General features: G+C 43.6%; 1 protein-coding gene and 1 long non-coding RNA gene across 4 annotated transcripts; both read left to right on the plus strand.

The window, feature by feature from the left end:
- The first annotated feature begins 14,325 nt into the window (after positions 1–14,325).
- CSPP1 (centrosome and spindle pole associated protein 1) lies at positions 14,326–88,710 on the plus strand. 3 transcript variants are annotated; one of them, XM_073679402.1, is made up of 32 exons: positions 14,326–14,441; positions 20,406–20,518; positions 22,968–23,079; positions 23,289–23,392; positions 26,843–26,866; positions 27,637–27,717; positions 29,476–29,586; positions 31,875–32,254; positions 32,656–32,745; positions 36,191–36,292; positions 37,582–37,670; positions 45,450–45,546; positions 52,104–52,161; positions 56,181–56,458; positions 66,833–66,951; positions 68,809–68,881; positions 69,556–69,673; positions 70,674–70,821; positions 71,006–71,143; positions 71,799–71,911; positions 72,465–72,614; positions 74,317–74,472; positions 75,270–75,374; positions 75,592–75,658; positions 77,202–77,328; positions 79,267–79,409; positions 81,144–81,287; positions 81,767–81,810; positions 82,370–82,433; positions 84,448–84,557; positions 85,318–85,471; positions 86,359–88,710. In XM_073679402.1, exons 2-32 carry the CDS (start codon positions 20,420–20,422, stop codon positions 86,586–86,588), a joined length of 3,828 nt encoding a protein of 1,275 aa, XP_073535503.1. In that variant the 5' UTR covers positions 14,326–14,441; positions 20,406–20,419; the 3' UTR covers positions 86,589–88,710. The 3 variants fall into 3 exon arrangements, with proteins under 3 accessions (XP_073535503.1, XP_073535504.1, XP_073535505.1); XM_073679403.1 differs by having other exon boundaries at positions 84,448–84,542; XM_073679404.1 differs by lacking the exon at positions 26,843–26,866.
- A 2,029-nt stretch (positions 88,711–90,739) lies between these two features.
- Positions 90,740–101,236, plus strand: LOC141264460 (uncharacterized). The gene is made up of 2 exons (XR_012319953.1): positions 90,740–90,847; positions 100,428–101,236. It is a non-coding gene; the product is annotated as an uncharacterized lncRNA (long non-coding RNA).
- Positions 101,237–102,300: the final 1,064 nt, after the last annotated feature.

The raw sequence follows: 102,300 nt of genomic DNA on the forward strand, positions 1-102,300 counted from the left end.
TCCCTTGCTGTCCCCATATTTTCCCTGTTACTCCCTGCGTGGAGATTGACCCTGTTACAGTAAATCCCCCTTGTTTTTTAACCCTGTACTGGCTGCTCTGTGTTTCTGTGTCACTGCATCTAAAGTACCTGTGTTACATTTGGCGTAGTCGGTAGGATGCAGTCTTTAGACACAGATACTGCAGATCAGTCCATCCTGGGAGCCCCTAGATCTAGCTTGCCACTGGGGGCTATGCTCAGCAATCTCCAAAAGTTCACCGGGGACAATATGATGCTGTGGGACTGGGTTGAGAGAGTTTGGAGTATGTTACGTATGCATCCGATGTCCCCAGCTATGCAAGCCGAAATAGCCTTACTGGCCCTGGATGGCGAGGCCCGACAATCCGTGATGTACTCCCCTCCCCATGACCGGGACACTGTAGAAAAAGTGGTGCGGATATTGGAGGAGATGCATGGGGATCCCATCAATGTAGGAGAGCTGAGGATACGGCTGTTTCACCAAGTGCAGTAGGAGGGGGAGACTGTGACGTAATATGTTAATGCATTACAGAGGGTGCATGCCTATATCACTAGAAAAGACGACATGGGGAATTTGGGAATGGGCCCCCCTGACGTGATCTTAAGGGACCAATTTGTGGCAGGCCTCAGGGATGTGCAGCTGAAGCAGGCCTTGCGTGAGCGCCTGCCGCTAACCCACATATGACTTTTCTTGAAGTGGGGGCGGAGGCACATGTGAGAGAGCAGGAGATGGGGGTGACGGCCCTGGCAGGGATGGTCTGAAGTAACGAAGTACCCACCCCGCCTGCAGCTGAACTGGAATGGGCTCGAGAGATGCAAAAGGAGATATAGGAGATGCGGGGTGAATGGTCTAGGCTCAAGAAGACCCCTGCACCAACACCAGAGATACCCAGATCGATTGCCCCAGTTATGGAAAGAATTGAATTCAGGCCCCCCCTTGCAGGAGAGTTCCGTAGAGGAGTGAGGCAGCCCTACACAGACAGAGACATGACCTGCTGGAAGTGTGGAGGCGCAGGACATTACGCCGGGGGCTGTGCTAGCTGAGGGCGGCCCCTGTCGTGTCAGCCATTAAACTAGCGGGCTCCGTGTTTGGGGGACACAGCCTGGAGCCTAAGGAAGGGGAAAGAAAAAGAGGAAGTCCCAAGGACCTGGTTTCCACCAGCCCGACTGTCTGGGCCAAAATGAGCTGTTGGGCTGTTCACTGCCTGATTGACACGGGATCCCAGGTGACTATGATGACAGAAGCCTACTTCCAACAGCGATTTCCAGAGATAGCGCGGCCTGAATGGGGACCAGTAATTAGACTCACGGCAGCTAATCAATTACCCATCCCGGTCGCAGGGGTGGTGCTGATGAAGATCCGAGTGTGTGGAAAAGATGTGGGAAAAAAAGGGGTCGTCTTGGTCGCAGGGGGAACCGGAAGTGGACCCCCGGTGACCCTCGGAATGAATGTGCTAAAAGAGATCGGGCAAATCCTGATTAGTAAGCCGTCGAAGATTCCTCTAGACCGGTGGGACCCACGAACCCCACAAAGGAGGGTTTTTCAACAATTAATCCGAGCCGCCCAGGCTCAGGAGACATCGAGTGAAGGGAAGGTCCTGGGGAAAGTAATAGTACCAGCAGCTACGCCGCTCACCTTACCGCCAGGACAAACTGTACTCACGTTACCCGCACGGGCCTGCACACCTCTTGAAGGGGGCCGAAGTACAGATAGAACCAACATCGATGGACAAAGTACACCCCGGACTCCTGGTGGCTCAGACACTGGCCACCGTCCAGGGTGGCAATGTTATAGTGCGGTGCGTTAATCTGGGCGAAGGTGATCTCACACTCCCTCCCAGGGCGGAAATAGCCCAGATTCTGGGAATGCCAGAGAAGTTGGTGCGACCTGATGTGGTACAGCTGTCCGCTATACGAGGAGACCCCTGGAGTCTGGCGGTCACCGTGTCGCCGGAATCCCACCGTGTTGGTGCGAAGGGTAGACGAAGAATCCTAGAACGAATGCGGGCTGAATTGACGGGACTTTCACCTCGACAGGTGCAGCAGGTTGAGGAGGTACTGGAGCGGTACCAGGAAGTCTTTTCTCGCCATGAGGATTATTTTGGTTGCACCAAAGCCATTACCCACGAGATTCTCATGGGGAGCGCTGCCCCAGTGCGAGAGAGATACCGGCAGATACCTCCCCAGATGTATAAAGAGGTTAAGGAGATGCTAGCCCATATGTTACAAAATGGTGTGATACGTGAGAGTCAGAGTCCGTGGGCAGCCCCGATTGTCCTGGTCCGGAAGAAAGATGGGACCCTGAGGTTCTGTGTGGACTATAGACGACTGAATGCCTGTACAGTACGAGACTCTTACCCACTACCCCGAATCGAAGAGTCTCTGTCGGCCTTAGGGAAGGCAAGATACTTCTCCTCCTTGGATCTGGCCAGCGGGTACTGGCAGGCGCCCGTGGCCAAACATGACCGTGCGAAGACGGCGTTCATATTACGCATGGGACTGTTTGAGTTCAATCGGATGCCCTTCGGTCTGACTAACGCCCCCGGGACGTTCCAGCGTCTGATGGAGAGGTGCCTGGGCGATTTGAACTTCGAGGCGACACTGATTTATCTTGACGACATAATTGTCTATGCCGCCACCTTCGAGGAGCACCTCCAGCGACTAGAGCAAGTACTGAGCCGCCTACAGAGTCATGGTCTAAAGGTGAAGCCCCAGAAGTGCCACCTGTTCCGCAAACAGATCGAATATCTCGGTCATACTGTGTCCGGTAAAGGAGTCAGGCCCACCCGGGAAAAGGTGGCCGCCGTACAGAAGTGGCCTACCCCGAAGACAGTGAAGGACGTTCGGGCCTTCTTGGGACTTGCCGGGTACTACCGAAGATTCGTGAAGAACTTCACCCGCATAGCCAACTCATTGCTGGAGCTACTTAAGGGAGTGCCGGCGGGCTCCAAGAATCGGACGATTCAGTGGGAAAGCAGGCAGGAAGAGGCCTTCCGTGCCCTAAAAATGGCCCTGACCGAGGCCCCAATACTTGCCTATTCTGATTTCTCCCAACCATTCATACTCCACACTGATGGGAGCCTACATGGTCTGGGAGCCGTGTTATCCCAAGTACAGGAGGAGATAGAGCGCATGATTGCGTATGCCAGTCGCTCCCTTCATGACTCCGAGAGGAACCCAGATAATTATAGCTCTTTCAAATTAGAGTTGCTGGCTCTGGTTTGGGCAATGACCGAGAAGTTTGCAGAGTATTTGTCCGGGTCCAAAGTACTGGTGAGAACAGATAACAACCCGTTGGCTCACCTGGAGAATGCGAAGTTGGGGGCCCTGGAGCAGCGGTGGGTGGTCCGCATGGCCCGGTACCGGTATAAAATAGCCTACCGGTCTAAGGCAGAGAATACTCACGCTGACGCCCTCTCCAGAGTGACATATGAACGGCCTGATCATGACCGCGATGAAGATTTGGAGGCAGATGAGATCCCTAGCTTCCGAAGTTTCGTGGGACCGCTGATCGCGGTGCAGGGACAGATCAGAGAGACATCAGAAGAACAAGTGCTAGGGCGGCCAAGAGATGACTGGGTCCGACTTCAACAGACTGACAGAGAAGTTGCTTTGAGGCAGGTCCCCAGTCGAGAGGAGAGGAGTACCCTGTCCCCGGGAGCGCTGAAAATGCTGGGACAATGGGAGAGACTGTGTTTGCGAGACGGGCTCCTGTACCGACGGGTACAGCTACTGCAAGAGTTTGGGACCACCTGGCAAGTGGTGATCCCAGAGAAGTTGGTCGGAGTAGTGGCTAAGGAGGCTCATGAACGAGGGGCTCACTTCGGACCAGAGAAGACATTTCAGTGGTTGCAGAGGCTGGTGTATCACCCCCGACTGTGAGCAACAATAGAAGACACTTGTCGAAGATGCCAGAGCTGTGAGCTGGTAAAGCCCCCGGAGCAGCGGGTCCCCATACAAACCATTGTGACTTCTGCCCCCTTGGAGGTGCTGATGATCGACTATTTGACTATTGGACCGGCACATCTCGGGTATGAACATTGCTTGGTAATGACAGACCACTTCACAAAGTTTGCGGTGGTGACCCCGACCAGAGATCAGACCGCCGAATCAGCTGCGCAGGCCAACTGCCGAGACTTCATTTAGGTGTACGGCTGCCCAAAGAGGATCCATTCCGATCAAGGCGCCTGCTTCCAGGACCGAGGTATGGAAGAGCTGCACCGGTTGTACAGGATTGAGAAGTCACGGACTACTCCTTATCACCCTCAAGGAAATGGAGCCTGTGAACGCTTTAATCGGACACTGATCCAAATGCTCCGCACGTTGGAGGAAGATCGGAAGGTGCGATGGCCTGAATTTGTAGCCGAGCTGGTGTGGGTCTACAACAACCGAGTGAATAGTACGACGGGGTTCACTCCTTATACCTTACTGTTCAGGTGAAAGGGGCGAGAGATTACCGAGTTAGAGCTGGACCCCGAGGAGGACTACCCACGGACGAGGATGTCTTCCTGGGTCCGAGAACACCGGCATCGACTGCAGACCCTCAAACGGTTGGTACAAAAGTTTCCGGAGCTCAAACATCATGAGACATTGCCTCTTCGAGGGACAGCTCTGAGGCCCGGGGAGCGGGTGTTCGTTCGAGACAGGCGGCCCCAGGGCAAACTGAGTGGGAACGGACTCCACACCGAGTGAAGCGCAGGTTTGGCGCTGAAGGACCAGTGTATGAAGTTCAACCCAAGGGGGCTCAAGGAGCCCCTACCAGAGTGGTTCATCTGCGGCCCTGTCTGTCTAAAGATGACGAGGATGAAGAAAAATCACCTGCTTCTATAGAGGGTCCTGTCACAGTTGCCCCAAGCCATGATGTGGATGAAGAAGAATTGTTGATTCTACCTCCGAGCCCCAGCACTTGATTACCTGCAGTCCCCAGTGCAGGCGGCGAGGGAGCACCATCAGTTGAAGCCACCGGGCAGGCAGAGATTGGGAATCCAAGTGACCCTGCAACCCCCATCGGTCAAACTGAGGTATGCTGGTCAGAACGGACAACATATCGTCCAGGAAGTCCAAGAATGTGAATGTTTGGTGAAGGAACTCTCGCCCGTGGAATGGCGAGTTAAAGGAGAGCGGGAGTGTAAGGGGGAAGACCGGGGTGTAAGTACTTTCAGAACAAGGGATCCGGAACTGCCGGGGTCGTGCCTCTTGTTGCAGGGGGAAGACAAACTGCGAGACAGGAGTCTGGTGACCGGGAAGCTGGGGGTGTGTCCAGGGAAAGAGCTGAGGAGTCAGGTGACCGGGAAGCTGAGCTAGTGTCTAGGAAGAGGGTGGAAAAGGAGTTTTTGTGCGGGAAAAGCGGCAGTGGAAAGTGGGAGTCAAGCCCAACTAGAGGGAGAAGTGACGCAGGATCCCTGGAGCCGAGCAAGTGAGGTGCACTGTTATGGACTAGGGGCTCAGCGGGTCAAACCGGAGACTGCCCGCTGCCGCCAGAAGACGGAGCATTGTTTAGGCGGGGAAGCCGGAAGAAAGCAACACCGGCACCAGCCGGCAACTGCCTTGTGAGGATCAAGAGTCAGCTAAGTGTAAAAACTGCCGATTACAAGCGTGTCGACTCTGCTACATCTAGCCCAACTGTGGATTGTCAGTTATAGCATATTACCTGCTACTTCCCTTGTTGTCCCCATATTTTCCCTGTTACTCCCTGCGTGGAGATTGACCCTGTTACAGTAAATCCCCCTTGTTTATTAACCCTGTACTGGCTGCTCTGTGTTTCTGTGTCACTGCATCTGAAGTACCTGTGTTACATATGGAAGACTATGTGGGGCCCATTATACTGTATGGAGGACTATGTGGGGCCCATTATACTGAATGGAGGACTATGTGGGGCCCATTATACTGTATGGAGGACTATGTGGGGCCCATTATACTGTATGGAGGACTATGTGGGGCTATTATACTGTATGGAGGACTATGTGGGGCTATTATACTGTATGAAGGACTATGTGGGGCCATTATACTGCATGGAGGGCTATGTGGGGCCCATTATACTGTATGGAGGACTATGTGGGGCCCATTATACTGTATGGAGGACTATGTGGGGCCATTATACTGTATGGAGGACTATGTGGGGCCATTATACTGTATGAAGGACTATGTGGGGCCATTATACTGTATGGAGGACTATGTGGGGTCATTAGACTGCATGGAGGTCTATGTGGGGCCCATTATACTGTATGGAGGACTATGTGGGGCCCATTATACTGTATGGAGGGCTGTGTGGGGATTACAGTTGGAGAATCATACTGTGATGGGGTCACCATTGTTTGTTGGGGGGATTGAGGGAGAGGGGTACAGTAGGGTCATCATACTGTGAGTGTGGAGGAATTCCCTGTGGGGGTGAATCATACATCATTCTATGTTTGGAGGCACTTTTGTTTGCATCATACATTATTATCTGCTTCATTCAAGGATTTTTATCCTCTGTTAAATTACATACAGAATATAAATTAGGCCATTGGGCTATATGCTTGTTACTGCTTTTACATAACATATTATAATATTCCACTATAATTTTTAAATGAATCATTATGTTTGATAAAGAAAAACTTCCTCAATTGTAGACATATTTTTAAATAAATATCAAGGTTGGTCGGCGACTTTCTCCAAGGTTTGAACTTTGGCCCTCTGTGTATTTGAGTTTGACATCCCTGGCTTTAAAGGGAACCTGTCACGTCCTAGCTGCCCTCTACACTGCCCCCATTGCTTTGTTAGTGATGCAATGTGCATCACTAACAAGCTTTTTTCATTAAAATCAGTGGTAGTATAATGATGTTATAACTTTATATATACTTTGTCCTACCTACTCGTTTTCAGTCATAGGGGAGTGATCCTGCTATTCAGTCACTGCTGGCGCCGCCCATGTATTTGAATATTGCTCCCGGCAAACGCTATTATTGTGGGGCATATGCGCATTTCTACATGTCCGGCGCTGGTACCACGCCTGCGCAGTGAGGCTGTGCCGCTGCTCATGGGCCACAGCTGTATGCTGGTCCCCTAGGCCAAAATTTGCCAGCCAGCCCCTGGAGCAGGATGTGGGACATTATTTCTGTAGGGGCTAATTATGGATATTATTACTGCTGTGATGTATTATATTTATGAGGATTCTGTTTTCACTGGGAGGGTCCTGTTACTGTCCAGGGCGGCACTATGTCACTTTTTTTTCTTCATCTGGTGTAGTATAGAAGTTGGGGAAAAATTGGGGTATGTGCTCTGGAAGTGGTACTCTAGATAACTGTGTTATTTTATGCAGAGATGAGTCCTGGCTGGAAGAAGTGATGGTGGTCTGTGCTGGATGAAGAAGAAAAGCGAAGAGGAATAACTTCAACTAGAGACGTCACTGGTGAGTCAGTGTGTTACATGTATACTGACACTATACGCTATACACTACATACAGGGGTCCTGTGTATAACGTCACTGGTGATCACTGTATTACCTGTACACTATACACTATATACAAAGTTCCTGTGTGTAATGTCACTGGTGATCACTGCATTACATGTGGTGGTAATATGTGATCTGGTCATGGTGTGACGGTATTTGTTCCTTGTATGTGTTATTATTCAGTCACTATGTGGTGGTAATATGTGGTCCGGCAATGGTGTGACGGTATTTGTTCCTTGTGTGTGGTATTATTCGGTCACTATGTGGTGGTAATATGTGGTCTAGTCATGGTGTGGCGATATTTGTTTCTTGTATGTGTTATTATTCAGTCACTATGTGTTGGTAATATGTAGTCCGGCAATGGTGTGACAGTATTTGTTCATTGTATGTGTTATTATTCAGTCACTATGTGGTGGTAATATGTGGTCCGGCAATGGTCTGACAGTATTTGTTCCTTGTATGTGGTATTATTCGGTCACTATGTGGTGGTAATATGTGGTCTAGTCATGGTGTGGCGATATTTGTTCCTTGTATGTGTTATTATTCAGTCACTATGTGTTGGTAATATGTAGTCCGGCAATGGTGTGACAGTATTTGTTCCTTGTATGTGTTATTATTCAGTCACTATGTGGTGGTAATATGTGGTCCGGCAATGGTGTGACAGTATTTGTTCTTTGTATGTGGTATTATTCGGTCACTATGTGGTGGTAATATGTGGTCTAGTCATGGTGTGGCGATATATGTTCCTTGTATGTGTTATTATTCAGTCACTATGTGTTGGTAACATGTAGTCCGGAAATGGTGTGACAGTATTTGTTCCTTGTATGTGATATTATTGTTCATTTTAAAAAATGTATATGACTCATTCCCTTAAAGAAAAATAAATAAAATATACCTAAAAAGAGTATTGGGTATTTTAAGAAATGTTTAATAGGTTAGAGTAGAGTAAGCTTGGCCAAAAGAGTCTCCTTGTCATCGTGGTGGCCTAAAAATTTTTTTGGCCAAAACAAAAGCTGCTGGCTGTGTGTGTGTGTCATCTGATGTTCACTGGGAACTGATAATGTGTGATTGGTGAGGATGTGGTGCAGAAGTAGTTTTTCCAAGAGTGGGCGGTGGGACTATGGAAGGTTCAAGGGGTGGAGCCTGGGTGGAGTCTCAAGGAGGCCCCAAAATTTTGCCATTAGGGGGCCCTGTAACTCCTGGTGGCAGCCCTTGTACGAGGTGTAAGTATTTGTTAATATTTATTATTGGGAAATATAGAATTTAGAGGGTTTGTCCAGGTAGTGGAAAACCCCTTTAAGTGGGTTATATAGATCATGTTTGGCAAATATTTTACTTTTTCATGTGAATGCATTTTACAAATTATCTGGCTGGCATCAATCTGCTGGTCATATATATTTATTATGCTTTGCATATGTACTGTAGCACCATCATATTCCACAGCGCTTTAAATACATTACCATCACTGTCCCCAATGGGGCTTACAATCTTTGAAGTGTGGTAAAGCGACTTGCTCAGCTCTCACAGAGGCAGACACAGGAAACACGTCTCGGGTTAACTTCCTGCAGGTTTATTGGGATAAGGCATAAACCTCAGCAGGGTTCCCCAAAATAAACACGTCTTCTTTGGGATAATGCAAAACAAAAAGATAAAGTATAGTACAGTCCGTAGGTGAGGGGGGTTTTTCCTGCTCCGGGTAGCACAGTGAAGTTTTATCAAACAAAACTCCTTCTGTGGAGCTCTCTGGCTTCCACTCACAGTCTGGAGACTTCCTTCTCCAGATCACATCAGAGAAAAAAAAACAGTGACTGAGCATTTAACTTGCCCAGCCACACCCTGAGGTGGAGATATGGTGAATGACTTCCCACCCTTCTCAAGGTCATTCACAAAAAAACACTCCCTTTGACAATGGTGGTTTAACCTCCAACACATAACATGCTGGAGGAAATTTATGGGTTTAGTTCACTGAATCTAATAGCCGCAGTGAAACATATGTCCCCTCACATATATCACCAGTGACTCTGTCACACCCTGTACTGTGACATCACTGTGTATTATCTCTGTACCGTGACATCACTGCTTATTATACCAGTACTGTGACATTGCTCTGTTTTTATCCCTGTACTGTGACATGACTGTGTGTACTATCCATGTACTGTGACATTGCTTTGTGTATTATCCCTGTACTGTGACATCACTGTTTATTATCCCTGTACTGTGACATCACTGTGTGTATTATCCCTGTACTGTGACATCACTGTGTGTATCATCCCCTGTACTGTGACATCACTGTGTGTATTATCCCTGTACTGTGACATCACTGTGTGTATTATCCCTGTACTGTGACATCACTGTGTATTATTCATGTACTGTGACATCACTGTGTGCATTATCCCTGTACTGTGACGTAACTGTGTGTATTATCTCTGTACTGTGACATCACTTTGTGTTCTATTCATGTACTGTGACATCACTATGTGTATTATCCCTGTACTGTGACATCATTGCCTGTATTATCTCTGTACTGTGGCATCACTGTGTATTATCTCTGTACTGTGACATCACTTTGTGTATTATTCATGTACTGTGACATCACTGTGATTATTATCCCTGTACTGTGACATCATTGCGTGTATTATCTCTGTACTGTGGCATCACTGTGATTTATTCATGTACTGTGACATCACTGTGTGCATCATCCCCTGTACTGTGACATCACTGTGTGTATTATCCCTGTACTGTGACATCACTGTGTGTATTATCCCTGTACTGTGACATCACTGTGTATTATTCATGTACTGTGACATCACTGTGTGTATTATCCCTGTACTGTGACATCACTGTGTGTATTATCCTTGTATTACACTACTGTTTATTAACTTTATGCTGTGACATCAATATGGTCCTTATGATCCCATAATCTATTATTATTTATCATTATAGCGCCATTTATTCCATGGAGCTTTACATGTGAAAAGGGGTATACATAGGAAAAACAATTACAATAATAATGAACAATACAAGTCAGCGACTGGTACAGGAGGAGAGAGGACCCTGCCCGTGAGGGCTCAGTGTACAAGGGATGGGTGAGGATACAGTAGGTGAGGGTAGAGCTGGTCGTGGATCGGTATGGTGGAGCGAGGGTTACTGCAGGTTGTACGCTTGTCGGAAGAGGTAGGTCTTCAGGTTCCTTTTGAAGGTTTCCACGGTAGGCGAGAGCCTGATATGTTGGGGTAGAGCGTTCCAGAGTAGGGGGGATGCACGGGAGAAATCTTGTATGCGATTGTGGAAAGAGGAGATAAGAGGGGAGTAGAGAAGGAGATCTTGTGAGGATCGGAGGTTGCGTTCAGGTAAGTACCGGGAGATTAGGTCACAGATGTATGGAGGAGACACGTTCTGGATGGCTTTGTATGCCAAGGTTAATGGTTTTGAATTTGAGTGTCTGGGCAATGGGGAGCCAGTGAAGGGATTGACAGAGGGGAGAGGGCGGGGAATATCGGGGGGATAGGTAGATAAGTCGGGCAGCAGAGTTTAGGATAGATTGGAGGGATGCGAGAGTGTTGGAAGGGAGGCCACAGAGCAGGAGGTTGCAGTAATCAAGGCGGGAGATGATGAGGGCATGCACTAGAGTTTTTGCAGATTTTTGATAAATGAATGTGTGGATCCAGAACATCGCCCGGTGAAAACTGCAGATGTGCTGCTGATAACATGATACTGTAGGGTGACAGATTGATCTATAAGTGATTGTTCTGTCCCCATCATTCTTCCTCAGCCAGTGTAAAGAAACTGGGAAACAAGGGTCAAACCACTTCAATATTGTCGTTCATGCTCGTTTAACGGCCTGAACTCAACGCTAGTAAATACAACTGAAATGTTTCTGTGTGATGGAGCAATGTGTCAGCATTTGGGGCCACTTTTGCCCAGGGCCCCACTTTGTCTAAAACCGACCCTAGGTATAAGGTTAGAGAGGTTACGAGAGTTTGCGGTAGATCGTGGATAGGAGGTAGAAGTGGCTGTATGGATGTAGTGAGGAGGACCAGGATTTGGAGAGATATCGTTGGCAGTGAGGAGGAGCAGAGAAAGTGTTAGTAGGTGGGACCAGGACATGGCATGAGATGGCTGCCTGTGTTTGGAGACACAGGATTTTATGCTGAGGAACAGTTCTGAGGAGGAGGTGAGATGGCTGGGGAGGACTGAGGGAGAGATGACCAGTTCATTACTAAGTGTAGGGATTGGGGGGTAGTAGGAAGTGGAGAACTATAGGAGAGAGAGTGAAAACAATCAGGAACATTGTTTACTCTGACTAAGTATCCAGTTCCCTTCTGGTTCAATTCTGGTCATTGCAGTACACTTATATGATGCACTTGGATGGTGCACAGCAGACTACGTCATGCAGACGTATTGTTCACAATATAAGTGCTAACAAATGTGAGATAAACCTTCTCTCCTGTCTTGATGGTGTTTATTGTCCATGTGATTAACCTTTTATCAATTTGTGTAACTTTTCATTATATTTTCATAACCGTTATGTATAAGAAGAAGGGGGTCAGCTGTACAGTGGGTCCAGGGTAATCTACCACAACATCTAATTATTACAATTTATTACATCGTTCATAAATATATATACACTGCTCAAAAAAATAAAGGGAACACTCAAATAACACATCTTAGATCTGAATGAATGAAATATTCTCATTGAATACTTTGTTCTGTACAAAGTTGAATGTGCTGACAACAAAATCACACAAAAATCATCAATGGAAATCAATCGCTCTCCACGGCGTCTCCAGACTCTGTCACGTCTGTCACATGTGCTCAGTGTGAACCTGCTTTCATCTGTGAAGAGCACAGAGCGCTAGTGGCGCCCCTGCGGGTTCAGTCGGCACAGAGATACTGCATCTCACCCAGAGGTGTGGTATCCCACTCTCAGGTAAGGATAGAGTGCTGCCCGGGACCCTAACACCTGCATCCAACTTGTCCACTTCAGTAGGGCAGGGCGAGATTGCTCCTAAGGGAGAGCACAGTCCCTGGTCCCTGGCTGGAGTGGAGGGGAATCTAGTGAGGGGGAACCATGTAGTGGGTGTGGGTGGAGGACGTAGATCAGGGGAGCACTTGTGAGGGAGTGATATAAAAGAGGGAACCATCTTAGAAAGACAAGCCAGTCAGAGGAGGAAAGTGTGTGGAGCAGAGGCTCTGCAGGAGCTCTGCTTCGGAGGCGGGCCTAGTGAGAGGCCCAGGACTGAGAGAGGAGAGGGAGCAGGAGAAAGTTTCCAGGAACAGAAGGGATCCCAGGGGTACGGGCAGTGCTGGAGGCCACCCGTACGCCCGAATCTGCCTGGCGGTGGAGGGATCGAGCCGCAGAGGGGACCGGCCCCTAAACTAGTGGAGAACTACAAGGCTCAGCTAGGAACCGGAGGCTGCTGTACTTGTAAGGTGCAGTGGCCACATCAGCAATTATATCACTGAGAAGGTGGCCACAGAGGGTCCAGGGGACTGCAGGTCACCCGACAAGACCCGAGGCTACCAGATTGGGACACTGGTTGCGAGGAACAGGGCAAGAGGGCGAGAGCCAGCGCAGGAAGACGACTGAGGAAGGCACATAGAAAGGGGTCCTGTCAGGCACTCTTGAACCACCTGAGGGATTGCTGAACCCCTGCCTGGTGAATGCAGTGCGACGTGGGAGGTTGTAGTCCGGAACCTGTAACCTGAGGAACTTAATAACTGTGAGTAAACTCGGAAGACTGCACCCCACGGTCTCTGTGATTAATACCTGCGCCATCACCCCTGCACTACAACGCCCAGAATCACCTATATCAACCTATACCATGTACACTGCCCTGGAGCTAAGCTCTACCTGTGGAGAGCCACACCAGCTTTGCTGCACTAACATCAGCTCCAGAGGACCTGCCCCGCAGCGGCGGCTCCCTTTAGCCGCATACCACAGGTGGCGTCATGAACTTTGTATATAAACTATAATCCCCTGTAAATATAACCCCTTTTAATGACCGCCCTGGGTCACGGACCGGGTCACCGCCACTGTGACATCTCCCCTAGCAACGACTGGCCCGGCACCGAGTACCCCACGGCCCAGGGGGCGCGTCACTCCTCCTGTTCCTCCTTGCACAAAGGCGGAGGTAGCGGTCCTGCTGCGGGGTTGTTTCCCTCCTACGGCCCCCTCCACGTCTCCTGGTGTACTGGCCTGTCTCCTGGTAGCGCCTCCAGCCTCTGGACACTACGCTGACAGCAAACCTTCTTGCCACAGCTCGCATTGATGTGCCATCCTGGATGAGCTGCACTACCTGAGCAACTTCTGTGGGTTGTAGAATCCGTCTCATGCTACCACGAGTGTGAAAGCACAACCAACGTTCAAAAGTGACATAAAACATCAGCCAGAAAGCATTGGTACTGAGATGTGGTCTGTGGTCCCCACCTGCAGAACCACTCCTTTATTGAGGGTGTCTTGATAATTGCCAATAATTTCCATCTATTGTCTATTCCATTTGCACAACAGCATGTGAAATTGATTGTCAATCAGTGTTGCTTCCTAAGTGGACAGTTTGATTTCACAGAAGTTTGATTTACTTGGAGTTATATTCTGTTCCCTTTATCTTTTTGAGCAGTGTATATATATATATGTGCGTGCGTGGTGTGGAATATTTTAGTGCTATAGAAAAAACTATATCATATGTTTTTATATAGCAGATGTATATGCAGATGTATATCGGTATCTATGTAGATACATACATGGGATGGCTGATATCTATGCGGCAGTAATGGGGATTAGTAGGATCACAAACCCGAGAGGAGCCGATCACACTCCGAGCTCAAGCAGAACCAGTCGGAGCTCCTCCTCTCCACTAGGGGCGCTAGTACGCACCTTTTTCCCTACGCTCAGCTGAGCGCGGGGGGCGGAGCCTGTCACCACAGAGACACAGCTAACGGCTGTACGTACACATAAGCGGCGGAGAGGAGCAGCTGCGGCCGGAGCGTTCGGTAATACCGCTGTGTGCATGTGTCCGTGCTGTGTGTGAGCGGGGGACTGCTGTGGGGCGGGATATGTGCTGGTGCTGCTGTGCTATGGAGGACGTGTCCCCGGGATCCATGGTAACCGGCAGAGCTGCCTCTCCTAACCTGTGATAACATGGCCGGTCCCCGTATCCCCGGCTGCACCCGTGCACCCCCTGTGCTGTGACGTCACTAGTTATGGGCCACACTACACACATGAGGAGCCTTGCAGCTCCTGGCTTTAGATGACACTTGATAATTTTAAAGGGATTTTCTAGTTTCAAGTAAATACAATTTAATAAGGGTTAAAATAAACAAGTCCGTGTACAGCCCATGCCGACCCCCTGCCCCTACCGATGCTTCTTGGGCCCCACCAGACCCCGTACTCCCAGAAAGTTTCCTTTTTAAATTATATTTTCTCCTCAATCTTCATGATCTCTGAGTTGTCCTTTGGGGACACGCACTGGTGTTTTGCCCCTTGTATTATGGCTGTGTGGACCCCGTCCTGTGTGCCCTACTGTAGTCAGCAGCCGATACAAGGAGGTGTTATCGGCTTGTAGGGGAAGGGGGCTTCTGAATACAAGCTTTTAAAGGGGCTGTCTGGGCTGAAATTAAATTCCGCAGTCGTTTTATGTGACTGCAGGATCGTTACGGTGTATGATGCACGCTGTACATTCCCTTTTTTGACTCCTGCACTTGTCTTCTTCTTTCTCTTCTATTGAGAGAAGCTGGATGAGTCTCATCGACACGTGATATATGAGCAATACAGGGGAATACAGACAGTTTGTGTATCGCCCACTGTCGCCATTCTGCAGTCACATAAATTTCCTGTAGACTTTTAATTTCAGTCTGGCCAACCCCTTTAAATTCTGAAGTAGTGGAAGCAGATGTTGAAACGTTGTAGTGAGCACAGATGACCACCGCTCCATTTAGACAAGAGACAAAAGAGCCGGGATGTACATAGTGAAGGTCTGAATAAGGGCTCCTGGCTGCCATTAAACACCCAATCAATGTCCAGAAATCACAAATCAGGGGCTGAAGGGGGGTGATAAAAGCCCCCAGTTTAAAGGGACTCTGTCAGCGCAGAATGACTGTTCAATCTAAGTCACAGTTCTACTGTGCCAACAGTCCCTTTAACTACACTTTCTCACCTGCTTCTTTTCCATCTATCTCTGGCCAGAGCTGTCACTCAAAGAAGGAGTGGAGATAGAGGGGAAAAACAAGCAGGTGGGACGGTGAATAAATGACTGGCCACACCATGATGCACCGAACGCCTGTGCTTTGTTTGAAAAGTTATTCTGTGCTGACACAGTCCCTTTAACCACCTAGATGCCATGACCACTCTTCACCACAGCATCCAATGGGTTATGCTATGATCAGAGCAGCTAGCTTCATTCGCTGTACTTACTTGCTGTGTAAAACAGCCGGCACCAGCGCTTGAGCCTTCTCCATACGCATCCTCCCTATATCTGAAGTAGACATGTGGAAATTTTGGTAGAAGTAAACAGATGCCAGAAAAGGGGGGGGGGGGGGGGCTATATGTCACTGTGTTCCCCCAACTCATAGGCCACAGAGCAATCATATGGTATGCTACTGCATGGGGCCCTCATTCTCATGTTAGTGTGGCACGCCAGTGGTCTTACATATATCACTCATTCATTTCCATGACCACAAAAGGTGGAATTGTATCGATTATGTTTCAATGTCAAATGTGGACTCAGGAAACTAATTCATGGATGACTGGTGTAGTTGTATTGGATAATTCAATTTCCCTTCATATTCCTGATCAGTAAATCTATCCAAAGTGGCACAATCACAATTTCTCTTCTTATCTCTTGAGCTCTAGAACTTGAGAGATAAGTCATCTAATATAATACACGAGTAATGAGCCGCACAATGGGGTCGATTCGTCAAGACCAGCCTTGATAAGGGTTTGTGCTGGAGCCAGACGCTCCTAATTCATGACGAGATGCTTGCCTTTTCATGATTCTAGAGCATCTGATGAGTGACGTGCGCCACACCAGAAATCGTACTCCAGTCAAGTACTGGAATAAGACTTCTGGTTTTGGGAACGTCCTAGCTCATCATGAATTACACGAGCCCGCTGCGACCCTCTCTTGTCACAGCACCGCCCATATTAGTAGAGCTGGGAGAAACTGGCGTGAATACACAAAGTTTTCAAAGCTTATACTCCAGAATTTTTGAGTGAAAGCTTTGATGAATCAGGCCAAATGAGTTTTCTTTTCTGTACATTGGAGAATCGCTGTGTTTTGCATTCATTGTGTTAAATTGGTTCTAGATTGTTAATTTTCTCTATAGTGATTTATAAACTAGATTAATCCACATTCTTTATACCGCCTGTTGCTTTCTTGTGAACATTGTTCTAACCTTCTGGGGATTTTCTGAAACATGGTCTAAAATGACAATTCCTGTAATAGCTACACATAATTGCATAACTACTTAGAGGGGTTGTCCAAAGCTTAGATTCTGATGGCTTCATCTAGGACAGGTCACCAATATCTGATTGGTGAGGATCTTACAGAGAGTCCCCCGGCCGAACAGCTGTTTGCAGTTCCTGGCAGCAGCTGGATGTAAACAGTGTATGGACCCAGTACACCGCGTTGGGTATTCCAACTCCGCTCTCATTAGCAGGAGTCTATCAGTATAGAAAGATTGTTCAAACCAAGTCCAGGCACTCGGTGCACCTTGGTGTGGCCAAACTTTTGAATGCACTTTTCTACCTCCTTGTTTTCCTTCTACCTTTGTCCTCCCTCTTCTTTCATTGACAGCTCTGGCTTTATAGAGCCAGGGAAGAGCAGAGAGAGATGAAAACCAAGTAGGTGGGAAGGTTTTCTTAAATGTCAGCCCCATCAAGGGTGCACCGAGATCTTGGACTTGGTTTGAGCAATTCAAACGGTTAATAAACCTAAATATTTAAGTAAAAAGTGAGAATAACAACTAAACAACTTCCCTCCTTCTTTTCAATAAGTTATAAGAGTAATTCCCAGTACCCACAGCTTTAAGTGTGGTCTAAAAAGGCATTTCTTTAGATTGGCCTATTGCCTCACCTCACTTCTCACTTTCCTTGTTTTGCCCATACAAAACTTTCTTCAAAATCATAACCCTTGTAGCATCTGTTTACACACCCTCCATGCACTTATAGCCCTCTGTGTCTGTACTGTACATATGCTGTCTGGTATAGTATATTATGGCTGTATTGTACAATATAATCACGTTACCATTTACTTTTCGTGTCTCCCCCATTTCCTCATAGATTATAAGCTTGTTAGCAGGGCCCTCACTCCTTTTGGTCTCTGAGTTGTGTTACTCTGTAATGTCTTTATTGTCTGTACAAGTCCCCTCTAAAATTGTAAAGTGCTGCGGAATATGTTGGCGCTATAAAATAAAAATTATTATTATAAGACTTCCAGCCATAAAGTCTGATGTTCAACTTTTTGGACACACAGCCTCCCAGACACTGTTTTCCTTCACCATTAATCTCCCATTTAAGAAGGGCCCACAAGTTCTCTAAGGGTTTCGGTCAGGTGAGGAAGGGGCCGTGTCATTATTCTTTCATCTTCAAGGCTTTTACTGCAAGCAGTGAAGCCTTCGAAGGATGAGTTTGAGCATTGTCCTGCATAAAAATCAGGGTTTTCCAGAAAGATGCAGACTTTTTCCTATACCACTGCTTGAAGAAAGTGTTTTCTAAAAAGTGATAGTGGGTTTAGAAGTTCATTTTGAGTCCATCTTCAACCTGAAAAAGTCCAACTTGGTTTTGAATAATACCATCTCATAGCAGTACCCCACCTCCACCTTGCTGGCATCTGAGTTGAAGTAGAAATCTGTGCCTGTTACTGATTCAACCATGGACCCATCCATCTGGTCCGTCAAGAGTCACTCTCATGTCATCAGTCTATAAAACCTTTATAATATCTATCTTCAGATATTTTTGGCCCAGTCTTGAGGTTTGAACCAATGTGTCCTGTTCAGTGGTGGTCTTGTCTCAGCCCTCCTTACCTCGGCCGTGTCTCTGAGCCCTGACACCTTGTACTTCTGGGCCTCCAGGGAGGTTGCAGTTCTGGAATATGACAGCACTGAGGATTATGGCTTCCTGGTCACTTCACGTTTGATTCTTCTCCCATCTTTGGCAGATAATGTGCAGATTTTTTTCCCAACATGTTTTTTTTTGCTACTCTGTCAACTATTTGCAACAAAATGTGTTCTGTGATTACGCCCCAATATCTTAGCAATTTCAGGAGTACTACATCCCTCTTTTTTTGGCCCGTTTTGCCTGTGGAAAACAAGCTGCCTAATAATTCTGCTCACCTTGATAAAGGCTGTTGTATCCTTAGGCCTCACCCTTCTTGTTACACAAATACACATCACCAGATCTGCTTCATCCAATAAGCATTCAGGTTTATTCAGCTTGGAGCTGGAAAATCTGCATAAAAATTATCATATTGTCAAAATACTCACATGCCTAATAATTGTGTATACTAAAGATAGGTCAGTAATATTTTAGTCCAGGACAGCCCTTTTAATGGTCATTTGGATCCCCTATGATTTCTGTTTTCATCACTGCAGCAATGACGTTCTGTACCAACCATAAAGTCAGTATTTATGGCACGTGACATAAAAAGCTACTGCTCTCCAGTATATTGTCTTATGGTCCCCATGATCTCTTGCTTGCAGTCATATAGTAAAACACTTGATTCCTATGACATCTTCATGTCACCTGTCCTGATTGAGTACAGATACATGGTCTCAAAGATCAACATTAGCTCTATATTATGGACAGGAAAAAAAATCATGAAAAACTGATGTCCATTATGCTGATGTGAACTCTGCTTATTCCCATCATCTTTAACCGTGCGCTGTCTTCCTACAGTGGATTGAAGGTTACAATAGGGCGCACACCTCCATGTACATAATTGTTCTCTATTGAGTTTGCAATTCACCAAAATACCTTTAACTTAGCTTGTAAGCTTGTCATTATCTGCTATGATACAATATATTTAGGGTTGACTACTGTGACGAGAAGTCTAGTATTGATATGAAGTCAATGCATGAATGCATGAAGTCAATGACAGTTTTCTGCGAAATCCTCCTTTCTGTCCAGTCCATTGATCCTTTATAAGGTTTCCTACTTGTTATGCAGTCGCCCTTTTGTTGTTGCCCTGTTTCCTTGGAGTGTTCGGGGCCAGGAGCCAGCTCTATGCTCGGCCTCCCCCTTCTCCTAGCAACCTCTGCCGGATGATCAACACTCCTGGCTTATAGATGTTTGCTCCTCGCATGGCACATGGTATTGTTAGGCAGATGCTTGATAATTCTCACTGGAGCTTCCCATGTGTCACACCACTAATTTCCATTTGCTTCAGTGAATTCAGAGGGTTATATCATCATACCATTAAGAGGTGCAGTTAACATGGAAATGTTTTTGGCAAAAAGTGAAAAGACTTAAGAGCAGCAGATATTTATTGCAAGCATTTACACTTCCTTTTCCCATCCATATATTTTGTGTTTTAGTCGTCGGTAAAGCATTAGAAATGTCCAGGTAAGGGTGAGGTCGTACGTAGTGCTCGGCGCAAGTCGCCAAGAAATAAATTGCAAAAGGCTGACCAATCATTATTAACTGCACAGTTCTGCAGAAACAGCATTGCCATTAACAATAAGCAAAGCATATGCCTTACATTTACTGAAATACACTGTGACATGTAGACCGGGACTACATGGCAGCCTTGGCCGTAATACATATTTACTAGATCTCAGCACAATACAAGTGAATGGGGTCACATTGTGATCCCGAGGGTATTGCGACAAGCAAGTCGCAAAAAATCCGACTTCTCGCAACTTGCTTTCTGCAGTCACAGGTTGCACCTTTTGAAGCTAGGACTGCATTATTAAGAAATCTACCATTCAGCCTTATGTTTCTATGTCTTATAATTTTTGTAGGAATCCTTTTGAAAATGGGGGAAGAACTTGATCATTTTCTTGAAGAACAAAGGGCCAAGCTAGCACAAGACAAGGCTGAACTGGAAAAAGATCCGCCATACATGGAAATCAGGGTAAATCTGCTTTATGATTTTTTATTTTGTTTGATCGGTAGAACATGAAAATATTACCACAAACGAATAATGAAAAAATCTCTTCAGATACAAGCTGATTTACTAAAAAGTATTACTATCTACAGACATACAGTGCGTACGGAAAGTATTCAGACCCCTTTACATTTTTCACTCTGTTTCATTACAGCCATTTGGTTAATTATAAAAAGTTCATTTTTTTCTCATTAAAGTCCACTCTGCACTCCATCTTGACTGAAAAAAAAACAGAAATATAGAAATTTTTGCAAATTTATTAAAAAATAAAAACTGAAATATCACATGGTCATAAGTATTCAGACCCTTTGCTCAGTATTGAGTAGAAGCACCCTTTTGAGCTAGTACAGCCATGAGTCTTCTTGGGAATGATGTAGCCGTCTATATGGGCATGTAGGTCATAGAAAGTTGAATAAAATGATACCTTGATACCTGCGATTTGATGTCTTATTCTAGATAACTCCACTTTTTCCGTAATATGTAAATGAGCTGTTGAGATCTATGGGCCAGACATAGATCTGCCTGAGAATCTGCCTCCAGAGATTATTGTAAATGAAAGGAGGCTTTATCAGTGTGAGACATGTAATGACTGACAGTCTGATCTCATAATCATCTCTGCAGTGAGATCAGAACTAACACAGTACAGAGAAGTGAACATTGTCTCATTACACACACATTAGCAGCTGCAGTCATGTCACAGTTCTTCAGCTTCCATCTCACAGGCAGCCGGTATAGGGGAGAGGCAGAACAGCAGAGGACAAGTGCTTCTGCAAATGTGTGTACTGTGACAAAGTCACTTCTGCTGTGCTGTGTTAGTTCGGATCTCACTGCAGAGCTGTGTGTGGTTATGAGAGCAGACTGTCAGTCATTAGATGTCTCACACTGGTAAAGCCCCCTTTGATTACAAATATGCTCTGGAGACAGACTCTCAGGGAGATAGATCTTAACAGGTCCTTTACATATTAGGAAAAATGTGGATTACTCTGAAATAAGTCATCGCATATATCAAGGTATAATTTTGTTTGATTTTTCAATTTTCTATGACCTGCATGCCAATGTACATTGCTTAGAAGGGTGGATCCTACTGACAGATTTCTTTTAAAGGGAATCTATCAGAAGGTTTTTGCTATTTAATCTGAGAGCAGCCTAATGTAGGGGCAGAGAGCCTAATGCCAGGGATGTGTCACTTGATGAGCAGCTTGCTGTAGTTTCAATCCAATAAGTGTTTTATCATCAGGAGATTATCACTAGAAGACTAGGTGTACCACGCAAGCTAGTGTGTAACTCCACTCCCACTACTGATTGGCAGTTTACAGACAATGCACAGTGTACACAAGAGGCTGCCAATCAGTGGTGTGGGCAGGGTTTTACAGGGCTCAGCATTCTGACCACTGCTACATCTACAGCAGAGAAATCAGGGCACCACGCAGCCCAGTAAGTGACACATCACTGGAATCAGGCTCTCTGCCCCTACATCATACTGCTCTCAGACTACGTAGCAAAAACCTGCTGACAGATTCCCTTTAGTGATCACTTTTGAAAATCTGTTATTAGTGTGAGAAGATTTTGGTGTTCATACACTTTCCTTTACCAGCTAAGGATGGAGTTACTCCCAGTGCCTTAGCGCGGTTACCTCAAGCACCAAAGTTTATGGGGCGCAAAATTTCAGTGCAGTGTACGGTCTTCATTTATTACTCAGCGCTGTACTAAGAGCTGGTTTTATATTTGTACTCTTTTTTAACACTTATTAGGGCAAGAGGTTGGTTTAAAGTTAGACTTTGGGCAAGGATTAGGCTTGAGGCTAAGGTTAGGTTTAAGATTAGGGATAGGGCTAGCGTAATAAAACTGTTGCAAAACAAAAACGTAATAAAAAAAAGAAAATCTATACTATATATATGTATATATATAACAATGTATAACTTTATTCTTAAAATTGTAACAAAAAGCATAAAAAGTAGGAGATCATAGGGCAGTCTTTAATTACAGCAGTATTTTCCTCAAATTACAATTGTTTGGTGGATAGGGAGTTTAACACCGGACTGGTGGAAGGGTCTTTATAACTGTGCATACCCCATAATAAAGCAGTTACATTAGTTGTACGGATCCCGATTTCCAGCCTGTATTATAATCCAATGTTGCATTTACAAGATTTTGGGTTCCAGGGCTAAAATCTCCCAGTATCCCATGCTTGCTTATCGCCTACAAAAAGCTTGCTCTGTCAATTTCACAACATGGAAAGTGTAATATTTTGCTGCCCCGGTCTCTGTTGTTTGGCTTCAGGGCTGATGTCAGGATATCGAGTTTAGACGAATATGCCATTAAGTATTGCTCTACCCTTTTCATGTAATTGATCTATGTAGCTGCTTTGATTCTTGACATCCAACAAGAATATATTTACAGTATGTATATTTTTCAGAGCAAAAGATTTGAGAAAACTAATGTAGCTGATCAGCCAAGGACTTATGCCAAGGAAAACATCCCACCCAACAGGCAGTCTCAAAAAGAAGCTGCACAGAAGCAAATACCAGGTATGATGAGAAAGTGTGTGCACTCTCCTGTCTGATCATTGCTGTAAACTGTGTATTCTGGGTGCAGCTCTTGGGGACAGTGATGCCAAGTTCACAGTTCCACTTTTAATTGCAGCATTATCTAATTAATTGAATATTGCTATTTGACAGGAATTTGAGTTTTTTTTCTTGCTTGTAGCGTTACATTAAAGTTATTCTAAAAATTTCAGATACTGGCTATGGATTGAGTTTACCTCTGGGAGAAGATTATGAAAGAAAAAAGCACAAACTAAAAGAAGAATTACGACAAGACTATCGACGACACCTCAATCAGGTAACATTGATCACTAAGCTAAATGCCATTCTGCTTTATGACGCTAGCTGTACACTGGAAGAGATTATTAAAGGGAACCTGTCAGTAGGTTTTTGCTCCCTCATCTGAGAGCAGCATGATGTAGGCAAAGAGAAGCTGAATCCAATGATGAATCACTTAGATTACTGGGTGCAGTCTTTCTGACACAGAGCTTTTTGATTTAGCAATACAGCAGAGCTGACTGAGGAAGCTAACCCCGCCCACACCAGGCTCTGTATATACAATGCCCATAGACAGTGAGCTGCCTATCACAGAAGGGGGCGGAGTCAGACTACCAGGCACAGACTGCTGTGTCCAGCAATGATAAGCTCCTAGTGCTAAAACAATCACTGCAAGCAAACAAAACCGCAGAGCTTCATAAGAGAGGCATCGCTGAAATCTGTGTTTTAACCCCTTCAGCATACTGTCTTCAAATTACTTGGCAAAAACCTGCTGACAGATTCCTTTTAAAGAAGCATTCCGGTAAGGTAGAAATGATCACCTATCTGCAGGGTAGGTGATAACTTCTAGATCTGTTGCCTTTCAACCATTGGGACCCCAAAAGACCGGCAGAACGGGATGTCTTTAATCGTTTGTGTGCAAATGCACACATGTGACTGAGAATCCATTCACACTGTTCAGTTTTACCAGGGATAAAAGTGCCTCATCTTGATGATCAGAGGGGGTCCCAGCATCCGGTCCCCCACTAAAATGGGAGTTAGCACCTATCCCTTGGTGATATCTTCTTCCTTCCGGATTACCACAGTAATAAGTACTACTCTGTCCTGTATTTATATACATACATTCATGGCCATTGTTGACATTTACATGGATTGGTTTGTTTTAGTTTGGTGCTACTGTACTGGTCAAAAGTTTGCACACACCAGTTCATGCAATGGTTTTCCTTGTTCTTATTGGAATGTGCACATTGTAGATTTAGACTAAAGGCAGCAAAACTGCAAAGTAACACACATGGAAACAAGAATTAAAGAAACACGTTTGAAACAATCCAGAATGGGTTAAACCTTAGATTCCTCTGAGTGTGACCATTTTACTCCAACAACTTTTATACCTCCTTGGCATTTTCTGAAGTAGTCACCTCTAGGGCTGTGGAGTCGGAGGCCATTTTGGTGGAGACGGTATAAAATGGACCAACTCCGACTCCTAAAATATATAATAAATTGGATACAGTTGTTCAATGCAGTTTGTGGGGAATATTTTTTCATAAGAATTTGGGAAAGTTATGAGATGTCCTATAAATGTCTGTCCTATTCCTGATCTAAGGGTCTAGACTTTTAGCGGAGATGAATCTGTGCTACAGTAAATTAATCACTTAAACATGAGCCATGTATGAGGGAGTCGGAGTTGGAGTCGGTGTCATGGAAATGGAGGAGTCGGAGGTTTGACTTACCGACTCCACAGCCCTGGTCACCTGGAATGGCTTCCAATGAAGAGGTATGCCTCATCAAGAGTTCATTTGTGGAATCAGTGGCACCATCAGATGCCAGAATATGGCAAGATCCACTTAAATGGGGGAAAATGACAGCCCAGCATTACATTAAGACAGGCATGCACAACAAACAGCCCGTGGGCGATATGTGGCCGGATAAAGGGTTTGTTGTGGCCCACAGGAAGCGGGAAATGTCGGCTTCCTTCTTCCTATATTCAAATATATTCGTGTTTTTCCAGACGCGAGTACATTTGAACACTTGAGCACCGGGACTGGGGTAGAGGAGCGCCCGGGGTCCCCGCCCCGACGTGCAGTGGCGTGATGAGGTCATTTTTTTTGCAGCCTTTAGGATTGGTTCAGTATGGCAATGTGGCCCTTGGGCCAAAAAATGTTTTGCACTCCTGCTTTAAGACATGAAGGTAAGTCAACCTGGAAAATTGTTAGAACCTTGAAAATATCCCCACGTGTAGTCATGAAAACCATCAATTGTTGTGATGAAACTGGCTCTCATGAGGACCACCCCAAGAAAGAAAACCAAGAATTACCTCTGCTGAAGAGGAAAAGCTCATCTCCGTTAAAAACCTCAGAAACCTTAAATTAACAGCCCTCATAAATGATGCCAAGACATCAAGAAGCAGACACATCTCAACATGCACTGTCCAGAGGAGACTGCGAGGAGCAGGCCTGTATGGTCAAATTGCTGCAGAGAAGCCCCTACTGAGGACTGCAAAAAGAAGAGGAGACTTGTTTGGGCCAAGCAAAACAAGGACTGCTTATTAGATCAGTGGAAATCTGTACTGCGGTCTGTTTAGTCAGAACTTGAGAATTTTGATGCCAATTGCCATGTCTTTGCGAGATGCATAAAAGGTGAGTGGATGGTTTCTACCAGTCTGGTGCCCACAGTGGAGGGGGATGTGTGATGATGTGGGGTGCTTTGCTGCTGACCCTATTAGTGATTTATTCCAAATTCAAGACACACTTACCCAGCCTGACTACCGCAGCATTCTGCAACAACATGCTATCCCATCAGGTTTCCACTTAGTGGGACCATCGTTTGTTGCAATCCACAACACCTCTCCATGCTATGAATGGGCTATGTGACCAAGAAGGAGACAATTGAGATGATTTGGGATGAGTTGAACTGCAGTACTTAGTATCTGTGGGAACACCTTCAAGACTGTTGGATGCCTTTTCAGGTGCAGACCTGATGAAACTGCTCGAGAGAATGCCAAGGGTTGGTAAAGCTGTCATCAGGTTAAAGAACGGTACTTTGAGTAAACTAAGGTTTAACACATACTCTGGTTTGTTTTACTTCTGTCTCTTTACCCCTGATTCCACATGTGATCTTTTGTGGTTTTTCTGTCTTCAGTCTGAATCTACAATGTGCACATTTCAATAAGAACAAGGAAAACTATTGCATGGACCATTCTGTCTGAGCTTTTGGCCGGTTCTGTATTTTGATCTGAGAAATAAGGCTTTCATCAGCTTCCTGTGGTCCCTGTTATTTCTATGGAGAATGGCTGCATAAATTATGAGCTAAAGCCAAATCTCTAGTCAGAAACCGGAGACCCATATTTCCAATAATATAGAGAATATACATATATTAATTGTTTGTTTTAGCATGTATGTGAAATAAAATCATTAATCTAGGACGATAGACCATGGCTAAAGTCAGGAGTTCAAATACAGAAAAAGTGAATGTCTTTCAATCTTTTGATTTTTTTTTCCTCCCTTGTTCTGGGTTTGGGCTTACAAATACTGATGCAAAATACGTGATAGATTATTGCTGTGTACAAGTGGCCTTAAGCTCTTACCAAGTCTTATGCCTTATCCCAAAGACTGAATCTACTAAAGTCTTGCAGCTCTATTCTGCTCATCCCCAATGATCACTTTGGCCAAAGCAAAGAATCCTTATTGTGATCTTTCTTCACAGTAAAGTGTCATTTCCATGTAATAGTTTGCTGTATTTTCATGACTTCTAGGGAAATGCTCAGGCCAAACGGAAGGTAGGAGGCTGGTGTCTGGCTTCACGCTATTGCCTGCGCATGTGCCACAATACATTTATCAACATTTAATCCTAATAACGTTCTTTACTAACCTCATCTGCAACCAGAGTTGATTTAAAAGCCTTTGCTTCTATCATCTGGCTCACACAAGGCAGTTTTGATGCTATAACATTTTTATTATTATTATCATTATTAAAAAAAGAAGAAAAATTAACCCTGCCCTGTGTGAGACCTAATGCTAGTTTTCTCATTGCGTGGCTTATTATCACCCGCCAATCAGTACTCCGTTGCCCACGGTCCATTTTTGCTGAAGCTTTGCTGCTTTCTAGTGACTGCGCTTCTTTCTACAGTCATTATATAATCAATAATACATTGCAATTTGCTGCATGATGTAATAGCCAATTAGTCCTTGCCTGCTTATGTATGAATGTGGAAATATATTGATTTTATTTATCTACTTTTCATTGACAATCAATAACTTTGAGATTTGTGCTACTTTAGCATTTTTTTGTATTGTTTTTCACTAATTAAAGAAACCTAATTCAAAATCTGTGTAGAATATATCTAGCCTACAATTCATCCCATATAAAATATAGGCTTGAAATATTGAAAACAAACACATTCTGATTGCTGGAATGCAAACACGATCATTAAGGAGGTAATACTTTTGTAATGGAATTAACATGTAGATTTTGGTACCATTGATTAACATGTAGCTTGAAGTGATGTCGTTGGTTAGTATTTTATTATAATATCCTCTTCTCGTTTAGAAGCACCTGAGAACTACGGGTGAAGTGGACCCAGTCACCCATGGATTGTCTCTGCCCATAGGTGAGCGGCTGTCAGCCAAGGTAAGTCCTCATCTTAGAAACATCTGAGCAGCACAGGCTGCAGGATGATAAGTGTGCACTGTCACCAAGGAGCACTTGTCGCTAATAATATTAACCCCTTCACTCTCCATGACATATATATCTGTTATGATCTTTGGCGCGGGTTTAGAAGCAGAGCCTGCTACACAGAGGGTATATGCCATTTGCCTCTAACAGAAGTGATAAGTGCACCTGCCGATCGCTGCTTTAACCTCTTAAGTGCTGATGTCTATCACTAACAGGAGCATTTAAAGGGAATCTGTCATTAGGATCGTACCATTAAAGCCATCTATATGGGCATGTAGGTCATAGGAAGCTGAATAAAATGATACCTTGATATCTGCGATCCGATGTCTTATTCCAGAGAAATCCATGTTTTTCTTATATGTAAATGAACTGTTCAGGACTATGAGTCAGACATAGATCTCCCTGAGAATCTGCCTCCAGAGCTTATTTTACATGAAGGGGGAGTTACCAGTGTGATGTGTGATGGCCGCTCTCTGCTCTCCTGATCTCACTGCAGAGCTGTGTGTGATTATACCTGACACATCTGCAGGTTCCTCTCAGCTTCAGCTTCCAGCTCACAGGCAGACGCTTATAATATTGTTACAATTCAGCAAAGCTCAGAGAGCTGCAAAAAATGTGTTTGCAAGAAGACAAAGTTAAATTTTCCTGTGTTATAGACATGTCTCACACTGGTAACTCCCCCTTTTATTTTAAATAATCTCAGGCAGATTCTCATGCAGATCATTGTCCGCCCCATAGCCTGGAACAGCTCATTTACATATAAGAAAAACATGGATTTCTCTGAAATAAAACATCAGATCATGGTTATCAAGGGATCATTTTATTCAGCTTCCAATGACATACATGGCCATATAGATGGCTTAGGAGGGTTCATCCTACTGACGGATTCCCTTTAAGCACTGCTATCTGACACAGACATAGGTTGGGGTGCCCATATGCATCGACATGATCACAGGAAGCCGATGGGTAGCTTTGAGAAGAACTGAAGAACCCTGTGCCTGTCTTGTGATTTCTTCTGTGACGTCCAGATTGAGGCTGAGCATCTTAGGAGACTTTCATTTTTACAATATACCACAATACAGTTGTATTGCTGTATGTAGTACAAGCAATCAGATGATCCAGGTTCAAATCCCCTATGGGGACTAACAAAGTAAAAAGAAGGGAAAAAAGGTTTTTTTTACTTCAATTTTTTTCTCCAAAGTTAAGAATAAAAAAAAAAAAAGGAAATATTTGGTTTCACTGCATCCTGAAAAGTTCGACCTATCAAAATAAGGTTAAGCTGATCGACAAACACTGTAGAGAAGAAAAAAAACGAAAATGAAATAAGCTATCAAAACATAGTATAGTCCTCAACATTGAATAAATAAATACACCATCTCACCACACAAAAAACAAGCCCCGACACAGCTCTATTTATGGTAATATAAAAAAGTTACGGGTCTCAAAATGGTGACACAAAGCAAAATTTATTTTATTTATTTATTTTTTTACAAAGTTCAGAATTTTTTAAACTAATAAAAGAAGAAAAAGAACACACATGTTTGGTATCTCCGTAAACTTATTGTCCTGGAGAATCATGTTTCCAGGTTGAACTTTAGATACATATTGTACATCGCTCTGTATATTCTTTTAGTCATAAGCTTTTCCCAGTTTAGGATCTTGTGTACATTACTGTATGACAGTGTCATTTATATTATGCTTTTATATTTTTAGGAAAGACTTCGCCTCGAGAGAAACCGGGAGTACAATCAGTTCCTCAGAATGAAGGATGATGAACAGGAGAGGATACACAAAGCAGCTCTGGAGGAAGAAAAAAATGTTCTGGTAATCCAGAATTAAAAAAAGGAATCACTGTAATTCAATGAGTCTACAAAACCCAGTGCTGATTTGTGTGGGGAACTCTGAGCTGATGTATCAGTCATTTGTTTGGATGCTTTTGTTATAACATAATCATTATTTTTTAATTTCTTAAAAGGATTTTTCTTGTTCAGAATATTTATGTTGTAATCTTAGGATCGTCCATTATTATATGATTGTTGGGGTTCTGACTTTTGGCACCCCTCCTATTTACTTCAATGGGGCAACTTTACAATACTCAACCCAACCACTATTATGTAGACGACATGCAGGTAAACAAATCAGAAGAAGCTACAGCGCTCGACACACCACCACTCGGATATCCTAAACCTTGAAATATCCGAATATATACTGACTGCTCATTCAGAAAATGTTGAAAATCTTATAAATATACAGTTGAAGTCATAAACTTGGACAAATCTATTCATGTAATGAACTGTTTTTATTGGAATGTGCACATTATAAATTCAGACTGAAGGAAGCAAAGCCAAGAAGGAACACACATGGAAAAAAGGAATAAAGAAACAATTGGGAAGCAAACCAGAATATGTGTTAAAAATTAGAGCCGTCAAAGTACCCCTCTTTTACTTTTATGACAACTTTACCCCCCCCCCCCTCCCCTCACGCCGCTCCATCAGGTCGTCACCTGGAATGGCTTCCAATGAACAGGTCTTCCTCACCAAAAGTTTATTTGTGGAGTCACCGGCCTTTAGAAACAGTTTGCAACCATCAGGTGTGTTTTGCAGAGGCACCGTTGCTACACAGTTCCATACAGTGCTGAGCCCTATTCCAAAACTGTACTAAGCCAGAATATGTCAAGCACAACTCAACTGATCAAAGAGAAACGACAGTCCATCATCACTGTGTGCCCACGATGCGTTTTTTTAGGCGTTTCCGCAGCGGCAGAAACTCTTAAAAATGCATGGTAGAAGGCCTGCCATGTCTCCAATGATAATCCACATGTGCTGTGCACATGCTGCGGAAATTTCCGCTGCGAATTATCATTGCGGAAAAAACGCAGCACTACCAATTATTTTGCGGAAGTGCTGCGTTTTTGCCCCCATTGACTTGCATTGAAACGCATGGATTATGCATCACTGTAGATGCGCATTCCACGCGTTTCAATGTGCGCATGGTACCCGGGTCTAGAGGACAGGAGACTCTCCTCCGGGCCCGGGTACCATAGTACCTGTGAAAAAAAGAATTAAATAAGAAATAAATGTTATATTTACCTTCTGACGGCCCCCACTGCGCTCGTCCTCCCATGCCGGCAGCTCGCGATGGACTGAAGAAACTGCGCTGGCGTCATAGTCATGTGACGGCAGGTCCTTCAGTGTACCGCGATCTGCCGGCAGCCAGGACGGAGCGAAGCAAAACTGCGGGGGCCATCGGAAGGTAAGTATAGATTCATCCTTTTATTTTTTACCATTCTTTAAGGTCACACTATATAAATCCATGCCGTTTGCATGGATTTATATAGTGTGACCGAGTTGTCAAGCACTTTCCAAGTGATGCTAAAATCGATTGGAAAGCGCTTGTCAACCTGCATGCGGAAATGCAAGTGAAGAACTCTTCACATCCGCATGTCCCTGGCAGGAAAACGCATGTACAATCCGCATGTACAATCCGCATGTACAATCCACATGCGTTTTTTTCTGCCAGGGAGATGCAGAAACGCTCAGGAAAAATCCAGAGCATTTCTGCATCGTGGGCACATAGCCTTAGAGAAATCTAAGGTTTAACACACATTTTGGATTGTTTCACATGTGTTTCGGGTACTCCTTGTTTCCATATGTGTACTATTTTTTTTGGCCTTCAGTTTGAATCTCCAATGTGCACATTCCAGTAAGAACACGTAAAACCTTTTGCACCAACAGGTGTATCCAAACTTTTGACTGGTACTGTATATTGAAAAATATACACCAAAACCTTACCCTCTCCTTTAAAAGAATGCTTTATTTTCATCTGTGTACTTCTCACATGCGTGGTGTGAACTTGACGCTAAGTGGAAAACTACGTACCTTGTTCAAAGCTTTATTATCTGTACTAGCTGTGAATGGCTGTGATGATAATGGCTCCTTGGTAGTAACTGCAAACATAATCATACAATTGCTATTAAAAAACAATCTGTGCAATTTTTTTTAATGTAAGGCCTTCTTCCCAGTCTGTTTAGCATGTTAGCGGCAGTGATACATTTCTGTCTTTTATGCTGTAAAAATACCACATTTATCTGTTTTTTCTTTTATATGTGACAGAATTATAAAACCCAGAACAGAGTGGAACCTGAGCAGTACCCATCGGTGCCAATATCTAATCGGGACCAAGCTCTTCCCAAGAAGGATGCCTATACGTCTATGGAGGTTTATGAGCAGCTCCTTAATAAAAGACGATCTGAAGCTGAGAGGACAAGTAGAAGAGATAATGAAACTGCAACCGAGAACCCTTTTATCCGGAGACCAGTGGATAATGACGTGATGGATCATCCCCGATACATTTCTACAGATTGGGAAGCAGAAAGAAGACCCCTCAGACTTAATTTGAGTAATGAGGTTGATGAGAATAACACTAGTAGACTGAAATATGACCGAGAAGTAGAAGACAGAAGGCCCATGAGATATAACCCACGTCCTGAAAGGTACTGGATCTCATGCTGAGTTGAACCCTATTGCATATAATGCTTTATAACCAAAAATACATGTATGTAAGTGAAGATGTCAATATATAATGGAAATTGGTAGCATCTCTGTCCACGTCTTTCACCAAATATGGCCAGGCTTAGTTTTGCTATCCTGGCGCAGGGATGCTACAACTATATGAAAAGCCTGTGCCTCTTGATGGATAAGCTTTATCTGCCGAAACTGGAAAACATCTTAAAGTTTCATGAAAAATAAATCCACTTCATGTCTTTAGGTAAAAGTTAGACTTTTTAACAAGACAAGCAAATTGATATTTTATATTGCAGTTTTTTGTGCTATGAATGTTACCTAAATGTTCCTTGATTGGTATAGGATCCTAAGTAACCCAGCCCTTTTTCAGAATATTACATCAGCATGGTGGTGATACGGAGAACCGTGAATACCGACCAGACCGAGCCTCTTACTTTCAGATTGAACGGAGTGATCTCAGGTTGGAAAACCTCATTAACTTCTTTTTTACTTACTCAAGAAGACATTTTTTACTATATGTTAATGCTGTTGTTACATATTGCTGTGAGCTTGGCTCTGAGCACCACCAGGAAGCGGTTGATTTTGCACGGTAAAGTGCAGCTAGCCACTCAGTTTGTCTAATGTGGCTGCTGCTGGGAACATATAGTGGCCCAGCACGCACTGCTTCACCATGTCTCCTTTATTTTACTTGTCAGCAGTGCCCCAGAGGGCCGGCCCCAGCAACCAAATAGTGACGAGGACTGCATGCCACCATTTATATAAGGAAAATAGTTATCATGCAGAACTTTGCAAAATAATCCTAGGGGCAGAGTGTCCTGCCCTGCCACCTAGGCTTTTGCTTTCAGAATGAGAACTAGGCTGCTCCTTGTTTGTGTAATCACATTTAAAGACTAAACATTTTCTTACTCATGTCATTCAGGACACAGAAGAGAATAGCCACTGCCACTAGGAGCTACACCAACCACTAATACTAATCAGTTTTTTTATCTTAAAGGGAATCTCCACCAATGTTTTGCAACCTTATCTCATAAGATAGAGGCAGAGACCCTGATTCCAGCAGTGTATCATCTAATGCAAGTTGCTGCAGTTTTGATTGCTATGTTCACACATTTTTGCTGTGTTTTTTTTTCTGCAGGCAAAACCTGCTCTCTTGGCAGTAAAGAAGCTGCTTAAGAAAGCAGTTTTTTCTGTGTTTATGCTGTGTTTTTTGCTGCAATTTTTAGGTACTTTTGTCTCTTGTGCATGCTGGTACAGTTTAGTGCCTGTTCTTCCTAAGTTTTCTGCACCAAAACCTGATACCTGCGTTTTTGCTGCATTTTTGCACTTATTGCTTTCTGTGGGTGAAAAAACGCTGCAAAAACGCTGAGAGAAGTGACATGCCGCAGTTTTCAAAAACGCAGCTGTTTTCTAATTCAGTCAGGAAAAAAAAACAATGTGTGCATGAGATTTCTGAAATCTCATAGCTTTTGCTGGTGCTGTAAAACACAGCTTTTAATTTGCATAAAAAAGGCCGCAAAAAAAAAAAAGCAAAAAACGCAACATGTGAACATAACCTAAAACCGTACGCAACATGTGAACATAACCTAAAACCGTTTTGTCAGCTGCAGATCTAGCAGTTCTCTGAATACTGAGTCCTCTATAACCCCACCCACTCCAATGATTGGCAGCGGTGTATAGGCAGAAAACTACCAATCAGGCTTCTTCCTAGCTGTCAGCCTTATTTATTGACCGCACCCTTTCACCAATGTTCATCTCCTTATTCTCCGTCCAGTTTTCTAGGTTTTTTTTAGATGATTCTTCCCATTATAGTGAGTAATCTTATCTGTCTCACATGGTGTTCAATTCTCATTAGTATTCCTGGAAGCCACTCATGGTTACTATTGTTTTTTGGATCTAATGTTAATAATAATAATAATAATATTATTAATAATTTATATAGCACCATTGATTCCATGGCGCTGTACATAAGAAGGGATTACATACCAAATACAGATATCACTTACAGTAAACAAACTAACAATGATAGAACGGTACGGAGGGAAGAGGGCCCTGCCCTTGAGGGCTTACATTCTACAGGAATGGGGGGAGGAGACAGTAGGTTGGGGGGTTTCAGTAGCTCCAGTGTTGTTGAGGTGGCAGCAAGCAAGGTCATGGCCGGCTGTAAGCCTGTTTGAAGAGATGGGTTTTCAGGTTCCGTCTGAAGGATCCAGGTGTGGTGGATAGTCGGACGTGTTGAGGCACAAAATTCCATAGGACGGGGGATATTCGGGAGAAATCTTGGAGGCAAATTGCATGAGGAACAAATAAGTGTGGAGGAGAGAAGGAGGTCTTGGGAGGACCGGAGGTTACGTGAGGGAATATATCGGGAGATTAGTTCAGAGATGTACGGAGGAAAGAGGTTATGGATGGTTTTGTAGGTCAGTGTTACTAGTTTGAACTGGATACACTGAGGAAATGGGAGCCAGTGAAGGGATTTGCCAAGGGAGGTAGCAGAGGAGTAGCGAGGCGAGAGATGAACCAGTCGTGCAGCAGAGTTGAGGATGGACTGGAGGGGTGCGAGAATGTTGGCACGTAGGCCACAGAGGAGGATGTTGCAGTAGTCTAGTCGGGAGATGATGAGGGCATGCACGAGTATTTTAGTAGATTGAGGGTTGAGGAAAGGACGGATTCTGGAAATATTTTTGAGCTGGAGGCAACAGGAGGTGGCGAGAGCTTGGATGTGGGGTTTGAAGGACAGGGCAGAGTCAAGGGGTACTCCGAGGCAGCGGATTGTCGGTACAGCGGAAAGAGTGATTTAATTTACTGTGATAGAAAGATCAGGTGGGAAAGATAGTGAGTTCAGTTTTGTCCACATTGAGCTTGAGGTAGCGGGAGGAGAAGAAGGAGGATATAGCTGCTAGACATGCTGGGATTCTGGACAGCAGAGAGGTGACATCTGGGCCAGAAAGGTAGATCTCGGTGTCATCAGCGTACAGATGGTACTGGAAGCCATGGGATTTTATGAGCTGTCCGAGGCCAAGGGTATAGATTGAGAAGAGTAGGGGTCCTAGGACAGATCCTTGAGGGACTCCAACAGAGAGGGGGCGGGGTGAGGAGGTAGTGTGGGAGTGGGAGACGCTAAATGTACGGTTAGAAAGGTATGAGGAGATCCAAGATACTGCAAGGTCTTTGACGCCAAAGGAAGAGAGGATCTCTAGTAGGAGGCAGTGGTCAAGTAGAGAGCCAGCCATCTCTACTCTGCAGTCCCCACACCTATTGCCTCTGCTTCTTACCTTACTCAGTTCTGTAGGGTGCACACCTTGCATCCAGTGATGTTTTTTGTCAGTCACGAGACATCTGTTGGCAGCAGATGACCAGTTGTGCTATGCTGTCTTCCCTCCGCTGGAACTACTATAAGATATCCCTTGTTCTTCGTCCCTCAATGACGCAAACAAGAAAAGAACATTTTTTGTTAATCACCTGTAAAAATCTTTTCTTGCTGAGTTCTTTAGAAGACAGAGCTCCAACTCTCATTTTCTGGGTATTCTTTGGCCTTAACAAATGCGTTCCTCTTATTCTCTGTCCTTACCTGTACAGAGGATTCTTTTAGGATCATGGTTACCTTCTGTTGGCTTCTTCTGTATACTCCTATGCAAACTGATTAGCTCAGCATCTGCAGGAATGGGTATAGTCTATGTAGAAGGAGCTAACACTACTTGGCTTAGTGCCCACCTCCTAGTGGCAGCAGCTATACTCAAGCCTTCTGTGTATTTCAATAAACTCAGCATGTAAAGCACTTTAGTGTACAGGTGAGTAACACAAAATCTGTTATCGCCACTTGTTATTTGTGTCTATTGCACATGAAATGAACGGGAAGTAGATGCTACATACTAAAGTTAAAACATTTTTTTGGGGATGAAATACAGGCAACATAAAGACAGGAGAGATCGAGAATATCCAATGGATTATGAAGATAATTTTCGGGAGCAATCAAATCGAAGGCCGGCTACATCACTTATGAGGAACAGGTAAATTTAGTCCCCTATCTAAATGAGCATAAGATCTCAAAGTAGAGGGGAAACATCTTACATTTACTTAGGGAATATTTTGTTTGTCGCCTTAGATTTAAAAAGAACCTGTCTTAAGATCAAAAGTGGCCAGTTTTTGCTAATGTTTTTTTCCTGCTGCTAGCCCTGAGTATTTTCTTTCTTTTTTTCTAACAGCTCCCCTATATAACGTACGAGCCCCCACATAGCCTCCCATATACAGTATGAGTCCCCACCCCTCCGCAGTGCACAGCTGACGCGATGAAATGACGTCATCGCGTCAGCTGTCTCACACCTGATTAGTGTAATAAGGGGCCGGCGGCTCCCTCTCCACCAATGTATTCACCGCAGTTTGCATCTCAAGGATGCGGATAGATGACAGGTGGAGGAGGGCACTGTATGGCCCGTGGGCCACCGTTTCCAGAAGGCCGGATATGGCACACTGACCGCACTTTGCCCAGGTCTGCTGTATAGAAAGTACAGTAGGGCGACGCTCCATATGGAGTCATGAGTAAAATCTGAAGTAAAGAATAATAATTTATTCGAAGGTCCACATTCTACGCCTTTCTGCTCAGAATAGACGAGCTGTTACTAGGTAAGCAGTGGGATTGAAATGAGAGCAAAAACTGGACACTTTTTACTTGGAGACGGGTCCTTTTTAAGTCCAGTTTTGATAAAAAAAAAAAAAAAAAGTAACCTGATTGCAGCCAATGGGCAATGCTTTTGAAATATTGTTTTTTTTTACTTTTCAATTAAATCTGTTTTGTTTTCTTGTGGACTTTGGGAAGTTTAGGAAAAGCTTAAAGGGAATTTGTCAGCAAGTTTTTGCTTTGGAATCTTAGAGCAGATGGATGTAGGGTCAGAGAGCCTGATTCAAATGGGTCACTGGGCTGCTTGGTGCAGTTTTGATAGAATCCGTGTTTTACCTGCTGTAGATATAGCCGTTGTCAGACAGCTGTGTATAACTCCACCCACACAGCTTCCTGCGCACACTGGGCATTGTCAGCAATCTCTCCCAATCATGGATGGGAATACACAGATTAGCCTGACTGGCCTGCACGTGAGACCTAGTTCTCTATCGATAATCTCCTGCTGATAAAACACTGATTGTATTGAAACTACAGCAAGATGCTGAGGGAATGATACATGCTGCTTTTCAGATTAAACAGCAAAACCTGCTGACAGTTTCCCTTATAGTTTATAGTAAGTCATTTCCGATTATGGAAAATATGTTTGGTTTAGGTGATTTTTTTTCTGTATTTACTAACTAGGACCAAAATTGAACACCCAGTTCAGCAGATAGAGCGCTCAAAGTCTGCCCACATCAAAGATGAAATTTTCTCCACGGGCCTTATACTTGGTAAGACACATTTACATACAGAAAGCAAAATTGCAATTTCACATACATTATGTTTTGTATATTTTATTCAAAATGAATGCGCACTGGTTAGTACGGGGGCTGTACATTTGTGAATATGAAAAAGTCAAATGCACAGACCAGCCTTAGGTGCTCTGTGTATCTCCATATTGTGTGTTGTACAGGTCAATATTTGTTTTTAACTCGTATTATTGAAGATTATACAATATAATAAGTTTATATCTTAGAACAAAAGAACAAGCAACATTTCTCAATGCTTATTAATACTGTCTGGCAAATTGCCCTTGCCATACTATGGCTCCAATATACACTCCTCAAAAAAATAAAGAGAACACTTAAACAACACAATGCAACTCCAAGACAATAACACTTCTGTGAAATCAACCTGTCCAGTTATGAAACATGATTGATTGTGAATCAATTTCTCCTGCTGTTGTGCAAATGGAACAGACAACCGGTAAAGCAAGATACCCCCTATAAAGGAGCGGTTCTGCAGGTGGTGACCACAGACCATTTCTCTCTTCTCATCCTTTTTTGGCTGTTGTTTTGGTCACTTTTGCACTTTGTCATTGCTATCACCCCTAGAGGTAAAGTAGCGTGAGGCGGTGTCTACAACCCACAGAAGTTGTTCAGGTAGTGCAGCTCATCCAGGATGGCACATCAATAAGAGCTGTGGCAAGAAGGGATGCTGTGTCTGTCATCACAGTGTCCAGAGCATGGAGCAGATACTGTACCAGAAAACAGGCCAATACACCAGGAGACGTGGAGGGGGCCGTAGGAGGGCAACAACCCAGCATCAGGACCCCTACATCCTCCTTTGTGCAAGGAGGAGCAGTGCCAGAACCCTGCACAAAATGACCTCCAGGAGGCCACTAACATCCATGTGTCTGCTCAAACTGTCAGAAACAGACTCCATGAGGGTGGTATGAGGGCCTGACATCCACAGTCAGTGTTGGGCTTACAGCCCAACATCGTGTTTCTGCCGCCTGCAACATCCTTCAGCATGACCGGTTTGGGTGTTGGGAGGCATTTCTTTGGAGGACCGCACAGCCCTCCATGTGCTCGCCAGAGGTAGCCTGACTGCCATTTGATACTAGGATGAGATCCTCAGACCCATTGTGATGTTCCTTCTGATGCATGACAATGCTAGGCCTCATATGCCTGAAGTATGTCAGTAGATCCTGCATGTTGAAGGCATTGAGGCTTTGGACTGGCCCGCCCTTTCCCCAGACCTGAATCCAATCAAGCACATCTGGGCCATCATGTCTCTTTCCATCCATCAACACCACGTTGCACCACTGACTGTCAAGGAGTTGACTGATGCTTTAATCCAGGTCTGGGAGGAGATCCCACGGGAGACCATCTGCTGCCTCATCAGGAGCATGCCCAGGCGTTGTAGGGAGGCCATACAGGCACGTGGAAGCCACACACACTACTGAGCAGCATTTCCTTGTCTTGTCGCATTTCCACTGAAGTTGGATCAACCTGTAATTTGATTTTCCATTTTGACTTTGAGTATCATTCCAAATCCAAACATCCATGGGATATTCATTTTGATTTACCATATTTTTTCGGACTATAAGACGCACCTAGGTTTTAGAGGAGGAAAAAAAAAATTGAAAGCAAAAAATGTGTTCATGACGCACTTTTAAGGGGGAGGGGGTCTTCTGCTGACACTGGTATTGGGGTAATATCCCCCAATTCTGACAATATCCCCTATCCTGGTATATATGCCCCCCCTCCTTCCTTTTATACGTGGTCCCCATCCCCATCCTGGTATGCTTGACATCCCTCCATCCTAGTATGCATGGAACCCCTCCATCCTGGTATGCATGGCACCCCTCATCCCTATCCTGGTATGCATGGCACCCCTAATCCCTATCCTGGTATGCATGGCACCCCTAATCCCCATCCTGGTATGCATGGCACCCCTAATCCCCATCCTGGTATGCATGGCACCCCTAATCCCCATCCTGGTATGCATGGCACCCCTAATCCCCATCCTGGTATGCATGGCACCCCTAATCCCCATCCTGGTATGCATGGCACCCCTAATCCCTATCCTGGTATGCATGGCACCCCTAATCCCTATCCTGGTATGCATGGCACCCCTAATCCCTATCCTGATATGTATGGATATGTGCCCGCTTAATCAAGGGCTATCGCGTGTGCGATTAAAGGGCATGACTATTCACCACCTCCCCACGCCCATGGTCGTGGAGAGAGGTTGAATATTCATGCCCTTTAACAGCGGGCACAGGCGATTCCGGCAGCAGCCGCAGCACGGCTACACTGTGTGCTGCTATTAAGGAGCATGAATATTCAGTGCTCCCCACGCCCCCAAATATTCATTTTCTTTAACAGCGGGGACATTGTAGGCTGCAGCAGGCGGCTGCTGCCTCCTGTGCCCGCTCCTCCACCGCTACCGCTCCCCCCACTCCCCACATATATATACACCCCCCCCAACATTCGGACTATAAGACGCACCCCCCATTTTCCTCCAAAATTTTGGAGGAAAAAAGTGCGTCTTATAGTCCGAAAAATACGGTACATTAATCATTTTTATGTTTTATTGTTCTCAACACATTCCACTATGTAATGAATAAAAATTTGCAACTTGAATATTTCATTCAGTGATATGTAGGATGTGGTATTTTAGTGTTTCCTTTATTTTTTGAGCAGTATTAACCGTAAGACACCCATGTCAGGAACCAAATATCACATACTTTAACCGGTTCCCGACCGCCCACTGTAGATAAACGTCGGCGCTTGCCGGGCTCTGTGCAGCGCCGACGTTTAAAAACGGTGGGTGGTCTCGCAGCGCTCAGGACCCCCAGGGTCCTGCAAGCGCTGCGATTCCGGTGCAGAGCGTTAGCTCTGACAGGGAACATCATCGGGACCTGATTAGATCAGGTCCCAGTGATGTTAACCCTTAGCTGTCTTCTATATGCTGTGATCTATAGTGATCGCGGCATATAGGAGACAGCAGGAGGAGAGGGGGTCGTCAACTTACCTCTCCGAAGACCTCCGAGTCCTTCCAGGACCTGGGGTTGCTATGGCAGCTGGAGGTCACATGACCGCCTCCAGCTCTGCCATATATGGTGTCCTGTCTGGCTCAGCTGCAGCTGTAGCCAGACAGGAGACTCTGACTGAAACAGTCAGGGAAGATCTCATGTAATGTAATATATGTCTATTACATTACATGAGATCAGAGATCAGAAAAATAAAAATTAATGTCCCATACAGGGACTAAGAAAAAATGTGAAAAAAAGTTAAAAAAAAGTTTTTAAACTATTAATAAAAAAAAAACACAAAATAAATAAAAATAAATAAATAAAATATTAAACCAATAAATCCGTATATTTTTACAAAACCAAAAAAAGTACACATATTTGGTATCGCCGCGTCCGAAACAACCCGAGCTATAAAACTGTCACACTAATTAACTCCTTCTGTGCACACCGTAATAAAAATAAATAAAAAACGGAGCAAAAAAATATGCTTTTTCATCATATTGCCAAACAAAAAGTGGAAAAAAATGCGATCAAAAAACAAAATAGAAATAAAAATGGTACCACTGAAAACGTCATCTTGTTACGCAAAAAAAAAGCCGCCATACAGCTCCATCAGCCGAAAAATAAAAAAGTTATAGCGCTCAGAATAAAGCAATGCAAAAAAAATATTTTTTTCTATAAAATAGTTTTATTGTGTAAAAGCGCCAAAACATAAAAAAAATACAGTAAGTGTAGTATCGCTGTAAACGTACTGACCCGAAGAATAACGCTGCCTGATCACTTTTACCACACGCAGAACGGCATAAAAAAAAAACTCAAAAAACAATTCCTGAATTGTTTGTTTTTGTTAATTTTACCTCCCAAAAAACGGAATAGAAAGCGATCAAAAAATGTCACGTCCCCAAAAATGGTACCAATAAAAATGTCAACTCGTCCCGCAAAAAACAAGCCGTCACATGACTCTGTCGGCCGAAATATGGAAAAATTATAGCTCTCAAAATATGGTGATGCAAAAACTAGATTTTGCAAAAAAAGCGTCTTTTAGTGTGTGACAGCTGTCAGTCATAAAAACCCGATATCAATCTGGTATCTCTGTAATCACACCGACCCGAAGAATAAAGTAATCTAATCAGTTATATCACACTAGGAACGGCGTAAAAAATAAATAAAACCAATTCTTCACCTGCTACTGATTTGTTTATTATGTCCCCAAAGATCCCAGTAAGGCTCTGCCCACATTTATCCTGTGCTCTGCGCTGAGCACTTACACCAGAGTTTCCGTGTAAATCTCTGAAATACATGATTCAGCCAGAACCCATGATGGAAGATTCCCTGTAATGAGGCAGATATAGGCCACTGTGGACGCCGTCTAGCCTGGGATCCCACGGTGTCATTTGTTTTAGGCGTGCATAAAAGTGCGGTTGGCCACAGTTTTGTGCACTTCTGAAAAAAAGGACACCGCTACACAGAGGCCAGACGGAGTCCAGAGTAACTCTGCTGCCTCATTACAGTGAATGGATCCTGCAGGGGTTTCATCTGAATTACATCACTTGGAAATTTAGATGGAAACCCCGATGTAAGTGCTCAGCCTAGAGCGCCGGATAAATGTTACGTAAAATGTTCCCAATAAAAGCTTCAACTCAGTCCTCAAAAAAAGCTAGTCCCCACTCAGGTCCGTCATCTGTTAAAAATATAAGGGACTTCCAAGTTACTGGTAGCAGAAAGGCTCTGGAAAAGCAAAATGACCCTTGCCCCCCAAAAGAAATTCAGAAAATTTTGTGCTCCCAAATCCAAATGCCTATTCTACAATAATTTGTTCTCCAATTGTCAAATAGCACTCCGTCCCCCCCAGATCTCGCCATATGGCTGAGCGGTACGATACAGCCACATATGGGGTATTGCCACTTTTAGAAGAAATTGTGTGACACATTTCGGCACCAATTTTACCCATTGCCCTGTGTGAAAATGTAAAATCTGAGGGTAAAACATTTTTTTGTGGTAAAAATATAATTATGATTTTTTCACTGCCCAATGGTATAAATTTAAAAATTAAAAAATACTCACTACTTCCCTAGATGAATTCCTTGAGAGGTGTAGTTTACAAAATGGGGTCATTTGTGGAGGTTTCTGCTGTTTTGGCATGTCAACGACTCTTCAAATGTGACATGGTGTCTGCTGCCTATCCCAGCCAACATAGCGCTCCTTTCTCTTCCGAACCCTGCCGTACACCAAAGCAGTGGTTTTCCCCCACATATGGGGTATCGGCGTACTCAGGAGAAATTGTACAACAAATTTCATGGTGCAATTTCTCCGGTTATCCTTATGATAATGCAAAATTAGGGGATGAAAAACATTTTTTATGGGAAAAATGTGAAAATTTTATTTTCACGGCTCAATATTATAAACTTCTGTGAAGCAGCTGGGGGTGCGAGGTGCTCACCACACATCTAGATAAGTTCCCTAAGGGGTCTAGTTTCCAAAATGGTGGCACTTGTGGGGGGTTTCCACTGTTTAGTCACATTAGGGGCTCCCCAAATGCGACATGGCGTCTGCTAATTATTCAAACAAATTTTACATTCAAAAAGTCAAATGGCGCTCCTTCCCTTTCAAACCCTGCCATGCGCCCAAACAGTAATTTGCCTCCACATATGGGGTATCAGCGTGTTCAGGAGAAATTGAACAACAAATTTCATGGTGCAATTTATCCTATTACCCTTATGATAATGCAAAATTAAGGGATGAAAAACGGTTTTGTGGGAAAAATGTGAAAATTTTATTTTTACAGCTCAATATTATAAACTTCTGTGAAGCACCTTGGGGTTCAAGGTGCTCACCACACATCTAGATAAGTTCCCTAAGGGGTCTAGTTTCCAAAATGGTGTCACTTGTGGGGGGTTTCCACTGTTTAGGCACATCAGGAGCTCTCCAAATGCAACATGGCGTCTGCTAATTATTCAGACAAATTTTACATTCAAAAAGTCTAATGGCGCTCCTTCCCTTCCGAACCCTGCAGTGCGCCCAAACAGTGTTTTTCCACCACATATGGGGTATCAGCACGCTCAAGAGAAATTGCACAAAAAAATTTGGGGTCCATTTTTTCCTGTTACCCCTGTGAAAATAAAAAAAATTGGGTCTAACGTAACATTTTTGTGAAAAAAGTTAAATGTTAATTTTTTTTTTCCACATTCCAAAAATTCCTGTGAAGCACCTGAAGGGTTAATAAAGTTCTTGAATGTGGTTTTGAGCACCTTGAGGGGTGCAGTTTTTAGAATGGTGTCACTTTTGGGTATTTTCTGTCATAAAGACCCCTCAAAGTGACTTCAAATATGATGTGGTCCCTAAAAAAATGTTTTTGTAAATTTTGTTGGAAAAATGAGAAATCGCTGGTCAACTTTTAACCCTTATAGCTCCCTAACAAAAAAAAATTTTGGTTCCAAAATTGTGCTGATGTAAAGTAGACATGTGGGAAATGTTATTTATTAACTATTTTGTGTGACATATCTCTCTGATTTAAGGGCATGAAAATTCAAAGTTTGAAAATTGCAAAATTTTCTACATTTTCGCCAAATTTCCGATTTTTTCACAAATAAACGCAAGTTATATGGAAGAAATTTTACCACTATCATGAAGTACAATATGTCATGAAAAAACAGTCTCAGAATCAGGGGAATACGTTGAAGCGTTCCAGAGTAATTACTTCATAAAGTGACAGTGGTCAGAATTGAAAAAATTGGCCCGGTCACGAAGGCAAAAACAGGCTCTGGCGCGAAGTGGTTAATCATGAGAGAGCGCTCCTCATCGCCTGGGGACTGATATGAGTCAAACCAAGGCTTCTGTACCTTATCCAATTTTAGAGGACAATGTCTATTTTTATATACCACCTTCTCATAGGAAATTGCAGTGCTCATATTGACCCAGTGTGATATTTCCGGGGATCTTCTATCGTCCAGGTCAATATTTCAGAGTTAGTTTTCTCACAAGAAATGCTATAACAGGACAGTACTATTTTGAACAGAAAAGAATCCACACAGAGATGTAGATATCTGCGGTTATCAACTTGGAAGGTGTATAAAGCCAAAAACCAATCTTACTCATAATTCTTAAAGGGAATCTGTCCTCAGGTTTTTTTTTATTTAATCTGAGAGCATCATGATGTTGGGGCTGAGAGCCTAATTCCTGTGATGTGTCACTTATTAGGCTGTGCGTTGTTGTTTCAATAAAATTTGTGTTTTATCAGCTGGAGATTATCACTCCAGGACTAGCTGCTCATGCCTCCTAGTCAGCTACTCTATAACCCAGTCCCCACCACTGATTAGCAGATTTCTGCCTATGCACAGTGTACACAGAAAGTTGCCAATCAGCGGTGTGGGTGGGGTTATACTGAGCTCAGCATTCAAAGAACTGCTAGATCTGCAGCAGAGAAAACAGCGATTGTATGAAAATGAGAGCAAGCAGCCCAATAAGTGACACATGCTGGAATCAGGGGTCATCCTGCTGTCAGATTACATAACTCAAACCTGATGACAGATTCCCTTTAATCAGTGCTCCAAATACCAAAGTAGAGACGGACTGGTTGTTAGAGCAATGTCGATTATATGTTGCATGTATGGCCACGTTGTAGAGTGCATGTGTAGGTAAGCTGTAACTATCAATTTGAGACACAATCTATAATTTGAAAAGATATTGGTCTAAAGTGTAAAACAGATTGGATCATCAGGACATTATGACATTTTTATTTGTTTCATAGGCGGAGCAGATAAAGATGAGGCTCAGAAGAGAAGGAAAGAGCGTTATAGAGAGGAACTAATGCAGCAAATGGCTGAACAGCAAAGAAACAAAAAGCGGTACATGTTATTAACTGACTATATTGCAATGCAGGAACTGAAATAGCAGCTGACATGATGTACTAGTCACGTGTGCATTACCAATGCTGGAGTAACCTTCCTTATAACTCCGCATTGTGCCATATTTCTGTTATCCCCCTGAAAATGTATGATTATACTGATTATTAGCTGTTCCCATTTTCCTTCTCAATTCTTTGTATCAGCTCCCCAGCTGAGCCTCAACAACCATAAGGGGGCGCTTCACTGTTTGAGGGGCACAGCACTGACATTCACAGCCAATTGCTTTTAATGAGCCACATGTCATGTTTCCATTTTACTTGTAAAGACGCAGCGGTGGACCTGGGTCCACCACAAATGAAAGGTTATCACTGGAGAAATAAACAATAGGACATCCTATAAACTGCTTATATTTGGGATAAAATGGTTGTGGTCAACCTTTTTACTGTATAATTTGTAATTATGATTTAGTTATAATTTAATCCAAAGTGTGGGTATTGCAGCCTATATTAAAAGACAGGCATGACCTGGTTATATGTACAGACAACACAGGTCTGCGACTAAAAAGCTGTTTGATTATTTTCACATAATTTCATATAATTTCCATGTATTTTGGTGTTTTGATAACGAAAAAAATATTGAAAAAAATCCTAAACGTCAGGACTTGTCACAAGCCTATTAGTTCTTCTGCAAACTCTGGTGTCAATCATCGGTAGGCAGCTTATTTTCTTTCCCCATTAACATCAATAGGAACTGTGTGATTGGCTGGTGGCAGTCAGGTGGTTAGTGACATAATGAAAGGTCCTTATGCTTTCAAGAAACTTGCATTGGACTTTCATCCATCAACCTTGTTTCCCCAAATTAACGTTATGGCTTTGCGGAAGTGTATTAATTCGCCTGACCGTTTCTGTTTCATTTGTGGTGAATATGCAGTGTTGAATCAACAGCTGAATATTAAAGACTTTGTGAAAAAAGTATACTTCGCATATTTCGGACTAAAACTTGGAGATCAAAACAAAGTTTGGGCGCCTCATAAAGTGTGCAAACGGTGTGTTGAGGACCTCCGAAATTGGTTCAAGGGTAAGAAAATAGCTTTCCTTTATGGGATTCCTATGGTATGGCGAGAGCTAAAGAACCATAGTGACGACTGTTACTTTTGTTCATGCAGTGTGAAAGGGTATAATTCCAAATGGAAGCATTCCATTTCATACCCCAAACTTCACTCAGCAATTCGTCCCATCCCCCATGGCACAGATATACCAGTACCAAAGGCCCCTGCTACCTTGGAAGAGATACCTAGCTCTGATGAAGATGGAATCATACCTGAACCAGATGACGAATCAAGATCTGACTTTGAAGATGATACAAGACCAACATTTTTTTCCCAGGAGGAGATGAAGGATTTAGTAAGAGACTTGAATCTTCCCAAAGATGCCGCTGAGTTTCTCGGATCAAGGCTCAAAAGCAGGAATTTATTGTTACCAGGAGTGTCTTTTTCATGGTTCAGACATCATGAAAAGGAGTTTGTTCCTTACTTTGCCCTGGAAGACAAGTTGGTTTATTGCATCGATGTCGAAGGTTTGATGGGTCAGTTCAAAATCCAATATGATCCAGCACAACGGTGTCTTTTTATAGATTGTTCAAAAAGAAGTCTCAAAGCAGTTTTACTCCACAACGGCGGTTTTTACGCTTCCATCCCTGTAGGTTATTCCGTACACTTGAAGGAAACCTACGAGAACTTGGAATTGGTTCTTCGTAAACTTAAATATGAAGTCCACGGTTGGCAAGTGTGTGGGGATTTGAAGGTCTAGTGCATGCTGCTCAGGCAAAAAGCTGGGTATACCAAATACCCTTGTTGTCTGTGGGACAGTCGAGACCGACAAAATCACTGGACCAAGAAGAGTTGGCAGCCGATGGTGCTCACAGTCGGTGAAAAAAATGACCTCCGAGAAAGGCTAAGTGCCCACAATGCAGTAATGCTCCTGATTTTTCCTGAGCGTTTCTGCATCTCCCTGGCAGAAAAAACGCATGCGGATTGTACATGCGGATTGTACATGCAGATTGTACATGCGTTTTCCTGCCAGGGACATGCGGAAGTGAAGCGTTTTTCACATGCATTTCCGCATGCGGGTTGTCAAGCGCTTTCCAAGCGATTTTAACATCATTTGGAAAGTGCTTGACAACTTGGTCACACTATATAAATCCATGCAAAAGTCATGGATTTACAGTGGTGGCCAAAAGTATTGGCACCCCTGCAATTCTGTCAGATAATACTCAGTTTCTTCCTGAAAATGATTGCAATCACAAATACTTTGGTATTATTATCTTCATTTAATTTGCTTGCAAGGAAAAAACACAAAAGAGAATGAAGCAAAAATCAAATCATTGATCATTTCACACAAAACTCAAAAAATGGGCCAGACAAAAGTATTGGCACCCTCAGCCTTATACTTGGTTGCACAACCTTTAGCCAAAATAACTGCGAACAACCACTTCCGGTAACCATCAATGAGTTTCTTACAATGCTCTGCTGGAATTGTAGACCATTCTTCTTTGGCAAACTGCTCCAGGTCCCTGATATTTGAAGGGTGCCTTCTCCAAACTGCCATTTTGAGATATCTTAACAGGTGTTCTATGGGATTTAGGTCTGGACTCATTGCTGGCCACCTTAGAAGTCTCCAGTGCTTTCTCTCAAACCATTTTATAGTGCTTTTGGAAGTGTGTTTTGGGTCATTGTCCTGCTGGAAGACCCATGACCTCTGAGGGAGACCCAGCTTTCTCACACTGGGCCCTACATTATGCTGCAAAATTTGTTGGTAGTCTTCAGACTTCATAATGCCATGCACACGGTCAAGCAGTCCAGTGCCAGAGACAGCAAAGCAACTCCAAAACATTAGGGAACCTCCGCCATGTTTGACTGTAGGGACCGTGTTCTTTTCTTTGAATGCCTCTTTTTTTTTTCCTGTACACTCTATGTTGATGCTTTTTCACAAAAAGCTCTACTTTTGTCTCATCTGACCAGAGAACATTCTTCCAAAACGTTTTAGGCTTTCTCAGATAAGTTTTGGCAAACTCCAGCCTGGCTTTTTTATGTCTCGGGGTAAGAAGTGGGGTCTTCCTGGGTATCCCTTTTCATTCAGACGCCGATGGATAGTACGGGTTGACACTGTTGTACCCTTGGACTGCAGGGCAGCTTGAAGTTGTTTGGTTATTAGTCTAGGTTGTTTATCCACCATCTGCACAATCTTGCGTTGAAATCTATCGTCAATTTTTCTTTTCCGTCCACATCTAGGGAGGTTAGCCACAGTGCCATGGGCTTTAAACTTCTTGATGACACTGTGCACGGAAGACACAGGAACATTCAGGTCTTTGGAGATGGACTTGTAGCCTTGAGATTGCCCATGCTTCCTCACAATTTGGTTTCTCAAGTCCTCCGACAGTTCTTTGGTCTTCTTTCTTTTCTCCATGCTCAATGTGGTACACACAAGGACACAGGACAGAGGTTGAGTCAACTTTAATCCATGTTAACTGGCTGCAAGTGATATTTAGTTATTGCCAACACCTGTTAGGTGCCACAGGTAAGTTACAGGTGCTGTTAATTACACAAATTAGAGAAGCATCACATGATTTTTCAAACAGTGCCAATACTTTTGTCCACCCCCTTTTTTAGGTTTGGTGTGGAATTATATCCAATTTGGCTTCAGGACAATTCTTCTTGTGTTTTTTCATTGAAGACAAATTAAATGAAGATAATAAGACCAAAGAATTTGTGATTGCAATCATTTTCAGGAAGAAACTGAGTATTATCTGACAGAATTGCAGGGGTGCCAATACTTTTGGCCACCACTGTATATAGTGTGACCGTAAAAGAATGGTAAAAAATAAATATTATACTTACCTTCTGATGGCCCCCGGTCTCCTTATCCAATGCGTCCGGTCTCCACGGTGTCTCGCGGTTGTGTAAAAGGACCTGCCATGACGTCATTTAGTCATGTGACGGGTCATGCGACCGCCGACGTCAGCGGTCGCGTGACCCGTCACATGACTAAATGACGTCATGGCAGGTCCTTTTAGGCCATCGCGAGCTGCCGGGGAGACCGGACGCATCGGATAAGGAGACCGGGGGCCATCAGAAGGTAAGTATAATATTTATTTTTTATTTTAATTCTTTTTTTTTTACAGGTACTATGGTACCCGGGTCTGGTGGAGAGTCTCCTCTTCTCCAAACCCGGGTAACCATCCGTACATTGAATCGCTTAATATCCGCATGTGCACATATAGTCATGCGGATATAATGCGATTCAATGCAAGTCAATGGCGGCGAAAACGCCGCGATTACGCAAAATAATTGGTAGTGCTGCGGATTTTTCCGCAATGCTAATTTGCAGCGGAAATTTCCGCAGCAGTGCAAAGCACATGCGGATTATCATTGGGGAACATGGCAGGCCTTCTACCAAGCGTTTTTTAAGCGTTTCTGCAGTGGAATTGCCGCCGCGGAAACGCTTAAAAAACGCATAGGGGGCACACAGCCAAACTTTGGTACCTTCCTATAAAGTTCTTCTACCACCTCTCCACATAAAATTGGGCTTGATGAAGCAGTTTGTAAAGTCACTTCCAAGAGATGGGGAATGCTTCAAATACTTGGTCACCAAGTTTCCAAGCCTCTCTGAGGCAAAATTGAAGGAAGGTGTGTGCGTCGGACCAGACATTAGAAGGCTTATAGCTGATAGTTTGTCAATACCATGACTGATCCTTAAAAAGAAGGGTAGATTGAATTTAAAGAGATCATAGAGAAATTTTTAGGCAATAAATAAAGATCCTGACTACAAAAAAGATCGTCAGACGAATGCTGAAAGCATTTCAAGCTTTAGGTTACCTGATAAGTTTGAAAGTGTATTTCCTCCATTCCCACTTTGACTACTTTCCTGAAAATTTTAAAGAGATGGAAAGAAGATACCAGGGAAAATGGAGCATTACAATGATGGCAGACTACTGTTGGATGCTTCAGAGAGACATTCCAGATGCTACTCACAAGCGTAAATGTACCAAGAAGAGACTCACAGGTGTAAGGCAGCACTAGTCATCATAATGGGGGATACTCGCTGCACCGGGTAAATTAAGCACACGTGCAATGTCCTTCCGGTATTTTCACAATTCAGCCGTTTATTATGTTATCATAAACCGCTGTTCACACACATAATGTCCACGAGCCTTTCCAGTGGCAGCTATGCCCACTTGGCTCCAGGTAAACTATAACACTTGGCTTCAGCAAACTATAACAATGTCCATATATCACAATGTCCATATAACGTACCGCTTTTACCTTTTGCAGGGTCTTAACGGTTCCAGGTTTAGTTTGCCACCACTTTCACTTTTAGGCTTCCCAGGTAGGGGTCTCCAGCCCTCGTACCTTCGAAGGCTACTGGTATGTTTTCACTCACATCCAGTCTGCGCCTTTCAGGACTATTGTATGCCAAGCCGGCTCTCTCTCAAAGGCCACTGGCATCCACGCACAGGATCCAGGCTCGACCTTTCAGGCACCAGGCTTCACTCTCAGCCTCACTAGGCCTCACACGAACGGTGTCCCACACACATGGGGAACAGGCCTCATGCCTCTCACAGAACATACCTGTCTTCCATCAAGCAGGGTTTATATATGCATCCCGTGCACACACACACACACATACTGACAGGACCTTGCTGATGTCACAGTCATGTGATCAGACAGACATTCTGTGCGTGCAGGACCTGTGCTATGTCACAGTCATGTGACCAGTCACCTGAGGGGGAAGGTACATGGTCAGGTAAAACACATCCTGGACCATTACCATAATGCCAGCAAGTCGCTGCATTACACAGGGAAAAAAAAAATCGATTTTAGTGAATGTTAGTGAGCTCATTTCAGTTCAAAAATGATTTTCATGAAAAATTTGTAATAAAAAATTAATTTTATAAGTCTGTTTTCATTTATTACGCGGTATTGCCTTATTTAACATAGTTACCTTAATTGTCAGGAAACGTGATGTCCTATGACAAAGCGGAGGTCATTTTCGGATTCAGCGCACCAAGAAACATAAAGTTTACGTTGAATAACCAAAACTGCTCTTAAAATTTTATTTTTTGCAGACCTGTGCAATTTATGTGTCAATAGCTCATCATGATAATGTCTATAAATTGCCTAATTTGTAAAGCGCTGCGGAATATGTTGGCGCTATATAAATAAAAAGATTATTATTATAGGTAAAGTACTATAAAATATTAAAAATATTAATGTTTTGTTACTTCAGACTGTATTTTGAGGAGAAGGAAACATTTTTTCTTATTTGGGGAAAAGTGTTAATTTTAAATTTTTGGTTCTGATTATGTGAAGCTGGGGACATAATGACGGAGTGGAATATGACTTTATCTTGTGATCGCACCTTTTATGGACTAATAAAGCTGTGCTTCTCTTTATTAATAAGGGAGCCATCCTGCAATCTATTACAATTCTTCATAATGTTTGATCCAAAGTAATTATAATTCTTTAATGTTTATATTTATGGTCACATATATTTTTCCAGAGAGAAGGAACTGGAACTGAAAGTTGCCGCTTCTGGAGCCGTAGATCCTGAGAAGCAAGTGAGTAATTCCACTTTTCTAGTGTCCTCACACTCCATTTTGAGAGAATCTGTCAGTTCACATGCTATGAATCTTTTAGTTAATACCTGCGTTCCTAATAAAACAACAATTCTATCTTTTCTTGGAGCTCTGTTTGTGCTGTTCCTCTTTTATTCCTTCTAGAAAGTTATGAATAAATTGACAATGTTAAAGGGGTATTCCCATCTACAAAATCCTATCTCAATATTTAATATGTATAACAATAATATTAGCAAATACCTCCAATTATAAATGTAGTATAGTTCTTCTGATACGCTATGTCGCTTACCCCATGTGCAGGGCATTGCAGTAGCTCAGGTATCCATGGTTACAACCACTAACACCTAACTGTCACTATATGAGTGGTCGTAACCATGGATACCTAAGCTACTCAAATGCCCTGCACATGGGGTAAGCGACATAGCAAATCAGAACTACTGTACTATATTTCTAACTGGAGGTATTTGCTAATATTATTATTGGGATAGGATCTTGGAGATGGGAATACCCCTTTAAGGGGTTGTCCACTATATAGATAACCCCTTCTCAATCACAATATTCCTCCACATAAAATAAGAGCAGCCTGTGCTCACCTCCGGTGCCATTGCCATTCCAGTGATGCCAGCGCTAGGTCTCCCAGGTATTGCACAGCGTTACAATGTCACGTGAGCCCTGCAGTCAATCAGTGGCCACTATGGGCCACTACTTGCCACTACACTCTCACTTCCTTTGGACGAAACAGAATTGACACATTCTGCACTCTGACCTCCTCCAGATGTCATCTATGTCTGACGAAAGTGAGGGTAAAGCAGCCCAGTAAGCGGCCGCTGTTTGGCTGCAGTGCTAACGTGATACAACATCGTCATGGGAGACCTGGTGCCGATGTTGCTGGAACGGCGCTGTCATCAAGGAGGTGAATACGGGCTTTTGTTTTACATGGGGGAATATGGTGATTTAGAAGGCGTTGTCAGGGGAGTGGACAGCCCATTTAAGGCCCTATTATACACTAGAAAAAAGTGTTTGTGTATGGGGGCCTCCTGCCTCTCCCCAGCTGTCTACGGAGCAGACACCACAGAAGAGTTCTGCCTGTTACTCATCTACAACCCCTGGCAAAAATTATGGAATCACCGGGCTCGGAGGATGTTCATTCAGTTATTTAATGTTGTTGAAAAAAAGCAGATCACAGACATGACACAAAACTAAAGTCATTTCAAATGGCAACTTTAGGGCTTTAAGAAACACTAAAAGAAATCAAGATTAAAAATGTGGTACTCAGTAAGGGTAATTTTTTTCAGACCAAGCAGAGGGAAAAAATTATGGAATCACTCAATTCTGAGGAAAAAAATATGGAATCACCCTGTAAAATTTAATTTCCAAAACTAACACCTGCATCAAATTAGATCTGCTCGTTAGTCTGCATCTAAAAAGGAGTGATCACACCTTGGAGAGCTGTTGCACCAAGTGGACTGACATGAATCATGGCTCCAACACGAAAGATGTCAATTGAAACAAAGGAGAGGATTATCAAACTCTTAAAAGAAGGTAAATCATCACGCAATGTTGCAAAAGATGTTGGTTGTTCATAGTCAGCTGTCTAAAATCTGGACCCAATACAAACAACATGGGAAGGTTGTTAAAGGCAAATATACTGGTAGACCAAGGAAGATATCAAAGTGTCAAGACCGGAAACTTAAAGCAATATGTCTCCAAAACAGGAAATGCACAACAAAACAAATGAGGAACGAATGGGAGGAAACTGGAGTCAATGTCTGTGACCGAACTGTAAGAAACCGCCTAAAGGAAATGGGATTTACATACAGAAAAGCTAAACATAAGCCATCATTAACACCTAAACAGAAAAAAACAAGGTTACAATGGGCTAAGGAAAAGCAATCGTGGACTGTGGATGACTGGATGAAAGTCATATTCAGTGATGAATCGCGAATCTGCATTGGGCAAGGTGATGATGCTGGAACTTTTGTTTGTTGCAGTTCTAATGAGATTTATAAAGATGACGGCATGAAGAGAACATGCAAATGTCCACAGTCATTGATGATATGGGGCTGCATGTCAGGTAAAGGCACTGGGGAGATGGCTGTCATTACATCTTCAATAAATGCCCAAGTTTACATTGATATTTTGGACAGTTTTCTTATCCCATCAATTGAAAGGATGTTTGGGGATGATGACATCATTTTTCAAGATGATAATGCATCCTGCCATAGAGCAAAAACTGTGAAAACATTCCTTGAAAGAAGACACATAAGGACAATGTCATGGCCTGTAAATAGTCCGAATCTCAATCCAATTGAAAATCTTTGGTGGAAGTTGAAGAAAATGGTCCATGACAAGGCTCCAACCTGCAAAGCTGATCTGGCAACAGCAATCAGAGAAAGTTGGAGCCAGATTGATGAAGAGTACTATTTGTCACTCATTAAGTCCATGCCTCAGAGACTGCAAGCTGTTATTAAAGCCAGAGGTGGTGCAACAAAATACTAGTGATGTATTGGAGTGTTCTTTTGTGTGTTTGTTTTTCATGATAATTTTTTCCCTCTGCTTGGTCTGAAAAAAATTACCCTTACTGAGTACCACATTTTTAATCTTGATTTCTTTTAGTGTTTCTTAAAGCCCTAAAGTTGCCATTTGAAATGACTTTAGTTTTGTGCCATGTCTGTGATCTGCTTTTTTTCAACAACATTAAACAACTGAATGAACATCCTCCGAGCCCGGTGATTCCATAATTTTTGCCAGGGGTTGTAGTATATTTGTGGCATTATTGGCCATGCTTCCTCATTGTGGAGGTGCTAATGGAAAAAGACGCCAGGATTCCCAATGCCAGGGACATTTATCACCAGTCTTTGGGCAGTAATATACACTAGGTGGTTCCTTATCTCTCTTATGCTATGTTTTATCTTATATGTATTATTTTGCTAATTATTTTGCATGCTTTTTCTAGCTAAATGAAGTGGAGGTAAATTGAGCAGATTTTTTAAAACATTCTTTCTGTTTCTCTAGTGCAGGGATGCTTTACAGATGTTAATAACTTTCCTGTTCACTCTTTTGCTTGCATGGTTGTAGTAGTTTGGATAATGTAGACCTGAGCACGTTTTGAACATTTGCATGTATTAGAATTAGTTTGAAACACTTCTACCAGAAGCAAGATATAAGCAGCTTTCACAGCTTGTTATTATGCCTATTCGCTGTCCTTCTGAGTGGCATTGGTTTCTTTTTTGGGGTGTAAGAGATTTGCCAGCCAGTTTGTTCAGATGCTTCAGGAGTCACGGATGTTTCACCATGTCCTGACTAGAGATCATGTCCTTATACTTGGGGAGCTTATCCCCAGGTCTGCTTCCTATTGGGACTTTTTCAGGACTACCCCTGCTCTTTTTCTTTTTAATAACAAAATTCTTCTGACAGTTTTTTAGGTGCACTGAAGCCAAATGAATTAGCCAATGCCTTTTATTCATATTTCTCTTGTGCGCAGGGATGCTGTACAAATTTTACTAGCTTTTTACAAATAATGCTTGTAGGCTGCCTGTAAGCCAACTCAGAAATCAGCAACAAGGGTTAGCCTTTCAAACTGTTTTTTTTATTCAGTTTTACATTAAATTCTATAAATCCCCTTGAGTTTGTCAAAAGCACATTATTATACCTCATGGGGTTTGTTCACACATTGCAAATATGCTGTGATTTATGATGGAAAATCTGCAGCGTATTACAGAAGTAGCAAAATCTTTGCAGTGGAAATAAATCTGGCATGCATTTCTGTCCATTTAGGCCGCAAATTTTTACCTTGGATTTCCTCCCTTAAAATCCACAACAGAAAAATCACTAGAAATCTGCTTGGAGCCGTTTCACAATCCACATTAGGAAAATTTGTTCATGTGAATGCACCCTTGAACTTTTTTTAAGGCTCTTTTATCAATATTAAAAGCCCTTTTTGTAGAATATAAGCTAACATGAAAAGCTGTGCTGAATTTTGTATGTGTTTCTTTGAAAAGCCTGACCGCTTACGTCAATTTGGGGCAATAAACCGCCACCAGGAAATGTCAGATCGAAATGTCCCCTATCGTCCTGGAATACTTGCTGACCCCCAGAAGACAAGCAGAATAGCTATGGAAGAAGAAAAGTCCCCACCAGAAAGACCAAGAGTGGCTTTTCAGACTCCTCTTCCTGAGCCCGTTGTCACTGGTAATGCCTTTTCTACAGCTTTTAATCCAGCCAACGAAGAATACCATCGAGGAATATCCAACACCCTTGGAGAAATAGTTGCCCCCAGGTAGGTCTATATCTCGAACTATGGATCTTTATTTATTGTGTTTTTCTTGTGAATAGAAATATCTGAAGGCGTATCCTTGATTGTAGATAAATGAGCTGTCTGGACACTTGTTTGGTCTACGGCATCTCTAGTAGCAAGGCAGCAGGGATGTTAGAATCCATGATCCTTCTCCCCTACATGTAAGATCCCCTTCCTTCACGCATCCATATAATACCAGTACCAGAAAAAACAGTACTGGTGCAATCAGTGTTTTGGATCACTGTGCCATTCATTTTTCCCTGTATTGCTTAAGAAAAATCAATTCCAAAGCTTCTCCTATACTTTATAATAATAATAATAATAATTTTTATTTATATAGCCCCAACATATTCTGCAGCACTTCACAATTAAGCGGGGACATGTACAGACAATAAATTCAATACAAGGTGAGACAGTTTAAACAGTTACATCAGGAGTGAGGTCCCTGCTCGCAAGCTTACAGTCTACAAGGAAAAGGGGGGACACAATAGGTGAAAAGCGCTTGTTATTTCAGGTCTGGCAATTATAATAAGTCGGGATTATCATATAAAGCTGTATGATCCGGTCATCAGCCTGCATGTTCAAGTGCAATACTCAATTACCGAGTGCAGTTATCGTGTGCATGGAGGGTGTAAAGACAGATGAACAGTAGGGAACAGATTCTGAATAGTATTTAGGAGGGAACAGGGGAAAGTTAGTTTACTGGGTATTTGAGGTGGTAGGCTTGTTTAAAGAGAGAGGTTTTTAAAGCGCGCTTGAAGACATCGGGGCTAGGCATCAATCGGATCGTCTGGGGTAGAGCATTCCAGAGAACTGGCGCAGCACGAGAGAAGTCTTGGAGACGGAGGTGCGAGGTTCGGATTATGGGGGATGTTAGTCTTTGATCATTTGTGGAATGGAGGGCACATGTAGGACGATAGACTGAGATGAGAGAGGAGATATAAGGTGGTGCAGGACTGTGGAGAGCTTTGTGGGTGAGAGCAATGAGTTTATATTGGACCCTGTAGCGAATGGGTAACCAGTGTAATGACTGGCACAAGGTGGAGGCATCGGTGAAGCGGCTGGACAGAAATACGACCCTGGCTGCCGCATTGAGAACGGATTGGAGAGGGGAAATTTTGGTAAGAGGGAGACCGATCAGAAGAGCGTTGCAGTAGTCCAGACGAGAGTGAATAAGAGAGACAGTAAGAGTTTTAGCAGTTTAAAAAGTGAGAAAAGATCGGATTTTGGAGATGTTTTTAAGATGCAGGTGACAAGAGCGAGTGAGTGATCGGATATAGGGAGTAAAGGAAAGGTTAGTGTCGAATATGACCCCAAGGCAGCGGGTGTGCTGCTTGGGAGTTATGGTTGAACCCTCCAAGGTAATTTCGATGTTAGGTAGAGTTAGGTTAGTAGAGCGGGGAAACACAAGAAGTTCAGTTTTGGAGAGATTCAGTTTAAGATAGAGGGAGGACATGATGTTAGACACAGCAGACAAACAATCTTTGGTATTTTGTATTAGGGTAGGGGTGATGTCAGGGGAAGAAGTGTATAATTGGGTGTCATCAGCATAGAGATGATACTGGAACCCAAATCTGCTGATTGTTTGTCCAATAGGGGCAGTGTATAGAGGGAAGAGGAGGGGTCCTAGGACTGAGCCCTGCGGAACCCCGATAGTAAGGGGACGAGGAGAGGAAGAGGAGCCGGCAAAAGATGCAGTGAAGGAGCGGTCAGAGAGGTAGGAGGAGAACCAGGAAAGAACGGTTTCCTTGAGGCCTGTAGAGCGGAGCATAGTGAGGAGGAGCTGGTGATCCACAGTGTCAAATGCTGCAGAGATCCAGGAGAATCAGCAGGGAGCAGTGACCTTTGGATTTAGCTGTTAGTAGATCATTAGAGACTTTAGTGAGGGCAGTTTCAGTGGAGTGTAAGGAGCGGAAACCAGATTGTAGAGGGTCAAGGAGAGCGTTATCTGAGAGATAGCAGATTAGACGGGAGTGGACCAAGCGTTCCAGGAGTTTAGAGATGAAAGGAAGATTAGAGACAGGTCTGTAGTTAGCAGTGCAGTTCTGGACCAGGGATGGCTTTTTAAGTGAAGGGGTTATGATGGCATGTTTAAATGAGGAGGGAAAGATACCTGAAGAAAGAGAGAGGTTAAATATTTTAGTCAGGTGAGTGGTGACCACCGGTGAGAGGGACTGCAGGAGATGTGAAGGAATGGGGTCACTGTTGCAGGTTGTAGGCCGAGAAGAAGTGAGGAGCTGGGTAACTTCTACATCTGTAACAGGCTCAAAGATGGCTAGTGAGCTTGAAGTGCGGCAGGGAAGGGGATCCAGGCACTGAGGAGATTGGGCTGAGATGTCCTGATGGATGTGGTTGATTTTTTCAAAGAAATAAGTGGCCAGATCCTCCCCGCTGAGGTTGGTGGTGGAGGTCTGTGCTTTAGGTTTCAGAGGGAGTTTAAGGTTTCGAAAAGTCGTTTTGGATTATTGGACATTGAAGTGATGAGGGTGGTGAAGTAGGATTGTTTGGCCAGATGAAGGGCAGAGTTATAGGTTTTGAGCATGAATTTATAGTGGATGAAATCCTCTGCTAAAAGAGATTACTCTGTCGCCTCATTGGGGGACACAGGACCATGGGTGTTATGCTGCTGTCCACTAGGAGGCGACACTATGCATAATCTGAAAAAGATTATCCATGGCTCCTCCTCTGCAGTATACACCCCTGGATGGCGTCAGCCTTCTCCAGTTTTTGCTTAGTGTCGCATAGGAGGCACACCTAAAACTTCTACTCCGTTTTCTCCGACGGGATTACAGATGAAGAAAAGTGGGTCTCCTCTGAGACTCCCGGCATGGCTCCTTCCTCCCCCCTATTACGGGGTGCACAGTTGAAGTTGGGATGGCTATTCCCCATGTCGCTCCTTCCCCAGCCCCTCGGGTGCTGGTTTGAAGTCGAGACCCCCCTCCTTCCCCAATTCCTTTTGGTTCCTGGGTTGAGGTCGAGGCGAGGATAAACCCCCCTGATGGTGACACCAGCACCCTCCCTAATCCCCCTCTGGGGGCATTAGGTTGAAACGCCTCAGGTAGGGCCTGTACAGGCAGCACTCTGCGGCTCCCAGAAGCCAGCACACTGCAGCTGAATCCAGGGACCCCAGCCCTTCTGCGGGCTCCTGTCGGGGCCGGGGGGAGTGCAGGCAGCATGCATGGCACAACACAGGCACAGGCCTCCCTGCGCCCTGTCTCTGTGGCAGCACCAGCTCTATGGTGCCTCAGGGGGACTCTTCACAGAGCCCCCTTTCTGCTTATGCCCCCACCGCTATCCTGCCTTTAAAACCGGGGGGGTCCGGTTCAGATCCGGCCCCCTCCCGGACTTCCGCGCCAGCCTGGAGCCCCTTTGGGCATGAGGCATCTAATTTAGACCGCGCCTCCGGCCTAGCCGGAGCCGCCACCCCCTCTCCGCCCCCACCCCCCCGGCCTGCCCCCCGGATGACAAATATGACACTCTATCCAGACTGAAAGGGCGCAAATTTCACAGTAAACTGCCGCCCTTTTTCAGCTCTCCGCCCCCCTTCTTCCTTAAACTTTACTCCGGCGGCCACTATCTGCTGCAGAAAAAAGAATTAACCCTGCAGCTACCGGTCGGCAGATACAAATCAGGCCTGCCAGTCTCCAGGGAGGTACAGGACTGTGGATGTTCGGCGCTGGACCTAGAAGCACACTGGTGGGGTAAGATCACAGCTGGAGTTTTTTCCCTCGGCTGTGAATCCTCTAAGCTCCTCTGCATAGCCAGGGCCCTCTGCATAGCCACCACTGTGCACTATGCCGGGCTCAAGGTCCAAGAGAACCAGGCAGGACTGCTATTATGCACTCTGTACAGCCTGCAGTAATACTCTCCCCAGTGGCAGCACGTACCCGCACTGCCAGGACTGCATCCAGACTGCTGTGCCAGAGCCCCAAGAAGCCCCAGCCAATGCTTCGGTGTCTAATGCCACGCCGGAATGGGTCACTCAGATGTCGCAATCTATGACGCAGTCTATAGATAACTTCACCTCCACATTGCTTCAGGCTCTGCAGAGTCATGCCTCGGCTATGAACGCTACCCAGCAAAGGGAGAGCTCCACTCAGGGACATGACGACACGGGCACATCCACGTCTAGGTCAAGACGCAAGCGGACCCACAGGTCACGTTCATCGGCGTCATCCCATACCACACGGTCATCCCCTTCTAGGGAGAGACACCATAGTCCCAGGTCATCTAAGACCGTCCCCTGCCAGGGACAGACAATGCAGATCTCCACAACCATCCCCGACCAGAGAAGGCCTCCGCTCCGGTTCACCCCGCAGGAGACGCCTTAGCGATACACAGGATTCGGAAGACATCTGTGATTCCGACTCAGACAAGGAAACTGAAGGGTCCCTAATCCCAATCCCCCCTAGCAATACAGCGCTAGTTGAGGATGTAATCTCATCCATCCATCGGGTGCTGGACATTTCTGATCCGCCCCCGGAGGCACCAGGACACAAGATTTCCTTTGAAGGAATTCTGAAGCCGCCTAAGGTCTTCTTTGACCACCCAGAGTTTAAGGCGATCCTTAAAAAGCAGTTCTCACAACCTGAGAAGTAGTTTACCAATTGTAAATATCTGGAGGCGCGGTACCCTTTCCCACAGGAGGTCACCAAACAATGGACAGATCCACCTGAAGTGGATCCCCCAGTCTCTAGGCTAGCAGCACAGTCACTCCTTTCACTGCCAGATAGCTCAACCCTTAGGGACACAGCAGACCGGCAGGTGGAACACATGGCTCGTTCAATTTTCGAGGCCACAGGGGCCTCCCTGGCTCCCGCGTTCGCTTCAGTTTAGGCTGCCAAGGCCATCCTGGCTTGGGTCCAAAATTTACAAGCTGGCCTCCAAGTATCTTCTCCTGAGCTATCGGACCAAGCAGCCCAAATAGCAGTTGTAGCAGATTACATGCTTCTCGCAGCTCTGGATTCTGCAAGGGGTGCAGCGGGGATAGCATCAAACGCCATCACGATTCGGCGTATCCTCTAGCTGCGGGAATGGGAAGCAGACACAGCCTCAAAGAAGTCCCTCACGCACCTCCCGTACCTCAGTGGTCGACTTTTTGGTGAACAGTTGTACACGATGATATCCAACGCCACTGGGGGTAAGAGTACCTCTCTCCCCCAACTGAAGCCCAAACGCACTTACAAGAAGCATAACCAAACTCGATTCCGATCCTTTCGGAACTCTTCGGGCTGGTCCGTTTCGCGATCAGCACAAAATAGCAACCGCGCCCCACGCAGGGACAACTCGCGGTCGAGGCAAAAGTCGGACAAGACCTGGCAGTCAAGAGCAGGCCAGTCAAAGTTCAAAGGAGGAAAATTTCCGATTTCCTCCTCATCATGACTCACAGACTCCGGAAGACACCCCACCTGTAGGCGGACGTCTTTTGCTCTTTCATCAAGTCTGGCTGCCTATTACAGAAGACAGGTGGGTCAGGGAACTAGTGTCTTCGGGATACAAAATAGAGTTCACTTCCAACCCACCAAACAGACTCTTTCTTTCTGTTCCCCCAAAACCGCCAGCCAAGGCTCGTGCCTTCCACCAAGCGGCCTCCTCGCTTCTTCAACCAGGAGTCATAGTACCGGTCCCCGCGGCCGAGCGCTTCCGAGGGTTCTACTCCAATTTATTCGTAGTCCCCAAGAAAGGAGGCGGCGTACAACCCATACTGGACCTAAAACAGCTCAACAAATATGTACGGGTACGTCACTTCCGCATGGAGTCCCTTCGGTCCATCATTGCGTCCATGGAGAAGGGAGAATTTCTCGCCTCCATAGACATACAAGACTCATACCTGCATATACCAATTGCACCCGCCCATCAGAGATTTCTCAGGTTCGCAATCGACCAGGACCACTACCAATTCGTGACTCTCCCGTTCGGACTCGCCACTTCTCCCAGAGTGTTTACCAAAGTCATGCCAGCCACCATGGACGTCCTGCACTCCAGAAGCATAGTAGTTGTTCCATACCTGGACAATCTCCTTATCAAGGCTCCCACCTTCAAGGACTGTGAGCTCAACGTCTCAATCACAATCGACACTCTGAGTCGCCTGGGCTGGTTAGTCAACCTAAAAAAGTCATCACCAACCCCGAGTCAGTCTCTGACCTTCCTGGGAATGTTATTCAACACCTTCAGGGGTCTAGTGCTCCTTCCCAAGGACAAGGCACTGCCTCTCCGTCTAGGAGTTCGCACCCTTCTCAGCAAACCCCCTCGATCTCTCCGGTTTGCCATGAGAATCCTTGGCAGGATGGTGGCGGCAATAGAAACGGTCCCATTTGCCCAGCTTCACCTCAGGCCTCTCCAACTAGCCATCCTCAAGTCATGGGACAGGAATCCTTTTTCTCTCGACAGGGAGTTTCAGTTGACATTGTCAACCAGGAGGTCCCTGCACTGGTGGCTCAAGCCAACCTCACTAACAAAGGGGAAATCCTTTCTCACGGGTCAATGGAGAGTTCTGACCACCGACGCGGGCATGACGGGTTGGGGTGCGGTACACCTACACCACAGAGCACAGGGCAAGTGGTCCCCAGCGGAAGCGACCATGCCCATCAACATCTTGGAAATTCGTGCCATCCTCCTGGCGTTGAGAGCCTTCCATCACTTACTGGCAGCCTCTCACATCAGAGTACAGTCGGACAATGCCACGGCTGTGGCATATGTGAATCGCCAAGGGGTGACCCGCAGTGTCCAGGCGATGCGAGAAGTGACACACATTCTCCACTGGGCGGAAGACACAGGTTCGGTTCTCTCTGCTGCCCACATTCCGGGTGTGGACAACTGGGAAGCAGACTTCCTCAGCCGGCAAGGAATGGACTCGGGAGAGTGGTCTCTACATCCCAAAGTTTTTCGCCAGATCTGCCATCGCTGGGGGACTCCGGACGTGGACCTAATGGCATCCCACTTCAATGCCAAGGTCTCCAACTTCATGGCCAGAACACACGACCCGCGGGGGCTAGGAGCGGACGCCCTGGTTCAGGACTGGACCCAGTTCCAGCTCCTGTACATTTTTCCACCTCTCCCACTGATATCCAGAGTGGTGAGGAAGATCAAGCAAGAGGGAGTTCCAACCATCCTAATCGCACCGGACTGGCCCAGACGTACATGGTACGCCGACATCGTACAGCTCACAGCAGACGTCCCCTGGCGTCTCCCCGACCGCCCGGATCTTCTGTCACAAGGCCCGTTCTACCACCAGAACTCAGGGGCCCTCAATTTGACGGCGTGGCCATTGAGACCTGGGTTTTAACCCAGTCAGGGTTCTCGCCGGATGTCATTGGAACCATGATCAGGGCACAGAAGCCAACCTCTGCTAAGATTTATTACCGTACCTGGAAAGCTTTCTTTACCTGGTGCGAATCTCGTGGCCAGACCCCACTCCCTTATTCCCTCCCCAGGGTGCTTGGATTTCTCCAATCGGGTCTGGAGGCCAGACTGTCCCTGGCCTCCCTTAAGAGCCAGGTGTCAGCTCTCTCAGTGCTTTTTCAGAGGTGCATTGCTAACAAGCCGCAAGTAAGGACATTTCTTCATGGGGTTTCCCGATTGGTTCCCCCCTACAGACGACCACTAGAAACGTGGGACCTCAACCTGGTGCTGACAGCATTGCAGGAAACACCTTTTGAACCCCTTAGGGAAGTCCCACTCCGCCTTCTATCCCAGAAAGTGGTTTTCCTTGTGGCAATCACCTCGCTACGCAGGGTGTCTGAACTAACAGCACTCTCCTGCAGATGACCCTTCCTGGCTTTTTACCAGGACAAGGTAGTTCTCCGTACGGTCCCATCCTTCCTTCCGAAGGTTGTGTCCAACTTCCACCTCAATGAGGAAATTTCACTGCCATCCCTTTGTCCGGTCCCGGTTCATAGAGTGGAGAAGGCTCTGCATACGCTTGACCTTGTCAGGGCATTACGTATCTATGTGTCTAGGACTGCGCCCTTCCGGAAGTCTGATTCTCTTTTTTCCTTCTTCTGGAAGGCGGCCGCAAGGGTCTACCAGCTTCCAAAGCTACCCTTGCCAGGTGGATCAAATCCACCATACAAGAGGCCTACCGCCTCAAAAATTCTCCTCTTCCAGCAGGTATTACGGCACACTCTACACGTGCGGTAGGGGCCTCCTGGGCCATTCGGCACTAGGCCTCAGCACAACAAGTGTATAAGGCAGCCACCTGGACTAGCCTACACACGTTTACCAAACACTACAGGGTTCATACCCAGTCCTCAGCAGACGCGAGCCTGGGTAGACGTATTCTGTAGGCGGCGGTGCCCCAATTCTAGGGGCCTGTCTACACAATATTCGTCCATTGCTTCCCACCCAGGGACTGCTTTGGGACGTCCCATGGTCCTGTGTCCTCCAATGAGGCGACAGAGTAAAGGAGATTTTTGTGTACTCACCGTAAAATCTCTTTCTTTTAGCCTCTAATTGGGGGACACAGCTCCCACCCTGTTGCCCGTTCCGGGCCGTTATTATGTTGAGTTCTCATATTGTTTTTTCTTGAGCTCGTACATAGTTGCCTTCTTATAGGCATGGTTATGTTATCCATGTTACGTTCCTCCTATTGCTTTTACACAAAACTGGAGAAGGCTGACGCCATCCAGGGGTGTATACTGCAGAGGAGCCACGGTTAATCTTTTTCAGATTATGCATAGTGTCACCTCCTAGTGGACAGCAGCATAACACCCATGGTCCTGTGTCCCCCAATTAGAGGCTAAGAGAAAGAGATTTTACGGTGAGTACACAAAAATCTCCTTTTTCTCCACTGACGCTCAGCACACCTTGAGCAACGTTGAAGAAAACGTGTTTGCATCGTGTGCCAGGGCTGCCGTTGTCTGTGTCGGGTCTTTCTGCGTGTAGAAGGAGCTGCTTCATCTAAGGCACTCTTCAGTGTATTATTGTAGTGTGACAATGCTAAGTCTGGACAGGAGAGGGAGGAGATGGGGGCTAAAGATGCGTGGAGATTGTCCATAAGCTGCTGGGTATTAATGGTACGTGTATTCCTATAAGTGTGGTAAGTGGGGGTGTCCCGGGTGAGGAGACAATTCTTGACAGAGAAGGAAAGAAGGTTGTGGTCCAAGAGCGGGAGAGGGGAGTTGGTAAAGTCATCCAGCGAGCAGAGACTGGAAAAAAACAGGTCCAGAGTATTCCCGTCTTCATGGGTAGGAGAATTAGTAAACTGTGAGAGACGGAATGAAGAGGTTAGAGAAAGTAGATGAGAGGCAGATTGGGAGAGGGGATCATCGATGGGGATGTTAAAGTCACCCATGATGAGGGTGGGTATGTCACAGGACAGAAAGTGAGGAAGCCAGGTGGCAAAGTGATCCAGGAACTGGTGGGAGGAGCCTGGAGGGCGATACACAACAGCCACTCTCAGGGAGAAGGGTTTAAAGAGTCTGATGGTGTGGACTTCAAAGGAAGGAAACATAAGTGAGGGAACCGGGGGGATGACCTGGAAAGCACATACTTTGCAATGTACAGCACACAGATGACACATGAATGACATATGGACACCACCTGTGTGCTGTATGTTTTTTACACGGACTCATAGACTTGTATTGGCCCTTGTCATCCGTGCTGCTGGTAAAAAATGGACATGTCTCTGCATGGTTTACACGGACATACGATCCATGCAAACACACGGACATGTGTGCAGCACCATAAATTATAATGGGTACGTGTGGTATCCGTTAAAAAACGTATGCCGCACATACTGCAAATACGGACATGTGAAGGGGCGTAAGGCATTATGGGAAACAACAACAGCACCATTACTAGTTGTCATTAACAATAAAGTTTTCCATAAATGACATTAAATAGAAGCCACACTGAGGGGTTATGTAATAGAAGACAACTCACTTTCTATTTATGGTCAATCCATGATGCAATATTTCCAAAGTTGAATCTTGACATAAGGTGTATTATAAAAATCTTTTGATGTTAAGTCCTTCATGATATTATGCTTACCATCAGCCTGACAGCTGATTCATGCTGCCCGAAGCACAGGCAGCCTACATCAGAGTCTTCCCTGTTATTGGAGCTATACATATTTTACTCTGGGTCTCTCCAGCGTTTCAGATAAAATATGTTTTTAAAAGTTGTCCGAAGACTAAGCGTCTCATATCACTAGCCCCAAAGTCAGGCTTCTTCCTGCCCTGCTCCCCATGACTGACAGCTCTCTCCCCATACACTCACTGCAGCATTTGAAAGTATAACATGCATGTCTGATGTATGCTTCCCATTGTCTACAGTATGGATCAGCTGTCAGCTTCTCTTTAAAATTACGTGAGGACCACTTTGGCTTCATACTTTTTTGTATTTTATATTTTATAGGATTGCAGCCGTGCCTCCTCCTCAACCTCCAGTTCTAGTAGATAACTATCGAACTCCTTACGATGATGCTTATTACTACTATGGAGCTCGCAACCCGCTGGACCCAAACCTTGGTTATTGTAAGGAGCAATCATTTCATCTAATAGGGAAAAGTTATTGTTGGTGATATATAATACATTCAAAGCAGGATATACTGTTGTTAGTGAATATATATATATATATATATATATATACAGTGGGTACGGAAAGTATTCAAACCCCTTTAAATTTTTCACTCTTTGTTTCATTGCAGCCATTTGGTAAATTCTAAAAAGTTCATTTTTTTTCTCATTTTTTCTCATCTTAACTGAAAAAAACACAAATATAGAAATTTTTGCAAATTCATTAAAAAAGAAAAACTGAAATATCACATGGTCATAAGTATTCAGACCCTTTGCTCAGACCCTCATATTTAAGTCACATGCTGTCCATTTCCTTGTGATCCTCCTTGAGATGGTTCTACTCCTTCATTGGAGTCCAGCTGTGTTTAATTAAACTGATGGGACTTGATTTGGAAAGACACACACCTGTCTATATAAGACCTCACAGCTCACAGGGCATGTCAGACCAAATGAGAATCAAGAGCTCAAAGGAACTGCCCAAGGAGCTCAGAGACCAAATTGTGGCAAGGCACAGATCTGGCCAAGGTTACAAAAGAATTTCTGCATTACTCAAGGTTCCTAAGAGCACAGTGGCCTCCATATCCTTAAATGGAAGAAGTTTGGGACCACCAGAAGTCTTCCTAGACCTGGCTGTCCACCCAAACTGAGCAATCTTGGGAGAAGAGCCTTGGTGAGAGAGGGTCAAGAAGAACCCCAAGATCACTGTGGCTGAGCTCCAGAGATGCAGTAGGGAGATGGGAGAAAGTTCCACAAAGTCAACTATCACTGTGGCCCGACGGAAGCCTCTCCTCAGTGCAAGACATATGAAAGCCTGCCTAGAGTTTGCTCAAAAACACATTTAGGACTCCCGACTATGAGAAATAAGATTCTCTGGTCTGATGAGACGAAGATAGAGCTTTTTGGTGATAATTCTAAGCGGTATGTGTGGAGAAAACCGGGCACTGCTCATCACCTGCCCAATACAATCCCAACAGTGAAACATGGTGGTGGCAGCATCATGTTATGGGGTGTTTTTCACCTGCAGGGACAGGACGACTGGTTGCAATTGAAGGAAACATGAATGCGGCCAAGTACAGAGATATCCTGGATGAAAACCTCTTCCAGAGTGCTCTGGACCTCAGACTTGGCCGAAGGTTCACCTTCCAACAAGACAATGACCCTAAGCACACAGCTAAAATAACAAAAGGAGTGGCTTCAGAACAACTCTGTGACCATTCTTGACTGGCCCAGCCAGACCCCTGACCTAAACCCAATTGAGCATCTCTGGAGAGACCTGAAAATGGCTGTCCACCAACGTTCACCCTCCAACCTGACGGAACTGGAGAGGATCTGCAAGGAAGAATGGCAGAGGATCCCCAAATCCAGGTGTGAAAAACTTGTTGCATCATTCCCAAGAAGACTCATGGCTGTACTAGCTCAAAAGGGTGCTTCTACTCAATACTGAGCAAAGGGTCTGAATACTTATGACCATGTGATATTTCAGTTTTTCTTTTTTAATAAATTTGCAAAAATTTCTACATTTCAGCTTTTTTTCAGTCAAGATGGGGTGCAGAGTGTACTTTAATGAGAAAAAAAATGAGCTTTTTAGAATTTACCAAATGGCTGCAATGAAACAAAGAGTGAAAAATTTAAAGCGGTCTGAATACTTTCCGTACCCACTGTATGTATAGGAAAATGTAAAATACCATATATATATATATATATCTATATATCTATATATATATATATATATATATATATATATATATATATATATATATGTTAGATTTCAGATCATCTATAAATAAACTCATGAATTTATTACTCTTCATGCAGATGCTCCAGGTATGATGGCTACTGCAGGTATTAACATGCCTGTCACCCAGATTTATCCAGGAGATCACCATCAGTAAGTAACTATGATCAAAATACTTTTTTTTTTAATCTGATACATGCATGTACACAGCAGTATAATAAGTTTGTATAATATAATATAGTATAATAAATTGCCTCAATAGTTAGCATTCTTTTTGGGTTTGCGGAGTTTCAAGTGGATACTGAATTATTGGATTTGGTCACCTATGTTATAAATATACCCCCTAAAAATAAGGGGAAATCTGAAGCCAGCTTTTGCTCCTCCAACAGTACTTACCAGTACTAACAGCGGCTGATTAATAGCACTCTTCCAGAGGCCAGGAGCCCCATCTTCCATAGATGACCTATATGCTGTAAAGATAAGTGTCAGGAGAATTTTTCTGGAGTCTCCTTCACAACACAATGTACTAGTTCTCATAGGGATATGAGGATTACGAGGACATGAAGTGATAATAATGCTCCAAGTATATGAGGCTCTGTATTATTAGACCTTTTTAAGTTATTGAGAGAGATATATGTTGTTCCATATGCCTGGCTCACCTGTTTAAGACAAATGCTGCACTGCTGTCAAATTACCCAATTACGTGTCTTTGTGTCGGACCCAACTTTTACTTATATATATTCTTTCACTTTATTTTTTTTTTTTATGTTCTAAAATTGTAAAACCAATAAAAATGTAGTTGGGAATAAAATGTTTTTGTCTTAAAGAGATAATAAACAGAGGCCGGGTGCTGGAAGAGGGGCCAGTTTAGGAGCATTTCCAGAAGAAAGGCCGCGACAGACCCGAGAGGCTGTTCTTTCTTATCAGGAGGAACTGGAACGGCAGGTTTGTTATTTAACCCCTTAAAGAAGTATTGTCAAGTTGCTCTTGAGCAGTTCAGAGCAATGCAGTCTCCTTACTCCCTGGTTTCTGGCAGGGCAGGCTTTCCTCCTTGAGTGACAGCTCTTTTGAATAGTAATACTGTAGAACTATAAAACCCAGCACAAGTTATGCTATAACACATTTACCTCTGTGGTTTGTCCTGAGTCAGCACTACTATCCCTGTATTTACACACAGAGATAAAAGAGCATTTGAACAAGCACAGAGGTGTGGACAGGGAAAGCAAAGAGGAAGATTAGGAGACCTGCTGTGAAAGCTGCTGGGCTGGTGATTTATAACTGCATCTCTTCAGAAGATGAGAGGAAGGAGGTCAGCTGTATAAAAATCAGTGAAGCGAAGAGACCTGCCAAGGGGGTGCAGGTGTTAAGAGTTGACACGTCTTTAGGAATGTAGCTACTGTGCACTAGAGGCCGGGCTCTCCCTTTTACACTGTCCACTCCACTGATGACGGAAGAGGTGGCGGACCAAAAAATCAAATTTTCGATTTGGTTAAAAATAAAAATTTTGCTGAAATGCAATGGCAAATTAATCTGATGAATTGCCCAGCCCTACTTTTCACCTTATAATTTAGTCTCCATAGGGGACTTGAACCTGCGATCACTGTTATAAGACAACAGGGTTGTCCCATTTGCACAATGCAGAGAGCCCACGTGTTGCTCTCCAATAATTTGAAGGGGAATTATGAGAATTTCTGAGCGCTCTTGCTCTGCAGGTTTTGGAACTCCAATGCAAGTGAAGGGAGGGGGCTGCACATGTGCGACCACCTATTGACTATCAGTGGTGCACAATGGGGGGTCGCTTGAGACAGATTCATGGATCCGGTGGATAAGCCTTAAATGTCCAAACTGGGAATAACCATTTAATGGTTCAAAATTATTTTAAATGCTTTACCATGTAAATCTTAACACTTTTATAAGACTAATTTGAAGCATTTTTTATGTACAGATAAGGGAAAGAAATGACAGACGCAGAAAGGAAAAAGAAGAAAGAGAACATTATGAGGCTAAACTGGAAGCCGATATGAAGAGCTACAACCCATGGGGTAAAGGAGGTGGAGGAGCCCCACTGAAGGATCAGAAGGGAAATCTGATTAGTAAGTGTCTTTTATGGTTTCTGGCAGAGCTCCACTTGGTACTATTTGCCTGGCATTGGATGTACTAATGTATTTGTCATGGCTGCTAACAAAAGAAGATGGTGTAATAACACTTTAAACTACTGTATATTTTAAAGTTCTCATATAAGTGATAACATTCTATGTCACTTCATTATTATTTTAGCTGACCTTAAGCAAATGCATAAGCAAAATGAAGATGCTTATCAAAATCCTGACGTTAGAGCCTTTGAAGACAGGCGGGCAGTTGTTGCAGTCGACACCAGTCTAGCTGATCATACTACTTCTACTGGCAAAATTCCAGGTAAATAATAATAATAATTGTATTTATATAACGCCAACATATTCCGCAGCACTTTACAATTAAGCAGGGACATGTACGGACATTGAAGACCCTACCGAGTAACTCATAGTTCACCAGTTACAGGAGGAGTGAGGGTTCTGCTCACAAGCTTACAGTCTGGTAGATCAATGGTAAATCTGCTGTTCTTCATCTAAGGCTGGGGGCATAAATATGCATTTTATAAGCGAAAGAGACAAGTTTCTTTTTCAACAACATTTTCAAAATCTTTTCCAACCAAAATATTAGGAGGCATTTAATTTATTCAGAGGCATTGCAATTTACAGGGCTGCAGACAGACTCCCAGGACTGGTATTTTGCACTGCACACAATAGTGTTGCCTATGTAGCTCTTGTGTATTAATGATATGGGCATGCATTATAACATGTTACATACCTCACTTTCTGCTAAAATGTAAAAAATATTTACCACTAAAGTGTAACAATGAACATGATAGATATTACTTTATACCTTTTGTATGTAAATGTCCTAGTCCATTCTCCCAGACAGTGACATGAAGTTCCAGGCAGTTTCTTTGTAGATATAGTTATAGTTTTTTTTTTTCATTTTTACTGATGTCTTTGTGATTTTCACTCATTATTCTTTCCTTTATTGTCAGGGTTTTCTTTTGCAAATAATTCCCAGTTTGCAAGAGGCAACATATTTTCTGAGCCAGTCACTGAACAGCAGGTGCAGCAGCAAGAAACCTACAAGAACTTCTTACGCCAACAGGTAACTAGTAATGCTCTCATAGCACATTCATTGCTCAAACAAACAGTAAAAGGTTTCCTATTTTAGTGAACGTGATCCTTGACTATTGTTGTGTATGTAGGTCCAGGTTATAGAGAGGGCACATTGTGTTCTTGCCTTGGAGCCTACCCCATCTGTCCTTCCTGAGAGCTTTTGGTAATCCTGTTTAACCGAAAAAAGGTGGAAATGTAGCCATATATATATTGATGTCTCAGGGAATCCATAATATGCCTACAGTAATTGAAGTGCCTGCAATGTTTTTGGGCAGGGCTTCAGAGTAAATGATAATCTCAGTTCAGTTCAGTAAAACTGCTATTGACCATGGGAATTCTGACTGTAATTCTTACGTTATTATGGCCGTGTAAAGTCCGGGCTGTCACCGATTCTAAATCAGATTGATGTAGTGTTTCAGCTAGTTATGCCATCCTTAAAGATCTAGTTTTTCAAAAGGTACATTGGAAAAACATGGTAACTAATACTAGTGATATAATCATAATACACACGTGATGGTAAATAAGAATCTTCTCCGATACAGATTGAAGAGAAGAGGCGAAAAGAAGAGGAAGAACGAGAACGAATTCGTCTTCAAGAAGAAAGAGAAGAAAAGCTTCTCGCTGAACAGTGGGCCAAGATTCAACGAGAATTTGAAGAGGAGCAAAATAAGAAGAAAATGAAGGAAGAGGAGGTAAAAGAAACTGGTAGAAAAGTGAGCTGTAATCTGACTGGCTGCAATGGATACAACTACTGTCTGAATTTCCATGTTTCTCAAATCTCTCCAGCTTGTTTACCTAAGGGAGACTTGTAGACGCCTCTTACAGTATTCTATCTATCTGTCTATTTATCTATCTGTATATCTATATATCTGTCTATTTATCTATTCTATCTCTATCAAAAAATCATGGAGACAGCAAACTTCAAGTGAAAAAATGGTAAATTTACTGGCCCTTGAGGCGACGTTTCAGTCCAACAATGGGGACCTTTCTCAAGGCTTGAGAAAGGTCCCCATTGTTGGACTGAAATGTTGCCTCATGGGCCAGTAAATTTACCATTTTTTCACTTGAAATGTGCTGTCTCCATGATTTTTTGATATTGAAAGGACTGGTATGTACCTGGGAGGCTCTGAACTACCAATGTGGCTGGTGCTGCTCCTTTTCTATCTAGACCAGCACCTCCTCACAGAATGAAGGAAATGTGAACCGATGCTGTGACTGTATTATATTCAAACCAAACAACACAGCAGCACACTGTATGCTCTAAGATATATACAGACTTTAAATATGTGACATTTATGCTGCTTTGCTGTTATAGATGAAGATACTTGGCCAATTTGTGTGTGCCCACCAGCCATGAAAAAGTGACATATCTCTGATGAGACACTAACCATTTCTATCAGACATGCCATTCCCAAGCCAAAAGCCGGCAAATTTAAAGATAGTACCCAATGCTAATTGACAACAGCCTTAGACTGAATTAATTTAATGTGTCTTGTTTTGGAGTGTCTGGTGGGTACATATGAGTTTTGCACTAATTACCTCAATTTTATTAGTATAGTATATATAGCATAGATGCAGTTTAAATTTCAAATATTCAATGTATTTATACATCTTAACATATACAGTGTGCTGCTGCTGCATTATTAGGTTTATGTGTGTATATTTGGATTAGAAATCCTGCACTTTTCACAGTGGTCACCAGGGGGCTATGTTTAGACTTATTCTCCCTGCTCTTGAGTCACAGACAGGATGGGTAACAACAGGATGCACGGATGATATTAGCTATTTCTGCTAATGTACCTGTTGAGAATAGCCCCAGCGTCAAGTATGATATTTTTTTAAAAAATATACAGATTTTGTTATGAAACATAAAACAAAACATTACAAAAATGTTTAAAATATATATTTAACATAATAACCTTATTCATATAGTAGGACATTTTCTGATGACACATTAGCTTTAACATAATATCCCTTACATGTATGTGATAACGAGGATAATTCGGGAGCTGAGCTCCCTCCACACTTGTAGTTGCCGGCTGTATTAACCAGCCTGCATCTGTCTCTAGCATACTTGGCCAGCTTCAAAGGAGTTCAAGATTTACCCTACATACTGCAGTACTGTGGTCTTGCAGTATATAGTATAAGCAATTGGCTTATCACAAGTTCAAGTCCCCTAAGGGTACTAAAAAATAAACATGGTAATATGTCACAATAATACATTGTCTCAGCTGTATTTATTGTCTGACAATACACAACAAAAAATTATATCTACGTGTAACCTCTGCAATAATAATGCATAATTCATATATTTATTTTTTCCACAACAAAGCAAATGTGTTTGCAATAGAGGCCACAAAATGAAGGCTCTTTTTGCTTTCTTATTATTTTTAGCAACGTCAAAAAAATGAAGAACTGGTTCGCATGGCTGATGAAAGGCGGAAAGAAGGTGAAAGGAAAAGGAAAGAAGAGGAAGCAAAACATGAAGAAGAGATGAAACGATTATATGAGCTGGAGAGAGCAGTCAATGTAAATGAAGAACAAGAGGGGGTGAGTGGAAACATGATGTTAAAGGAACATGAGGGCGGATTAAATCAGCCATCATCTGCTGGGTAAGATGTCAGGGACACGACACATGACGTAAATTTTTACGACATATGTCGTGAAGGGGTTAAAGGAGTTTTCCAGTATTTTTATATTGTCAAACTATTCTTAAGATAGATTAGTAATACAAGATCGGTGAGGGTTGGATACCTGCTAGAGGAAACAGGAAGAGGAAATCCGGGCTGCAGTTGATCTCTGACTTCCTCTTCATGTTCAATTCGCACGAAGGTGGGGCTGATTGGGCGCTGGCGTCACGTGTCATAACAACCGCTAGAGAGCCACGGTAGAGCGACTGCCAACACCACTGGAACAGCGCCGGCACGGGAGGGGAGTATAGGTTATTTTCATTTATCGGGGCCATATATTTAGATCAAGAAGGGGCTGTCCTAGTAGTGGACAACCTCTTTTAACATTTGAGACATCCTCTAGCCCCGCTTGGGGTGTGACATGCTCCTACACTGTACCAAAATTAGCCAACCAACAGGTGGTGTAAATTTTGATAAATGTGGTGCATTTTCAGACTGTTTAGGTTCAGACTGACTATACATTTGACAGGATTGGTGAATGTGCAGTATTTTGTTTCTTCTACAGGCTTCCACTTCATTAAAAATGAATGGATAATACATTCACTTTCTGTCTGATTACTAATGCAGAGTGCTATGAAAGCCATTTGGTGCGGTGATCAGCACTGCATTTCCATGTCTGATAGATGATTCCATACTAAACTGTATTTTCTTTTGCAGCCTCCAAGGCAGCCGTCCCCAGTGATCCCAACGTTACAGCACAAGCTCTCATCCCGTACACAGAGGCCGCCGACTGCAGAGAGCATCGCGTCAGTCCAAGCACATGTATGTTTTCTACGCAGCAAATCTTCATCAGTTACATAAACTAGAGTGACTTCAGTTATTCCTGGAGAAAATCTTTTCTTAAATTGGTGGTTCATAGCTTATTGTCCATTATACATTTACCTGCTTATCCCTTTATAATCCTGTATATGACACCATCTCCAAGATGGTGACTGTGTTGTATCGTGGAGGACTAATATCTATCTGATTTATAAAACAGGGTGAGCCACATTCCAGGACAGGTTCCCCACCAGTCCCCGCTAGAAGAAATCAGCTCAGAGCTTATGGTATGTATAGCACATTGTAAAAAGTAAATATCTGTAAAAGAATCATTGCATCATTAGGAGTCTTGTCCAGGTTCGGACCAGCCGACAGGAGAACAGGAGAATCCACTGGTGGGCCCCCTCCGTACAGTGCACTTGATGTGCTATATACCGGCAGCATCTCATTATTTATTTATTCAGTTTATTGTTAAATAGAAGGAAAGTCTGAGTTTAGCACATGACATGGTATTTCCATCTTCAGGCCTCTCCTTCTCAACATTGCAGCAGGGGCCCCTTCACCACCAATCATTTTACAGCTTCTATAGACGGCTCATTGAAGTAAAGGGACTCCTAGCCAAAGGCAAAGACCAGACATCAGACCTGATAATGAATAACATAGAAAACCTATCTGCCTACCATATAATACATGGTCCGCAAATCCCTATAATAAAAGCAAAACCAAAAAGATCTATACTGGAGAAAAGAATATAAATATGTTACACTGCGGGGGAAGGGAAAACCCTTTCCCTCTTAAACAGGTGATAATAAGAGTCTATTAGTAAATGTTCTCCAAACAGACACATATAAGGGAAAATAGAGAAAATATTCTTTATTGAAAAAAATATAAATATCACGCCTCCTGACGAAGCCATTTCCGGGCGAAACGCGCGTCGAGCCTGCCGTGCACCCCCAGCATTCCCTCCCACGCTGCCTCCTATCCCACTGACATGACCCAAGGTAATGGAAGCTCCATGTCTGTCTTTTTGACTCACTGACATGTATATCTCATTGCGTATTTATTATGATTACACAGTCCACTTGACAGTATATAACAACTCTGATACCTACCTATATGTATTTTATATATAGGATTATTGGTTCTATGTTAGACATGTTTTCAGCTTCCTCTAGAGGATCTGTTATTATCATTATCTGATATGGTCAGTGTTAGGATTTTTTATCCATTGGCAGCACACTTACATTTGTCATACATGAATGCTTTTTTTGGGGTGTTAGTCTCTCTGCTATATTTATCACCTTATCCTATTACGCTCTAGCTGTCCCCTCTTCCCCTCCCCTGCTGTCTTTATTTTGTACTTTATTATTTATATTGATTGTTATTTTTATGATATTTATATTTTTTTCAATAAAGAATATTTTCTCTATTTTCCCTTATATGTGTCTGTTTGGAGAACATTTACTAATAGACTCTTATTATCACCTGTTTAAGAGAGAAAGGGTTTTCCCTTCCCCCGCAGTGTAACATATTTATATTCTTTTCTCCAGTATAGATCTTTTTGGTTTTGCTGATAATGAATAATGTCTGTCCTCTCCTTCTACCTAATTTAATTAAACTCATGTTTTTAATCCCTGTCATCACTTTCCTCTTCATGGGAAACTATAACTCCCAGCATGCCGTGACAACTGCACACCTTTAGGACATTCTGGGAATTGTCATTTTCTCTAAATTAGTCAGTTGCACTTTTGGTGATTTGCCTGTAGCAGGAGAGTTGGCCTCCTGAATCAGCATCAATATTAGAATGTTTTTTGCTTCTTTTACCAATAGATGAAAAGAAGAGTGTGATCAGTGAGCTGACGGAATTGAGGAAGCAGCTGCGAAGTGAGCAGAGACGTTTAGAGGGCCGCTTACAAGATACAGAACGAGATAATGATTCAGTACCTTCCATGAGCGGGTACTGTACACCACAAAAATTACATTAATGTATAAAAAGAAGGTATACATCAGCATTCAGTTATTGGATTCATATGTGGAATGACCCATTTTATTTAATATGATGGGAATGGGCCATATAAATATCTTCTGTGTGGCCTTGCTGTGCATTGTAGTGGTAGGACTAAGGAAAAGCTCTTTGGTGCAAGCACATTTCTCATGTTTCCAGCATTCTGCACCTACAGTGACTTGCCAAAGTATTCACCCCCTTTGGCTTTTTACCTATTTTGTTACATTACAATCTGTGTTTAAATATTTTTGTATCCGATTTTTGTGTGATTCATCAGCACTAAATAGTCTAAGTTGGTGAAGTGAGAAAAATATAGACATAAATTAAATTTATGGGATCAGATAACTAAAAATTGTCATGTGCATATGTATTCACCCCTTTTGCGATGAAGCCCCTAAAAATTTCCGGTGCAAGCAATTCCCTTAATAAGTCACATGGTTAGTGACAGGAAGTCCCCCTGTGTGCAATCTCAGTATCACATGGTCTGTCAGTATATACACTTTACCTTTTCTGAAAGGCCACAGAGGCTGCAACACCATTAAGCTAGAGGCACCACTAACCAAATAACACCATGAAGACCAAGGAGATCTCCAAACAAGTCAGGGACAAAATACTTGGGAAGGACGAGTCAGGGTTGGGTTACAAAAAAAAAATATCCCTATGTCTGATGATCCCCCGGAGCACCATCAAATCCATTATCATCAAATGGAAAGAACATGGTACCACAACAAACCTGCCAAGAGAGGGCCACCCACTAAAACTCTAAGCCTGGGCAAGGAGGGCATTAATCAGAGAGGCAGCTCAGACCCTAAAGGTAACCCTGAAGGAGCTGCAGAGTTCCCAAGCAGAGACTGGAATATCTGTCCATACAACCACAATAAGCCGTATACTCCCTAGAGGTGGCCTTTATGGAAGAGTGGGCAGAAAAAAAAGCCTTTACTTCCACACAAAAATTGTCAGGCTCGTCTTGAGTTTGCCAAAAGACATGTGGGAGACTCCCCAAATGTATGGAGGGAAGGTGCTGTGGTCAGCTGAGACCAAAATTGAACTTTTTGGCCACCAAGGTAAACGCTATGTATGGTGCCAAACCAACACAGCGCATCACCCTAAGAACACCATCCCCACAGTGAAACATGGTGGTGGCAGCATCATGCTGTGGGGATGTTTTTCAGCAGCAGGGAAAAGGAAAATGGTCAACGGGAAGATGGATGGTGTAAAATACAGGGACATTCTTGAGCAAAACCTGTTTGTCTGTGATTTGAGACTGGGACGGAGGTTCACCTTCCAACAAAACAATGACCCAAAAGCATACTGCTAAAAGCAACACTCAAGTGGTTTAAGGGGAAACGTGTAAATATTTTGGAGTGGCCTAGTCAAAGCCCAGACCTAAATCCAATTGAGAATCTGTGGTCAGACTTGAAGATTGCTGTTCACCAGATGAAACCATCTACCTTGAAGGAGCCTGGAGCTGTTTTGCCTTGAGGAATGGGAAAAATCCCAGTGGCAGATGTGGAAAGCTCATAGAAACTTATCCAAAGTGACTTGCAGCTGTAAATGCCGTAAAAGGAGGCTCTACAAAGTACTGACTTTAGGGGGTGAATAGTTATGCACACTAAAGTTTTCAGTTATTTTGTCCAATTTTGCTGTTTGCATCACAATAAAAGGAAAACCCAATGTTCACAGCTGTAGGCATGTTCTTTATATGAACTGAAGCAAACCCTCAAAAAAACTGTGAAATTCCAGGTTGTGAGGTACCAAAACACGAAAAATGCAGGGGGGGTGGGGAGGGTGAATACTTTTGAAAGCCACTGTATAATTCAGTCCTCTGGTATTTCACTATGTTAAAAAACACATGAGTTTGTTTCACGCAATATTCATTTTGTACTTTAGAAGAAGAAGGGAGAAGACCTCAGCAGATGTCTTTGATCTGGCCAGACAGAGGCTGCAAGCTACTGTACGGAGACCGTCCTTAAAGGGTCCAGAGAATATGAACATGCAGAATATCAGAGACTTCAATGACCTGAAATATAGGGGTATGTAGTTAGTCAAGATGACAGATATACACTCAACCACAGGCATTCTTCAAGAGTGGCGTAGTGCAAGCTCACTCTACATCAGTTTTGATAAAATACATGGCACTAAATTCATTAAGAGGCATATGGCACTTAGTGGAGGCACTGAATTCACTAAGAGGCGTGCGCCTCCATGCGCTGCGCCAGAAAGGCTACTTCAATCAGGGACTGGAGTAGCATTCCTGGCATAGAAGCCCTCAGCAGATTCGATCAATTGGCCTGGTGAGCGTGGCCCATCCCGACACGGCTCCTCCCAACTCCACCAATTTTGGCAGAGCTGATTCAAAGTGACACGAAAACATCAAAATTGCACCTTTTTTGCATAACTTTGGGTTGCACAAAAAATTGCAATGTTTCAAAGCTTTGACGTCACTTTTGTGGCGTAAAAAGAGTTGATTAATCAATTGGCCCCGCAGTCTTGTATTTTGCATAAAAAGCCAATAGACAGAACCATTGAAACATATCATGTAAAGGTATTGCTGGACTTGTCTATGAAAGAGCGACATGTGCATATAAATAGTTTGGGGTATGAAATCCTGCTGACAGATTCCCTTTACGATAGGTTGAGTTCTGTATTGCACATTGTATTAATGTCACAGAACCTCATGTTGTTTGATTAATTTCGTCTTTTCCCACTAAACCATGCCCACTTCCATTTCCGCACTTGTCGAGCAAGTTGGAAAAAGTGTCTCATATGGGGTATTCTGGTCATGTACATTTATAGCCCCGGGACATGTATGGTAAATGCAAGTCCCACCAATTAAGCCTGCATTTATGTAGAGAATGGGGCCCTGCCTTGCTCTGCTGTAGTGAGCTGCACCGCGCTGTCTAGTCATTTACACAGGATTACCACCTCCTCTCCACTGTCACCGCCTGACGAGACCCTATCCTCCAGGTAGATGCAAGTCGCATTGGTAGCACCTTCTTATTCTATGGATATGCCATAAATGTGTGAGATGGGAATACCATATTTAAGCTTGGACTCTGTCACGTTAAGCTAAGCCCGTCTCCCACTCTGGCTTTTATCACTCTACAGAAGCTTTTGCAAGATCCTGAAGAAAACATTTATAAAGTGATGTTTTTTCTATGGTCCCGATTTGTCAAAACTAGTGATATTCACGCCAGTGTTGATGTGGAGTGGCGTATTGCAGTCAGAGGCGCCTGATTCATGAAGAGGCACATGTCTCTCAATGAATCAGGAACGTTTGACAAGTGGCGTGTGCCTGTGTGCTTCACTACATCTTACTCCATTAAAGGGCTGAGTAAGATTTCTGGCATAAGGAAAGCCACAGCTCGTCATAAGTTTAATGAGCTGTGGCGTCGTGCCCAATGTCCTGCCTCAGCTTCGGCCATTTTGGTGGACTTGGACTATATTGGCGTGAAAACGTCAAAAGTCACAAAATCTTTCTGCAACTCTGCATTGTGCAAAAACTGTACAACTTTTCAAAGTGATTTACATCAGAATTCTGGTGTAACAGCTTTGATGAATCTCCGCCTATGTTTTGGCTTAGGTACTGGAAAGGGATATGACATAGTTTTGCTTGGTGTCAAAATGCAGAAAAAAGCAGTAGGAGGAGGTTTCTTCTACCTCTTAACCATAAGCTTCTTCTTCTTACTCCAAGCCTGGTGCTCTCGTAGCAGATATGAGTTCCCTTGGCTTCTGCTACAATAAACGGGTTCCTTTTTTCCAAACAGATACTGACACTCGTGAAGGTGTTCGGATCATGTTTCCTGACCCTCCGAAGGATGATCAGACACTAGAGATCCAGCAGCAGGCGCTATTGAGGGAGCAACAGAAGAACTTGAACAAGATAAAGAGGAGAGCAGCAATCCCGGATGGTAAGGGGGGATCTGGCCATGGATTTATATGATCAGTTCAATATTCTTGTTCTACACACTGATTTTCAGCATTCAGCTATAAAATACGGTCTAACTATAAAATATTTTATATAATTTATTGCGTTTCTAAAATATCTTTCAATGGAACAGATGACAAATCAGATAAGTGTGTCAATATCGAGGTGTAAAAATCTAGGCCTATGTGCATCCATACTAGTGTTAGTAATTTCATATGTATATCCTTTATAATTTTCTGATCGTTCTAATCACATGCACTGCTATATTGCCTGGTGGGAAGCTTTGCTCCCTCAGTCTATACACGCCAGATTTGTTAATTGCCTCTAATAATATCAGACGTCCCTCTGACCAAACACTCATAGATTTGGTGAATAGAAATACTGCTATATAATAACATGCAATGTTATCAATATATTCTGATAATGTTTGGTAAAAGAACACTTTTGTGAACTACATTTTAGATTTCGGACCACAACCTGCGTACGGCCTCCATCGTCCTGGAATGGTAAGTGACTGTGTTATCAAAGATCTGTATGTCAGTGACCTCTGACACTGGTAATCATTGTCAAGAGGTTAAATACCATGGGATCAGCTGATTAATTAAATCTTTTATAGCTGTAAGGGCCCATTTAGACAAAACAATTGAGGTCATATACAACGACTGATCAGGCTGTATACAAGCTGATCGGTAGTTGTGTAGTGGCCTGGTTAGACAGACCGACTAGAATTATATGCGCTAACACTGATTGTTAATACAATGGTTCTGTGCATATAGAATATCATAATTATACACAGCACGTCACCTCTTCACACAGGACGATGTGCGGAGCGAACGAAGATTTTATGCCGATATATATGATCCAATCACCTTATGAACCAGCATTTTGCTAGATCACTGTGTGATTGCCGACATGTTTACACATGCTGATAATCGGTGAACGAACATCCTAGTGAACGCCTGTTGCCAATTACCATCTTGTCAAAATGAGCTCTTGCTTTCTCCTACTTAATGGGAAAAGTACTGAACGCATTTATTCCCTACTAATGTTCTTCTCTGACCACAGCTTAGTGATCAATCAAAAGACCTACTGAAGACCTCACTGCTGGAGTCTGAGAGTGCTTTCATAGGTAATAATTCCTAGTGATTCAGTCTAGTAGTCATTCTGTCTATGTGCATGTCATATGTTTCTGGAGTTTTTTTGTTTAGGACACTCATTTGCCCACTTGTCTTGTAAATTGATATTCTTCAATAAAATCTCAGGGCAGAACCTCCTAAAAAGTGAATATGCTGTGACTGCACTGCAAACACATTGATGCAGCAATATATATGTGTGTGTGTGTGTGTGTGTATATGTAGGTATATACTGTAGGAATTCACTCTCTCAGGTAGCTGCTTGGAACACAAAGTTATGGTTTTTAGATATATATATATCACACGGAATAGTGTTTATTTCCACTTGTTGTACAATACCAAAGCAAAACCATAAACATGAAATCCCTAGCCTTGTCCAGGCACTAACAAAACAATACAGACCCTAGCTTCTCATACACGGCTGAGCTAGCCCCAGTTCTGTCACACAAAACAGCTATCGTCCATAGTAACCAGTGATACTTGCAGTTTGGTGCACACTTTCAGAGCAATATGGTGGATTGTCTCTCTCCAGCGCCCTCACAACCCACGCTGCTCAGCTTCCCCATCTGACTGACTAGTGAACACATTGCCTGGCTCTAGTCATAGCTATCCAGGTGCAGCTAATCAGAACCTGTATACTTATATTAGGAGTTTTGATCTGTGATTCCGTTTAAAGACTGACACGTCTCCATGACTTTTTTGCAAAAAAACAAGGTCCTGTACATAGCACCATAGACTATAATGCATACATGATTTATCTATGAAAACCACGGATGGAAGAAGTCCTGGTTGGTACATTTTCAGTCATATTCTCTTTTCAAAACTGTACTGTTCTCCAAATGTTGTAGTTGTTTCACCCCATGTCCCCACGATCGGGATCCTGCGTGCAGTAGTTTCCTCCCTGCCTCTCCTCAACAGCACAGTACCAGGGTATGTAAGATGGCTCTTGGATGTGCGCAGTAACTATGGAGTCATTCATACGGCCGTACATGGCACGGAGCAGCTGTGCCCTTATCAGGGCTCTCTGCAGTGTGCCAGCTCCAATGCTATATGTATATATCTCTATATGTATACATCTTTATATGTATATATGCCGATAATAGTGAACAATTTGGAACAAGCACATTGTGGATCAGTCTCTATGGCAAGGTTTATTTAAAAAGATAGGGTTGGTGTTTTCCAGAATTTTCATGTAAACAGAAATACTTTGTGGCATATCTGTAACAAATATGAATGGATATTTTAATGTCATTGTGAAAATAATATTCAGCCATTTTTGGTATAAAAAAAATGTGCACAGCATACATAATATAGGCTCGGTACAAACCACAGTCATTTTAGCATTAGCTACCACATTGACAGCAATAGGGTAAAAACCGGAAAACAACCTGGTAAGAACAGTAGCAAGAAGGGAAATCATACAATGACATTGTTAGGCGGGATGGGGGGATTGCAGCATCCGCCCTCATTATAGAGCGCACAGTGTATTCTGCCCCCCTTGCTGCTTCTGCTGTTATATAGCATCTTGGTGAGCGGCGTTACTGATCACAGTGTTGTGCTGCCCACATGTATGCCACATCCAGGAAATGTGGGTCGGGTGATTCTACAAGGGGTCAGACACAACAGATTGCCACACAGGTTAATAGACGAGCGGCTCTGCCTGATTGACAGGTCTCCTCCTATACACATAAGAGGAGACCTGTAAATGAGGCAGAATAGGTTTGGAGAAGCCGGCGGGCGTCCGCTCTGGTGACAAGTCTTTTTCGTCACCTCATTCCTGGTCCCCGTTGTCAACAATGTTTTCTCAGACACGACACAGTGTTCTAGAGTAAAACATAGATATGATAGTGAATCACATAATAGGTTCCCTATAACTGTTATATGGCTAGTGGAATATGAGACTTTTTGGTGCAGATTCAGTCATGTCCTTTTGGTACTATATTAATGGTGTGGCCTGATATCAGGGCATGTCATATATATTGCTATTACTATTACGTATATTTTTTTAAGGTGAAAATGGAGAACCATATCCTGCATTATTTGATGCATTCCCTGATCCACAAGCATTACCTTCAGCCAGGGAGCGCAGAAGACACAAGAATAAGGTTTTGGACTATGATGTATGATACTGATACTTGTATATGTTACTTTGTAGAATTTGGGGCTGAAAAAAGACAGAAAATACATTGCAAAGAGCACCTCAAATCCTGGCAATTAAAAGCAGCCCCCTCCTCCATTATACTAATCTTAAGGCGGTCCAAAAAGCTGAGATATGAGGAGTTGTATGTCTTTCCTTTCCCTGTGACAGTATTGTAGAAGGGACACCGTTATCACCATTGATTTTCTTCTCTTGACAAGCAAATTGTATGGTCCATACAATATATGAGTATAATGACATTGGGGGTATATGCGGGTATTGGGCTTGAATGCAGATGTAAAAAGTTTACAACCCTGTAGATTTTCTTTTCCTTTGAAAATAGTAATTGATCAAATAATCCAACTAGAACACTACAAGAATATTTTAATACAATTAATTCACTAGAATTATTTACATGCTATCAGAGGAATAAAGTGCAAGCCTTCTCTAAATGGCAAAGTAACGCTGGCCCAAAGGGCTTCCCAGCTTTGGACATTGCTGCCATGAGCCCTGGGGCCCCAGCTCTATCAACTTCAATAAACTGCTACTTGGCCATTTCTCAGTTTTGACATCTCCAACATATGGCTTCGAGACAAACCATGTGCTAAAATAAATATAAAATCATTTAAGAGTCACCAGTTAACAAAGGAGATAGAAAATGGTAAAAATCCTTAGTAATTTACTGATTTATTGCTCCAAGTTATCTAATAAGATTTTGATTTTGACCAAATATGTATCTACAGAATGACTTTCCTCATGTGCCTCCCATCCCCCTAAATCAAGCAGACCGCTACTCACTAAACTCTGCTGCAAGCTTAAATGTTGATGAGCTGAGGACCAGAAATGATGAACGTCTTAGAAGATTAAGTAACCTCCAGAAAAGCACAGTCAGCATAGGTAAGATACAGTAAGGGCCAGCGGAACACACACTTTGCTCATTGTACACTCTTGGTCCAATTCATTAATATTGCCATTTTGCATGTCAGTCTTAAAGCGAATCTGTCACCAGGTTTTTGTTATGTAGTCATGATGTAGTGAAAGAGAGCCTGATTCCAGTGATGTTTCACTTACTAGGCTGTGTTTTGCTGTATCAATACAATCAGTGTTTTATCAGCAGGGGATTATCACTACAGGACTACTGGCCTTGTGCCTCCTAGTCCATCCCACCCCCAGCACTGATAAGCAGCTCTCTGTCACTATACACTGTACACAGAAAGCTGTGGTGTGCGCAGTGTTATACACAGCTCAGCATCTGACCTCTGCTAGATCTGCAGCAGAGAAAACTATGACTCTATCACAACTACTGCACCCAGTAAACTAAGTGACACACCACTGGAATCCGGGTCTCTGTCCCCATGGTGCTGTCAGATTACATAGGAAAAACCTTTCTTTAATAAAAGAATTGCTGGAGAACGATGCGCTGAACTAATTAAGAAGTGTGCATCTCTTTTTTGCATTTAGTGCATTTTTTTCACTGCTTTGCGCTACCGCCATAAACGTTCCCCAGCCGGTATCTGGAGTAATTTTCTGTCGTAAATTATATTGAATTTATCATCTGTGCTTGGCATAAATATGACAAGTGTTGCAAAACATTTTGCCAGCTTCAAGCTGCCGAAAAATTGTATCAACGCTTGAAGTAGTTTTCCTCCAAAAAACTGGCAAAAACTACTTTATGAATCGTGCCACTGTGCGTATATTTAATTTGCAACAAAAAATCTCTAGATCTAAAAGATTTTGTCTGTTTTGTTTTTTTGGTTCCTAATCATTTTTTTTCTATCCTTAAGATGATGATCCTGATGGCTTTGAAAATGCGGAGGATTTTCTGAAACAGTTCCCTACAAAACCTAATGACAGACCCCAGTCTGTGGACACGGTAGCCACAGATCCATGGATGCGTCCTGGCTCTTCAGAGACTCTCAAAAGGTTCATGGCTGGGCAAACGAGCCACGATAAATCTACCAATGAAAATGCCTTAACCTTCAACTGGCAGGGGCTGTCCACCGCTCATGGGTAGTACTCATTGCACTAAGCCATCACTGATAAGAGGCAATTGATGTTTTCATTCTCAACATGATTTTTCACCCTTTATTGTGGTTAGATTAGATGAAACGCACATTTGTACCTGTCTCAGATCTGACCTCTCAGCACAGCCCTTTATGTGCCTTTTCATAGAGATTGAATGTCGATCACTAAAGCACTTTCCTTATAATAAAGCACAGGTAAACCTATACATACAGATGATTGATAACTAGACTGACATATTATTTGCCGCTTTCACAGGATGATCTATAGCGCAGATATGATTCCAGTTCTCAGTTCCCAAGGCTGCTATACAGCACATGTACTATACTTAGAGCATGGCATTTTTTTGGTACATCCAAATCTCTATTTAAATGTTTATATCTGTCCTTAGACATTGATGTAATGAAGACTTAATCGTAACATGTACTGTACGTTGTTCACATAACGATCCTTTGTGTGATAATTATGGTAGATTTGCTAAAAGCTGAGGGGCATAGATGCATGAAGCATAAGCTGTGTGTGGCTCTTAAGCGTCTGCTTCTCTTCAGCTTGGATAGTTGATGCTGAACTATTGTACTACTGACATCTGCTAGGTCCAACCCCCGTCCGATATCTTAAAGGGAATCTATCTGCAGGTTTTTGCTATGTAATCTGAGGACAGCATGAGGTAGAGGTTGAGACACTGATTTCAGCGATGTGTCACTTATTAGCTGTTGTTTTAATACAATTATGTTTTATCAGCAGGAGATTATCACTATAGGACTACAGCTCCCGTGCATCCTGGTCCAACTCCGCCCCCACCACTGATTAGCAGATTACTATCAATATACAATGTACACAGAAAGCTGCTAAGAGGTGTGGGCAGGGTTAGCTTTTGAGCTCTGCTACATCTAAAAAAAATGTGATTGTATCACAACTGCTGCACCCAGTAAACTAAGAGATACATTGCTGGAATCAGGATCTCTTTTCCTATACTATGCTGCTCTTAGATGAGGTAGCAAAAACCTGGTGACAGATTCCCTTTAAAGGGAGTCTGTCAGCAAAGAATGAATGTTCAAACCAAGTACAGGCACTCAGTGCACCCTTGGTGTGGCCAAACATTTTAGTGCACCTTCTCATTTTTTTGTTTTCCCTCTATCTCCCTCTTCTTTGACAGCTCTGGTTTTATAGAGCCAGAGAAAGGTGGAAATAGGTGGAAACAAAATAGTTGGAAGGTGCACTAAAATCTTTGGGCACACCAAGCGCATGTACTTGCTTTGATCAGTTACTCTGATCTCACAGATCCACTTGCAGTTGGATTACTTCCCCTAAATGTATTGAACCAGTACAGCCTTAAATCGCCGGCTGTGTCCGTTTACAAGTAGATCAGCTCAGACACGCATTGACTCCATGGTGAGCATCAGTATCATCTGGGTCAGATGGTGGCTCCTAGTAGATGCATGGGCAGTGCTTAAAGGGGCATTCCATCTAATACATTTATAACATCCATGCCATGAATGCCAGTATCATGGATGCCGGTTCCTCAAATAAAACCTGTGTCTATCTCGAATGCATGACTGTCAGTGGAGATGTGGTCAGAATTCCTATTCCTTTGTATGGGAATTCCAACTTACATTGTATGGCATGTACTTAGGGATAGGTCATAAATGGACGAGATGGAAATAGCCCATCAAACTGATAGCTTAATAAAACTTGAAGAATTCCCTACATCTGAGCAGTATTAGTGCTTGTAATTCCAGATATTACATACTTGAATTTTAGTGAGATTTTAGGTGAGGAACAAAGCTTTACGGGTACCTGTATAAGGCTGCTGTCAAGTACAACCTGAATCAGATTCAACAGGGAAAAAGGCTATAACTTGGTTTTAATACAGTGTAAAAAAAACAAAACCCAAAGCAACAAATAAAACGCAACCGCTAATGTGAGACAGTGGTCTAAGCCCACCGGTGGTTCTGATGATAGTTTACGGGTGTCTAATCCTAGAAACAACACCATGTGAATCATAAGATCGTATTGGCTTTACGTAAAGGACTTTTGTTATTGTACATACGTGTTTCCCAGTTTGTTGTTTGCTCTTGTTTGCACTGAAACTATTTTATTATGAAACTAAGGCTGTTCTAAGAAAATATGTTTTCTAACTTAATAAAATTATATTTTATTACCTTCAACCAGATCAATTTGTCTTCTTTGATATTTCTGCAAACTCTATAATATCGCAAAGATCCCAAGCAGCTGATTACAGAATGTAATATGAGGGATCATATCTGTGAAACCATCATGGCATTATGCACAACGAAACCTTAAAGGAAATCATGTAAAGAGGTTTTCCACTACTAATTTAACCCTCTTTCATATGTCCTAACTCATTTTTTATTTTTTAAATATACTTCTATTACCTGCACTGCTTCTGTAAGCTCATCTCTTTGTTGGTCATATATTCCTCTGTTGTGTTGCAGCCACTTCTATTTCCGATCCGGGGACAGGAATCGGACGAACTGCGTAGCACATGTCATTGCTGGGGACGGGGCTACCTCTGTGAGTGTCAGCAGTGTGAGCATGCATGCTCAGATCAGCCTTCACTCTGCTCCTTTGTCTGGATCCTGCCGATGCTTCAAATTATATCATAGGGCTTGACAGCTGAAGTAACAGCACTTCAAAGCTTCAGCAGGATCCAGACAAAGGAGGAGAGTGAAACGTGCAGACTGACTCTGCCGAAGCTTTGAAGAGCCGTCCCTTCAGCTGTCAAGCCCTGCGATGTGCTTTCTAATGATCAGCAGCACATCGCAGAGCTTGTCAGCTGAAGGAACGGCATTCCAAAGCATCAGCTGGATCCAGGCAGAGGAGGAGAATCTCTTAGTCTATATGCATACTTTGCATTTTTGCTGCATTTTTTCTGCAGTCTCATTCACACAGTGCTTATTTGATTTGTGACTTGCAGATTAGGGCAAATTTAAATCTGCAGCAAGTCAATTCTTTCAGCATTTTGGCTGCAGATTTTAGTGGGGAAAAATCTGCACCAAAAACACTTGCTAACCCCCACTGATCATCTGCAGCTCTCGATCTGATGACAGGTAAATATAGATGCTAACCCCCACTGATCATCTGCAGCTCCCAATCTGAATCTTCCAGGATCACTGTTTGGTTTCTGCTTCCTTTTCCCATACATTGGAAATGCCACTCAGCCAATCACTGGATGAGGAAAGAAGGAGTTTTAAGGTTATAATAAAAAATGTTAATCTTTATTAAATTCATATGGTAAAATTAATACATAGTAATAAATAGCCGATAGACGTGTGCTACAATATGAAGTTACAAAGGTAAGTGTAGCCTCAGGGAAGCCAGATAATAGATAAGATAAAAAAGCCAAATATAAGAAATACTGTTGGACAGCTACCTCAGAAAATTCTATAATTCATAAGACTCAGTGTCTAGTAAATCATGTGAGTCTTGGAAACAGGTCTCCGTAATGTATAGGCCGTATATAGTCTGAATAGTACATTGCTTACCCGGCTAAGGACAGGCGCCACATAAAGGGGGTGGTACAGGATTGCCCAACTTCCCAACGCGCGTTTCGCGTGCACTGTAGGAAGCTTTCTCAAGGGAAGGCACTGAGTCTTATGAATTATAGAATTTTCTGAACTAGCTGTCCAACAGTGTTTCTTATATTTGGCCTTTTTTATCTTATCTATTATCTGGCTTCCCCGACTCTGTGACGCTACACTTACCTCTGTACCTTCATATTGTAGCACACGTCTATTGTCTATTTATTACTATGTATTAATTTTGCCATATGAATTTAATAAAGATTAACATTTTTCATTATAACCTTAAAGCTCCTTCTTTCTTCATATAGTTTTCCATGTTTCTTGGAGTGGTTCTTTTGTGGAGGCGCACACACGTTTTTGCATGTTGATGTACCAACTACCGTTATGTCTGGGATTTTGTTTATTAATCACTGGATGAGGCAGGTTAGAGGGGTTGTCCAACACTGAAATAATTTTTTTAAGCATGGATTTCTTTAAATAATAAATAGATGGACGCCTATCTTCCAGGACCCCAGCGGATATAGCTCTGGAGGTTTGAGCCGGCTCTGGAAGAGATATCAGCCTTGTTCAAAAGTCAACAGGATTGCAGTAGAAAATCACATGATGCAGCGTCCTGTTTACTTCCGAATGAAACAGATAAGGCTTCTGGAGCCAGCACAGACCTCTTGAGCAGTCTACGCTGGATTCATGGCGGCAGTGCTGGAAGGTGAGTATGTCTCTATCTATTGTTTTAAAATTATCTTACAATTTATTTTACTAGTGGACAACCGCTTTAATACCTCTGATGGGGATTGGCTGAACAGGCGTTTAACAGTTTCTTGTGCATGAAAGCAGAAAGTAGACACCAGCAGGAGCATTAAAACAGAAGTCAGCAGCACAGTGGCTCAGTGGTTAGCACTGCAGCATTACATCACTGGGGTCCTGGGTTCAAATCCCACCAAGGACAACATCTGCAAGGAGTTTGTATGTTCTCCCCGTGTTTGTGTGGGTTTCCTCCGGTTTCCTCCCACACTCCAAAGTCATACTGATAGGGAATCTAGATTGTGAGCCCCAAAGGGGACAGTGGTTATGATGTCTGCAAAGCGATGTGGAATTAATGGCGCTATATAAGTGAGTAAAATAAATAAATAAGTGGGGAGGGAGAGTACAGTGGAGTTGGATGTTTAACACCACTCACATCCATTAAATGAAAAATCAGCTGGAACACTAAGCAAAGCGCTTATCTACAGGTGTCAGTTTGTATATATTAACAAGGGCATTGTACTGTGAACTCTATGTCACCATGTGAGGTAGACATTTGTGCCTGGAATTTGATACCTTATAACCCATCTCCCCTCCACATTCCATTCTAGGGTCTGTGCAGAATCTGCAATCTTAGGCCACGTGCACACATTGAGTATTTGTTAAGTTTTTTTACCTCATTGTTTGTAAGATAAAATGGGAGAGGAACAATCAGAGGAAAAGTATAATAGAAACACGTCACCACTTCTGTATTTATCACCCACTCCTGGTTTTGGCTTAGAAATACTGAGATAAAAAAACTCACCAAAATTACCCGAGAGCAAAAAGGTGGAAAGAGTCCACAGGATTGGCCCCCGCCCTCAATCTCCGTGAACCGGGATGCATCCAGACCAAGACAGGTCATCATGAAATTCCTGGATTTCAACGACAAAGCAGACATTATACAAGCATATAAGCAAATCAATCACCCGCTGGTCATTCAGGGTCATAAAATCTTGCTTTTTGAGGATTACCGTACTCCATCGAAGTGACCAGAAAACGCAAGGCATTCAGCTCCATAAGGAAAGAGTCCGCTTTCAACTGCGCTACCCAGCTACTCTACTGTTGAAAGACTCAAATGGCTCCTTTTGTGAATTCATATCTCCTGACAAGGCGGAAACTTCTGTCAGCCACCTTCTGTGCCCAGGGGTCAGTCCTTAACTGACCACCCCAGGCTGATAACGAATCTTCCTGCTCAAGGACCCCAGAGAGGTCTATGAGTTGAGCAGGTAAAGGAGAACAGAGACCTAATAAAAATGCGATAAAAAACAGTTAATTAATCAGGAATCTATCCTCTCTACATATGGAGACTTCGATATGAGATGTCACTTGGAAACTGTTGCTCCCGCCCTTCCTTCTCTCCCTCTGGACTCTTAGTACATACACTACAGGGGAAAGGTTTTCCTAGCAAGTTGGGACATAATGTCACAGCTCATGCTAGAACAAATATTTTCTAATGTTTTGTATGTTTGCTGCTCAATTTTGTTACATAATGTTGAGAATTGTTTCCGTTTTTAAACAAAAATCTATTTTAAACAAACCTATCTCATTAGAAAAGGTCACGAGTACAATTAAGAATTTAAAACAAAGCACCGGGCCTAGATGGATACACAAATGAATTTTTCAAATCTCTAAGGGAAGAAATTTCCCCATTATTGGAATCAATTTTTAACAAAATATCTGAAGGCTATCCCATTTTTCCTTCTGAAAACATAGCATATATTAAATTACTACTAAAACCAGATAAAGACCCGTTATCCCCCTGCTTGTACAGACCAATCTATCTCATCAACACCGACATTAAGATCATATCTAAAATAATGGCCGACAGACTGGCCTCCATTTTACCCCATCTCATATCTCCCGCCGAAGCAGGCTTTGTAAAAGAATGCTCTGCCACGCTAAATATCAGAAAAGTACTACTGGTACTGGATAAAATTCACTCTTCATCTAACTTAAAAGGCTCCCCGGCGATTGTTTCATCTGATGCAGAAAAGGCCTTTGATAACATAAACTGGCAGTGGCTATACAAGGTCTTAGCAAAAATGTCACTAGCAGGCCCCTTCTTTAATTACATGCGTAATCTATATTCGTCTCTAAGGGCTCAGGTGTACACCCCGGGTTTCTTGTCCACTCCCTTCCTCCTTGAGAAAGGAATGAGACAAGGTTGTCCGTTGTCCCCCCTCCTCTTCAATTAGCTTTGGAGCCCTTAGTCCGCATCTTGTCTGATCCAAGCACTTTCACAGGTATTCAGTTTACTAGGAAATCGATTCAGGTGGCTTTTTTTGCAGACAATGTCATTTTGTTTATGTCTGAAACATTTGCCTAAAGTGTTGGACCTGCTTAAAAATGTTGGTTCTTATTCTGGGTTTAAAATCGATGTTAAAAAGTGAAATACTTCCATTAACCGAGAAGGGAATAAAACTCTGCCCAGATGGGTCTTCAAATGGTGTATCCCTAGCACCCTCACATATCACCTACCTGGGAATTAAAATAGGCCGTTTGCCTTCATCTATATACACCTTAAACTACCCTCCTCTTATAAAAAAAAATCATCAACCAATTAAAGTCATGGCAAGATTTGCCTTTATCTTTTATGGGTAGGGCACATTTGGTAAAAATCAGGGGCGGACCTACCGCCCGTGCAACCGGTTCATTGAACGGGGGCTCCGAGGGAGAGAGGGCCCCTCCAGCCTCCAGCAGGGCCGCCATCAGGGCATGACTGCCCTGACTCCAGCATGGGGCCCGGGCTGTCGGAGCCCCGTTGGGGCCCCCGCCTTGTGCGTCTCCTCATGGGGCCCCCCCGCAGGACCCCCCGCCGTCACATGACCGGAGATGTCCCTGCGCTCAGCATGGGCCCCCGGCATGGGGCATTATATGGTGGGGGGAGAGTGGGTGTGACGTCCTGCATGGGACATTATATGGGGGGGGTGACATACCGCATGGGGCATTATATGGGGTGTGTGTGACATACTGCATGGGGCATTATATGGGGGTGGTGACATACCGCATGGGGCATTATATGGTGGGGGGAGAGTGGGTGTGACGTCCTGCATGGGGCATTATATGTGGGGGGGGGTGACATACCGCATGGGGCATTATATGGGGTGTGTGTGACATACTGCATGGGGCATTATATGGGGGGAGTGACATACCGCATGGGGCATTATATGGTGGGGGGAGAGTGGGTGTGACGTCCTGCATGGGGCATTATATGGGGGGGTGACATACCGCATGGGGCATTATATGGGGTGTGTGTGACATACTGTATGGGGCATTATATGGTGGGGGGAGAGTGGGCGTGACATCCTGCATGGGGCATTATAAGAGGGGAAGGGGGGAAGTGACATACTGCATGGGGCATTATATGGGGGGGGGTGACAACCTGCATGGGGCATTATAAGAGGGGGAGGGGGGAATTGACATCCTGCATGGGGCATTATAAGAGGGGAAGGGGGGAAGTGACATCCTGCATGGGGCATTATAAGAGAGGCAGGGGGGAATTGACATCCTGCATGGGGCATTATAAGGAGGGTGTGTGTGTGTGACATACTGCATGGGGCATTATAAGGAGGGGGGGTGTGACCTCCTGCATGGGGCATTATAAGGGAGGGGGTGGTCTGACATACTGCATGGGGCATTGAAACGGGGAGAAGCGACATCCTGCAAGGGGCATTATATGGGGGGTGACATCCTGCATGGGGCATTTTATGGGGGGTAGAGGTGACATCCTGCATGGGGCATTATTTGGGGGTGGGGGTGTGTGACATACTGCATGGGGCATTATAAGGAGGGGGGTGTGTGACCTTCTGCATGGGGCATTATAAGGGAGGGGGTGGTCTGACATACTGCATGGGGCATTGAAAAGGGGGGAAGTGACATCCTGCAAGGGGCATTATATGGGGGGGTGACATCCTGCATGGGGCATTTTATGGGGGGTAGAGGTGACATCCTGCATAGGGCATTAAAAGGGGGGTGTCATCCTGCATGGGGCATTATAAGGGGGGAACAGCCAGCATGGAGCGTTACATGGGGGCCAATATTCTGTATGGAGTGTTATATGGGGGACAGTATCCTGTATGGAGTGTTATATGGGGACCAGTATCCTGTATGGAGCATTATATGGGGACCAGTATCCTGTATGGAGCATTATAAGGGGGTCAGTATCCTGTATAGAGCATTATATGGTGCCCATAATACTGTATGGAGGACTATACTGTCAGGTCTGCACTGTGCGCTGTGAGGATTCGCTGGTTTCTGAGCTATTGTAGAATTTACAATAGATATCGCTCGTGTAATGGGGCATTATAAGGGGGGAACAGCCTGCATGGAGCGTTATATGGGAGCCAATATTCTGTATGGAGCGCTATATGGGGGTCAGTATTCTGTATGGAGCGTTATATGGGGGACAGTATTCTGTATGGAGCGTTATATGGGGGCCAGTATTCTGTATGCAGTGTTATATGGGGACCAGTATCCTGTATGGAGCATTATATGGGGACCAGTATCCTGTATGGAGCATTATATGGGGACCAGTATCCTGTATGGAGCATTATAAGGGGGTCAGTATCCTGTATGGAGCATTATATGGTGCCCAAAATACTGTATAGAGGACTATACTGTCCGGTCTGCACTGTGCGCTGTGAGGATTTGCCAGTTTCTGAGCTATTGTAGAATTTACAATAGATATCGCTCGTGTAATGGGGCATTATAAGGGGGGAACAGCCAGCATGGAGCGTTATATGGGAGCCAATATTCTGTATGGAGCATTATATGGGGGTCAGTATTCTGTATGGAGCGTTATATGGGGGTCAGTACTCTGTATGGAGCGTTATATGGGGGCCAGTATTCTGTATGGAGCGTTATATGGGGGCCAGTATTCTGTATGGAGCATTATATGGGGGCCAGTATTCTGTATGGAGCGTTATATGGGGGCCAGTATTCTGTATGGAGCGTTATATGGGGGTCAGTATTCTGTATGGAGCGTTATATGGGGGCCAGTATCCTCTATGGAGCATTATATGATGACCAGTATCCTGTATGGAGCATTATAAGGGGGTCAGTATCCTGTATGGCGTGCAGAGAAGAACGCAGCACAACTGGACCGGGGTGCACGAGTAGGATCCAAGACCGTAATATCAATAGTAAAATCTCGGCACACCAATGGTTAGAATTTTACTGATTTTATTTAGAGCAGTCCACATTAAAGTTTCGGTCCGGTTGTTGGACCTTCATCAGTGTACTGCAGGTGAGAAAGATTAACAAAAAAGGTTGTCGCTTTTACAAATGACAATTAAAATGCAAGTGTAACAATATAGGTCAAAATGTGCCTAGATAAGTTATTACATTAACAGACTCTGTAGGAGGATGATTGATCAACAATATCAAAGCTGCATAATATATAATTGATACACACTTACTGAGTGTGGAGAGGAGGAAGGGGAAAAAAAAAGGAAGGAATGAGAGACGCTGTGTTCCTAGTAGGGAACCTGTGGGTATAAAGAACATTGGTGGTTTCAATGAGACAGCCTAATCAGCTGAAGTCGCTGTGCTGGTCAAAATACCTGGTAGATCCTGGTATACCTGAGCGCTGATAAGAGTAGGTGTGAAGGCATGCGATATCCACCGCTAATGACCGGCATGGTGCTGTGAGGAAGTGCGCTGCATGTATCTGGAGGGTGGGCGGGTTTAGGAGCAAGCGGTAGCCAATCGGAAGCCAAGAGTTTGATTGACGTTTGACCATTTCCGGTGGCATCACCGGAAGTGACGTTAGCGACTTCGGGGAACGCCCGTGATTGGTTGAAGTGCGCGCATGCGCTTGTGCGTGTGTGTCACCCGACAGGATAGTGCGTTCCACAAAGTAGAAAGAAGAATAAGCCGGCTGTTCTGTGTGTTCCACCTTAGGGGAGACGTGGATTACGTGATGGGTGCAGAGGGAAGAGGCAGGAGGAGGACGGATGTTGGAATGCAAGGGAATCTGGAATGGAAAAAGATATCAGTTAGTATTTAATCGAAGTAAACATATCTGTAGGATGGAAAAGATTGTCTTAAAAAAGGGACTTCGAGGTAGGACAGTGATGATATCCTATGAGACATCAAAAAGTAAATAATATCATGCAGACACCATAAAATGATCACAGTTTAGACAGAATATCACATGAAAGCAAGAAGATCATAATCTCTGTTGAGCCCTCTAGGGGCTAAGGATTGTAGTTCATGTATCCAGTAAGCCTCTCTTTGTTTCAGTTTTTGAATGCGGTTGCCACCGCGCCGAGGCTGCTGGATATGCTCGATTACCTGAAACCTTAATTGTGTGACACTATGTCCTGCTGTGACGAAATGGTGGGGGATAGGTAGCAGTAAGTTTTTGCATCTGATCGTAGACTTATGTTTAGATATCCTATCCTTGATGGGTTGAGTTGTTTCCCCAACGTATATTGAACCACAGGGGCATTTTATGAGGTATACAACAAAGCTGGTGTCACATGTGAAAAAAACTTTAATTGGGTATTTTTTACCGGTTTGGGGGTGATGGATGTTATTCCCTTTAAGAATGTTGTTGCACTGATGGCACTGAAGACAGGGGAATGTGCCCTTCTTAGGAGTTTGGAGGAATTTTTGTCGTGGGCCTAGTGTGGTGGATCCTATGTCTGCTCGTACCAGAGAGTCTTTTAAATTCGGCGCCCTTTTGAAACATGGTAGAAATGGATGTTGAAATTCCGTAATGGTTGGGTATCCTGTGCTCAATATGTTCCAATGCTTACGTATAGTCCTATGTAGTATATAGGCTAAGGGGTGGAACGTGTGTACAAAGGGAATACGATTGGAGTTGTCTGTCCGTGGACGACCATGTTCGCTCAGTTGTTCGTCTAATAATGGCTGTGGGTATCCTCTTTCCTGAAATTTGAGGGACATTTCTAGTAGTCGCTGCTGGCGGAGAGGTGTATCGGAAACAATACGTCTAACTCTCTGGAACTGAGATTTTGGGATGGCACGTTTAATGGAGGTAGGGTGGTTGCTGGAGTAATGTAGTAGAGTATTGCGGTCGGTGGGTTTCTGGTAAAGGTCAGTGTTGAGAAGGCCTGATTCATCTTTGATGACCAATGTGTCCAGGAAGCTGATTTGGTTTGGATGTGAGTCCATGGTGAAGTTTAAATTTGGCCATGCTGAGTTAATCTGATTGAAGAACTCAGTAAGGGACTCTTGGGAGCCCCCCCATATGCAAAAGATGTCGTCTATATAGCGTTTCCAGAGAATAGAATGTCTCTGGAAAAGTGGATTAGAATAGACGATCTGTGTTTCAAAGGCGGCCATATAGCAATTTGCATAAGGGGGGGCTACGTTTGAGCCCATTGCGGTCCCTGTGGTCTGTAGATAGAAGGTATCCTGAAATAGGAAATAGTTCTGTGTTAGCACTAAGGTCAGGAGTGCTATGGAAAGGTCAATGATAGATGGGTCTGTTTGTGAGTTCCTGAGCATGAGTTCGACCATGTCGATGCCTTGGGTATGGGGAATAGATGTATACAGACTTGATACATCAAAGGAGACTAGTATTGCTCCAGGGGGAACCTGTTTTAGTTCTGTCAGGATGTTCAGGAAGGCTCCAGTGTCAAGTAGGTATGACAAACTTTTTTGAGTTAGGGGGGATAGTATTTGCTAGCTGGGGTGATTGATACAAAAACACGAGATTATCTAACAAACAAACACCCGATTATCCCAGTGTTCTACATTTTACCTAAAATTCACAAAAATCTGACAAAACCACCGGGCCGCCCCATAGTAGCATCCACTGACTCCATCTTATCACCTCTGTCTATTTTTCTTGAAAAAATACTAACCCCCTTAACTCAAAAAAGTTTGTCATACCTACTTGACACTGGAGCCTTCCTGAACATCCTGACAGAACTAAAACAGGTTCCCCCTGGAGCAATACTGGTCTCCTTTGATGTATCAAGTCTGTATACATCTATTCCCCATACCCAAGGCATCGACATGGTCGAACTCATGCTCAGGAACTCACAAACAGACCCATCTATCATTGACCTTTCCATAGCACTCCTGACCTTAGTGCTAACACAGAACTATTTCCTATTTCAGGATACCTTCTATCTACAGACCACAGGGACCGCAATGGGCTCAAACGTAGCCCCCCCTTATGCAAAGTGCTATATGGCCGCCTTTGAAACACAGATCGTCTATTCTAATCCACTTTTCCAGAGACATTCTATTCTCTGGAAACGCTATATAGACGACATCTTTTGCATATGGGGGGGCTCCCAAGAGTCCCTTACTGAGTTCTTCAATCAGATGAACTCAGCATGGCCAAATTTAAACTTCACCATGGACTCACATCCAAACCAAATCAGCTTCCTGAACACATTGGTCATCAAAGATGAATCAGGCCTTCTCAACACTGACCTTTACCGGAAACCCACCGACCGCAATACTCTACTACATTACTCCAGCAACCACCCTACCTCCATTAAACGTGCCATCCCAAAATCTCAGTTCCAGAGAGTTAGACGTATTGTTTCCGATACACCTCTCCGCCAGCAGCGACTACTAGAAATGTCCCTCAAATTTCAGGAAAGAGGATACCCACAGCCATTATTAGACGAACAACTGAGCAAACATGGTCGTCCACGGACAGACAACTCCAATCGTATTCCCTTTGTACACACGTTCCACCCCTTAGCCTATATACTACATAGGACTATACGTAAACATTGGAACATATTGAGCACAGGATACCCAACCATTACGGAATTTCAACATCCATTTCTACCATGTTTCAAAAGGGCGCCGAATTTAAAAGACTCTCTGGTACGAGCAGACATAGGATCCACCACACTAGGCCCACGACAAAAATTCCTCCAAACTCCTAAGAAGGGCACATTCCCCTGTCTTCAGTGCCATCAGTGCAACAACATTCTTAAAGGGAATAACATCCATCACCCCCAAACCGGTAAAAAATACCCAATTAAAGGTTTTTTCACATGTGACACCAGCTTTGTTGTATACCTCATAAAATGCCCCTGTGGTTCAATATACGTTGGGGAAACAACTCAACCCATCAAGGATAGGATATCTAAACATAAGTCTACGATCAGATGCAAAAACTTACTGCTACCTATCCCCCACCATTTCGTCACAGCAGGACATAGTGTCACACAATTAAGGTTTCAGGTAATCGAGCATATCCAGCAGCCTCGGCGCGGTGGCAACCGCATTCAAAAACTGAAACAAAGAGAGGCTTACTGGATACATGAACTACAATCCTTAGCCCCTAGAGGGCTCAACAGAGATTATGATCTTCTTGCTTTCATGTGATATTCTGTCTAAACTGTGATCATTTTATGGTGTCTGCATGATATTATTTACTTTTTGATGTCTCATAGGATATCATCACTGTCCTACCTCGAAGTCCCTTTTTTAAGACAATCTTTTCCATCCTACAGATTTGTTTACTTCGATTAAATACTAACTGATATCTTTTTCCATTCCAGATTCCCTTGCATTCCAACATCCGTCCTCCTCCTGCCTCTTCCCTCTGCACCCATCACGTAATCCACGTCTCCCCTAAGGTGGAACACACAGAACAGCCGGCTTATTCTTCTTTCTACTTTGTGGAACGCACTATCCTGTCGGGTGACACGCACGCACAAGCGCATGCGCGCACTTCAACCAATCACGGGCGTTCCCCGAAGTCGCTAACGTCACTTCCGGTGATGCCACCGGAAATGGTCAAACGTCAATCAAACTCTTGGCTTCCGATTGGCTACCGCTTGCTCCTAAACCCGCCCACCCTCCAGATACATGCAGCGCGCTTCCTCACAGCACCATGCCGGTCATTAGCGGTGGATATCGCATGCCTTCACACCTACTCTTATCAGCGCTCAGGTATACCAGGATCTACCAGGTATTTTGACCAGCACAGCGACTTCAGCTGATTAGGCTGTCTCATTGAAACCACCAATGTTCTTTATACCCACAGGTTCCCTACTAGGAACACAGCGTCTCTCATTCCTTCCTTTTTTTTCCCCTTCCTCCTCTCCACACTCAGTAAGTGTGTATCAATTATATATTATGCAGCTTTGATATTGTTGATCAATCATCCTCCTACAGAGTCTGTTAATGTAATAACTTATCTAGGCACATTTTGACCTATATTGTTACACTTGCATTTTAATTGTCATTTGTAAAAGCGACAACCTTTTTTGTTAATCTTTCTCACCTGCAGTACACTGATGAAGGTCCAACAACCGGACCGAAACGTTAATGTGGACTGCTCTAAATAAAATCAGTAAAATTCTAACCATTGGTGTGCCGAGATTTTACTATTAGTATCCTGTATGGAGCATTATATGGTGCCCATAATACTGTATGGAGGACTATACTGTCCGGTCTGCACTGTGCGCTGTGAGGATTCGCCGGTTTCTGAGCTATTGTAGAATTTACAATAGATATCGCTCATGTAATGTAGTAAGTGAAATCCTTGGCCTTGTACTATATATATATATTTCTCTGTGGTATCTGTGCATCATGAATCATGGTATGTGTTAAAGGGACCCACTGAAACTCTGTCGCCCAGGACCCACAAAAACCTGGAGCCATCCCTGGGGGTAAGTACAGTATAACAAGTTTTATTTTTTTTAAATACAATTAATTAACTAGGAGTGGGGGGAATCAGAGATGCACGGGGGGATGAGAGATGCACGGGGGGGGGCCCTCCATGCCCCCTATAAAGGGCAGGGGGGGGGGGCAAAAAAATTCTTGCACAGGGGCCCACTACAGTCTGTGTCCGCCCCTGGTAAAAATGATCAGTACAGCCAGGATTATGTATCCACTACAAACCTTACCATTACTCCTGAAACACACGGACGTAACTATACTCAATAGGGCCTTCAATCACTCTATTTAGAAAGGAAAACGTCCTAGGATTAGTCTGAGCAAACTTATGGCTTCCAAAGACGACAGAGGCATTGATTTTCTAAGCAACAGAAATTACAATCTTGCCTGCCTCTTTCATTACATAATAGACTGGTTCCACAAGAGACCTACGTATTCTGACTACACTTTGGAATCCGACTATGCATACCCCTTTAGCTTGGTTGCCCTCCTTCACTCTCGATTTACCTCTTTACCCCTGGCAGTTAAAAAGTCAACAATCCTTAGGGACACTATTTCCGTTTAGAAGGCAGTCAGGAAAAAATATGGCCTTTCCTTCAGGATTTCAAAGTACCTTCTGATATGGCAGAACCCAGAATTCCCCCAGGGTAGTGAAAATAAACTATTCCTGAAATGGCGGCAGGCAGGCGTAGACAACATATCCCATCTTCTCCATCCAACTGAGCAGAGATGGTTGACTTGTACCGAGTG

The sequence above is a fragment of the Phyllobates terribilis genome, unplaced genomic scaffold, assembly GCF_046119375.1.
Source record: "Phyllobates terribilis strain yellow unplaced genomic scaffold, ASM4611937v1 Scaffold_4__5_contigs__length_816908805, whole genome shotgun sequence".
Classification (NCBI taxonomy): Eukaryota; Metazoa; Chordata; class Amphibia; order Anura; family Dendrobatidae; genus Phyllobates; species Phyllobates terribilis.

Excerpts from the sequence above, each read along its gene's own strand:
- CSPP1 (XM_073679402.1), top strand. The coding sequence starts at position 20,420 with ATGGGGGAAGAACTTGATCATTTTCTTGAAGAACAAAGGGCCAAGCTA. Across the intron at positions 32,255-32,655 it reads TATAACCCACGTCCTGAAAG|AATATTACATCAGCATGGTG; the intron begins GTACTGGATCTC and ends GCCCTTTTTCAG. Across the intron at positions 72,615-74,316 it reads AGAAAATGAAGGAAGAGGAG|CAACGTCAAAAAAATGAAGA; the intron begins GTAAAAGAAACT and ends TATTATTTTTAG.